Source organism: Aegilops tauschii, chromosome 5 (assembly GCF_002575655.3).
Source record: "Aegilops tauschii subsp. strangulata cultivar AL8/78 chromosome 5, Aet v6.0, whole genome shotgun sequence".
Classification (NCBI taxonomy): Eukaryota; Viridiplantae; Streptophyta; class Magnoliopsida; order Poales; family Poaceae; genus Aegilops; species Aegilops tauschii.
This window is the reverse complement of record NC_053039.3, coordinates 3,030,959-3,149,181: the sequence shown is the minus strand read 5'-3', so window position 1 is coordinate 3,149,181 and position 118,223 is coordinate 3,030,959. Positions and strand designations below refer to the sequence as shown.

At 45.4% G+C, this 118,223-nt stretch overlaps 6 protein-coding genes and 1 long non-coding RNA gene across 9 annotated transcripts; 4 read left to right on the top strand and 3 right to left on the bottom strand.

The window, feature by feature from the left end:
• Positions 1-32,627: 32,627 nt before the first annotated feature.
• LOC109755983 (puroindoline-B) lies at positions 32,628-33,245 on the bottom strand. Its single transcript, XM_020314855.4, has one exon. It carries the CDS (start codon positions 33,214-33,216, stop codon positions 32,722-32,724), a length of 495 nt encoding a protein of 164 aa, XP_020170444.1. The 5' UTR covers positions 33,217-33,245; the 3' UTR covers positions 32,628-32,721.
• A 1,986-nt stretch (positions 33,246-35,231) lies between these two features.
• On the top strand, positions 35,232-38,158 carry LOC109755978 (beta-glucuronosyltransferase GlcAT14B). Its single transcript, XM_020314851.4, has 4 exons — positions 35,232-35,887; positions 35,965-36,040; positions 36,164-36,279; positions 37,314-38,158. The coding sequence occupies exons 1-4, from the start codon at positions 35,323-35,325 to the stop codon at positions 37,832-37,834; spliced, it is 1,278 nt and encodes a 425-aa protein (XP_020170440.1). The 5' UTR covers positions 35,232-35,322; the 3' UTR covers positions 37,835-38,158.
• Positions 38,159-46,756: 8,598 nt separating this feature from the next.
• On the top strand, positions 46,757-48,551 carry LOC109755980 (vesicle-associated membrane protein 721). Its single transcript, XM_020314853.4, has 4 exons — positions 46,757-47,107; positions 47,471-47,612; positions 47,985-48,105; positions 48,245-48,551. The coding sequence occupies exons 1-4, from the start codon at positions 46,885-46,887 to the stop codon at positions 48,452-48,454; spliced, it is 696 nt and encodes a 231-aa protein (XP_020170442.1). The 5' UTR covers positions 46,757-46,884; the 3' UTR covers positions 48,455-48,551.
• A 6,254-nt stretch (positions 48,552-54,805) lies between these two features.
• On the top strand, positions 54,806-55,837 carry LOC109755979 (type III polyketide synthase B). The gene has a single exon (XM_020314852.3). The coding sequence runs from the start codon at positions 54,821-54,823 to the stop codon at positions 55,835-55,837; it is 1,017 nt and encodes a 338-aa protein (XP_020170441.2). The 5' UTR covers positions 54,806-54,820.
• A 6,397-nt stretch (positions 55,838-62,234) lies between these two features.
• On the bottom strand, positions 62,235-63,459 carry LOC109755989 (uncharacterized). Its single transcript, XM_020314863.4, has one exon. It carries the CDS (start codon positions 63,304-63,306, stop codon positions 62,608-62,610), a length of 699 nt encoding a protein of 232 aa, XP_020170452.1. The 5' UTR covers positions 63,307-63,459; the 3' UTR covers positions 62,235-62,607.
• A 2,371-nt stretch (positions 63,460-65,830) lies between these two features.
• Positions 65,831-74,326, bottom strand: LOC109755988 (uncharacterized). Of its 3 annotated transcripts, none has more exons than XM_040388639.2 (10): positions 74,074-74,326; positions 73,929-73,969; positions 73,656-73,785; positions 73,348-73,553; positions 72,977-73,135; positions 72,088-72,246; positions 71,693-71,737; positions 70,168-70,231; positions 69,950-70,054; positions 65,831-66,414 (listed from the first exon to the last, which is right to left on the bottom strand). In XM_040388639.2, exons 1-10 carry the CDS (start codon positions 74,129-74,131, stop codon positions 66,161-66,163), a joined length of 1,221 nt encoding a protein of 406 aa, XP_040244573.1. In that variant the 5' UTR covers positions 74,132-74,326; the 3' UTR covers positions 65,831-66,160. The 3 variants fall into 3 exon arrangements, with proteins under 3 accessions (XP_040244573.1, XP_020170451.1, XP_040244574.1); XM_020314862.4 differs by lacking the exon at positions 65,831-66,414 and adding an exon at positions 66,679-69,863; XM_040388640.2 differs by lacking the exon at positions 65,831-66,414 and adding an exon at positions 66,679-66,966.
• Positions 74,327-75,919: 1,593 nt separating this feature from the next.
• LOC120963774 (uncharacterized) lies at positions 75,920-77,470 on the top strand. The gene is made up of 3 exons (XR_005755491.2): positions 75,920-76,104; positions 76,478-76,797; positions 77,098-77,470. It is a non-coding gene; the product is annotated as an uncharacterized lncRNA (long non-coding RNA).
• The last annotated feature ends 40,753 nt before the right edge of the window (positions 77,471-118,223 follow it).

Genomic DNA, 118,223 nt, shown 5'->3' with positions numbered 1-118,223 from the left:
AAGGTTCCCTTAACCGGGTTTTTTTGTTTTTTTCTTTTTGTCGGTTTGCCCTTTTTGCCTGTTTTCTTTTTTCCTTTTTTTCTGCTTCTGTTCTTTTTCATTTGTTTATTCTTTGTTTTCAAAAAGTTTGAAATTCGTAATTTTGTTCATGATATAAAAAAATGTTAATGGTTTCCAAAAAATCACTTTTTAAAAAAATTGTCACAATTCAAAACTTTCTTCATCGTATATCACAGAAATGTTCAATGTATATTTAAATATTTGTTCAGTGTATATCACAAAAATGTTCAATGTTTAGCTAAAAAATTTCCAGCGTATTTTTTTACAAAAATGTTCAATGTTTTGCTGGTTTTTCCCTGTTTCATTTTTTATTTCTATTTTATTCTGTTTTTGTTTGTATTTCTTTTCATTTTCCTTTCCGTTCATTTTATCATTTTTCGTTTCTATTTTTATACTTTGTTTTCAAGAAAATGTTTCGAAATCCCAACGAAATTCGTTATTTCAAAACGCGTTCACAGTTTTCTATAATTTTATTAACTTTTTCAAATTTTGTTAAAATTTTAAAATTGTTCAGTGTATATCACAAAATGTTAATGGGTATTTAAATGTTTTTTCAGCGCATATCACAAAATTGTTCAATGCGTGGTTAAAAATTGTTCAGATTATATTATAAAAATGTTGAATGTTCAAAATTTGTTCATGGTATATCACAAAAATGTTCATTATGTTTTAAGTTTTGTTCAGTGTATATCACGAAAATGTTCACTATGTTCTTCAAAATTGTTCATCGTACATCTAAAAAATGTTCAGTGTATATTTGAAAATCATTCATCGTATATAAAAAAGTAATAAATTTGTGTTCATGTTTTCAATGATTTGTAAGTTTTAAAAAAATATGTTTTAACAGTTTGTTCGAGTTTCAAAATTTGTTCAAGAAAACATTATTCATTTTTTTTGAATGAAGATTAAAAAACCGATCTGCCGCTGTACATGGTACTTGAAGTTTACGATATAGTTAAAAATAATACCAGTTGCTAGCGGGAGTGGCATTCGACGTGGCTATCCAGTGCAAGGTCGCAAGTTGGAAACCAACTAGCGCTATGATTTTTCGTTCGTTACTTTTTTTCTTACATTGGCCTATCAATGGGACGGCTCGTTTGCGCGAGCCCTGTGCGGAAGCTCTTCTGTTTGACGCTAACAAGCGTCATACAGGAGCTCAGGAGCTCCTATTCGACGCGTTTTGCCTCGAACAGCCACGCGACCGACGCACAGGGACCCCCTGACTGGGCCGGCCCAATAGTGGGTGCTGTAGCGAGAGTGCCTGTTTACTGTTTTGAATTGTTGAACTTTTTTCAAAATTCCCGAACATTTTTTGAAAACACAAACATTACTGAATTTGTGAGACAATTTTTAATATTCTGAACAGTTTTTCACAATGGGAACATTTTTTGAATTGTTGAACAATTTTTGAGAAGCACGAACATTTTTTGAAATTCCCAAACATTTTTTTAAACGTGAACATCATTTATAAACAGGGACAATTTTTAATATTCTTAACATTTTTGTAAACATGAACTTTTTTCGCGTTATGAGAATTGTTTTCAAAACGGGGATTTTTTTTTAAATAACGAACATATTTTGAATTTTTAGAACAATTTTGAAAGGGAGAACAATTCTGAAAATCCCAACAAGATTGAAACATGAACATATTTTTAATACATGACCAACAATTTGAAAGAAGAACATTTCTTGAATTCGTGATCAAGTTTTCAATACAAGAACAAAAACATGCAAACATTTTCAGAAAAATGGGAACATTTCTAGAAATTCCGAAACAAATTCTAAAAATGGAAACAATTTTTGAATTTAGGAAAAAAAATTGAAAACACACCCATTTTTATAAAATTTGAAATTTTTTGTAAGCGCAAACATTTTTGAAGTTTCCGAACAATTTTCAAAACAAGAACTCCTTAAAGAAAGAAAAATAAACTTGAAACATACTCCTTAAAGAAACCAACTCCCCGGGGTCCACCACGTGGGAAAACGCTAAGGTGACGTGAGGCGATTGCGCTCGCGTGCTAGGGTTAGGGTTTTCGCTACGGGGGTGAGAGAGATTCCGATCAGGATCGGGAAGGCGACGGTGCTGACTCAGTCCCGGATCGGTGGTGTTTCCCTCTCTGCTGCGGGCGGAGCCATGGTGGAGAAAGCACCAGAGAAGACGACGGCGGCTTCAGGGGCAATGGCATCTACGGCGGCGGCGGCGATCTCACAGAAACGTGGAGGGCCTACACCTGCTAAGGGTGAGGCTACGATGAAGGAGAAGATGGCCTTTTCGATGCCAAAATCTGTGGCTACGGCGTCGGTCTCCACAAACCAGCGAGGAACCGCGCCTCCGGCGACGGCGCCGGGGGTGTCGGCACAGCGGAACAAAACACCGGCTGGTACAACTCGGGCTGCGATGGCTACGCCGGTGCGCAAGACGGGAGATTCATTGAGCAGGGGTTCTTCAAAATCCCCAGTTGAGAGAAAAACCCCGGATCCGATGTCGAGTCTTTCGGCAAGGATGGGTGGGATGGTACTGATGGATAAGGAGGCGGAAGGTTTGGTGTTTGATGATCAGGAGGAGGTGCTACCCAAAAGCTCAAGATGGTCAGCAGTTGGGAAGGTATGTTCAAACAGACCAATGATCAGGAGCGCTTTGGAACGAACGATGACGAGAGCGTGGGGACTGCACAGAGAAGCAAGATTTCGAGAACTGGGATCGAATGTGTTTGAGGTGCACTTTGGAAGTGAGGGGGATTATAAACATGCAATGAACAACGGACCCTGGCAGTACAATTTCAGCGTGCTTATTCTCAAGGAATATGAAGAAAATAAACGACCGTCTGAGATGGTTTTTGATTCTATAGAGGTATGGGTCCGGGTGGATGATCTACCCCCAGATAAGAGAACTGAAAAGTTTGGTAAGGCATTAGGCAACTGGTTGGGGGACATTGTTCGAGTTGACTGTGACAGTGAGGGGGTGGCCAGAGGCAACAATCTAAGGGTGAGAGCAAGAATTTCTATGTTCGAGCCTCTGGTGAGAGGTTTTTACCTCAAACCTCACGGGATGACAAGGATGGGCCATGGTTTGATTTTCATTACGAAAAAATCCCTCATTTTTGCTTTGAATGTGGCCGGTTAGTGCATGCGGGAGGCGTTTGTGTACCTCCAACGGACTCATCGGCTCAATGGGGCGGATGGCTTAGAGCATCACTCAGCAGGAAAGGAAATGAAAAGGAGGGGTCCTTTGGCCAGTCTATGAGCAGCAATAACAGTTGGGGTAGTGGCAGAATCGGCGACATCGACCGGGGACGCCAGAGTAAAGGAAAACAGGATATACCAATTAAACGCAACTTGAATGAGGAACTATCACGATCAACGGATCCCCGCACTGGCGGTGGTTCTAGATCAATGAGGGGGGAAATAAACAACCCCATAAAGGACTGGGAATGACGGGGGGAGGCCAGGGAGCTGGACCTGCGACACGACCTTGAAAAAAAGAGAGAGAAGGACCTGAGGAACAAGTTACAAGAGAAGCAACAGGTCTATCATGATGGCAGCCCGGGGCATGCGGAGAGGGAGAGAAGGTTTGCGGGACGGTTACAAAACTTGGGTGAATTCAGAGGTGATGACCAGAGCCGGTTCGGGCCAGGGGAGGAGCGCGGCAGGAACAGGACCAAGGGGCACTATGTTAGAAAGCCAAGGCAGGAGTATAGAGAGGTGCAATTTGCCAGGAACCTGCCAAGGTATGATTACGGTGGACGCAAGAGGGGGCCGAAGCAATTTTGGGTGGCAAAGGATGACCCTGACAGACAGACTTCAAATGAGGCTTTCATTCGTGATAAGCGACAGAAAACGAATACTGTGTTTGATCGCATCTCCGAAAACCAGGACATATCGGCAGATCCCGAGGTGGGGGGCCGCCGGACGCCATGAATCTCTTGGCCTGGAACTGTCGAGGATTGGGGTTGGACTCGACAGTTGACGAATTAAGAGACCTGATACGGTCCTACAACCCGGCGGTGGTTTTTCTTTGCGAGACAAAAGAAGAAGGCGAGAGCAATGGAGCGATTAAAGTGGAGGCTAGGGTTTAAGCAAGGAGTAGCAGTTGATTGTGTGGGGCTTCGCGGAGGATTGGCACTATGGTGGAGAGACTCGGTCACTATGACTATTAGGCCATGGAGCCAATATTTCATTGATGCGGAGATGGTGTGGGAGGGCAAAACCTGTAGATTCATTGGTTTCTACATGGAGCCAAAAACGGAACTTCGTAAAAAATCTTGGGACGCTATCAGGTAATTGAGGGCGCAAGACAACTTGCCGTGGATTTGTGCTGGGGACTATAATGAAGCCCTGTTTCAATCAGATCATAAGGGGGGCAACCCGAGGCCGTTTGCACAGATGGAGGATTTCCGAGATTGCTTGGCTGATTGTGGCCTTGCGGACTTAAGTTTTTCGGGGTAGCCCTATACATGGAATAATAAGAGGGATGGGGAGGATAACATCCAAGTCCGACTGGACAGGGCGACGTGCATGGCGAGCTTCCTAGACATGTTCCCAGAGACCTCTGTCGAACACTTGGTCACGGAGGAATCAGACCATCAGGCCATCCTCATTCAGGCGTTGGAGACGGCTCCGCGTACTGAGAGGAGGGGACCGAGAGCTTTCCAATTCGAGGAAGCATGGACGAGGCACGAAAATTATGATGCTATGGTTCAGGAGGTTTGGGAAGCGGCAGCAACGGGTGATCATTCGCTCATAGCGGTGTGGAGTAGGTTATGCACGACGACAGGTAATATGCAGCGATGGGCGCGGGAAGTTTTTGGCTCCATTCGTCGACAGATAGCGAAGCTCAAAGTGCAACTGCTCGATGCCCGAACCAGAGACCTTCAGACTGGATCCTCACTAGAGGTCCGGGATTTGGAGGAGCAACTAAGGGAGATTTATGCGCGGGAAGAGCTACTATACAAACAGCAATCACGTGTGGACTGGCTACAGGCTGGGGATCAAAACCCTAAGTACTTTCAAAACCGTGCTTCTCATCGCAAGAGGAAAAACACTGTGAAGGCTTTGAGGAAGGATGATGGCACAAGGTGCACGGTAGATGAGGATATGAGAGAGATGGCTGTGAGTTTTTATGAACACTTGTTCAAATCCGAGGGGTCAGTGGACACCGAAGGGCTGTTACAGAACATTGCACTCTTAGTCACTCCGGAGATGAATCATAAGCTCACCTCACCTATCACTGATGATGAAATAGAGGTGGCACTTTTTCAGATGGGCCCTACAAAGGCCCCGGGGCCGGACGGGCTTCCCGCACTGTTTTATCAGAGGCACTGGCCACTGGTAGAAAACGATGTGTGTCAGGCGGTTCGTGACTTCTTGAATGGAGCAGCAACACCGGAGGAGTTCAACGCCACTATCATTGTGATGATCCCCAAAGTAAACTCGCCGGAGCTGCTATCACAGTTTCGCCCCATTAGCCTGTGTAATGTTCTGTATAAAATGGCGACAAAGGTTCTTGCTAACAGATTGAAAGGGATACTCCCTATTCTTATCTCTGAGGAACAGAGTGCCTTTGTTCCGGGTCGCCTCATTACGGATAATGTCCTTGTAGCGTATGAGTGTGTTCATGCTATCCGGACTCGTAAGAGGAAAAAGACTCTTTGTGCGGTAAAACTGGACATGATGAAGGCCTACGATAGGGTGCGGTGGGTTTTTCTTGAACAGATGATGGTACAGTATGGTTTTCATCCTATGTGGGGTGGCTATGGTGATGAGGTGTGTTACGTCGGCGCAATTTGCTGTCAAGTTAAATGGTGGTCTATCGAGGAGATTCAAGCCCACGCGAGGACTCAGGCAGGGTGGCCCGCTTTCACCGTACTTATTCTTATTTTGTGTGGAGGGTTTCTCTGCTCTTCTCAATAAAGCAAAGGAGGACAAAAATCTGAAAGGTGTGTCGTTTGGGAGCACTGGCCCCCATATAACACATCTCCTATTTGCGGATGACAGCATTGTGTTCCTGGAAGGAACCAAGGAAAATATGGAGACTTTGTGTGAGATATTGATCAAGTATGAAAAAGCTTCTGGACAAAAAATTAACTTGAAAAAAGTCCTCTATTTTCTTTGGGAAGGGATGCATAGAGCAGACCAAGACACAAGTCAAAAATATTTGTGGCATTCAATCTGAAGCTCTTAGTGAGAGATATCTTGGTCTTCCAACACTGGTTAGAAGATCAAAAGATGGGGTTTTTAAGCATGTTACGGAAAGCTCGAAAGGAAAAGTGAGTGGATGGAAATGTCAAGGCCTCTCAAAGGCAGCAAGAGATGTTTTGATAAAATCTGGCCACCAGTCGACACCTACCTATACCATGAGTTGTTTTCGCCTCTCAAAGAAGATGTACCGGAACCTGACTTCTGTCTCTTCTAAATTCTGGTGGGGCGCAATGAATGGTGAATGGAAGGTTCATTGATATCGTGGAAGAAGATGTGTGCTAGTAAGAGGGATGGTGGCATGGGTTTTCGTGACCCGGAAGCTTTCAACCAAGCCCTTCTGGCCAAGCAAGCTTGGCGCATCCTATAGGAGCCTAACTCGTTATGTGCACGGGTGCTCAAAGCACTTTATTTCAAGGATGACTCTATCCTTACGACTTCATGTCCGTCTTCGGGGTCCTACACGTTCAGGAGTGTGCTGCATGGGAGAGATCTACTCCGGGAAGGACTCATATGGAGAATTGGGAATGGAACCAGAATTAACATCCATCATGATCCTTGGATACCACGAGAGGGGAGTACGAAGCCTTTGGGACAAACATATATGCCGGGAGTAACGAAAGTGGCAGATCTCCTCCTGCCCGATGGGGCTGGCTGAATGAAGCCCGTGTGGATGCCATGTTCACCCCGGGAGATGCAGCAGATATTCAGCAGATTGCAATCGAAGGCCACGGAGAGGATGATTTTTTAGCGTGGAACATGACGAAGAATGGTGTTTTCTCGGTTCAGAGTGCGTACCACCTGCGTATGTGAATAAACCAAACGAGGTCCGGACGGCCGGAGTCCTCTTCTTCAGTCCACAGACACAAGGGTTTCATGGCATTGTGGGAAACTAGTGCTCCGGGGAAGACCAAGATCCACATGTAGCGCCTTATTCGCAATGGTCTAGCAGTTGGGTCGGAGTTGTTTCATCGTCGGATCAAACCGGTTGTTTTTTGTGCGGCATGTGGACGAGAAGAGACGGTGGTTCACCGTTTTTGGACATGCCAGCATTCAATCCAGTTCTGGAAGGCATTGTGTTCGGAATTGGGAGCAGCGGTGGAGATCCCGCTGTGCCAGATTCACTCCCAGAATGCAGTTGCCTCTTGGCTATTGGGCTGGTTCGTCTGGGCGGCTGGGAAGGAGAAGGAGCTCATGATCCAGGCTGTCTATAGTCTGTGGCTTGCGAGGAACGAAGCGAGGGATGGGAAGAGAATGGCGCACCACATGAAATAGCGATGGAGGTTAAGCTACACCTTGCAGAATGGAAGCTGGCGCATGAGAAGAGCAGGCCGGTCCCGGAGCCGATGGTGATACAGCGATGGGAACCACCAGATGAGGGATGGATTAAGCTCAACGCCGACGGTGCGGTTTCTCGGCATAATGACAAAGGTGGACGGTGCGGTTTCTCGGCATAATGACAAAGGTGGAGGCGGAGCGGTGTTGAGAGATCATCAAGAAGCATATATAGTGGGGGCTTGTCAGTTCTACCCACACATCATCGATCCAGAAGCTGCGGAAGTCCTCGCTTGCAGGAAGGTGATCCAGATGGCGCTGGAGAGACAGGTACCGAGAGTGCATGTGGAACTCGACAGCAAGTCGGTTGTGCAGATGATAAATCAACCTACTCGGAATTTGTCTGCCGTTGGACCATGGGTTCAGGAGATCAACGAGATGCTTAACTCTTTCACGGAGTACAAAGTGTCTTGGGTTCGTCGTACTGGGAATACTGCCGTGCATAAGCTTGCTAGGGTAGGAGTAGGAGAAAGAAGTGTTGTTTGGGTGGATTCTCCACGAGACTTTATTCTTGATATAATTTCGGATGAGATCCCAAACTTTGTTTAGTTAAATATAAAGCGGCAAGATTTCCCCCCTAAAAAAAAACCAACTCCCATCGACCACATTGCACGTCCCCGCACACATCTCAGGGAACCCTAACCGATCCAACTCCTCCCTCCCATCCCCATCCCTAGGAGCAATGGCCCCGGCGGCGCAGGAGGAGCAGTGGTACATCATGTACGCTGTTCCGGATGTGTCGGAAGATTTCATGAAGCCCCCGAAATTCCCCAACGCGGTCTTCACCTTCAACAAGGTTCCGCTACCTTCCCGCCTATTCGTCGAGAGCAGCGTCGCCAGCCCCGCCGGACTCGTCGAGTACCCCTACATCGCGGCCGCCGACCGCAGCGGCCACCTTCTGCTATGCGGTTACGCCTCCTTCGGGCTCGCCGTCTACATCTGCGATCCGTTCTTCCGCAGGACGACGGGCATCTTCCCCCACGACGGCGGCTTCAACTGCCGCCACTGCGTCGGCCTCATCCGCGATCACAACCGCAGGCTTCTCATGGTGGCCGATCTCAACCCGTGCTTTTCCGAAGAGGTTGTCTTCTTCACGCTCTTCTGCACGGTCGACTTGTACTCGTGGGTCGAGAAGGAGCCCGACTGCTCGAAAATCTTGGATAAACAAGTGTGGCGCGGTGACGGCGTTCTCACCCATCAAGGTTTGCTCTGGTGGTTCGACTTCTCCTACTGTGTACTTGCCTGCGACCCCTTCGACGATAAACCGGTGCTTCACCAAATCAAGTTCCCGCATGTACAACACGAGCTGCCCTTTGCGCCGTCCACATTCAACGGCGACACACACCGCTGCTTGAAGGTGAGCCAAGGCAGCCTTGTGGTGCTCTGTAACAGAGAATGCACCATATATACTTGGTGGTGGCCTGTCTTGTATATGTTGTTATTAGGCTGTTCTGACACAGTTTGAAGACATTTCTTGTTTACATCAGTCCATTATGCTTGAAATTCACTCTATTATGTTCCTACAGCTTGGCTTGTGTAACAATCCAATTTACTTACTTAATGACACGTTTTAAAGTAACCGTCCACCACTTTTCTCTCACATCGATCCCTCATCCACACGCCTCTGTTCTCTTACCCGAAGCAGTCATTGTTCTTCATGTAAGCTTGGACTGAAATTCTTGGTGACCTGTCAGCTGTGGCGAGCCGCTGGAGTCAAAACTTTTTTTTCCTCCGTTACCTCTATTCCTGGGCTTCCGCTGCGACCCCTCATCTTTTTTGCCCCTCTGATCCCCTTCCCTCAATCCTCCAAACAGGAAGACTCAGACAACAAAACTTGCACTTTTATAGCGCAATCCAAAGGCATAGCTTCATTCGTCAGAGTTCCATGCAAGCATGTCCAGCAAGCTTCTCGTGCCAGCATTTTGCCAGGCGACAATGTTTTTTAAGCCACACATGCATGCGCTGCCCCAGATCCCACATGTATTTACTTTACATTCAGCCATCAAAATATATTAATAAATCTTCTATATATATCCTGCTACCACAAAGCTATTTTAATCCTTTACATTTATCCTCATTCATGAAACCAAAAGGAGCGTCTCTCTGTCTATTCAACCTATACATGCAGAGTGAATCAATAAGGTCAGCACAATGTGGAAAAGTCTGTTCAGTCTGGAACACAGTTTGGAACTTCATGTACAGACATCATCTTATTTCTAAGATTGTTGTCCAGCTTCATATGATATCTTATTTATGAGATCGTTGTCCAGCTTGATTAGATCTTTGTCTTTTTAAGTTGACATCTTATTTCTAAGATTGTACCCAACTTGCACGCTGAAAATATGATGCTTCAACTGCATTTCATTAGTTAATTGATCACTATATTGCCGGGATTTTAAATTTCACCAGCACTAAATATATCTTTGATTAATCTCAAGGAACTGACGTGTCGGATCCCACGGTGGTTTATTTCCTGAATCAATATGACTCGGTGGAGGATTTCCATGATGAAGTGATTGCTGCTACAGACAGGTGAACTTGTTCTTCACTCATGTGTATAGATTTGTTGTTGCAGTATATGTTGCTTTACTCTAGAAACATCCGCTTGTTGCATTATAGAAGTCTTTTTTTGTTTCAAAACCTAATGAATGCGACCTTGTTTCAATTTATTCAGGTGGTGTCCTGAATTGCATGAGATTGGTATGTAGGAGATCTACTAAACTGGTTTATTCCAATGCTTTCAGTGGGGAATGTTTTTTTCATTTATTGGGTCTGCTGGCTAAAGGAATTTCATAACACAAATGATTGCTATCCCAATCATGGATCATTGTTTCTTTGTGCAGGTCTGGAGGAACTTGAAGATGGAGATGATGATGCCTCCGAGATGAGCGAGGATCTTGAAGGGGATGGAGATGACTCTGAGACGAGTGGGGATCTTGAAGATGACTCCGAGATCAGTGAGGACGATGCCGAAGAGGACGGAGATGACTAAAGACTGAGATGACTTACGTAGACGATGGAGGTGATTTAGAAGTGTGCTAATCTGTTACACATGTCTGCTTTGAGTCACCCGCATCCACCCCGCGCGCGTTTCTTCACTTCAAGAAATGCTTTTACTGTGTTGCTCCTTGTCTAGTCTAGTGGTTTGGATCGGCTTGGCTATTTTACTTGTCATATATAGGTTGTACTCCCTCCGTCCCATAATATAAGAGCGTTTTTGACACTGCACTAGTGTCAAAAACGCTCTTATATTATGGGACGGAGGGAATAGTTTTCTGTACAATGCGACAGTATTATATCTGTTTCGGCGTCTCGGCTGGGTGGGGTTAGCTCCCCAGCTCTTTCCGTTTACGGAAATCCCTTTGGTCAATGAAAAAACTGCTCTTATAAAAGACAGCAAAATCGCACTGTAGCATATTTCTGGAACCTCCCTATAGAATTTGTAATGGTCGTTTTAAAACCTGCAGTTAGTTTTTAGAGGAAGGGATGAACATTTTCAGAAATAAGAAATTTTGGTCAGGTCCTTTTTGATTCAAAGGATAAAGAGATCAACAAAGCCTCCCAACAAGCTGGTGCTTAAGAGCTTAAACCCATGTGATCCTGAAATCAACTCGTCGGCTTTTGGTGATACTCTTACCCCCCTTTATGGCCTCCTCTCAAGTTTGGTCTATATTGACCTTTTTTGACATTATCAACCCGCTTTAATCGTTGTTGTCGGATAAGACTTCTCTTCAATTAGGGCTACACTAACTCTATTACGTCCAACACCTAACTCTACACATGTCGTCTTTTAGTTAACCATCACTCAATAATGAGGGTCGAATCTTCATCTTGTGTCGTCTTTTAGTTAACCATCACTCAATAATGAGGGTCGAATCTTCATCCTGTGTCGCCTTTTAGTTAACCATCATTCAATAATGAGGGTCGAATCTTCATCCTATAGAACACGACTTTTACCTTTTGGGGCACTCTCTTATTCAAGAAGCTTGGCACCACTTTGTTCATCCGGGTTTTGATTCGAACCCTCAAAAATAATGAATCAAGGCACATATGGGAGGGGGAAGGGGTGTAGAGAAATCACTGCTCCATAATAACATCGGCCTCACAAATTCAAATCCTACTCGGTGACCCTTTAATACCAAATGGAGAGAGTACTATGAGTTGAAAAATAGTAAAACTAAGCCACCCACGGCCTCCCGGAATAACTTGAGCTTGCTACCGGCCTTTTCTTCGGGTGGATGCTCTCTAGCAGTCCGATCACACTTGTCAACAGTCCAAGCCTCCCGACTGTCTCGGCAGGCGCCTTATGCACCAGCTAGGAGACTGGTGCCCACTAAGCTACAGCACTGGGCCGGCCCATTAACCATTAACAGTGTAGTCCCCTCGCCAGACGCAGTTGGTTTTTCGCTAAAATGGTTGACCGGTCAACTGTTGTCTTTTCGAGAAAATGAAAAAATATTAAAAAAATCACAAAAATTGAAAAACATCACGAATTTAAAACATTTCATGGATTTTGAAAAAGGGTAACAAACTAAAAAAAGTTCACGAATTTTAAAATAGTCTACGATTTTGAAAGAAGTTCATTGGATTTGATAAAAAGTTCATCAATTTTTTTAAAAAAAGTTGATCTATTTTGAAAGAAAGTTCATCAATTTTGAAAAAAGTGTACAAAATTGAAAAAGTTCATAATCTTGAAAAATGTTCATTGATTTTGAAAAAAGTTCAAGGATTTTGATAAAAAGTTCATCAATTTTGAAGAAAAGTTCGTGAATTGAAAATGTCATCAATTTTGAAACAAAATCGTGCATTTAAGAAAAACAAAAAATAAAATATGAAAAGGAAAAAAACCAGAAAAAATAAAAAACAAAGAAACAAGAAAAAATAAAAAGGAAGAAAAGCCAATTAAGAACCGTCTGAAACCTGTCCAGCAAAGTGGAAAAAACTAGGTTGGGAAGCTACCGGGGGCTTTCTGCGAACTAAAATTTTTAAAAAGTAAGAAGGAACAAGCGCTAAGTTGTCGTAGTGGTTAATGTGGTTTATACTCAATGAAGAGATCACGAGTTCGAGTCAGGGCGAGCACACCTTTTCTATAGTTTAAACAGAAAAAAGCAAATGGGTCGGCCCAATGCGGAGGGGGAGTGTGTGCCCGTTTGCAAAATGCAAAATAACGAGTGCTAAACGCGCCAAATAGGAAATGCCGATAGTCTCACTTCTGGCTTCCGCCTTTTTTTTTGCCAAGTCACACACGCACCCTGCTCGGCCCACCACGACCAGGCTGCTGCTCCGCAGGTGGATCTCGTTGAAAGATCAAAGGTGTCCAACGGCCCGACAAGATGAATTTGTCAGCCCGTTCCATTTGTTTACTGTATCTCCATCCCTGCTTTTTGTAAATACTTGACTCCTTTTATAAAGAATTTTCCACTTTTATGATACACCAAAGCGCTAAATTTAGGGCTTGAACTCTGGTGGACTGGGCGTACCAATGCCCTCCCGACTAACATAGCCATGTCTGAACTAAATATTACTTGGTTTAACTAAATACTTGTGTGAGGTCTGGAGTGATGGTGTACTAAGCAAGGGATAGCCCAACTCCGTGTTAGAACTAACTTTGCAAGATTGTATTCCCTCCATATCAAAATATAAGACATTTTAGTAGGCTAGTTTAGCCTACAAAAATGAGTACGACGTTTTGGATCTCGGCCTCCATGGAGGCCATATTTTGAAAATTTTGAATTTTGAAATTATCGATTTCAAAAAATCTGAAAAAATCTGCACAAGTAAACAAGGGTGTGAGTTGTATGTGTGTAAAATTTCAGGATCAAATACATTGAAATGCCACCTATACAAAAAAGACAAATTCATGGTCTGGGAGGATGAATAGTATCAAGTCTCAGATTTATTTTTGCACAGCCCTCATTTCAACGTATTTCGTCCTGAATATTTACACACTTGTGCATTATGCCTTCATGTATGTCTCTATTTTTTAGAATTTTTTAAATGTAAAAATATGAATTTTCATGAATTTTGAATTTTGCATTTGAAGGCCTGCATGGAGCTCGGCCTCCAAAAGCAATTTCCGTACAAAAACGTCTTATATTTCGGTACAGAGGTAGTAATAAACTCTAGCATATCTAATTAATATACACCATTTTTTTTAAATGCCACCCTGTTTGAGCTGTGTTGTTTTTTGTCTTGTATTTAGATGTCGTTCAGGCCTAGTGGTTTGTTCTAGATTTAATTTTTCTGTGAAACTAGATTTGTCATCTTGTGCAAGTTGTTAGATTGATGATTATGATGATGCTTGTGCACAAGATACATGAAGTGGTTGGTGCATATCATTCTTGTTAACATGTCAGGAAATACAATGGAATTATTTTAAGTCATTTGTTGAACTAACAATGGTATCCTCACGGCAAACTCATAGTAATTTAATTGGATGGCTCGTTTCATTCTCTTATCTTCCATGTTTAAGGCTTGAACAGCTCCATGTATTCATATTTTGTTAGAAGGAAGGCAAATCTGTACACAAACCACCACCAAGAACATACACAACTAATTACACAAACTATTATTCTGGGTGTATGTGAACATTGCTATCTTGATTAACATATATAGGCATACTGAAATGTTTGCTATAGACACCTCGCGCAGGCACATGCTGAAATTTTATTCATAAATTATTCCATGACCACTTTTATTTGTCACACGCAGTGGTATGTGACAGTTTATTAGCTAGTCATAAATGGAAGCTACATCACCAGTAATAGCCAATAGTGCCGGGGATGTTGCAGGGAGGGCCCTGGTTGCACCTGGGCGGCAGGTTCTTGGCTTCTTGTATCACTTTGCTTGCCCGATCACGCTGAAATCCGAAGATGCCACCGAGATCGCCTTGGATTGACCCCTGGATGATGTTGCAGCGGCATTGCGGTGGCATTTGGCCGAGCCGACTGCAACACTCCCCAAGGAGCTCTTGACAACCTCCCTTCCACCATTTCCACCAACGCCAGGTGACCGGGAAATCCTTCATCGTTGAGCATCGATCTAGCAGGTAATTCCTGCATGAATTTAGCTTTGTCTCTACAGGGCATTGTTGAGCACCACCCCCGCCAGCAACATCGTAACTGCCAACAACTTCGCTATATTGCGCAAAGGCGGTGCTCGCTACCAGAGCAAGCAGTCCTATGAGGAAGAGGGCCTTCATGTTGTCAGTGTGTTTTGGTGCAGGTGGAGATGAATAGATGAGATGAGGCCACACCTTTATTTATAATTGAGGTGGCACGATTTCTGTGTGCGGTTGTGTGTTGTATAGCTGGATACCAATCAAAGTTACTTTGAAAGCACACAAAACTGGTGGAAGTTGTTGAGATATGTGATGTTCCGTGTACTGAATCTGACCTTTTCTCAAAATAAACCATAAGTTGTTGTTGTACCAAAGCTTTAGACTTACGCTTTTGTGAAACTGAACTTGTAGTGTTGTGCAGGTTGTTCAAGAAGGATCAAGAGGAAATTAGATATTGTATTTTTCTAGGTAGTAGTATATGATAAGTAATGCATCTATATATCGTCATCTTTCTAGCCACTGCTTTTTCGTCCAGTATCTAGAACCATGTGGTATTGAGATACATGTCGCTTCCTGTACTGTACATGTATGTGCAACTTTGTGAAGATAGACCTTATCTAATGATGTGTGACCCTTCTCTCTCTCTCTCTCTCTCTCTCTGGTTTTGTACGTACCAAGAAAGTCACATGGTTCATATTGTTATTCTTTTGCGAAACTAAACTTGTAGGATTGTGCAGGTTGTTCAAGATGGATCTCAGATTGTACCAAATTTGTTAGAGACTGTATTTTACAGACTAGTAGTACACGACAACTCGACAAGTAATGATTTATCAAGACATCATCTTCTTATCCATCGTTTGTTTTTAAGTTTTTTATTGTCTCTGGAATCATGTCGTTCATGTCAAATGTTTCTAAATGATTTTCATTATTCTCCAAAATAGTATTTGTCTCCAAGGAAGTAATTTTTTTTAACAAGGTGTCCGAGGATCTAGATGCATCGGAGGGGGTAAATAGGTATTTCAAACAACACGGGTTAGGATTAACCTTAGAACAGAGCTCACCTCCCCATGTACAATGCCATAAAAGGGTTTTGATTCTGACCTAGAAAGTGCAATGAGTCATATTAGATAGCCATCTTTTCTAATTATTCTCCCTTGGTTTATCGAAGATTGAGATTCGGCACATGACAAGCTTCTTCTAATCCTTCATTTTTCCCCAGAAACAATTATCTTTGACCAATAAATAAACACACTTACAAACAAAAATCGAGGTGAGTAATAATCAATATGGAAATAAGCCTAGGGTGGAGGCTCATTTGCAGTTGCACACAGTCATGCAGATCATAGGATAAACAGGAAATGCAAGTATGACACAAATTTAATTGTTTTACTAACTACTACTTTACAGGCTAGGGTTTTAAAAAACTACCGGTTTTTAATTTTTCTCAGATAACTACCAAGTCAGGGGTCGGCTGTTTCAAAAAACTCAAAATCTTCGTTATTAAAAAATTAAACAGGTTTATGACAGGTCGGGCCCGCACCTAAACGATCCGTCTATTTGACCGTTTGTTTGACCGTTAATTGACATGTGGGTCCCACATGTTAGTGTCTGCAAAGTTTTAAAAAATGCCATCAGGTCCTTGCAAACTTTTCAAAAACACAGTCGGGTCCCCGCAAACTTTTGAAAAAAGCAATCAGGTCCCTCCCGTGGCCGTGCGCTAGGAGCCACCGTGAGGGTCGCCGGCCAGTAGCCATGGCACCGCCATGGAGCTCCCTTCCGTCGTGGCCGGCGTGTGAAGCTCCCTTCCGTCGCGACCAGCAGCCATGGTGCCGCCGTGGAGCTCCGTTCCGTCGGGGGCGGCGCGTGGAGCTCCCTTCCGTCACGACCAGCATCCACCAGCAGCCATGGCGCCACAGTGGAGCTCCCTTCCGTCGCGACCAGCAGCCATGGCGCAGCCGTGGAGCTCCCTTCCATCACGACCGTCCATGCTGGCAGGGCAGCGCCTCTAGCCGGTGGCGCCATGGCTCCATGGAGGGCGGCACGTCAGGCGCCAAGGCTGCAGGTCGAGGCCGATGGCGCGTTGGGGGACAAGAGGCCACGGTGAGAAGAAAAGGTTCTAGGGAGAGGGGGCAGTAGTGGAGGCGGAGGAGCGGCCGGCTAACGACGACGAGGTGGAAGGAGGGGCGACCGGCGCTGGTGGAAGGAGCGGCGGCCGGCGCTCCATCGGCCTCCTAGGGAAGAAGAGAGGCAGGAGGAGTGAAGAGAACAAGGAAGAGAGCTGGCATGTGGACCCCACATGTCAGTTAACGGTCAAATAGACGGCCAAACAATCGGTTTTCTTATATGCGGGTCCCAATTGTCATAATCACGATCAATTGTAAAACACTAGATGTTTTGGGTTTTTTTAAACAGCCGACCACCCATTTGGTAGTTATCTGAGAAAAAATAAAAATGGGTAGTTTTTTGAAACCCTGACCTGTAAAGTAGTAGTTTTATGCTATTTACTCTACTAAATAACCAGTGGGAAATGGGTTTAAGGAACATCGAGGCTGAGACTCGTGAAACCATAGGGTCTTTGTCCAACCTAGTGTCTATAAGAACACGAGGTGACTTAGGTTCTTAAGACACAAACCAAACCAATGTTTGAGTTCTTCGTGACAATGTGGCTACCCCTAAAGGAATTGCTCTGGTTACACTACTTACCTTACTATCAATGGCTTTGGAGTTAATTTCCATGTGCCTCCTTGTCAAAAAATGCATTCGTCACATGCGATCTTGGTAGGCTAAACTAAAAGTATAGCATAAATAATAGTTCATTTGAGGAGACACAACAACCACCAAGGAGGCACATTGAAGGATCGAGATGGTTGACTAGAGGAGGCTGAATAGGTGACTACACATTCCACATTTTTTCTTTAGTAACTTAGGGGATTTCAAACCAACTCTGGTTACTATGAGTACAAGGTACTTTCATTTGGAGTCGCGGGTGGCCCAGTCCAAGGCGCCATGAATCATACCATGAAGCCGGTTGCAAGACTCTATGCTCGGGTATTGTTCGACGGCATCTTGGTGTTCTCTAAGTCTTTCTCTCAGCATACACGTCGTCGAGGTTGCAACCCGGTGCCATCTGCATCACACCTCCATGAGGGTGACTCCGACTCCACCATCGACGACCACCGATGTAGCCCTCACCGCAACCAAACGCCGAGGCTTGCGCCGGCCGATGCCAAACAGTCAACCGCATGCGCCGGCCACTAGGCAGCTCCGACTCTGTCGACGAGCATTGCAGGAGAAAAGCGCTAAGCCTGCGCCGAGCCAGCACCTGAACCGACCACCCGCCTCGCGTCATCGTCACCGCAAGGGCCCCTCCTCAGCAGCTCCGACTCCAGAGAGACAAAGTGTGGCACGGCAACCCATCGAACACGCCAGACGAGACCGACTACCAAAACTCAGCTGCAAACCAACTCTGCTCGAAGCCGCCATTGTTGCCACGCAAGAAACCATGCCAACCATCCACATCGCCAGTAGGGCACCTGCCGACTGCGATGTCGTGCGTGTCCAGCTCCGGGAAAACGTGAAAGAGATCAATGACTTTCAAGCCGACGCCCCTAAAGGGGTAGCGACGTGGGAGAACGACGCCGCCGTCCGACTCATGGCGGAGTCTTAGGCATTCGCCCGAAGGCCATGGTTCGAAGGTGCTGGGCAAGGACAGGCTCCACAACGACCCCCAAGGAGGAAAAACGAAGTCCGCGAACGCCATGTCGTCTAGGCCTTAGCCCGGAGCGACCTCGCCGAGAACCCCCACGCAACCGGCGGCGCAACATCAACAATAGTATTCGTCAAAAGAAAGTAAGCCAACCATATATCTTTGAAAAGAACGAGTCACTGTTAGAATAAATTTGAGGCCACCGTCGATCATCCGAGGACCAAGCAATCACACGAGCACGACACCGAGATTTGTTAACGAGGTTCACCGATATGGCTACATCCCCGGGGCCTGACTATGGGCGCTCCTCCCCATGATACCGCTACAATACCGCACCCGGTCGCCCTGGACGCCGGCACATGCCACCGGCTTCCCCTGCGTTCCGGTGCTATTATGTTGGCATAGGTTACATCGTGTGTCTACCTCCGCTATATATGAGAGGCCTAGGATACAAGTGTCCTACTAGGACACGACTCTACATCCTATGTAAACACAATACAACTACAAGTCCAACTGTAACATACCTTGTACACAATATTCGACACAACTCTAACAAATTCCACCTTGGCGAATATTCTCCACCACCTTGAATTCGTCCATGTGTCAAACTTTCATGTACATTGGATTTGAGCTTATCCCATGAGCATCGCTGCTACTCCAAAGACTCCATGTGACTCCACCTGCAACTTGTAGTCCCTTCTTTTCTTGACCACAGTCAACACTCGAGCAAAAACAAGTTCCACATTACTCTAGTTTGCGCTCCCAACTTCCAGAGTATCAGTCCAACGCCATCACACACTGATCACTGACCTGCGTGAAAGTGAACAACTCACATATTGGGTGTCACACATAAGAGTTACCTGAACTCAACATCACCGCTCCTTTCTTGACCGTCTGTCTGAAACTTGAAGGAATTTCACCATTGCTTGTAATCATCCCGAGTCAAATTTGCAGTTGTCTTACCACATGTATGACCACCAGAGCCCTGACATGTCTCCATGTCCCGTGCATACCGCACGCCTCGCCGCTATTAACGCGTCGAGCCTCCGTTGTCCTGGTCGAGTCTCAAGGGTCGTGAACCCACACCACTCAACCCCCACTGCAGAGTACCATCGATCATCACTGACCGATGACGAGTTTCACGCTTCCATCAGACCACTGGGCTCCAGTCCGAACTGCGTGTCACTCGCTTTTCCCCCTTGCTGAATAGGTTCCGATTCCCTGGATCCTTACATCGTAGCCCCTCAATCCAGCTCCACCTTCAACATGACTCCATGGTAGATGATCAGTCCACCCCCACGCCCCGTCGACTTCAAGCTCTCATGTGCACCGTCTTGAATCAACCCGCGTCATAGTCTTGTCGAAGCCACACAAGCACTCAGGCCCGTGCCGCGTGTTTCCACGCCCAGAAGTCGGTCACCATCAGCACCACGCTCCTATGTCGTCGTCGCCGATCCCACCACCGTCTTCTGTATCAACCGACTCATGTCGATCCATCAGACTGTCCAGGCCAACTGCCCTATGTGTCTGACCCAAGCCGACTTTTCTGACTGAAACCATCTGCAACTCCTCACAGCCCTCATCATCCATCTTAACTGGTTGACATCCCGCAATGCCTTCAAGCATCCTTGTTGTGCCAACAAATCTTTCACCTTGTCTATCATAACCCAAGGTTTTCTGTTCTGTCGAACTTCTCCACCTCAAACCTGATACCCCTTAGTGCCAGATTCTTTGTATGATTGACCTGTAAAAATTAACCAAACGTCTTTCCACGATGCCAAAGTACACAAAGCAAACCTACGTGCTCGCTTTCCAGTACTAGTAGCAATTTCACGTGGTGTAGCTCCTGACTCAATCCGGATGCTACCTTGCTTTGTCCTCCTGATGGATTTTCCTTGCTTCCGTGGGTTGCCTTGATGATGCACGAATGTTGAGGATATTACCACTGGGCGTAAACCGGTCAGGAGAGGCCGGGTTAACTTCATAAGTAGTTCATCTGTACCTGAAGCCCATGAAGACAGACGGTGACGCTTCATGAAGGCCCAGGGCCCAAAGCCGGTTTAAGGCATGTAGACACAAACCGGCATTGAGATGTAAACTTGTGTTGTAAGATATGCGTAGCAGAGACCGAGCCGGACACGATTATGAGCCGGCCTCGGAGTCTGTAAACCGACGGGCGTCAACCCATGTATATAAGGGGACGACCCGACGGCGGTTCAAGGACAACAGGCAACAACTCGAGACTCAGGCAAAGCGTATTCGCTCCCTGGTCGTCGAAACCCCATCAATTCCATCACAACTAGACGTAGGCTTTTACCTTCATCGAAGGGGCCGAACTAGTATAAAACTCTCTTGCGTCCCTTGTCCGCTTTAACCCCTTCAAGCTAACCCGTAGCGATGGCTTCATGACTAAGTCATTTCTCTAGGACATCTGCCGTGACAAAACCACGACAGTTGGCGCCCACCGTGGGGCTTGCGCACGGTGGTGTTGAGTTCTTGAAGGGATCTTTATCAGGGATCGAGAAACTCGCAATTGAATGGGATGAAAAAGAATCGGCCCAGAACGACCGCCTGACCCGCCGGGCGACCACGGACAGAGCCAGCAAATTTATCATGGGAAGATCAGAATTATGGTTAAAAAAATTTGGGAGTCTGCAGATACGAGGTTGGCAGAGTTTTTAGGGTTTGTGTGCGGCGCCTCACGCGTTGCAGAGCGACCCGTAGACCGGACGAGAATCTGATTCGACGTCACCAGTATCCGGGTCAGATGGCTGCTCCTTTTTGCGTCCACGTCCACATCAGTACGGATGAAGGCTGGTGATTGTTTAATCTAGCTGCGGAAATCCAAGGAATCAACTAGTACTTGCACTAAGCGATCTGGCTAGCCGTGTTCATGCTCTCCAAGCTACCTGGTGCCCTATGACGCGCCCCTGCAGTTTTCTTCTCGCTATGGAATTGATGTAGCAAAAGAAGGCCCTTCTGGTTAGAAGCTGGAAAAGTCAAAGGAGCCAGCTGTTAAAAAAAAGGGGGGAAATAGCATGATGAACATACAGGATTCCGACGCTTGGTCGGATTGACAAGTCAAGGCCAAGCTTGGACGAGGCCACGGACTAGGCTCGGCTTCGTTTTCATCTCTGAGTCCGTGTACCGGCGCCTCTCCAACGTGCTGACGGTTCAGCTGCGCCTGGCCGCCTCTGTCTCGCGCTGCCGTCCCACTCTGTTACCCCAGCGCAGATGCCTTGTCATCATGGGTTTGTATTGAGGTCGCCCTTGTGGCCTTTTGCAAACCTCAGACCGGCCCTCCACCGCAATAAACCGCCCTTGCCGGCCGCGTTTGTGTCAAACCGCTGGCCACGGGCTGCCTCGCCCCCAACCCTCCTTCGCCTCGGCCATGTTTGCTTCAGCCGTCTTCCACCTCTGAACGGGCTCTTTGCAGTTCTGTGCTGCTGCGGGTGAGAAGAGGGCGAGGGAAAAAGGATACATCCTAACAAAGCGCCCGTATATTACCTTACGTCTTCGAGGCTGCGGTGAAAAAAGTGGTTACTAACCACGTGAAGGCCAGAGTCAACAAAAAGGAAAAGACAAAAGTATGGGAGATCACGCAGCAGATGAATTAATTGGTGTTAGTAGTCTGCATGCAAGTCATTTATCGTCAAAGCGCATCAGGTGATATCCATCCAGTTTACTTTTTATCAGTACTTGTTAATTTTTTGTGAAAACAACTACTCTGCCCTATAGTGTTGTTATACACAGGTAAATTATTCAAAAGTGTTGATATACCGTGGATATGGAGCATGCGCCAGCATCATTTTTATTGGCGTTCGACTGTGTCGCGCAACTTCACGGACACGCGTGTAAGCCGCCGTCTCCCGCGGTCCGGTCTACATCAACATACAGCCGACTAGCCCATGTGTGCCGGTTTACAACACCGGTGCCGACTTTCACCAGACTGCACCGGCTTACAACGCCGTGGCCGACTCATTTATCTATATCGCCTCTGAGGTTGCGGTCGTCTTTGCTGTCCATCTTGCGGCCTGGTCTACATCAACATACCGGGCCGCACCTGTCTGCATGAGCATTTTATTGAGTATGAGCAAGTCACAGCTTGGGTAGCCCCGTTCTCTTTCAACAAATTGGAGGCAAATTATCATATACTATCAACCGCCGTCTGCACTGGATAGCTCAATGGGCAGGCACGCAAGTCGCCGCCACTACAGTTTGGATAACTTCAAATAGCCAGTTGGAAGGAACCATTGGCCGAGTTGTTGACACGGCTCATACAGATCATTTATAAACCGCTGCAGTCACCTCAACCTTCCATGGATTCACATCGTGCTATCAACACCAATGATATACAAGTTATGCCGGTTTATATCACGGTCAAATATGAAGAGTCTCAAGCCAACTCCTCAAGTCACCTTTGAGACTCGGGGGCTACGATGACATGACTCAGCAAATCTTGCCAGTTTCAGCAAAATTAAGAACCCCAAGACGATGGAGGGAAAGATAACCCGGTCCCGGAGGCTACTGTTATATTGATGAAAATTTAAAGGCCATCAGAAAATTTCTGGCTTAAAAAGTATATGACAATTACAAAATCCCGTTTCAATGAAGAAGTTCCGGGTCATCAGAAAGGATTCCGGTTCAAGGGAAAGATGTCTCCCACAAAGCTTTGAAGCTCTGGTTTAACATCCAGTTCAAGAAGAATTTATCTCTTGCAAAAAGTTAAAGGTTGCCGAAGAGGACCTGTTGCCATGATGCACGGTTCAAACATGGGTATCCTGCCTTATTGGCTTACCATATTATTGATCACTTGGGGGCTTGGTCGTATCCGAACCATAGCTACACCTTTTGATCGGCGTCATGCCACAGTATCACTTGGGGGCTTGGTCGAACCCGAACCATAGCCACGCCTCTTGATTGGCGCAATGCCACAGCATCACTTGGGGGCTTGGTCGAACCCGAACCATAGCCATGCCTCTTGATCGGCGTCATGCCACAGCATCACTTGGGGGCTTGGTCGAACCCGAACCATAGCCACGCCTCTTGATCGGCGTCATGCCACAGCATCACTTGGGGGCTTGGTCGAACCCGAACCATAGCCACGCCTCTTGATCGGCGTCATGCCACAGCATCATTTGGGGGCTTGGTCGAACCCGAAACATAGCTACACCTCTTGATCAAATTTGGGGCCTGGCAGCCCGTGAAAAGCCTCGACTACAACGGTTTTATTTGCCTTTTGCTAAGTTTCTCTTTCTTTTGATAAGATTTGTGATGTTTTCAAACCGGTGTTTATCAACCCGGTTAGGCTGTCAACTACAAGTTGTCACTACATGGTCAAGCTATAATCCGGAGACTATCAGCCCGGTCTGGTTTTGACTCATAGTCACCAGTATGGAACAAACCGGTGTTTATCACAACCCGGAACGGTTTTATTGTAAGCCGGCATCATATAACAGGAGTTACTTTTACTCCGGATTAGGGTTATCACCCTTACTACAAAAAGTTGGTAAAACCAACAATGTGATTCAACGTCACAAGTATGATATATTTCATATTTGATTATTCTTAAGTGCAGCCTTGGTTATAAACCCGGGTTATAGGTTGGGCATTATGACCCGGCGGTAAACCGTCAGGACACTTTAAACTTGTTGTATGCAGAAACAGGTTGAATAAAGCATGATGATAAATTATCCGGTGTTTATTAAACCGGCCTGGCTTTAAGACGATAAGTCGCCAGTATATGATGAGAAATTATCCGGTGTTTATTAAACCGGCCTGGATTTAAGACGATAAGTCGCCAGTATATGATGAGAAATTATCAGGTGTTTATTAAACCGGCCTGGCTTTGGACTATAAGTCGCCAGTATATATTTGGATTGCGCCATTGGAATCATGCGCTTATAAATCATTAGGTTATATTATTCAAATAGCCAAACTTGGCTGAATTTTCATTATGATATTGAATGAATAAGGTTTTCATACCGGATTATATTATCTTGAATAGCCAACATGGCTGGATTTTTATGGTTATTAATAGCCGGTATTATTGAGGTTTTCAAAGTCGCTTTAGCGCAATAGCTATTATTTTATCAAAGGATATGATTTATTCTACAATGGAAGGAATAGTCTCGAGTCGCTGCAGGCTTACGACCCGGCACTTGGGGGCTACTTTATTCAAATTGAGATTACATGCAAGTCTCATGTCGCTGCAAGCATGCACCATGACACTTGGGGGCTAATGCAAAGTCATTTTTACTAGTTTTATTGAAGACCCGACTCATCACATTGTAAGGAGTCGGCCCTTGGGGGCTACCAATTGCTCCTGTCAACAATTCAAGGTACACAAGTTTCCGTCCATTATATTGAAGGATCCACTGCTCAGTTGGTAAAGCACAAAGCTCTTAACCTTGTGGACGTGGGTTCAAGCCCTACGATGGAAGCTACATTATAAGATGTTATTTTCATTGAAGTATATATCAAGTCCCGGTTCAGTATTATCTTACTAAGCCGGCCCTTGGGGGCTACACATCACTGCTCAAGTCTACATGATTATATTTACAAAGTCCTTGCTCATTATTGCATAATGACCCGGCCCTTGGGGGCTACACTGATTGAAGTTTTTATAAGAAATTACAAGTCCCAGGTTGCTGCAAGCATGACAACCCGGTACTTGGGGGCTACATATATGGAGTATTCAGTTTTTTACTAGAGATGAACAACATGGATTTTTTCAAAGTGGCAGTAATTATATGAAAACAAGTCTCAAATCATCACTTTGTTCTGTTCAAAACTTGGGGGCTACAGGTAATATGGATAAAAGAGAGAAATATCTTCCAATTTTCAGTTTTGAGCTAACCAGATTGACCCGGTGTCTGCAACAACTATGACCCGGTGTCTACAACAATTATGACCCGGTGCCATCAATATTTATAAACCGGCAATTTTGACAATGATAAACCGGCAAGTTCTACATTTTCAAACCGGTGGATATCAGTTGAATATTTGAAGACCAATATTTTTGTCAAGTCAGCGCATTGAAGGCGGATTCAAATGGATTCTTTATTTACGAAATATCTTCTGCAAGCAAATTGATTATGAAGTTGGTCTATTGACTCGGATTTTCTAGAAGGAGGAAATGACAAGGACTTAAGGATGATCAGATGCCGGTTTACAAGAATTCTTAACCCGGAGCATAATCTGTCAAATTTGTTCTTGTATTTGTTTTACAGGATCAGTTTAACATGGATAAATCCAAATTAAACTGGGGGCTAATGTCGGGGATATACCCCGCGGCGTAAACCGGCCAGAAGTATAACCCGGCCGGACTTGGCGGTTTACTTGAGACCCGGCTGAGAATTGACGATCCACTGGCGACCCGTTTGGACCTGGCGGTTTACGATTCATTGGTAATCCGGCAGGCGGGTCAGAGGAGCGACAAGACCCGGTGGCCCAACGGGCGGTTCATGAAGGCCGATTCATACTATGGTGGGCCGGTTTACAAGGAAAGGCGTGAGGAATATTTGTCTTACAAGGAGTTAAGACCTAGACTTGTATCCGGTTTGTATTAGAGATAGACTAGTCCTAATCCTAATAGGACTCCACATGTAACCCGCCCCTTCAACATATATAAGGAGGGGCAGGGCTCCCGAAAGAGGGACAGGCAACAAGCAATAATCTCTAGGGCTAGACACAATTAGAGGAGAGCCGGTTTACGGCGACTTCCTCATGAGCGTAATGAGATCTAGCCTCAAACAGCATGTAGGGCGGATGATGTTTCCCGGGGCCCGAAGCTGTCTAAATCCTCGTCTTGTGTTGCGTCTCTCGATTCCTCTCAACCCCTCTCAAGCTACTACATAGATGCGCTGGCCTCACGACTAAGTCCTCACCCTAGGACATCTGCCGTGACAATTCCACGACAACTACCGCTCGAACTCGGCCCTATTTTTTTGTCCAAAACAAATCTCCGGTTTGCTTCAATCGGCTCTGCACAGCGCACACATCTTGCCCTGCACATCGGCTCCCTTGTGCTACGCACACACACGCCTCCAACTCAACTGCGCCAGCTACTCGGCCTGCTTCCTGGGCCGCTCTCGGACGACCACGTCGCCTGGCTAGTACCTCCTGTAGCGTTGTTGCGCCTGTTGCGTGACCTAGCCGCCGCCTACTGGATCGGATCCGCTGCTGTACAAACTCGCCGAAAACTTTTCTGATTGCTCTTTTCCAATCTCGTCAAGAATCACGCCGCAACCGGCTGCATCTCGAACTCAATACTTCCTCTAGATTAACAATCCACAGCCTTCGAACAACCTAGCTCATGATACCACTTGTTAGAATAAATTCGAGGCCACCGTCGATCATCCGAGGACCAAGCAATCACACGAGCACGACACCGAGATTTGTTAACGAGATTCACCGATATGGCTACATCCCCGGGGCCTAACTATGGGCGCTCCTCCCCATGATACCGCTACAATACCGCACCCGGTCGCCCTGGACGCCGGCACATGCCGCCGGCTTCCCCTGCGTTCCGGTGCTATTATGTTGGCATAGGTTACATCGTGTGTCTACCTCCGCTATATATGAGAGGCCTAGGATACAAGTGTCCTACTAGGACACGACTCTACATCCTATGTAAACACAATACAACTACAAGTCCAACTGTAACATACCTTGTACACAATATTCGGCACAACTCTAAGAGTCACCAACAACTTGACATTCACTTGTTACCGACTTTTTTTTTGCAAGAACAAACAACAGCATGTTGCCTGTCATATTCATTAAGTACCATAGAAGAGAGAGTTTAGTTACAAGTTGTCAGGGTCACAAGAACACATGCTCTTGTTCCCAACCGAACCCACAGGAATTGGTCCAAACCACCAACTCATGTTGTTGCTACTTCTCCCTAGAGCTTGCCCTGTACTCACTCTGTTTCTGAATTTTTTTTTTAAAGGAGGATGACCCCCGGCCTCTGCATCTGGGCGATGCATACGGCCACTTTATTAATTATTCTCACAAGACCTTACAAAGTAATACCACAGTAATCTATTTCTGAATTTTACATTCACTTCTTTCTGTAGTTTGAAGCTCGAGTGGAACCAACAGCAACTCATATATGGTATTCTTGTTGAAGCCACAATAGCAAGTTATCTGATAAGAACTAGCTACATGGTCGCAGCAGTGGTTGGATTGTGCTAGTCTTGGGCTGTGGTCGAAGGAGCTCCGGGACGGCTTTGCCTGAAGAACTTGGGGAAGAGTCGACGGCGCATCAGCTGGACAGAATGAGTTGACTGTGGAGGCACATGCCCGGCTCGGATTCATAGCCATACATCGTAGTCTGGCGAGACCTTGGTGCGCCCGCCGGGGGCAACTCCACGACTAGAGGCGACCTCGGCGCGTCCGCTCCATGTCCGTCTCGGGTCCCCGCGCGTCCGCCGCCCAACTACCCTACACGATCGTAGTGGTAGCGTCTGGAAGCCTTCGGAGTTATGCAACACTCTCATCCATATCTGCCCACCCTCGCTCCCTTGCCGGCGACAACCATGGAGTTCTTCAGCAACAAGGGGAAGGGGAAGTGCACGTTCGACGCCGGCGATGGCTCATCCCGCGCGCCGCCGCCGGACGCCTTCACGATGGCGCCACGTGTGAGGAGGGGTCGCCGGCCACGGGACTGGCTCTACATCCTGGTGCACCGCGCGCAGTACCACTGGCAGTACCGCGTGCCGCAGCCGTGGCCCGACGTCAACCTCTCCCCCACCGCATCCCGGTGCCGACGGAGCCGTGGTCGCCGCTCGCGCACGCGGAGGAGGTGCGCAAACGCAGTGCCCTCCTGATGCAGGAGCAACGCCGTGACTCGGCGCGCGCGCCAGACTCCCCCAACTAGAAAGTATGGTTCGCCACATAGCACGATGTGGCCCGTCGAGGCGGCGTCCATCTTGACCCCGGCTAAGTGCCGCAGCCCCAGTGCTGGCGCCAGAGGAGGAGGCGGCGGAGGCAACATACCAGGCCGCACTAGAGGAGGCGCTCCAGCGCGCCCTAGAGGAGTCCCAGCGCAAGGAGGGCGCGCGCTGGCCAGGCGTGGAGGAGGCATTGCAGATGTCGGTGCCGGGGGACTGCGTCTATCCTCCGCACCGCCGCCGCTGCCTGAACCAGCGGCGGCCGCCCCAAGGAGGAACCCATGGAGGCCCAGCCGAAGAGGTACGCCTGGACTGGCGACCTGCACGAGCGGGTGAGTGCGCCGGCCATCTAGTTGGGTGCAACGCCGAAGTAGGAGGCGGCGTACCTTGAGCAGTGGAGCAGCGCACGCCGGTGGAGGGGCGGCCGACGGCGAGCGGTGAATGCCCGCCGAGCGCGAGGAGGAGCGGCGTGCCCGCTGGACACGCGAGGAAGAGGAGGAGCGGCAGGAGAAGGACGAGTAGGAGCGTGCGTCATGCAGCAGAGCTGCCGGCGCAACAGACGGCGGAGGACGTGAGCCATGTGGCAGCGGGTCTTCTAGTGGACTCAGCCGCCACCAGACTACGTCGACCTCACTGGTGGTGACGACGACGACGACGACGCATAGGGCAGCGTGCTGGGCGGCTGGGAGGCCCAAGTTTTTTTTTTAAGTTTTCAAATTTATGTTTAATTATGTTCAAGTGGACTTTGGCAGGCGGTTGACGGCCGTTTTAATGTATAATTATGTTTAATTTGGGGACACGTTTTGAACTTAATGTTTTTTACTCGACACCGAAAATTGTGTCGACCACTGTTGGGCACATCGGCCGATCCAAACGAAAAAGCGGACACATCCGTCTGCTTAACCAACCCAAACAAACAAAATCAGCGTTGGCACGTTGAAGTTGTCTTAACATTTTGATCCAACGACCACCGATGAGAGGATGCAAGGATTCACGAAGATGATGGATTCACAAGATAAGACACCCAAAAACATTAAGGAGAACATGATGCAAAATGCACTCGCCAAGGGTTCAATTATTAGAAGTGAAGAAACTGGCCGTATTGTCGGCTGGAATAGCACACCGGGGTGGTCCAACCATAATGGGAAAATATATGGTGCACCGGAGCCTGTGGATGCACCGAACTCACATTGTGTTTTTAAAATGTTTAAAAAAGTTGAAAAAAAATTAACACACTCACATAACATTAATGTAGGTTGTCACAAATTTTAAATCAAAACTCGAAACATAACTTGAAAAACAAAAATGACAAATTCAACACAGAATAGTACATAACATAACTTGGGCTTTAGATTTGGCCCATTATTACACTGATGTCAAATTTGTCATTTTTCTATCTTAAAAAATATTTCAAACTTTTATACGAAATTTTGTAACATTGATATTGTGTTAACATGCTAGAAATTTCTCAGATTTTTTAAAATATTCTATGGCACCCGGTGCACCAGTAGCACCACATGTGCGGATGCACCGGATACGTTCCCCAAGCATAATGCCCTGGACGGTCAGGGCAGCCTCCCAACCGGGAGCTCCTATATGACGACCTACGCGCCAGGAAACAGGGAAGCTCACACCTTCCCGCTCCCCCGCGTGCCCTCAGGGGACGGCCCATGTGCGGGGCAGGAAGACCTTTCCTTTTTCCATTTTTCTTTTCAAACATATTTTGGTATTTCAAAAGAGTTATGAATCATGAAAAGATGTACGAAAATGATATATGCTCATGCATTCAAAAAAATTGTTTGTGATTTGACAAAAATCTTCATTTAAACAAACAATGTTCACAATTTGAAAGAAATGTCATGAATTATTTCAAAAAATCATGAAATTTTAGGAAACGTTCAAAATATTCAGAAATTGCATGAAATTTGCCAAATTTTCGTAAAATACGAAAAAAGTTCATGATTTTAAAAAATGCTCACAAATTTATAAAAAAAGAAAATATTTAAAAATATGATTTCCAAAGAATGCTAATGAATTTGAAAAATTATCATAATTTAAAAAATGTTCATGTTTCAAAAAATGTTCATGATTTGAAAAAATGATCACGTATTTGTAAACAAATGTTTACGAATTTAATACATGTTCACAATATTAAAATAATTATGAAACTTTCTTGAATTCGATGAACAAATTTCGAATTCAAAAAAAGTTGACCTCCGGTTTGAAAAAAGGTTCAAATTTCAGAAAACGTTCATCAGATTTGAAAAATAATGTTCCCAGATTTCAGAAAATTTTCATCAAATTCAGAAAAATAAAACCCAAAAAAGGAAAAAGGAAATGAAAAAAGAAAATAAACAGAAAGTTAAATGATAAAGTAAAAAGAGAAAAGGAGAAAAACTGAAAGAAATAACAGAATGCCCTAGATGGTCAGGGCATCCTCCCAGCCAGGAGCTCCTATATGTCCACCTACGCTCCAGAAAACAGGGAAGCGTGCACCCTCCCTCTCCCCGCGCGCCCACATGAGCCGGCACATGTATGGGACGGGCATACCCTTTCTTTTTGTTCTTTTTTTCTTTTTAAGTTTTTCCTTTTAATAAATATTTTAGGATTTAGAAAATGTTACAAATTGTGAAAAATATTCATGATTTGAAAACATGCTTTGGAAATGATAAATTCTCACAGATTCCGAAAATGTTTGTGATTTAAAAAAGTTCATTTATCGAAAGAATATTCACAATTCTAAAACAAATCATGATTTTTAAGCTGATGTTCAAAGTATTCAGAAAACGTATGAAGTTTCAAAAAAAAGGTCCATGAAATTCGAAAAACAATGTTCATGATTTGAAAAAAAAGTTCACGTACTTATAAAAAAGCGGATTTTAGAAAATGTACATGAATTCGTAAAATGTTCATGATTTAAAAAAATGTGCACGTTTCAAAAATGTTCGTGATTTTAAAAAATGATCATGATTTCGATAAATGTTCATGATTTAGAAAATGTTCATCAACTGAAAAATGTTTGCAATTTTAAGAAAAATATGATGATTTTTTGAATTCGATGAACAAATTTTGTATTCTAAAAAATTTCACCTCCAATTTGAAAAAGATGTTCAAATTTCAAAAAAATGTTCATTCGATTTTAAAAAAATGTTCCCAAACTTCAGAACAAGTTCATGAAATTTGGAAAGGAAAACCCAAGAAAATGGAAAAAATAAAGAAACAAAAAAATAAAAGATAAAGTAGAAAAGAAATCCAAAGTGAATAATAGGAAGAAAAAAAGCTGGTTTGGGAAGGTTTTAGAACCTTATCAAAACCGAACATGAGCTAGTGGGCCGGCCCATATACGCGGCGGGGGAGCCGGGGAGGGGGGCGGGCGCTCAATCGCTCATGGGCAACTTAAGCATGGAATAGGATATACCCTCCCAGCCGTTGTTCCAACATGTTAATATATAAGGGCCTGTTCAGAAGTCGTCCGGCTCCGCTCTCCAAAAACGCACGGAGCTGGGCAGAACGTCTCAGCTGTGAGAAGCCGGCTTCGAGAAGTCGTGACGAGTCGTAGTGTATTTTCGGTGGAGTTAGAGAAGCTGACAAACAATGCTCCACAAAATCCTCTAAAACGCGGAGTTTAGTGAAATTACAAGGTATGCCACTGCCAAGTGATGGAAAACATTTCGTTTAGCATATCGCCTCCCTTCTTTCTTCGTCAACACACGATGCGTCGGGCAGTCTAGCCATAAAACCAGCCCTTGGCTCGGCTTGGTCATTGGCCCTAGGCCCGGATGGTCCAAATTGAGACCAAGCGACCCGAGACACACCCCGACGCTGGTTCAATGCCAAACCAAGCAACCTTGGACTTGGTTCGGAGTAGTGCCTGAATGGTCTAAAGGGAATTCAGATCAGCATGCATGCTCGCACGTCCGAACGCTTCGGACAGCTATTTCGAAGCACTTTGACAAGAAGAAACAATATGATTTATAGTCTTTTTCGCTTTGGTTTTTTGGTGGATGGGAAGGCTATATGAGCGAAGAAATCACTTGAGCATGCACTTCACCAACCACGTCCCCTCTAAATAGTGCCGGATCCCTAAACTCATGAAATGTGAATAAAGCCTATAAAATAACCTCTACCGATATTCTTGTGTTATTTTCCCTTTTGAGGGTTCTTCGATTCTGGACAACCTTCACGGTTGGGACTAAAATATGTTCACAAGTATGCCCTAATTATCCCATTTAATTTTCCGCCATCTATACCAAAATGCAGTGAGAGGCGTACATGCACTTCCACACATTCCTTTTGTATTGGCACAAATAACATTGTTTTCTTGATAGACACATGCATAATTAGATGTTTGTAAGAGAAACACATACATACATAAGGGAAACTAAAGTATATATTATTCCATGGTCACATTTATTGGTCACATACAGTGGTATGTGATAGTTTATTGGTCACCAATGGAAGCTACATCACAAGTAATATCCGCTAGTGATGGGGATGTTGCAGAATTTCGGATCAATGTTGCACTGGGTGGGAAGGCTCTTGGCCGTCTGCACCGTTCTGGCTTTAAGACCTTGTTGAAGGCCCTTGAAGCCACTTAGATCGCCTTGGATTGATGTCCATATAGCCTTGCAACGGCAACGCGGCGTCGTTTGCCTCAATTGCTTACAACACTGGTTTCGGACCTCCTCACAACTTCTCTTCCCCCAAGTCCGAGGAAAGAACCAAGAGAGCGGCATATCCTTCATCACACACCGATCCATAACATAATCGCTACAAGAGTCTACCTTTGGCTGCTCTTCCTCGCAATTCTCAGAACCACTCGCACTAGGCGCTATCGCAACCCATTCCCCAAAACCATCCGCGGTGGGAGCTTGCGCAGCTGGGCTGGGAACTTCTGCATATTGCGCAATAGCAGTGCTCACTACCAGAGCAAGGAAAGCTAGGAGGAAGAAGGTCTTCATGTTGTCAATGTTGTTTTGGTAGTGGTGAAGATGAAAGATGAGATGAGGCCACTATTTATAATGGATGATGTGACATGATATATGTCTACCATTGTGTGTTGCTTATGAATGCTTACAAATTTAGTTGGATGACCAAAGTTACTTTGCTATTGAGGTGATGTTCCGTGCACCGAATCTGCAATTTTCCTCGAAAAGAGACCACGTGTAATGTTATTCCAAGGCTTCTTACTTTGTTTTTTGTGGAACTTAATTTGTAATTGTGCATGTCTTTAAAGAAAGATCGAGACCATGTTGCTAGAGATTGTGTTATACAAGGTATTAGAACATGATAAGTGATGCATCTAGATGTCATCTTCCACTAACTTTCTTTGTTTTGTCATGTATTAGCCATTGTGTGGTAATTATATAGATGGCATTTTTCATAAAGTATCTACTCTTTTGTGGAAACATACAATGAGTAATGAGGTGTGACACTTCCATGTCCTGCTTTTGGTATTGTATTGCACTATATAAAAAACATATGGTTAAGTGTTTTATACTTTACTCTTTCATGAACGCTAACTTGTGGACTTCCGTCGGTTGTTTCACATGGATCCACCATTCTTAGCTTTTACCAAAAATTTGTTATAGCATGTGTCTTATGTGTTAGTAGTACACGATAAGCAATGACTCACCAAGATGTCGTCCTCTTCTACCCGTGGTTTTGCTCTGTGATGCATACGAAACCACGTGGCTCGCGCCTAACATTTGTTATGATTTTTCATTGTTTTGTGGAACTGCATTTGTAGCGAGTTATTAGGACAGAAGCAAATGATTTGTATATATTTAATAAAGAAATAAAAACATTGTGCACCAAGGACTAAATCCAACCCACAGATTATAGATAAATATGTTAGTTTTACTGAATTCATATTAAGTCATGTTTTAGACATTGACAAGGAAAATCTACCATCATAAAAAGAAAATTCAGTGGTACCCAAATTGTTAGAATCAAGGTTAAGTGTTGATGTGAACTAACCTATGATCGGATGACAAGGAGGACAGTGATATCCTCAGCCCGCTAGAGTTCAAGTCCTAAACTTTAGCTGGTGCTCACATTTTTTTGGATTTACTAGCAAGATGTCCGTGCATTGCATGGAACATCAAGATGCATTTTTTTTTACAAAACACCTGTTGTGATTGACCCATGCATGAGTAATCCCATGTTAAAAACTAATGATATCTCGAGAATTTTATCGGAAAAATGGCATCTCGAGAATTTCATCAAAAAAATGATATCTCGAGAAAGATGAGAGATAAGGTGAGGAGGAGTGGGGCGTGGTGGTGACTGGTGGTCGGACTGGGCGGAGGCATGGAGATGGACGGCGCCGGCAGCGGCCACCATGCCAGATTGTTTCAGAGACTTTCTTTTTTAATTGCTCAGCAATGAGGTTGTGGGAGATAAGGATGAACGAGGTAAGGCCTTATCTGTAAATGTGGAGAGAGGTGCGGGGGTTTTTGTAAAATTATCATAATTTGATTTCTATCCGTCAGATATAGATCGGACGGTCTATATTACAAGATGGCAGGCACACCATCATCACCAACTCGGTTTTTTTTATAAGAGTAGAGATTTCAAGCCTTTCGGCGATGTGCGTTCAGTGAGGAGGTGTTCCTGTTGACTACGAAGGCGTTTGTGACGACTTCGTCAATCTCAATATGATGTGCCAGCTCAGTCTCTCGGAGGTGCTCGTAAGGGGTTGAGTGTGTTTGTGCGCTCTCGTAGGGATGAGTGTATGTGTGTATCTATGACCGTCTGCGTTTGTACTGTGTTAAAAATATTTAAATGTTGATTAAGCCAAGGGAAAAGCAGAGCACTTATCCCCGTAAGCACCCAAAAGAACAATTGAAATCGAATTAACGAACTACATTTCTGAAAGGTAAGCTCACAAAAAAAACTCAAATTTGATCATTGAAGTGTTTGTATAAACCTGGTTTTATATTACAGTAGATTATTAAACCCGTTTTTAGTGGTTACCGCCGTTCACCTGTCTGTACCGGCCAAAAAATCCGGCCTTTTTTCCCCTGCCAAGCCGCCACCGCGGCTGCCTCCTCCCGCCGCCGCCGATGAAGCCCATCGTCGTCCACGCCGCCTCCGTGGACCGCCGGTGGCTGCTCCCTCTGGCCGTCGGCTCCGCGCTGTCGCTCTTCCTCCTCGTCCTCCTCACCACCGTCCCTCTCCCCTTCTTCCCCTCCTCCTCGCCCTCCCCGGCGCTCTTCGTCGAGCACAAGCTCGCCCCGACCCCGCCCGCCTCCCGCGCCGCCGGATCCCTCCCCCGCATCGCCTACGTCATCTCCGGATCCGCCAGGGACGCCTCCGCGCTCCGCCGCGTCCTCCTCGCGCTCTACCACCCCAGGAACCTCTACGTCCTGCACCTAGATGCCGAGGCGCCCGAGTCCGACCGCCGGGACCTCGCCGCCGGCCTCGCGGCGCACCCCGTCATAGCCGCCGCCGGCAACGTCCGCGTCGTCGAGCGGGCCAACCTCGTCACCTACCGCGGGCCCACCATGGTCGCCAGCACCCTGCACGCCGCCGCCGCGCTCCTCTGGGGCCACTCCGGCGCCGGCGGGTCCGACTGGGACTGGTTCATCAACCTCTCCGCCTCCGACTACCCGCTCGTCACGCAGGACGGTAAAGGCCCGGTCCACCGCTCCCGATCCGTCCATCACAGTGCCGTAGCACCATTTGACCTTGTGAGCTTGCTGCAGATCTGATCCATGTCTTCTCCAAGCTGCCGCGTGATCTCAACTTCATCGACCACACCAGCAACATTGGATGGAAGGAGTAGGTGTCTCCCTTCCTTAGAACTACTCGGATTGCTTGCACGCCGTGGCTGGATGGATGGACACTGAAGGGAAAGTAATGTGCATCTTGTTCTTGTTGGTTTGTGAATCTGTATGCGTGCAGGTTTCAGAGGGCGAAGCCGGTCATCATCGACCCGGGGCTCTACATGAAGAAGAAGGCGGACGTGTTCTGGATACCACAGCGCCGGAGCGTGCCAACAGCCTTCAAGCTCTTCACTGGTAATTAAGACAATGTATTGCTTCGAGTTGATCCATTGGACTGTTCTTGCTTGGTAACCCAATTATTTACATATATACTAGTGCTAGCATAGAAATGTTGTATCTAGGATTTTCCATGCATTTGATTGTTCACTGTGCATACTAGGCTCCTGCAAATTCTTGTTCTGCCAATTGAAGGAATTTCTCTACCAATTAAAGGAATTTGTTGTACTACAAGAGTTTATTCGTGAATCTGAGTGTTCAGGGTTTGAAACTGATATGTGCTGATTTATATGTGTTTGATCATGCAAGTTCTGGAGACCAGGCCACCAACTGAAATTGATTTATTACTATAATTAGATGTTCAAAGTGTTCCTAAGATGTCATGCAGAACCCTGCACAATAAATGTGATGCTTTTCTAGCTTAATTGCCTGTATTTGTTTTTTTGCTGAAAACAACCATGGCATAAATGAGGAAACTCCCTGTGTTCAGATTTGCCTTTCCTGTATGACAATAATTCCAATCCTATTGAATGTAACTAGTATAACCTTTATTTTCAGTTTCAGTTCAGTTACTACTTTTTTGTGCTAGTAAACTTCACCTGTTATAAATGCTCTTATTAGCAGCCCCAAATTTTTCACCGTTCTGCCTCTCTCTAGACCAAGAAGATCAACTGGTCCCAGTTTCTCAAGTATTTCGGCTTGATATGCACACTCCATGTTTTAACATCTGAACTAGATAAGTAGCTGTAAGATTCAGAGCCTGCCTTTCCACTTTCCAGTGAAGGTCAAGGCATAAGATTCCTAACTGGCAAGCAAAACATTAGCATGGTTAGGACATTGATAATATGTTAGCTTTCTTGTGGAACAACTTACAGAGAAGTTTGGCACTCTTCCTTGCACAAACCCCACAAATATTGCATTTCAAGAGCTTTTGTGGAGTGACCAATTAGCTCTGTTACTCTGGGCCTTTTTGAGGAACCAATATTTGCTCTTAAATCTCTCCTTTTTTTTTTTGTAGATTCACCTGATAATCCCTATCTATCCTGATGCAGGTTCCGCGTGGATGGCGCTGTCCAGGTCGCTGGTCGAGTACAGCATATGGGGTTGGGACAACCTTCCCCGCACCGTCCTCATGTACTACTCCAACTTCATCTCCTCCCCAGAGGGCTACTTCCACACCGTTGTCTGCAACGCTGAGGAGTTCAAGAACACGACGGTGAACCACGACCTGCACTACATCTCGTGGGACAACCCCCCGAAGCAGCACCCGCACTACCTCACGATGGACGACCTGGACCGGATGATCGCCAGCGACGCGCCCTTCGCCCGCAAGTTCCACGCGGACGAGCCCGTGCTCGACCGGATCGACGCGGAGCTCCTGTCCCGCCGCGCCGGCCCGGACGCGCCCACGCCCGGAGGCTGGTGCGCGGGGACGCGGGACAACGGGAGCGACCCCTGCTCGGTCGTCGGGAACACCAGCTTCCTTCAGCCTGGCCGTGGCGCCGTGCGGCTGCAGCGGCTCGTCACGTCGCTCCTGTCGGAGGAGAAGTTCCACCCGCGGCAGTGCAAGTGATGGCATGCTTCTTCTGATGCCAGAGCTGCCTGCGGTGTGATGATGCACGGATCTCCTGCCGGCGATGTACGCGCGGTTGATTTGACCGCCCGCGGCTCGCCATTTTGTCGGCTAGGCAGCAGACCGTGCCATGTATGATGATGTTGTACGATTAGACCACGTAGCGTAAGTAGAGTTTGTTGTTGTATCACCCACTTGTGTAAGACCAGTAAAGACCACGAGATGATGTATCATCGACTCGACGGTATGAACCTGAAGACGGGAACTTGGCGATGAAAGTTGTACCCACGCCTGCATCTTGTAAAGGCCGCTGATGTTTCTGAAGTTTGGGTATCTCTGCTGGTTGTTGGAAAACAGAAAAACGGTGACTTATTGCTGCCTGAGTAAGAGCCGTCCTGAAGGACCCATTTTTTGTTACTAGGAGAACGGGTCATTCAGAAATGAGGCTGATGAATGTGTTTTGTAGTAACAATTCCTGGTAGTTATTATTCAGTCAGACAAGATTGCTTGCAAACATGTCATTCTCCTGTGTTGGCGTAAAACATCCGAAAGGCAACGAAAATGGAATATTATATATATATATATATATATATATGTTGGTGCGACATGTAATTACCGTGACGGCGTCGAGCTCAGCCAAAGACGAAGGCCCACCTAGCGCGCCAGAGACTGAGGACGCGCTGCTATGAGCGGGAGCGACTGCGAGAGGAGGCCCGGTTGCGTGAGCAAGTGATGGTGCGGTGGTGTTGTTGTTCATGGAGTTGCTCCCAACGAAACTGGGCAACGGGAAATCATGTACCGTCTTGTCTGGATTTTCCTTCGTCCAGTTGATGATAGCTGGAACCAAGTTAGTAGCGAAATCATTTCTGCAGGCAGTTACAGCTGCATTGACTGCCTGCTGTAGCAACTCATTTTTCTCCTCGGTTGTTTTTTTCGCGTCCTCAGCTGCTTTTTTCTCGACCGCAAGCTTCACCTTCGCGTCGATGTCCGCCTGACTAAACTTCTTTTTCTGCTTCTTGGCCTCCGGGCCCTCGTTGTAAAACACTTTCCACGTGGCGCCGTCTCCAGCGCCGTGCACACGACCATATTGCGGCCGCTGGCCCAAAGGGAGTCCCCCCCCCCCCCCCCAATCGAGAGGATGACAGACGAGAGAGGAGGGAGTGGTGCGAGCGACGCCCGCTTGCCACCTCGACGTGATGAGAGGTGGCGTGGAGACGAGGACATGGACGTGGGACTCGATCCTTCGTGTGGCAGCGGCTAGCGTCGCGGTCGATGGCGCCCCTGCCGCCCACTTTCATGGATCGAGATTGAGAAGAGAAAGGGGAAGGAGATAGGTCACATAGAGGGGGAGGGGGATTGGGATGGGGAGATGAGGCGGCGGCGTGTTGGGGTCGAGGGCTCGGAACGGGAGATGAAGCACGAGCGCCGGTGAGGCTGGCGGCGGCGGGGGAGAGAAGAGAACGAAGGCTGTGAGCGAGAGGTGCGAGGGATGCGTTGTTTCTGTCCTCTTTGACACAATAAAACGCGACAGTAAAACCTGCGGACGTGGCACTCGTGAGCGGGCGCCCATGCCGCGACTGTTAAAGGGTTCAATGCTCGCCTTGGAGCTCCTCTACCCGGACAAGTACGACACCAGGTATGTATGTACGTACGTACGTAATTGTTTTATAGAGTGAGTTTCGGATTGAGAATGAGTTTTAGAAAGCATCTAGTCCTCGAGTGCAATTTTAGATTGCTGATGTGCATACTCCCTCTGTAAACTAGTGATCTAAACGCTTTTATATTAGTTTACGGAGCGAGTACTATAAATATAAAATGCTTCAGGTCACCAAAGTAGTGATCTAAAACGTCTTACATTTATCTATAGAGGTCGTATAAATTATGGGCATATAATCTTTTCGATAAAAAAAGTGCATTTTACTAACATGAACAAAGTCCAAAATGGTTCACTTAATCCCTTAATAAAACCAATCCCGTTCAATAGTCACCCAAAGTGGATTTGCTCGGGTGGTTTTGTTGACCGTGGGGTCTCCTCCTCATTCCCTCTGCAGTCTCGGGCCTCTCTGGCTGGCGACGCACGTGGCCTGGCCACCGCCGGCGACATGTGCGGGGAGCCGGGGGACGCCGCCGGTGACCTGTACGCTGGGCTGGGGCTGAACAAGGAGCACCGCAGCTCATTCTTTCCCTCCCTTTCTCAGATTCAAACACCGCAGAGCGCCGCCCACCGTCGACGTAGCCACCGGCCACCCCTCGCCAAACCACCGTGTCCAGAGCCTCCAAAATCTCAAGACAGTCCTCTGCACCGAAGGATTGGAGCCCAAAAGCCCGGAGCTGGCCCAATCGAGCTCTCTTCTCCGTCTGCGGCCGCCGGACGCCGACGAACGACTTGTCGCACATAGACGAGCTTCGGCCTAGCCTTCGGCTCCGTTAGACTCGCGGTTAGCCTCTCCCAGTTTCCCCTATCCTCTAGAGCTCGCACCCATGCTGTAGCAGTCGTCCATGTGAGCTTAGCGCTGTCGTCTGCCATGGCCGACGTGCCCTCATTGCAGAGCTCCCCTTGCGCCGTTATGCTACCTGGATGGCCCTCCTAGGTCCGAAGATTCCCCCAGCCGCCTAGTTCGCTTTGGTTCGTGCCGTAACGTCAGTGTCGTCGGAGCCGTGGCTCTGCCGCCGCTCAGCTCTGCCGCTAGTTTGCTTCCGACCATCCCACGGCCTCCCGCGACCAACCATGGACACGCGCGAGCGAGGGCAACACCCAGATAGCCTCTAACGCCGTTGTTGTGGCCGCCGGCGAAACACCGCCGTAATTTGAGGTCGCCGGCCGGTTAACCCCGACCGTGCCAATGTGGCGTCATTAGTTTAGGTTGATTAAGGTTAGTCTAAGACAGTGGCATGTGGGTCCCCCTTTGTTTATGATGCAATTAGGGCTAAATAAATTTCCTGTTAGTCTCTATGCAACCGAGATGTGGGCCCCATGTATCATATTTGACTGGCACAACGTTGACCGGGCCAAGCAATCAGTGAGAGTGGCTAGGAGAGAGGAACCCACCGCATGTCAAATACCACCTTTGACCATGTGCACATCGGCATCCATGTCCACGTCCACATTTTTTGACGGGTTTGGGATTGTTTAGGGGGGTAAGGGAACCAAAAATAAGATCAGAGGGTTACGTGAACCATCAAGTATCTTCAGGATAGTAAAATAGACTTTTTTCTTTAGAGAATTACATGCCTGCATGTTCCCGCGCATCAACCAACCACAAAAGGAGAACTAAGTAAATTAAACAAAGGGTTAATATCTTAATTACTCCCTCCGTCCCATAATATAAGAACGTTTTTCAAGCTAACATAGTTTGAAAAACGTTCTTATATTATGGGAGGAAGGGAGTATATAGCAACAAAAAGTCGTACAGAATGGACACTATATTTGATCTATTACATATTATTAAGTTTTTTAATAGTTTGGATTGCTTACCACATGTGTCACATGGTTATTATGTATTATTAAGTTGTATAGAAAGATATATGTTTAGTATACACCAAAAATAAGTCACAATAAATGGTTCAAAATTCAGTCGAGCAAATAAATCACAAAGCATGTTGAAAATTCAACATAGAAAATACTCCCTCGGTCTATTGGTACACAGCCACCTCCCAGTATAGGTCTAGATTCGACCAAATCTTTTCTTTTCATTTTTTGTGGGGAAATTCGACCAATATCAAACACAAAAAATGAAGAAGAAAAACCATTGGAATTATACGTACTTCCTCCGTCCAGTTTATTAGGCCCCCCTCGTAGTTTGGATGAAACTTTGACGATCTATGTGACTAAAAATATATGAGGCATATGCTATAAAAAAAATATACTATTGGATTTGTATGAAAACTGTTTTTCATGGAATAAATTTTGTGACATACTTCATATTTTATTAGTTGAATTTATGGTGAAAATTTCACCCAAAATATGGGAGAATATAAAAAATTCGGACAAAAGAGGTATTCGAAAGAAGATTCACATGGTACATTTTCTTATGTCATACTATAACATACAACTTATTGGTCAGACTAGTGTTCAAAGTTAGGCCCAAATTAAGAAGTGGCCTTGAAAGAAGTATTGTACAACTCAAAGACTAAAAGAAAGGGGAAAAAACCATTGTTGTGTGGAACGTACAATAGGATTCTCAACTATTGTACAATTACCCCTCAAAAAAACCATTGTAAACTTAAAAAAAAATACAAGTGGTTCAAAAAGGGTTAGAAAATACTATCCCTCGGATCCAAAAAAATTTGTCGTGGCTTTAGTTTGAATTTAAACAAAAGCTGAACCAAACCCATGACACTTTCATTGGATCAGTAGTTTTTAAGATTTATAGTCCAAGTATTGTACAATTCAAAAAGGAGAAGAAAATACGTGCATATGCTGTTTGTCTTGAACACATACATATAACATATATGCTGTTTGTGACACGGGCCTATATAACGAAAAAAATTGCGTGTGCAACACAATGCAAAAAACAATACAAGAGCAACGTGGCTGGCTACTTGGGGATGCTCTCGGCGCTGATGAGCAGGGAGGAGGACCTGCGGCGGAAGGGCATCATCCAAACCACGCTGGACGACATGGAAGTGATAAGGCTCCTCAGGAAACTGGAACCCCATACCAACGGGAACAAAGTGGGGGATATGGATCGAGTTTTACCGCTTCGTCTACAAGAACCTCAAGTTCCTCATCGCCATCGGCTCCTTCCTCAGCGTCTCCCTCTCCGTCCTCAAGGCCATCCTCGCGCTCCCGGCGGGCTCTTCCGAATAATCAAGTGAAGCATATAAGTACGTACGTATGTTAATTAATTTGTACTACATACTACTTATGTACGTACGTGTTGTATAGGTCAAACATATGTCCTCTGTGTTGTTTATTAATTTGTACTTGCATACGTATATTAATTTGTACTTTATTAATTATATGTCATGCATGACAGTAAATAAGATCATCTATGAATATAATCTATGATACTTTTCATTATGGAGGCATAGTATCATACGCTGGTATTATATGCATGATACTAATTTATGATACTACCCACTAGGGGCAGTCTAATTCATTAATGTGATGTGCATGCCACTCGCAGATACACCGCATGCACATGCATTGAGTGAGCGGTTTATGATTGACTTGTTTTGTTTCCTTTCTGCAAATGTTTGTTTTGGGTTACAATGTATGTGTTGTTTGTATACATCAAAGGTTTATTTCTGTTGCTTGAGGTTTGGTCAAACAAGATACCCATGCTTATTGGTGAGGATCGCACGGGCGGCGGCGGGGTGTTCCTCCTTCCCCCGCACGAGTTGACAGTCGCGGGATCCAAGATCGTGCGGTGGCGCGGTGCTTTCCTCGGGGCGCGGCGGCACGGCAGCAGCAGCAGGCGGCGGAGACGCGGGCTGCGGGTGGCGGCGCGAAGGGGCTGAGGCGTGGTGGGGCGCGGTGGGCTCCGGCGGTGCTGACCCTGTCGGCGTGCGGCCAGATCTGGGCCCAGGCGGCGCGGGCCGGGAGCGGCGTGAGCTGCGAGCGTCCACCTCTACCGTGGCCATGGCTGGTAGGGGCGGAGGCGCAGCGGCGGTGGCAAGTGGGCGGGCTGCTCGGTTTCCAGGCGTCCCGCCGGCTGGACGGCGACGGCGGCGCGGTCGGACTCCCCGGTGAGCTTCCTCGGGGGTGGGCGGCGGTCCTGGTGGGCACTCCTTGCCGGTGGCTAGGGCTGTGTTGGTGGCCTTGCGCGGATCTGCGCTGGTCGCCGAGGCGGGGCGGCATAGGGGTGTGTCCGGGGGGAGGGATTGGGCTGGAGGGATGGGCGGCGCCGATGTGCTCGAGCCCCCGTCACCGACACAGGGGTGTGTCTTGGGTGTGTGTGTGTTGTGTGCGGTGGTGGTGTGCGTTGTATCGGTCTGTCCCGATGTTGTGATGATGTTGGCTTTATAATATAAAGCGGGGAACCCTTTTTCGGTATTGGTGAGGATCGATGATTTTGCTATACTAGTTGGTATATACATTGTTGTTGTTATTCAGTCAATGTGAATGCATGTGGCCCTTCAAAAATTTCATCTCCTGATGCCTCAGTCAAATGGAGCATATGTCGCATTTCCCTTGTGCACGTGTCGTGATGTATTGGTGTCTGAAGTGCCATCTGATAGCTCGTCGAGCATGATAGGAGTGTCGTCGAGGGAGGGGGCTCGTCAGATCTATGCATCCTCGTCCAGATCTGGCTCTCCGGTCGTTCTCGGGGGGAGGGGAAGGTGGCGCCTGCCATGTGTTGGCGTTGTTGTTTTGTTGGAGGTCAACGGGTTTACAGGGACGTGTTGACACGAAGGCGGCCATGCTCGTGGTCGTTTACGACTGGGGTCTGATGCCTCCTGCCTTTGTTCGGTCACGTGGGGAAGATTGGTGGTACTGCTGCTCCGAGCAAAAATGTTTTCTTGACTCTCACCAGCCAATGGCAACGACGTCCATGGCAGCGGCATCGTGGACGTTGCTTTCCTCCTTGGGGCATTGTCTTGAAGTGATTCTGGCGATGATGATGGTGGCAAGAGGAGTTGGGTCACAACATGTTGTTCGTCATTGATTGCCTAACATGTCCCTAGGTTTACCCAACTGCTGGCTATAAGTCAGTGCCATGTCATCTACAGCCATCTTATAGCTAACATGTTGACACGATGGCGGCCATGCTCGTGGTTAGCAAAAGGACCACGAGCATGGCCGCCTTCGTGTCAACACGTCCTCTTGCAATGTAGCGGTGAAGTTAGAGCATGGTTAATAGTATAGCCAACTGCTGGCTATAAGTCAGTGCCATGTCATCTACAGCCATCTTATAGCTAACATGTACAATAGTAGATCAAAAGAGTGTACTAATTTTTTATTATGTGGCCCACTTTCTATTCTCACAAAGTGCCTAGGAGCACGTGCTAGAGCTGGCTCTTCACGAAGAGCCCGCTTACCTTCTCTCTCTTCTTCTCTTTCCTCCAACTAAGCAGAAATATACTAGTTTATTCCTTATAGCCGGCTAACTCATTTCTATTATACTTGCTCTTAGAGTTGTGTGTCAAGAGGTGACTCCGTGTGCTTCTTTCTCCCGGAAGACACGCTATCAAAGTTAGAGCCGCCTAGTCCTGGACATAGGCCTGCAGGGATCTCGTGCATTGATCAGAGTGATGACTCTGTATTGGTCGTCCGTGATGAAGTCGGAGTCGCTTGCTCAGGGAGAAGTAACAACAATTGACAGTTTGCAAGCAACCTCGATAGGATTGTTTATGTGTGGGTATTTGTTAGGGTATATATATCATGTCCTTTGGGCATGATGTAGTGGTTTTAGCCTGGTTTTCCGCTAATGATCAAGACAATTCTTTCTTTTGAAGTAAGCATAGAACCGCGGCGGCAGCAGGAGGCGACGCCGGAGTGGGGTCACGCGGACGGGCGCAGGAGGGGAGAGGCGACGGCGCGGCGGGAAGGTCAGGGAGGCGGAGGAACGCCGCAGCCGTAGGCGGGCGCGCCGGCACGCGGTGAGCACGCGGGCGACGCGGGTAGCGGCGAGTAGGACGGGCGGGCGAGCGCGAGCGCGGGGGCTCGACCACAGGGGCGCGCGGGAGCGCGGACGGGCGCGGGCACGACGCGGTGAGGGAGAGTGAGGAGGAGAGGGAGGGGCTCACTGGGTAGAGTAGGGTTCGGGGCAGCGGGTGTCGAGGAGAGGGAGGCGGGGACGTCGTGCGTAGGGGGGGGCAGGCCGACGAGGAGGTCCGGCGACGATGGACGGTGACGGGCGATCCGGGCGGCGGCGTCGGCGGTCTCCTCCCTCGATCCCGATCCAATCAGGGGGAGAGGGGGAGATATTTTGGGGGGAGTGGGGGATGTCGGTGGTTGACTGGGAGGGGAGTGGGGGTTAAGGAGTGCGGGTGGGCCTTGGCCCAGTTGGGTAGGCCAGCTGGGCCGGAGCGGGGTGTGTGTGTGTGTGTGTGTGTGTGTGTGTGTGTGTGTGTGTGTGTTTCCTTTTATTTATTTATTTTTGTTTGTTTGTTTCATTTGTTTCTATTTTGTAATTTCTTTTCTTTTTATTTATTTTTTTTTCTGTTTTAAATCATTTTAAATTATCTAGGCGTTTTATAAAAATGTGTTTATTACACCATATTTACTTATGCAAAATATGGTACCTCCCGAACATTTTTGTTTTAAAATTTGAAAAACTTTTATTGTTGACATTAATTTGAATTTGAATTTTGAAACGGTTTTGATCCAACGCGATATTATCAACAGTAACCGGAGTGACGTGGCACTGTTAGCGTGGGATTACTATAGCTTAATTATCCGGGCGTCACACGTGGTCTCCTTCTCGGCGAGCGGACGCACGGCGGAGGCGAAGGCGGCGGCGGAGTTTTGGGGATCTTTTAATTACTGGCAGTTTTGCAAAAAAAAAACTTGCATGCACGCGTATTCGAGCGAGCTGGTCACATGTGGCAGTTAATGCACACTTCACATAGGTTGACTAGAGCCAGCTCAGCACATATTTACACAAAACCGTATAATGGACCGTAGATGACCCCCTAGAACAAGTTTGATGACTGTATTTCGGGTATTTGTAACCAAAGGGACTAAAGCTAGCGCCAGCGCAAGTAATAGGACCTGTAGTGAATTTTTCTCTTCTTAGAAAGACCTTGCCAAGAAATTAACATGTTTGGTCGGGAGTCAGATTATAAACGAATAATGATGGCAACTTTTGGTGCTGTTACCAGCTAATGATGACTAATAAAACAAGGTTGGTCGTCCAGGGAAGCTAGTGATAATCAACGCGGCGAATCCCTAGTCAAACGGACGGCCGGGAATTGAATTGATGTGGTCTGGCTGTGCGCATCATCAATTACGTACCGTTGACAGCTTCCAGAACGGCGACATAGGATAGACCACCAAACCTTTGTTCCTTCCGACATAGCAGTATATCATTTGTTTCTTCTTCCTGCTCTCTTCCTTCTTCGTAGTCGTCGTCGTCGTCTTGACAAGCTTGATCGATCGATTGATGGCGCGGAAAGGGGAGGGCGCGGGTCCTAATCCTCCGGCGACGACCATGATCTACGCGATGGTGGCGCGGGGGACGCTGGTGGTGGCGGAGCACACGGCGTACACGGGCAACTTCCGGGACATCGCGGCGCAGTGCCTGCACAAGCTCCCCGCCGGCGACAGCCGCTTCACCTACACCTGCGACGGCCACACCTTCACCTTCCTCCTCCACCAGGGATACGGTGCGTCATCCATCTTTCTTACCTCTTTCCTCTCCGGTCTCCCATGTTTTTTTTTTCCATCCAATTCTCGTGCGCCCAGAACACAGCCAGATCGTCGCTCTCTCTTCTCCCAAAACACAGCCAGAGCTATCAATCTCAAAGTAATTAGTTAGTTCTGAGGTCAGGTTCTAGTTGATGGAAATATATCATATTCATATCCATGAATGATCGCATACAAGTTCTCACTTAGTTTTTCACAAATCTCTTTTGGTGTTGCCCTGCTTTCCAAGCATACACGTCCTATTCAGTAGAACCATAGTTATTCAGTAAAAACCAAAGCCTGAACTGAAAATGACATGTGCGTTATATGCATATGATATGCAGCCTACTGCGTGGTGGCGACCGAGTCGGCGGGGCGCGAGGTGCCCCTCGCCTTCCTGGAGAGGATCAAGGAGGAGTTCAACAAGCGGTACGCCGGAGGCAAGGCCGCCACCGCCACCGCCAACAGCCTCAGCAAAGATTTCGGGTAACAAATTATGACTAATGTACGCGCGGTTAATTACTCCGAATGACATAGAGACAGAGGTTAATTAGCTGCGGTCAACAAATTCAGCAACGTACTCATCGATTAGCCAAAGATCATTCCATAGCAAATACTACAACGTTACCAAAAATAAAAATATCCATAACAAATACTAGTAGTAGTACAACGTTACCAAAGATAAAAGATCATTCCATAACAAATATTACTTCAACGGCAAGGATTTCGGGTAATTAGACAGCCAGCTATATATCCATATGGCTACCTATCGAGGTAATTGATTACTTTTATGATGGTCCATTAGTGATCTAGCACTATGATTAAGTAAGGTATTAACAAAACAAAGGGATTGGACAGGCCGAGGCTGAAGGAGCAGATGCAGTACTGCATGGATCACCCGGAGGAGGTGAGCAGGCTGTCCAAGGTGCAGGCCCAGGTCTCCGAGGTCAAGGGCATCATGATGGAAAACATCGACAAGGTATATATATATACATACACCTCATCATCCTTCTTCTAACTGCAATCTAATAATGCTGGATGTGTTTGCTTGTTAATTTCATCTTTCAAATGACGACATCGACAATGGTTTGTATGTATGGTGCTCGTGGGATCATCAGGTGATCGATCGCGGGGAGCAGATCGACGGCCTGGTGACGAGGACTGAGCAGCTCCACGACCATGCCATGGATTTCAGGACCGAGGGCACGCGGCTCCGCCGAAGGATGTGGTACCAGAACATGAAGATCAAGCTCATCGTCGCCGGCATCGTCGTCGCCATCATCCTCATCATCGTCCTCTCCATCTGCCATAGAGACCACTGCAAGTAGCCATAGCATATCATCCTAGCTTCGTCCACAGCTTGAACAGAAAATTTAAGTCTCAATCGTTGATTCTATAATATATTACTACTATATTACTGGTTCTCGTGATCGATCCGATAATGTCACGTCACATGCCATGCCATGGATTCAACGCCCCTGGTAGTTGGTCTGCTCATCAGATGTAGCTCTTCGAAAATTTCTCTTTTGAGAACTTCACTCTTTCTTAGCACTTTCCTAAAAGTTTTTGGTCAGATTTTAGGCATGGCAAATCCAGTGTTTTTCATGGCAATTCATATTGGTGCGATGATGGCAAATTTAATTTGCAAACACGGCAATTTTCTAGCAAAAAAATGAATAGAGGTGGATTAACCATGCTCGCCAACTGAACTTTTCTTCCCCGACAAACATAATTATTATGAAAAACATTTGATTTATCGTGCCTACAAATTGACATTCGTTAGCGGGTCCAAAGTTTAACTCTTAAAAGTTTGAGTTGAGCCTCAAACATCCCCTGTCCACAACAAATTTGAGCAGCCGAGCAATATCTCCCTAAATACTCCCCCCCTTCCCCCCTCCTCGTTCTTCCCACGCACAATCGACACACCCCCTGTCTTCCGAGCAAGCTGCCGCCATTCCCCGCCCCCGACCACCTCGCTAGCGTCCATTCCCTACTTCTCTAGGCACCGCACAGCACACCTTCGACGCTCCCTCTGCATGGTGGCATAGCGCCCTCCCTGGGCCCTGACCTAAGGATGGCAACCATAGACGCGTTATGGGTACCATCATCGGGCGCGTGTACATCCTTGCACCTCAACGAGCCCCTTGCGTCTCCCTACACATGAACCCCTGGCCACGATGAGCTCGATGATGCACCCCAAGGTGTTGTTGGTCATCATCTTGGACGAAGGAGGCCAGGAAGCGGCAGTGGATGTCAATGCGGTGGCACATCCGGCCCCACGGTCCCGAGCGAAATGTGTGTTGAGGACACCACAATGGTGCGTAGGGAGGCCCCTGTGTGCTGGTGGTTGTGTGTGCCACAGATGACACGACTGGCACAGGTGGGATGTTGGAGTTGACGACGTTGCGGATCCGACGGAGGTGGTCGAGGTAGTAGGCGGGATGCAGGGGATTTTTTGCTACACATGGGGAGGAAGGGGAACTCGAGAGGCTTCCATATGGTGCACAAAGTTATTGGGAGAGAAGGGCTAGCTCACACTTTTTTTAACTTCTCATTATTTGACGAGTTAATATTTTGAGAGAAATTTAGAGAGTTATAGAATAATTACTCAAGAGATGCCCGTAGTATGAGTTAATTAAGTTTAAGCCCTATTTTCACGCTATGAAGATCAAGCTCATCGTCGTCGCCCTTACCTAGCTAGGCTACGTCGTATCCACCTAGCCTGGCCTAGCTTCACCACTCTGTTTGAACAAAGAGTTAGACAGAAAAGAAAAAAAAACCGAAAAGAGTGGAGCTGTTGCTCTGGTCACCGACACGTGAGCCCCACATGTCATGTTTTTTATCAAGTGAATAATCGTAGAAATTTCATGTTTTTCTCATATTGGATGTAATAACATCCCTATTATGGGACAAAGGGAGTATTACTCAGAGCATCTTGATTAGCCTCGCTTCATCCGTTTGTCGATAGGTTTTGAGATAGCCAACTGTATATACCACATGGTTTAAACAAAAAAGCTTCGAACATCAATTCTACTACCGATTCGGATCATAACGGAAAATTCTACTACAAATTCTCATGATCATCACAAGTTATGAAGAAGAATCACAAGCAAACGGATTCTACTCCTTGAGTAGCCTCGCTACATCCGTTTGCCAACCGTATGCACCACACAGTTTAAACGTGAAACTTTTGATCATCAATTCAATTCTACTATATATCCGGATCATAAAAAAAGCAAATTCTATTACAAATTTGAAGGATCATCACGAGCTATGAATCAAACCAAGGTACATACTATATGGTAGATCTACCCAACTGAAGAAGAAACACAAACAAACAATGTACTATACTACAGTAGTAACGATTTATAACTCGTATAGTGGGTCATAATTGACTAGGCCTTAACGACGTCCACCGCGGCCGCCACCGCCGGCGTAGTAGTCCTCCTCCTCCTCCTCCTCGTCTGCCACCACGCCGTGCACCTTCTGCTCCGGCGCCACCGGCTCGTCCACGAAGGCAGCAGCAGCAGCCGGGTAATCGGCCGCGACCTGCTGCTCGCCCACCACGACCACCCGCACGGGCGCGGCGGCCGGCTTGGCCTTGGGACGCGGCACCGGGAGCAGCGGCGGCAGGCGGTGGCGAGCTGGCGCGGCCGCGCGGGCCGCCCCCGGCACCGCGCCCTCGTTCTTCCTGATGTCCGTGAGCGCCGCGAACGCCTGCTTGACGAGCTTGAGCGCGCCGGCGACGGCCGCGCTCGACTTGTCGGCCTCGAACGCGTCGCAGAGCGCCTTGTGCTGGGTCTTCACGGCGTCGTGGGACTCCTTGGTGGGCCTGCCGCCGGGCGGCGCCGCGACGCCGAGGACGCCGTAGTGGTCGCCCTTGTTGCTGTTGGCGGCGGCGAGGACCCTGTAGGCGGCGCGCGCACGCTGGGCCTCAGGGCAGGCCCCGGAGCGGTCCATGGCCACAGCCATGTCGACGTGCATCTTGGCCTTCCTCAGGTCGCCGGCCGCGAACAGCTTCTCCGCCGCCTCCAGCTGCTTCTTCTTCACCGCCTCCATGGTCTGCTGCCTCGCCGTGAGTTGCGACGAATCGATCGCCGGCTCGCCCTGAGTTAGACCAGAAGCTCGAGTTCTTGCAATCGATCTATCTGCGCCGAGTGCTTGTGCTTGGTTTGGTTTGCTGCGTGAGAATTTAAACACTCGACCCTGTGCGATACATGGCCGGTGTCGGATTCGTGTCCGGCACATGTTCAGTCACGTTCGGTTATAGGCAAAATCACGGGAGGTAGGCAAACTGAATACTAGTCGGACAAGATTTATAACTAATTACATGCTACCTCTTTTTTAAACATCAGTACAGACGCAAGCGCTCTTCAAGAGACTGAGCCGGCATGTCATCTTGAAATTTACAAAGTCCTGAAACAAATCCAAGAATAATGCGAGCACCAGGACTTAAACCCTGGTGGGCTGGGGATACCGTGGTCTCTCTAACCATCCAACCACAGGTTGGTTCACGTCTGTGTTTTCTTCTTTGAGCATGAAACTAGTGGACATATACTCTTTGAATGTGTGGTAGCAAAACAAATTTGGGACCATTTTGTCTAATTTCTCCTGTTTCAACCCAGGAACCGAGTCCTGCTAATTAGAATCACATTGTCCTTAATCCGGTCCATGCTTGTGTTTTATGGTGCATTTGAAAAACTATGAATGCCCGTGATTTTAACAATGCACCTTGGACTGACACTAAGCAAATGTGGTGACCGTTTATGGTGACAATAAAGAAGTGACAGATCATTTTCAAGGGAAAACATTTGGGGAGGATTGGATCCTCTCTAATCATAATGCCACACTATGTGGGAGTGGGGTAGATGTCTCTGGAGAGCCGAAGAGCGTTGGCCAAAAGCTAGTGATCTAGTTTAGCTTCCATTATGGACTAAGTCGCCTGACAATAACCGTATGTGGATTGTTGGCCCTCGTTATGCTGTAAAACCTTAAAGTTTGACCATCTACTAATAGACATGGTTCTGATTAACGCGTAGTTATGTTGAAAAGAGAGTCGACTCTCTTACCAATTCTCACGCACAAGTCATGAAGCAAATAAAACTTGTGTGCTAAACCCAAGAACAAAACACAACCAAAGCAAACAATGCCAGCTTTTTTTTTTCCTATTTGTTTTTCCCTTTTTATTTTTTTTAGTTTTCATTTTATTTTTTCACATTTTTATTCATGAATATTTTATTAAAATTCATGCATAATTCTAAAAAAAAATATGATTTAGTTTTTTAGAATTCACGAATATTTTTTCAATTTTATGAATTCCAAATTCATGAATATTTTTAAAGTTCATTAACATTTTTAAAGTTTGTAAATATTTTAAAATTTGCAAAACTTTTTCAAATTCACGAACATTGTTTAGAATCTGATGAATATTCTTCTGAATTCATGTTTTAAATTCACAACATTTTATATGTGTCGCGAGGCTGGCTGATTATTCCAGCTTTGAGAAAGTAGTGCATGATTATTTGTTTTTCTATCTTTTCTGTATTTTTCATTGTTTTTTAATACTCTTTCCTGCTTTTGTTCTATTTGTTTTGTTGTATCTTTATCATTTCATTTTTAGAATTTTAAATCATGAAAATTTATTAATAGTCATAAACAATTGGAAAAACTATGAAGAATTTTCTGAATTCACGAGCATTTTTCTGAATTCATCAAAAAAATAAAAGTCATGAACATTTTTAAAGTCCATGGAATTTTTAAAATTTGTGAACATTGTTTGGCATCCACAATTTTTTTTTCTAAATTCGTGTTTTTAATTCGTAACATTTCTAAAATGTGTGATTTTATTAATTTAATGGACTTCTCCAATTAAAATATATGGTAGCTGTTTTTTCTTCATCCCCCGTCCAGCACTCGCCGGTTGGGAGCCCCCCTCGCAGGCAATGGCCGCGCCGCTCCAGCCGGAAGGGGAAGAGGGCAACAAGGGCTTCCAGGTCTGCCTGTTCAACGAGTCGCCGGGGGATTGCGTCCAGAGCGGTACAAAATCTGATCTCGTATTCTTGCCCTCTTTCACCTTTCTCCGTTAAATTTGGTTCAAAAAGGAGTTTTCTCCTGTAAATTGCGAGTTTATGATCAGCTGGCTGATGATTATGAACTACGGAGCAGTAACTCTTTTGTTGTCAGTCGTGACATCAAAATAGTTTATTCCTCATCTTATTATCCACTGTCTGTGTGCATTGTAAGACTATCTGGAGAAATGTTTGGTTCACAGCCAAATTTAGCAATTAGAAAAATGCCATCATCGCTTGTCTTTTAATATGCGATGTATATGTTCTTGTATATACAACTCTTTTGATGCAATAAGTTAATGTGCAATGTATATAATTTCATGAAAATATAATAGATATTTTAATCAAAAAAAGAAAAGAGAAAATGTAAGAATGTTTTGTTTTCCTTTTGTAATGTAAGAATTTACTGAATTTACTTATGGGGTACTTGGAGCTGATCACGATCTTCTATCTGCTGCGGTATCCTGCTGCTCACCCTCCTGGTTCTTCTTACCGTAAACATAGTGTGACACTGATTAGAAGAGGTATCATTCAAGTTTGGTGCCACGTAGCACCCTTTGGATAGGCACATGGTCATCAGTCAATGATTGCGTACGGCAAGATCAATCGTGAAGGAAGACCTAGAAAAAAATCCAGACAAGAATGGTTCCATTGAGAGTTCGCCACTTCTTCGAAAACATCGGGAGACCATGGAAGATAAAACTGACAACTACCGATGATCATGCAGAACTGAGTCTGAAAAAACCATGGGGCAGACCAAGAGAATATCCGCTGTCGGTTGGCAAAGTTGCAGATTGATTGAGAAATAGCGGATGTCAAGGCCCAGGAAATACCCATCCCCAAGCAGCAGCAAGCAAGCATGTACCTGGCGCTGATACTGAATTCGGAAGAGACACCATGTGCTTAGTGCTTACCTGTTTCAGTTATTTGCAGTTGAGGCCACACTGGATACATATATACACGAAGAGTCTAATTCTAATTTAGGTGTTGTTGTTACAGCCGACGCAGCGCTACCAGTAAACAACCTGTAGGTTATCTGCTTGCTGGCCACCAACCTTGCTTGTTGCCATGCATGCACTTGGTGCCTCTCAACTAACTACACAGGTTGCATGATACATATAAGTAATTAAAGCTAGCAAAATCAGGATGAAACAAGAAGAGAGTATGTATATATAGTCTTCAAATCTCCGGACCACCAGCAGCTAATTAACCCTCCCACTGCCCCTCCGGCACTGAGGTTCCATCCTCTTGCATCAATCCGATCCTCCTCACACGACGACCATGGTGAGCGCTAGGGATGTCGACGTCGACACGACGACGGCGGCGAACAAGCAGCAGCAGGCCACGTGCCTGGCCCCCAACCCCGGCAAGGCCACGATCCTCGCCCTGGGCCACGCTTTCCCGCAGCAGCTCGTCATGCAAGACTACGTCGTCGAGGGCTTCATGAGGAACACCAACTGCAACGACCCCGAGCTCAAGGAGAAGCTCGCCAGGCTATGTACGTAAGATCCATTAATTTTCAGGAAGAAAGCCCATGCATAATGAGTATATATATGAATGCATAATGAGTATATATATGAATGCAATGCAGGCAAGACGACGACGGTGAAGACGAGGTACGTGGTGATGTCGGACGAGATCCTCAAGAGCTACCCGGAGCTGGCCCAGGAGGGCTTGCCGACGATGAAGCAGCGGCTGGACATCTCCAACAAGGCGGTGACGCAGATGGCCACCGAGGCGTCGCTGGCCTGCGTCAAGGCGTGGGGCGGCGACCTCTCGGCGATCACCCACCTCGTCTACGTCTCGTCCAGCGAGGCGCGGTTCCCCGGCGGGGACCTGCACCTGGCGCGCGCCCTGGGGCTCAGCCCGGACGTCCGCCGCGTCATGCTGGCCTTCACGGGGTGCTCCGGCGGAGTGGCGGGCCTCCGCGTCGCCAAGGGCCTGGCCGAGAGCTGCCCGGGCGCGCGCGTCCTGCTGGCCACCTCCGAGACCACCGTGGCCGGGTTCCGCCCGCCCAGCCCCGACCGGCCCTACGACCTCGTCGGGGTGGCGCTCTTCGGCGACGGCGCGGGCGCGGCCGTCGTCGGCACCGACCCGACCCCCCTGGAGCGCCCGCTCTTCGAGCTCCACTCGGCGCTGCAGCGCTTCCTCCCCGACACCGAGAAGACCATCGACGGCCGGCTGACGGAGGAGGGCATCAAGTTCCAGCTGGGGCGCGAGCTCCCCCACATCATCGAGGCGCACGTGGAGTCCTTCTGCCAGAAGCTCATCAAGGAGCACCCTGCTGCTGCTGCTGCGGAGGGTGACAACATGTTGACCTATGACAAGATGTTCTGGGCGGTGCACCCCGGGGGCCCGGCGATCCTGACCAAGATGGAAGGGCGGCTGGGGCTGGACGGCGGGAAGCTGCGCGCGAGCCGGAGCGCGCTCCGGGACTTTGGGAACGCGAGCAGCAACACCATCGTGTACGTGCTGGAGAACATGGTGGAGGAGAGCAGGCAGAGGGCGGAGGCGCCGGAGCCGGAGCCGGAGCCGGAGGGGGGTCAGGAGTGTGAGTGGGGGCTCATACTGGCGTTCGGGCCGGGGATCACCTTCGAGGGGATCCTGGCAAGGAACCTCCAGGCGCGCCTAGGCGCCAACTAGCACGAGGACATGAATAAATCTATTGTTCCTCTTGAAACTGGTGAGGTTTTATTGATGGAGTTAACTACAACTGTGGTGCCATAAATCACTTTTCTGTGCCAGTGCCTCCTTTTATCTCTGATGAAATGTAGATCATTGAAAAAGGGCACTCAACTATAATGAACTAAATGATTCAAGGTACGCAGTGCACTTGTTGGTTTGTGAATCTGCTTGTTTAGGTTTCAGAGGGAGGGCGAAGCCGGTCATCATCCACCCAGGGCTCTACATGAAGAAGGCATACTAACTGTATGTGCCCAGCTGAAGGGATTTGTTACAGAAGTTTATTAGCGAATGTGGGTTTGAAACTAATGTAAATATGCTCACTGATATCTTCCATATTTTTCACTGATTCAAATATGCTGATCATACAAGTTCTAGTGACCAGGCCACCAACTGAAATCGTCTGTGCCTAGTAAAATGAATTGGTAAAATCTATACGTGTGGAAAGTTCTACGGAGCTCCGGAAAGGGCCTTTACTGCATATATATATATATATATATATATATATATGCAATTTATAGGTATATTATTTTTTTGCGGGATAAACTTCCGATCTATTCATCTTCAATCATGGTAGTACAACGAACATTAGAAATAATAAAAATTACATCCGGATCCATAGACCACCTAGCGACGACTACAAGCACTGAAGCGAGCCGAAGGCGCGCCGCTGTCATCGCCCCTCCCTCGCCGGAGCCAGGCAAACATTGTTGTAGTAGACAGTCGGGAAGTCGTCGTGCTAAGGCCCCGTAGAATCAACTAACGCACCAGAACAGCAACCACCGCCGATGAAGAGTGTAGATAAGAAGGATCCAACCTGAAGACACGCATGAACAAAGTCGAACGACGAACATATCCGAGCAAATCCATTCAACTTCTGCTTCCCAATCCATATATCTTCCCAAAATCTAGTTCTTTTTCCATTCCCCACCTTAAATCTGCAACAGTTCAAGAACAAGGGTTTGCATTTTAGCAGTCCCTGCCAAAAATGCGAGTCGCCTTGTTTTTTATTAACCTGTCCGAAGGTGGAATTCTTAACATATTTATCCCACAACAATCTTTGCCATAATCTTTCTTCATTAAAAAGCTTCCACAGCCACTTAGACAACAGTGCAATATTCATGAAATCCAAATCTAAAATCCCCAAACCGCCTAAATCTTTTGGTCTGCACACTTTTTCCCAGGCAACTAGATGATATTTATGTTTGTTCTCCTCACCACTCCAAAGAAAATTGGCTCTGGGTCTATCCAATCTTTTTTTGACTCCCTTTGGTAACTCATAAAAGGAGAGCATAAAAAGGACTAGGCTAGTCAGGGAAGAGTTAATCAGGGTCGTGCACCCAACCATGTTAAGAAACCTCCCCAGCCAACCTCCCATTCTCTTCTCAGTTTTGTTAACAGAAGGATTCGAATCACTATTTTTCAGCCTATGATCATCAACTGGGATTCCAAGATATTTGAACGGGAGTGCCCCTCTCTTGCAAGTGAGGATCTCCTCAAAAAGTTTAGCTCTATCATCCTCTAAACCCACACATATCACTTCACTTTTATGAAAATTGATTTTCAGCCCCGACATGATTTCAAAAATGCTTAGGATTCTTTTGATGTTTATAGCCTGTTCCAAGTCATCCTGGAAAAGGAGAATAGTGTCGTCTGCATATTGCAGAATGCAAATATCATTTTCTTTATGATTTTTGGCCAGGCCACAGACTAGGGCCCCTTCAAATGCTCTATCCATCATAATAGCTAAGTTGTCCACCGCGAGATCCAGAGCAAGGGCGACATCGAGTCGCCCTGTCTCAATCCCTGATGTGTTTTGAAATAAGGCCCAATTTCTCCATTCACCTTGACAGCTACCTTCCCCCCCACCACAGTCTTCATCACCCAATTAATCCATTTATCCGGGAATTTTTTCATTTTAAGAGTTTGAAAAGGGAAAGGCCATTTAACTTTGTCAAATGCCTTCTCAAAATCAATCTTAAAAAGAACCCCTGTTTTCTTCGTTTCGTGCATAGAATTCAAAGTTTCATGTAGCACCAGAACCCCTTCTAATATATACCTTCCTTTTATAAAAGCAGTTTGAGAGGCTCTGATTACTCCAGAAATTATTATAATCAATCTATTCACCAAAATTTTGGTGATTATCTTGAAGATAACATTCAAGAGGCAAATTGGTCTATACTTTTGTATCCTATCCGCATCACTCCCCTTAGGTAAAAGAGAAATTACTCCATAATTCAGCCTGTCTAGGTCTAAATTATGTTCATAAAATTCCTCAAGCAATGCAAACAGATCACCCTTAACCAATTCCCAAAAATGTTGATAGAATTCAATATTAAACCCATCCGGACCAGCCGCCTTGTTCTTCTCCATTTCAAAAACAGCTTTTCTCAGTTCATCCATTGTGAATTTCTTGACAAGAAATTCCTGTTCATCTGCAGTGAGTGTCTCCACACCACTGGGGTCCATGTTTAAAGTCTTGATCTCAGGTTCATTAAAAAGTTCTTTGTAAAAATGGGCGATATATTTCTTCAAATTATCTTGCCCTTCAATCACCCCATCATCTTGCACAAGCTTAATAATTCTATTTTTCCTAAGCCTGCCATTCGCTTTTGCATGGTAATATTTAGTATTTGCATCTCCCTTCAACAGCTCTGTGTCATGAGATCTCTTAAGCCATTTGATTTCTTCTTCTTTAAGAATTTCCTTCAGAGACTCTTGGCAACCCATTTTTACTTCCTTGTCGTTATCACATAATTTCCCTTCTTCCATCTTGTCTAATCTATTCAACTCCTCCAATATTTCCTTTTTATTTCTTCTAAAAATTGCTTCAATATTCAAATTCCATCCTTTTAATACTTTCCTTAGCTCCTTCATTTTGTTATGAACCCTGTCCAGAATGGAGCCCACAGGGAATTTTGTTTCCCACACTTTCCTGACTATCTCATCCAAATCTGGCCTTTGAAACCAACTGTTTTTGAACATGAAAACAGAAGTTTTCACAGGTGCATTTCCAGTTTTTATGAGCAGTGGAGTGTGATCTGAGAGCTCTCTGGGTAAGTCTTCAATGTAGACCAAAGGATATTTTTCCTCCCATGAGGTGGAAATTAGCACTCTGTCTAATAAAGCATAAGTGGGGTCCTCATGATTATTAGACCAGGTGTATTTCCTCCCCACTAAGTGAAGTTCCATCATTTCCCCATAGGAAATTACTGAATTAAAAAGCATGCTCCATTTATTATAACCACCTGGCTTGTTTTTATCACTATCTTTCCTAGTCATATTAAAATCTCCCCCTACCAGCATGGGACGTTTCGAATTCTTGAAGATGTGGACCAGCTCCACTAGGAATTTTGGCTTGCCTTTTGGTTGAGCATCTCCATATACTACAACCAGGTCCCAGCAAAACCCATCCCTAATGTTTCTAACTTTAATTTTGACAAAATACTCCCCCTGCTCTGCTTTCTCCTTAATGAGAGTGGCACTATTAATGCCAACTAGGATCCCCCCAGATCTTCCTTTAGATGGCAAAGAAACCCGCTCAAAATTTTCTGAAGCACTAAGATCAGAAAAATCCAACCTGTTGAAATCTGTCTTCATAGTTTCTTGTATACCAATAAAATTTAAATTGTTCTTTAATAAAGTCTCTCTTCTTCTTCTCTCCAATCCCTCTACAATTCCAAAATAAACCACTTAACATCTTAGCCGAGCGTACTATAAGACCACCCTTTTTTTCCTCAATCTATAAATGACTATATCCCAAAGAAAAGAAAGCAAATAAAAGAGTACCAAACACTTTTTCCAACTTTGGATTAGTGAATACTCCTTTTTTTTCTTTCTTCTCAGGACAGTTTTTACTGGGGTTTTAACAGCTACAGCCTCAAATTGAGCACTGTTGGCTTTAAGCCCCTTCCTAATCCCTCCAAAAATACTATCCATCCTCTCATCCATATTATCATCATCACCATCTTTACTCAAACTTAAAAGGTCCTGAAGTATGTCATTAACATCCTCAGGTTCTAAGATGAGATCTTCCTCTTGATTGTTAGGGCTTTCTCTAGAACTGGCCAAAAAGAGATCTCTCCTAGCCTGTTCTAAAGAAGACAACAAGTCCAAATTGTGTTCCACCATGTCTAGAGTAACCCCCAAATGTATGCCTAAAACATCAGCCACATCAATAAGTTTTAAATTTTCGGCATAAATATTTTTAGAGTTCTCAGGATTGGAAGACATACCTTCAGATAGAACCATGTTTTTGGCTCTGGCTAAAGTCATGGCTCTGTCCAAGATAGGTATGTCATCCCTGTTTTTTGATGCAATTCTCCCACTGTACCTCTGTCCTCCCTGATCTGTATTGTTAACTTTTTCATTTTCTTTATCCCCCCTCTCTGGATTTGCTATCCCAAGTTTAGTGCCAAGACTAATGGACTGAGATGCTTCATATTCCTCTTCCATAGCCTCACCAGATCCATCATTTAGCAACTTTTCCCCCTAAGTTTTTTCCCCTTCCCCATTAACAGACGCTGATCCCACTTCCTCTTCCATATTACCCGACTTGTCTTTGTTAACATTTTTGCTATACATCAATATATCAGCAGCCTCCTGTTCTTTCAGAGCAGTATCTATCTCTTCCGCAGCTATCCCGGTCCTCGTGCTTGCACACAACTGGTTCTTGGTCACTCCTTCTTCATTGGTCTTTGCTTTTTTAGCCTCTCTGCTTTCCTCCTCTTCTTGCTGAAAATCCATCCACTCCTCATATCCTTGTGATAGTTCATCTTCATCTTTAGCCCAGCCATTTTCCACCACTTCTTCAACCTCAAAGAAAATTCCGAATACCATGAGGTCTGGAGTTGCCAGTTTGGTCGATCTGGGGATTTTGGTGTGATCTACCACAGCAACTTTGAGTCGGACCAGACCAGTTTTGCTCATCAGCTCCATGTCGATAGCTTGGAGGTAACCAATAGTTGATCCAACCTCACATAAACCCGTCCAATTGGGTGCAGAACAAACATTTTGCACGTGTGTAGGTAGGAATGTGGATTATGCCTGAAACTGACAGAACTGTGTATCTTAGGAAGTTGAGGCAGGCAATTTCTTGCGGCTCAGCGAATCAAAAGAGCTATACTTGTTAGATGTGAGAATATTATCAGTTCAGCAATGCAATAAGGGGCTTCGGTCTGGATTAAGCGCCCCAAAATTTCTGAACCTGGTGACTGATTTTTAATTTGCTCTTTCCTGTAAGGCAAGAGGCTGTAACATCTATGTGTACATGTATGTTGTGCCAATTGTAATATTGACAGTAGTGTAAAAAACGCTCTTATATTATAGGACGGAAGGAGTACGTAATAATAGATGAATTCAGGAGGAGATCATGAGCCAGCCATTGATCTTCGGCTTTGCGGTTTGCCCCCTCCACCTGGTAACCTCGTGTAATAGTCCAAGTCATTTGAAAAATTCTTATTTCTAAATCTATCGATGATATCTTGAATTTATTTAATCCAAATCTTTGTATTATAACTTTAGCCTCGGTGATATGCAAATCAGTCAAAGAAGAAATAGCAGGATCTAACAAATGCAGGACACTAAATAAGATGGAGAAATGTTCAAAGAAGCAAAAAAATAATTTATTTCATTATGGATGATCATGGATTATGTATCGAACAGAAGTAACCGGTGCACATTTTCTACTGCTGGCTGTTCAAATGATGCCCACCTTGAGCACTGCAGAAATATCCAAATGATGGCTGGAAGGCCTAAAACATGAATACACTGGATTCTCTTTTCTTTTTCTGAGGGCAGATTGCACTGGTGGAAGGTCATTATTTGCCGAGCATCTATAGTACTTGGCAAAGGCCCATTTGCACTTGGTAAATCGTGTTGCACTCGGCAAATCGTGTTGTATCCACTAAAAAAAAAAAAGGCAAATCGTGTTGTCCTTGGCAAAGAGGGCTTGACGTAACCCTGTTCATGCCAAAACGAATTTTGCCGAGTTCCTTTCTTTAGACACTCGGCAAAGACTTTGCCAAGCCTTCGACTAGGGTGCTCGACAACATAAAGTGGCTTGACGGACGGCGGAAGTTGACGGCTTTGCCACGTGGCACAATCGTCCACCGGGTGCCAGCGTGTCGACACTCGGGGAATGTTGGTCGATAGCAGAGAGCCTAGCTAGTGTCCTATGCGTTTGTCATGTCGCCTGCCGGACACTCGGCATACACACTTTTGCCGAGTGCCTAGATCCCGACCTAGTGCCTAGATCCTGACCAACTTTGAGCTCCGTGCCTGGGTTGGACTCGAGTATTGCGCATATAGTCAACCTAATACCCGTATTAACTTCTAAAGTTGCATGAGAAATAGCAAATCCAATATCAAAACGACAAGTTTAAATTATTTTTCATTACACACAGAGGGACACCGAGGAGCTAGCATACACGAAGAGGGAGAAATACTAAGAGCTAGCAACATGATCGAGCTTACCAGGCTAGGGTACGTACGTACTTAATTGATTACCAGCTAATATACATAACCTAGCTGCATGCATGCATCCTTATTATTGCAACATCACATCATCAAACACGTAGTACGTCGATACACTTCCTACTGACTGACAATCACGCATGCATGCATGCATGCATGCACCGTTGACCCTACCATGACCTTGACCGTTGACCGTTCGGCACGCATGCACCATCCATGCATGCAGGCAACGTACGTAATGGATGAACATCGACCGGTCACGGATGGATGCAGCCACCGCAGCCGTGGCCGATGCCCCCGCCGAGCCCACCGGCACCACCTCCCAGGCCGCCGCCACCAGCTCCACCCCCCAGGCCGCCAACTCCACCGCCGAGGCCACCAAGCCCGCCCGAGCCACCACCAAGCCCGCCGAGTCCGCCTGAGCCACCCCCAAGGCCGCCGAGTCCACCGGAGCCACCGCCCAGACCGCCTCCTCCGAGCCCACCGAGGCCACCACCGCCGAGCCCGCCTGCGCCGCCAAGTCCACCGACGCCACCGCCTGCTCCGCCAAGCCCACCGACGCCTCCCACGCCAGCGAGGCCACCGACGCCCCCGATCCCTCCCACGCCGCCCCCGACGCCTCCGAGGACGCCGCCGATGCCACCCACCGCTCCACCCAGGCCTCCAACCCCGCCGGCACCAGCGAAGCCCCCGATGCCGCCACCGTAGCCTCCGCCCAGGCCGCTGCCCAGGAAGGTCTTCTGGTCGCCGAGGCCGGCCGGTGCGGCCGCAGCCACGCCGACGTTCTTAGCACTCGTGGTCGTCGCAGTTGTCTTTGTGGTCTTGGCGGTGGCGGTGGCCGTGGCAGGCACGTCTCTCGCGTCAGCCGGGACTAGCGGCGCCACCGCAAGGAGGAGGACGACGACTGCCAGGAAGCGGCACGCCATTGCGGCAGTAACGGTGCTCCACCTCGCCATCGATCGAGCTAGCTCTAGCTTCCAAGCTAAGTGGAGTGCCAAGCCGTCTAGATAGCCTATATATAGACACGGACTACGGACTACGCATGCAGCTAGCCACAGAGATCTCGAAGTGGTGTGAAGCAATTAATGGAGGAGGCACCGCACAGGTAAGCGGCGGGCGGCCGGCCGGCCGGAGTAAATGGGAGGCGCCAAGGCTTGCTGCTACCGCAGAGCCAATGCCTATCTATCAGAATTCAGTAGAGCGGCGACAGAGATCACGAGTGACATCCTACTCGTTCACAAGTACGTACTTGCAGAGCTTCCATTAACTCACTGACACCATCGATCGGTCGATGGAGCTCACTTTCATGAAGGGAGGAGAGGACGCGTGTGACCGTGCACGGACAGCTGACACACCTACCACCGCCGGCGATAAATAGGCCGGCCGGACTTCCTTCTTCTGCGGATCTAGAAGCCATGATTTGTCACCCATGCAACATCCTAGCGGCAGAGCAGAGCGGCATGGGATCACGGGAGAGAGCAGAGCCGGCACTGTGCGTTGGTTCAGACTTCAGAGACTGCGCATATGCATGTAAACTAGTCTGGGGGATTTAATGCTTTGTCGATGGGATTTGCTTTGCAACTGAGGGTAATTTTAGGGTCTGTTGATTTACTGGGAGATGGCAATCAGTAGAAAGTAGAAACCTGAACTATCTGAACATTGAGATCTTGCGTCAGTGAGAGCGCTTCACTGCAGGTCATTGCTTCTACAATTTCCTTGTCGGTCAGGACATGAACAGCTACAGCCGATGCTCTCTTCCGATGCACCGGCGCTTAGAAGTAGTACGTACGTGGGGATTAATTCAGACCTCACCATTTCTCGGATCAACACAAGCTTCGAGGCAAAGGATCCCAGGATGATTGCATACCGGGAAGAAGTCTGACGGCTTGCAAATCGGTTTGACGGACGGAGTTCCATCATGTCAAGCCCGTCAATAATTCGAGCCTATCCTGGCATACTTGTTGCGCAGGAGCTCCCACAGGACAAGGAGGAAACACGTCGCATCATAAGCCAATCTCAGGCGTGCAACCAAAGCATCACCTGCATTTTTCAGCATAGGAAGGCCGGAAAATTCTTGAGGAAATCCACTCCGGCACATGTGGGCATCATGTTGCACATCAGACCCTGGTTACTGATTAGATCATCTATAGCCGGGCGCTTGAAACCCACCTCAAATGCATGGAGGACGGCCCGGTCACTAACCGGTCATAAAAAAGCGAACCAGACGGGCGTCTGAAACGGGCCTTAAACACCTGGACTGACCAGTACCCCACATATCCAGCCCAAATCTGGGGCGGATATGGGGCGCCCAGGCGCATCCGCCACATTGTCGGACCCGACAGCGCTACCCCCACCACAATTTGCACCAAATCCACCAAACCCTTCCTCCTCCTCCTCCCGTCTCCCTCCTACCTTTCCCATGTTCGAGCCGTCGCCGCCGCCACCCTTGTTCCCCATCCTCAATGCCGGTCGCGATCCGCCGCCCTAGATGTCGTCCAACCCGTCCCCGACCGCCGCGACAGAGGCTGCATCTGCCTCGTCCGTCGGTGTCCGGTCCTCGTCTTCGTCGTGCAAGCCGGAGAACATCGCCCGGAGGAACCATCGACGCTGGCAGGGAGAGAGGGAAGCAGCGGCATCGCAGGGAGCGGATGCGGACATGGACGAGCAGCTGTCCCCCACACCGCGCCCAGAACCCCTCACCCACCACATCCGTCCACTGGCGCAGATTGCGCCGTCGGACCAAATTGGGACAAAGGAGGATTTAACGGCCGGTTGGGGTATTTCGAAGAGACGACAATCCAATGGGATCTCAAAAAGACCAAGACATTTGGAGAGATTGAGCTTGAGAAGGAGAGGTTGCAGCTCGCACGAGACGCGGAGGATGCGGAGACCATGTTGGCGGACGAAACCCTCTTGGATGAGCATGCAAAGAAGTGGCTTGCGGCGAAGAAGAAGGCGATCAACGACCGTAGGGAGTACGGGGCGGCGAGGGCGGCTGTGGCAGCAGCGGAGCAATCGACAAGGATACAGGCGGAGCATTGCGGCCTGGATGCAGGCGGAGCAGGACACAAGGATGGCCTTAAAGCAGGCGGCATGGATGGCGTCTGGCGAGTGATCCGCCTAGCTAGCGAGGCATTCGTCAAGTTCGGATATTGATTTCATTTTAGCATGTCCGGATTGTTGAACTATGATTTGTTTTGTTTTGTTTCAAACTAATGAATTCGGACAATTTGTACCGTACGATCGACATGTATGGTGCATGGATTTGAGGCTCCGTATTTGAGGTGTGTGGATGTGCGGCAGCCCACACAAGGGGCCATCCGGTGCTGTCCACGGACGCGCCCGCGGGCGTATAGGAGGTCGGATTTACCAAGTCCAACTATAAATGCTCTTAGCAAAGCTTTTCGACATGGTTTCTTCTGGCTGACCACGAAGCAGGACGCAGACGATCTGGGCAAGAAATGCAATGAGTGCCAGTGCTTCACCAAGCAAAGTCACATGCGAGACACATCCCTCAAAACAATCCCTGTCACTTGGTTGTTCGTGATCTGGGGGCTGACTTCACCAAGTGGATCAAGCCAAGCCGGCCGGTTACAAGGCAAGCCCTGGGGCCGGCAATCAAATGCATATCGGAAATCTTACATTGTTTACGGGTCCTCTCTGAAGCCTACTCACAACGCCAAACTATTCTACTAGTTATACTCCCTTCTTCTTCATGGTTTACGGGTCTGAGGCCGTCCTCCCCAGCGATCTCGAGCATGATGCACCTTGAGTAGCTAACTATGTCGAGGCAGATGCCGAGCTGCAGCATCAAGATGCAGCATCAAAGTCCTCCTCGCTGACCACTCCATGCCTTTCGGCCATTCGTAGGCAGGTGAAAAGCAGGTCTCCAAGTTTTAAATCCTTTCCTTCTTTAGACTCATAATGAGCTGCTACCATTTGTTTAAGATGCTTAGCCGAGAGGCGGACATTGAAAGTCCTACACTTCCCATCAGGTCGACGAGCAAATAGCACTTTGAGATGACACTCCATGAGTGTCACCGTGGCATTGTATGCACAGTCGCCTATAAATAAACCGAAATAATTTACTTAAAAATATGGTCTAGGAAAACATCAAGAGTTTACTTTGCCCTTATTAACAGACTAATTGAATTTGACATCACTATATCTACACCCCCATTCTGGAACTGTGGCCCAATTACATACAGAACCCAAACAAGATGTTACAAATAATATTAGTAACAATATTAGTTGTAATAGAATTGAACATTGAATATAATACAGCAAAGAATAAAATATAGTATACAACAGAAAAAGAAGGATCACAATAAATTAAAGAATTTAATATGGACACAGTCTGCCAATACTAAAATTATACATTACAAAGTGTCAAATATATTGGAATAATACGTTACAAAATGTGTATCAAACAACATCATTTATTACAAAAGAGGTACAGTGTCAAATTGGTAATAAAAAGGGAACATAGCCTAATAAGACTCTAGACCTAATACTAATACTCCTTAACATGACATACTTGTTAGCAGGCAAAATACTCAACACCAGCAGCAAACACAGAACGGGCAGAATCTTTGGTGGGTTTTGTTGCTGTCCTCCTAAAATGTTAGCCAAACCATGTAAACCTACCTTTCAACATGGGGCTGAAGGTGGACATTGTCGTATAAATTATCGATTTAATTAATCTAAAGTTCTGAACCACAAAAGGGCCCAATGCTAAGTTTGGTGACGCTGTCATGGGCATGCCGGATGGGATGCCAAACAGGAGGAAGCATTGTATGGTGGTCATCGGTAAGAAATGTGGCCATTGCAGAGGATGGCGAAAAGCTGAAAACATTGGAAGACAAGGTGGGCACAGGAGAGGTGCAGGGAAAAGCCAAGTGTCTCAACAGTCTCCAGCTTGTGCCCCTCTGGGTCATTTCCATCCATTGCATGCCAAGGCAGCAAGTGGAAGCCGATGCCAATGTAGTAAGCGCACTTGTACACGCAGGATGCACCAATTGCAAATGTGTGGACGGTGCTCGACCTAATGACCCATGAGCTACGCCGCCAAGACCTGGCTCAATACGTTACGAAATGGAGGCATAAAAGCACAGGCGCAGATCACGGTGAGCCCCATGCAATGAGTCTATTCAAAAATATTAGGGCCCACAAAAGAATCAGCTTAGGCAGTAACCATGTTAGCCGTCCCTACTCTACTAGCCTCACTAATCATGCTATCCAGTTAGTGCGCATGGTTACATGCAGTAAACCAACCTAAGCGGCAAACCAAGTAGGCCCCTTAGGCCCTAAAATGATCTCAAGTTCATTTTCTTGTCAAATTTTATCAGTTATGCTTAAACAAACTGCTGGGAGTGAAGCAAAGCGAGCTGTGAGTGAAGGCTATATCTGGATACCTAGTGGTGGAATGATGATGTTCAGAAGGCTATTAGGGAGAAGAAAGATTGTTTCAGACGCCTATATCTGGATAGGAGTGCAGACAACATAGAGAAGTACAAAATGGCAAAGAAGGCCGCAAAGTGAGCTATGAGTGAAGCAAGGGGTCGGGCGTATGAGGACCTCTACCAGCGGTTAGACACGAAAAAAGGCGAAAGAAACATCTATAAGATAGCCAAGATTCAAGAGAGGAAAGAGAGAAACATCTATAACCTCATTTTTCGGGCAAACAAGCTGCCAGAAGAATGGAGACGAAGTATATTAGTACCAATCTTCAAGAACAAAGGGATGTTCAGAGTTGTACTAATTACCGTGGAATTAAGCTGATGAATCATACAATGAAGCTATGTGAGAGAGTCATTGAGCACCGCTTAAGAAGAATGACAAGCGTGACCAAAAATCGGTTTGGTTTCATGCCTGGGAGATCGACCATGGAAGCCATTTTCTTGGTATGACAACTTATGGAAAGATACAAGGAGCAAAAGGACCTGCATATGCTGTTCATTGACTTGAAGAAGGTCTACGATAAGATACCACAGAATGGCATGTGATAGGCCTTGGAAAAACACAAAGTCCCAGCAAAGTACATTACCCTCATAGGGCATGTACGACAATGTTGTGACAAGTGTTCGAACAAGTGATTGCGACACTGATGACTTCCCGATTAAAATAGGACTGCACCAGGGGTCAGCTTCGAGCCCTTATCTTTTTGCTTTCGTGATGGATGAGGTTACAAGGGATATATAAGGAGATATCCCATGGTGTATGCTCTTTATGGATGATGTGGTGCTAGTCGATGACAGTCGGACGAGGGTCAATAGGAAGCTAGAGCTATGGAGACAAACCTTGCAATCGAAAGGTTTTAGACTTAGTAGAACTAAAACCGAGTACATGAGGTGTCGTTTTAGTTACTAGGCACGAGGAGGAGGTTATCCTTGATGGGTAGGTGGTGCCCCAGAAGGACACCTTTCGATATTTGGGGTCAATGATGCAGAAGGATGGAAGTATCAATGAAGATGTGAACCATCGAATCAAAGCCGAATGGATGAAGTGGCGCCAAGCTTTCTAGCATTCTCTGTGACAAGAGTGCCGCAAAAGCTAAAAGGCGAGTTCTATAGGACGGCGATTCAACCCATAGTGTTGAATGGCGCTAAGTGTTGGCCGACTAAAAGGCGACATGTTGAACAGTTAGGCGTGGTGGAGATGCGCATGTTGAGATGGATGCATGGCCACACAAGGACCGAATCTGAAATGATGATATACGAGATAGAGATGAGGTAGCGCCGATTGAAGAGAAGCTTGTCCAGTATCGCTTGAGATGGTTTGGGCATATTCAGCACAGGCCTCCGGAAGCTCCAGTGCATAGCGAACGGCTAAAGCGTGCTGATAATATCAAGAGGTCGGGGTAGACCAAACTTGACATGGAAGGAGTCCGTAAAAAGAGATCTGGAGGACTGAAGTATCACCAAAGAACTAGCCATGGACAGGGGTGCGTGGAAGCTTACTATCCATATGCCAGAACCATGAGTTGACCGTGGGATCTTATGGTTTTCACCTCTAGCCTACCCCAACTAATTTGGGAGTAAAGGCTTTCTTGTAATTGTTGTTGCTGCTGCTTAAACAAACTGCTGAACAAACTTACGCATAAATTATTACCCCCGTCCACAAATGTAAGACGTTTACGTCTTACATTTACATTTTACTTTTAGGTCACTACCTAAAACATCTTACATTTGTTGACAGAGTACTATCATATTAGCATATTTTCTTGCCAAATCTGGACAATTTTATTTTCATTTCCAGTAACATGATTTATCCTATTTAGATCAAATTTAGTAAGAAGAGTAAGCTTTTGTCCAAGGGAGGGGCTAGTTCATAGAAAGGTTGCAAAACTAATTTAATCTACTCTTGTGTCTTCTTTATCCTCCACCATCTCCTCTGCCCTAATTGTGCACCTTTATTTGAGGTCACAACAAATGAGCCTATGAGTGTTTCTCACAACATGCACAGAGCCTTAGCGGGATATCATAGATAATGTAGTTTAAAGTCCACGTGTGTGCTGGGGGAATCAAATCAAGAAACTCAGCTTATTGAGTAGAAGCCATAGTATTTTATAAATGAATAATCAAAACACTGAGCACTTACCTGATATTTGCATCCGAGGCAGTGGTAATATGTGCATTTTCTTAAAAAGTCTTTTTCTCCAGCTCAAGATAAATCTGAACTGTGTTCGTTGGAAGTTCTTGTATACTACAAAAGAGAAAAAGATTTGCAGTGTATTTAGTTGGGAACATATTAAAATAAATTCAGGACCTCAGTTAGAGTACCATTAAGGATGCAACATGTTAAAACAGAAATCATACTGTATTCTTCCATATGTCCTGGTTGGGTTACATATATTGAATCTGGACCAGCTCCAAAGATTTCCTGAAAATGTTGCAATTGTTAAAAAACAGTACAAGAATAGGGAAACCACAGATTGTGTGAGCGGTGTGCACAGATGCATGTATGTGTCAGTAAGAGAGGGGAAGAGACAGACATCCCAAAAATCTAAACAAACTGGACATATGACAAAATATATTCATAGATCAATAGAAAGCTAAATAATAACTGAAGCACAAACTAGAAGATTGTTGAACACAAGTAGCTATCAGTTTTTATTGATACAAAGAAAAATGATTACTAAATGTTTTCACAGTGATCCTATGAAATAAAATACTTGATGTTATGATATCCCACCCCTTCAACCCCTGTTCTTGCTGAGTGCTGTACTCCGTAAAGTTAAGTAGATATGCCACAATCCTGGTGACTCAGGCCCAAAATAAATGAGGCCCAAGCAAGTATAACCAAGTATAGATATAACCAACTAACTTTCCAGAGTTTTTGGTCTAATAGGTTAAGGTCAAGGTTCGCTTTTGGTTACAAAGTTCAGTCTCCAAAAATTGGAGCAGCCAAAATTATGTTTAATTCCAAAAATTTAAGCAAACAAACCAAGCTGAGCAATTGCATTCCCCTGGTTTGTCTTATCAAAACAACGAAAGCGTTGCGAGTAATAGAAACGAATTGCATGCTTTTCTTTACCTCTTATGTTATTATTAGAAAAGTATCACAGTTGTCACCCGTTATGTGGACATACGGCTGGTCCAATTGATATATTTTTTGAGATAAAACTTTATTCTGCAGACAGTTAGAGACTTGTGGCGCAAACATTTAAACAAACGATGCATATATCAAAAAATAACTTGTGTTGCAAGGCACAATCAGTTGCTAGTATTCTATATCTAAATAGCTAGCCCCCAATAACATATTTCATAATATCAAATATCATAAAAGTATATTGCAACCCATTACCGGCGCAACGAGTGGGATATTATCTACTTACCAATGTATGCTTTAACAACAGCCGCAGCCACATTTATTTGTTTATTAAGCAATTCATTCAAGCTACTTTATGGCTCAACACTCATGATCAATGTTGTCTGGCTATTACAACTACTCGGTTTGTCATCACTGTCCAGGTATCGTGTTTCTTCTCATACCCTGTTAACTGAACGAATGACATATTTTATTTGGAATGTGCTTGTTACTACCAGAATCCCTCTATGGTAGAAAGATTGGTAACACTCCATTTACAAACACATGATGATGCTAAAGAAAAAGCTTTTTACACAAATAATAATTACTTGAAACTTTTTAGCACCAAAATCTATAGAAATATGAAGCAGCCTCAATAGCAAAAAATACATGGTAATAAGGGAGTATTCTCATTTTCAACATATAGCACAAATTATGTCACCCTTGAGAATACCTAATCGCCCATAAAAATATCGAAGGATTCAAAAGCAGAGATTCTGAAGGTTGAATCAGATAAAGCTTATTATATCTTACCTGATCTATATCTATCATCCAGTTGTTCAATATGCTTACTTTTACCTGAGAGAAACAATACGCAGAAGAAAGTAATGATCATTATTCAGTAAACTATAATCTATCAAAAAACAATATTTGAATGACAGAGGTTCATTGCATTAAAACCAAAAGAACTCATTCAGTTCAGGAAGAGCATTCTTGCATCATGAGGAACAGAGCAGTTAAAAACTCAAAGAATACTGCAATAGTTGGCCAATTCAGTCATTTATATATACACACAAAGACCACCCTGGTCTACTCACATTCTGCAGGCATCGCAATATGATCACCCATCTTTTGGGAAAATAGTGCTATCTCATGGCAGAGCAAATCAGCCACTATAAAAGGCAATAATACACTAAACACATTAGTACCTCTTGAATTAGGGTGCTTTCTTCATCTGGCATCTGCTCATCAGCCCTATTCTCGTGATTCTGACCCTTTATCTTGTCAGTTTTCTCCAAGGCTTCAGCCATATCAATGTCAGGCTTGAAGGAAGCAAATTCAGCAGCCATCTGGCCAGTGCTCAATACCTAACCACAATGACAAACGGGAGTATGTCAGTGCATGGTTGGCTGCTTCAAACTGTACAAATACCAGACAAAATGACACGGCATATTACAGTTTTGATCTTGCCAATTTCCTTGAGTGTCTGAGAGCTCAGAATAGCAGCCTAGACTAGAAAACCTTGTTCAACCAAAATTCGCAGCCAGATGTAGGGAAATAGAAGATACTGGTATTTACAACACTACATAAATATAGTAATTGGAAAAATCGTATACCTCACTACCACCGCAAGTGAGAGTATTTAAGGTATAACTGATCAGGGTTGTTTGTTCTGAAAACAAGTCGGGTGCCCCGAGTGATCTGGGTTATCCTACGTTTTATCCCTGTTTCGATCTTTTTTCGACTATAGGGGTCTTGTAGCACATGACACCTTAGGCGCACACTTTACTCGGGGAGTGGGCATGATGCTCTGGCTAGAACTTATTTAGGGCTAAGATAAATGAAAAGCTTGCATTTACATGTGGTGCAGATTTGACTAGATGAAACAGCCAACAAGTTTGGCAGCATGAACATCATGGCAAAACTAAACCATACAAAGGGATCTACCAAGGTAAATATCAAGAGCATACCAAACATGCCAGTGGAAGACAAGAGCAAAACAAATTTCTAAATGCAACAGTTAAGTAAAAGGGACTCAGCGAACCTTGTAATAATCACATGAACAGTATCCAAAATATAAAGAGGGGACTGAAGTACCTTTGTAGATGGTACTGGAGAGACTGCTTTAGGGCATGACTTCTCTGTTATATATTGAGCACCCACTGGCTTCATTGGAGTATAAGCTTTGGCAAATGTCTTCTTTACCTCTTCCTGTGCCTCCTTTGAGTGGAACTTATGTGCTGCTGTGGTCCTCTCCTACAGAAGTCCCGTACATAATTACAGAACCCAAACACACACACTAAGTAATGTGAAAAACATGTCGACTAGAAGCATTCCATGGCAATGGTTCATCTAATTCACGGAAATTCAGTGAATAGAGTTGCACGCAATAGAACTGAAAATCATATAAATAACCCATAGATGCATTGCTACAATGTTGTATGCTGAAGGACTTGATGGTTGCAAACCTGTGGTTTCACTTTCTCGAAGTCCAGTGACATCAAATGTTTCAACCCGTGGATCACATAAAACCTGTAATCTGGCTTCTCAGTGACAGGATTCTCTAATAAGTAGAGAGATTTCAGCTTTGGGAGAGCAGCAAGAGGGTCAATCTCCGCAAGACTTGTGATATCATTGTTCATGAGCACTAATGTATGCAGATTTGGTAGAAGTTCTACATGAGAGTAAAACAAAGGAAAGTGAAAAAAATGCCATGGAGCAAATTATGCAAATGGTAGAATCACATGCCAACAAGACAAAATAGTGTTCCTCTTACCACCAATATTTGAACAGATGTGGTTGATTCTGTTGTGACTAGCAACTAGAGTTCCTAAGCGATTCAGACAAGGAAAGTTCCCAAGCTTGATAATCATGTTTTCTGACAGGTCAATCGTATCGAATTCGTCCTGAAAACAGGGACAAGTGCACTGTTATGAACTAAACCAAGCCAGAGCAATTGCAGCGCTGTGGGGGCGCCAGGCTAATAGATCCAGGTTTTCATGTACCAGTTCGGAGAGCAAAAGGATAGGAAGGAAAAGGCGGAGCTCACCTCGGTGCCGCCGAATTCCTCAACCGAGCTCATCTCTCTCCCTGCAGCAGCGAAGCAAAGAACCTTAGACGCCGATGTGGGGGCGGGCGGGGGAGGAGGGGCCTATGGGTGAGGGGAAGGGAGCATGGGGTGTGGCGCGGCGAACCTCGGAGGTCGAGCAGCCGCTCCTTGACGGCGGCATTGATGACCTTGAGCACCACCATGGCGCCGCGGCGGAGAGGGGTAGGCGCCGCGGCGGAGAGGGGGCGGCGCCGCGGCGGAGAGGGGGCGGCGCGGGCGAACCCTAACGGGGACAGGAGACTGGCTCGCCTTACACCCGCGGCCGGCAGCGGAGGGCGAAATGAAATCCGGCCGCGGCGGGGAGGGGAGGAGGCGGGGCCGCTTGCCTGCCGACTCGCTGGAGCCGGGCTGAGCGGGACTCCTTTTTCGCGAAACGGGTCACCCTTAAGGAAACAGTATATTACGGACAGGTCCTTGGGAACATAGACGCCAAGGGGGAACGAAATCACAAGGCCAACGCGCCGATCCAAACTGTTAGCTTGTGTTCGTTTCAGTCTAAACGGACACAAATCACAATTCAACGCATCGATCCAAATAGATGAGTGTCTGCTTTTTGTTCGCGCGTGGCACATTTGTCATTTCCCCCTCTCCCATAGGCAGCCAATAGCCCAACACACCCAGCCACCCTGCCCTCGCCGTCGTCCCTAGTTCCCGCCGGTTAAACGGACGCAGCCCAGGCGGCCGCCTGCACACCCCCCCCCCCCAACCTCCCCCGGCAGCTCGCCACACCCGATGGCCGCTCTTGCCGGCGTTGGTGGAATGTTTTCGCCGCCTTCGTAACACACCCATGGCTACAACACCCCCTCGCCACCGCCGCTGTTAGCAACGCTCTAAGCTCGACGCCCTCGCTCGCCGGTTGCCGCCACGGTCACCTCCATGCCCGTTGCCTGGTATGGGAGAGACGCGGGGCTCTTCACCGGTCAGCTTCTAGCTCCACGGCTGTGAGGTGTTAGACGTTCCGCCTGTAAGGTACAGATGGATAGTGACGATGAGTACTTTTTCAACAGCTTCATTTGCGATTCGGATGATTCGTCGTTCGACGATGAGGAGATTGTGGTTGTGGCTTTGGTCATCCATGACCACATTAGTAGGCAGTAGCCGATTTTTAGGGGTTGGATCCCGGGGCATACTCCGGCATTGAATCGCAATAGAGAGAGCGACCATTGCCTACTCTGGAAAGGACTACTTCGAATCCGCCGACCCACTCTCCAAACACAGCATATTCCGGCTCCACTTCTGGATGGCTAGACATGTGTTCAATCCTATCTGGGAGGGGATGGCTTATGATAATTATCTCAAATGCAAGGAGGATGCACTGGGAAAGGTTCGCTTCTCCTCTTATCAGAAATGCAGTGCAACTATTTGGATAGTTGCATACGGAATACCCGGTGATCTTATTGACGAGTATGTCCGGATGAGCGATTCCACGTTCCTAGAATCCATGTATAGGTTTTGCAAGGCTGTGGTAGCAGTATTTGGACCGGAGTACCTGAGAGAACCAACTGCTACAGATACATACCGGTTGTTGGTGATCAATGTCGATAGGGGCTTTCCGGAGATGCTCGGTAGCATAGATTGTATACACTGAGATACTCACCTTGGCAATGAATAGATTATGGGCTATTTTTTCTTTTAGATGTATTTGTGACATTTAATTTTTATTTGATTTGTAAACTACGAGATTTTATTAGGGTTAAGAAACTATGATATTTGTATTTGGTTGAATTATGTGAACTTTGCGCAATGTTTTTGATATGTACACAGAAAGGAAAAAAATTATGGCCACACGGACGAAAATGCGTCGGTGTGTTGGGCGCCCTGCCAATCTTATGGGAATCATTTTGACATCCATCTGTTATATCTCATAATTAAAATATTTAATAATTGCTAGTTTAATCCGAACTTACTTTAAGAATTATTACACCAGTTCTGGACAACTTGGAGCATCCAGATCAGGTTCCTCTGGTGGTACTCCCGCGGCGTGATCACACCAGTTCTGAGCCTGGTGACTCCAATGCTGGCTATGGATGCGGACAGCATGTTGGCGGCGCTAGCACGGGCAGGCCGCAGGGCGACGGTAGACGGCGGCGGCAGGCTTCGACGACACCCATGACAGGTAAGATCTGAGGGGGAACCGAAGGTGCTGTGGCGTGCTGCTTCGAAGTTGGCCGGGCCAGTACTTTGACTGGCTAACTGGATCGGAGACCAAGTAGCAGGCACTGCTGCTCTTCCTCATCCTCCTCCTTCCACCTGTTGGACGCATACCCTCTGTCCCGGACCCGTGTGCAAGAACAGAGCAGGAGCTGCTCCGTCCATGGAAGGCCTCGAGTTCTTCTTCGAAAAGGCTGATTCAAGACAATAATGCTTGTACTATCCGGTTAAATATGTGGTTGGCGAGGCATTGAACACCCTCCCCGTGGAGTCATTAGGTTTTTATTTACCTTTTGCTAGATCCAGGGTAGCTGATGGTTTGAATCCTGCATTTGTAGGTTGCCGAGGAGGGATGATGTTGGTAGCATGTTAGCCATTGGAGTTTTAGCTGAGTGGCATCCTTGAGAAAGATCTTGCTCGCCTGCTACCGATTCCAAATATTCAGAGGATGCTGGTGAGTAAGTGGTTCAGCTGGTCACAGGGAATGGAAGCTACCCGGGAGGCACAACAGAGACAGAAAGACTGGATGATCTGTACTCTAGGGACACTGAGATTGTGGCTGATTCAGATGTGCTGCAGCATTCAGAAACTGTGCTGGAAGAGGGGGCGAGGAAGGAGTTCGCCCTAGAAAGTACAACGGTGGCTGCTGGAAGGAAAGGTATTGTTGCGACTTGGCAAATCTGTTTAACGGTGTCGCAATCTTTACATGTGAAAAATGAACTCGCGCTCTTGTGCAGAAATAAATTCCATGAACTTGATATATGATTGATATCATTACTTTTGGCCTATGTAGTTGTTGTTCTCATAAATCGTGCACGGCTGTGCGGTACGGCAGCTGTTAGTTTTCTGAATTTTGTTTCGGCAAAGATCCTTTGTTCTTTTTCGGTCCTCGTGTTTTTCATAAATAATTCAGAATTTAGAATGCTGACGCTCATGCAGGTGGTTGTATGATGTTCAGGGCAATCCGTTAAAAGATAACAGGCGATCATCATGTTGCGGCTGCACGGCGATGATAAGGCTGCTCCAGTCAGATGACAATGGGTGTTATGTGGCCGAGCACACGACAGATCACAATCACCGATTGACAATTATTTGAATGGGCTTGGAAGCAAACTTGCGTGGAGCCTGGCTCTACTTAACTTGTTGTACACGAGACGGCATATGTGGTCGACCATAAAATTGCTCCCGGTGTACCTTGGGCTCCTAGTTTTTGTGTGCCAAAAAAAGTAAGCAAGCAGGTGACTCCTTAGGGTGAAGCGATTGAGAGCTTTGGTGTGTGACCCTGGCATCACTGTCAAGCTTGCGCGGTTCGGATGTAAGTCTATTCTTCTGAAATTTTTTTGTTATTCTTTATAGAGTTGTTGTTAGAAATAACGCGGCCGTGCGACCGAGCCGGATCAGGTTGGCCCAGGATAATGACTGACCCGTGGCAACATCAGCTGTTCCGCTTGCTGTGGCCGTATAGTTAATGCGCCCAGGCGCTAGTTTTATTTCTGATCGATACACCAGCTATACGGCGAGATATACAACAACCAGCGTGAATCCACATGCCAGCGGATGGATATGATTTCGAGATCAGCTGAGCCTGGGCTCAGAAACGAATATCCCCAACAGTAGTAACTTAGCAGAAATAATATGTGGAAAATTCGTAGGCACTCGATTGGTGAATTCGTTGGATGATATTCATCATATAACAGTCATAACCTAGGGCGAAACAACACTAGCTCCAGTTCATAAAATAATGTAAGCATGTATTCCGTAAATAGTCATACGTGCTTATGGAAAGAACTTGCATGGCATCTTTTGTCCTACCCTCCCGTGGCAGCAGGGTCCATAAGGAAACTAAGGGATATTAATGCCTCCTTTTAATAGAGAACTGGACCAAAGCATTAGCACACAGTGAATACATGAACTCCTCAAACTACGGTCATCACCGGAAAGTATCCCGAATACTGTCACTCCGGAGTTTACGGATCATAACGCGTAATAGGTGACTATAACTTGCAAGATCGGATCTAGAACATAGATATAATGGTGAAAACATAAACGGTTCAGATCTGAAATCATGGCACCCGGGCCTGATGCGGCTTGAACTACGTCAGTATTTCCCCAAAGAGGAAGGGATGATGCAGCACAGCTACGGTAGGTATTTCCCTTAGTGATGAGACCAAGGTTCTCGAACCAGTAGGAGAACCACGCAACACTACGTAAACGGTACCTGCACACAAATAACAAATACTTGCAACCCGACGTAAAAGAGGGGTTGTCAATCCCTCCCGGGTAAAAAGATATATAAAATGTAGTAGATTGGATAAATAGATCTCGCGGGAACGCGAGATAAAATAAATAATAATAAATTGCAGCAAGGTATTTTTGGGTTTTTGGATTAATAGATCTGAAGATAAAAGCAAATAAAAATAGATCTCGAAGGCAAATATGATAAAGAAGATACCCGGGGGCCGTAGATTTCACCAGTGGCTTCTCTCGAGAAAAATAGCATACGGTGGGTAAACAAATTACTGTTGAGCAATTGATAGAAGTTCAAATAATCATGACCATATCCAGGCAATGATCATCATATAGGCATCACGTCCAAGATTAGTAGACCGACTCATGCCTGCATCTACTACTATTACTTCACACATCGACCGCTATCCAGCATGCATCTAGTGTATTAAGTTCATGAAAAAACGGAGCAATGTAATAAGAACGATGACATGATGTAGACAAGATCTATTCATGTAGGAATAGAACCCATCTTGTTATCCTTAATAGCAACGATACATACGTGTCATTTCCCCTTCTGTCACTGGGATTGAGCACCGTAAGATCAAACCCATCACAAAGCACCTCTTCCCATGGCAAGAAAAATCAATCTAGTAGGCCTAACTAAACCAAAGATTCAAAAAAGAAATACGAGGCTATAAGTAATCATGCATATAAGAGATCAAAAGACTCAAATAACTTTCATGGATAAAAACATAGATCTGATCATAAACTCAAAGTTCATCGGATCCCAACAAACACACCGCAAAAAGAGTTACATCAAATAGGTCTCCAAGAGACCATTGTATTGAGAATCAAGAAAGAGAGAGGAAGCCATCTAGCTACTAACTACGGACCCGTAGGTCTACAATGAACTAGTCACGCATCATCGGAGAGGCACCAATGAGGATGATGAACCCCTCCGTGATGGTGTCTAGATTGGATCTGTGGTTTCTGGAACTTGCGGCGGCTGGGATTGTGTTTCGTCGACTCCCCTAGGGTTTTTGGAATATTGTGGTATTTATAGAGCAAAGAGGCGGTGCGGGAGGTGGCCGAGGTGGGCACGCGCCTGGGCCTCCTGGCGCGCCCTGGTGGGTTGTGCTCCCCTTGGAGCACCCCCCAGGCGCTGCCTTGGCCCATCGGGTGTCTTCTGGTCCATAAAAAATCTCCGTGAAGTTTCATTGCATTTGGAGTCCGTTTGGTATTGATTTCCTGCGATGTAAAAAACATGCAGAAAACAGCAACTGGCACTTGGCACCATGTCAATAGGTTAGTACCAAAAAATGATATAAAATGACTATAAAATGATTATAAGACATTCAAGATTGATAATATAATAGCATGGAACAATAAAAAATTATAGATACGTTGGAGACGTATCAACCCACACCATCCATCCACCGTTGACCCCACCTCAGTTCGTTGGACCTCCGACGAGTCCCTTCCCTCGGCATGCCAGACATGGCAAAGCAACACGCGACTACACATATTGCACACCGAGATACGATGTCATTCACTAGTGCCAGCAAACCTGTGCACCCGAGCATCTCTAACCATGATGGACACTAGCGCATGGTTAGGATCGAGAAGCCTAGCGGCACATGTTGTAGGCCCGGTTGGCTGGGGTGCATGACATGGGTCCAGATGAAACGCATGGGATCGCGTGGATCCATATTCCCCTGCTCGGTACCGGACAGCGGGCATATGCCAGACGAATCCAAGCGGTCGCTGACGAAGCTTGGATGCCATGTGTTATGTGCATGCTGAAATTCAATATTTATATGAATTATTAACATATGAAAACAATAATTCAAGCATCTATGTAAAGGTGTAAAACATAATCTTTAATAAAAAAAATGAAATATGACACATGCACACGCAATTTGCCAACAAGTCACTACTAGGGAAAAGCTTATAGGCAAACGCTTACTAGTAGCGAGGGTTTATAACCCTCGCTACTGCTACTTACTAGTAGCGCGGGTTTTTACCCCTCGCTACTACTAAGTTGATACAAGTAGCGCGGGTTTTTAACCCGCGCTACTACTAAGCGGTCTCTACCGTGCCCTCCCGGGACATGCCATAGTAGTAGCGAGGGGTACAAACCCGCGCTACTACTAAGTTGATAGTAGTATCGCGGTTTTATACCCCTCGCTACTACTAAGTATGAGGTAGGTGAAATCCCCATATCCTCGGCCGAATCCCTCCTCTCTCCCTCACTTTCCCCCTCTCTCACTTTCCTCCTCTCTCCCTCGTACTCCAGCGGTGGCCGCCGCTGGTACACTCTGCTTTCTTCCCCCTCCCTCTCCGAGATCCCTTCGGTGGGCGGTCGCCTGAGCTCCTCGCCGCCGCCAAGATGCGGAAGCGCGACCTCGACATCCTCCTCCTCGCCGCCTTCACCATCTTCTTCTCGCTCCAGGTCAGCCCTCCTCCTCCTCCCCCCTCTCCGATTCGATCCGGAACCCTAGCTGACCCATCCCCCCTCCTCCGGCAGCACGAGGGCGACTTCTCGTTCCGGGAGGCGTGGTACCACCTGTCGGACGACGGGTTCCCGATCAAGCACGACGTGGACCGCCTCCCGCCACCAATCTCAACGGCGACGGCCGCCGCGAGGTGCTGCTCCCCACGCACGATGCCAAGATCCAGGTCCTCCAGCTCCCGGCCCACGCCGGGCTGGCCTCCGCGGCCGCCCTCGACGGCTTCCACAAGGCGCGCGTCATGGCCGAGATCTCCTTGCACGATTGATAGCACGCACGGGGTCGAGATTTTTTTTGGTTTTTCAAATTAATAGTAGTAGCGCGGGTCACAGACACGCGCTACAGATAGTTAGTACTAGCGCGTGTCGAACCCGCGCTACTACTAACACATGTACTAGTAGCGCGGGATGCACCGCGCGACTACTAGTTGGCTGTAGCGCCGTAGTAGTAGCGCAGGCACCCGCACTACTACTAGCTTTTAACCCGCGCTACTACTAGGCTTTTTCCTAGTAGTGAGTGCACCTGTAGTACAAAAAGACAGCATGTGCACGTATCCCACCATGCCTTCTACAATTTTGTTCCATGTTTTTTCGCCACATATCTTTGGAAGGAAAAGCAAAAGAATGTGATTTTCCCATAATAAACCGTTTTGGAGAGATGGTTGCAACCAACCAAGATAGATAGTGCGTGGAAGTTGTCCTCCGTGGGGAGATTACATCGACCACTCCTAGATTATAGGGCGAGGCCACCGTGAACGTGATCGTGATAGGGTGAAGAAGGATTCTTTTTTTCGAGGGAATGAAGGAATTTTGTGGGTTTACAAAAAGGAATGCACCCCTTTTTGAGGGACAAAAAATGCACCTTATAATGTGTTATTAATGAAATTATAATTTAACAGAAACCTTGCAATTTTCAAGCAATTTAAAAATAACTTACTTGTTTTGGAAAAAAATGTTGATAATGCGATAGTCCATTTTGTGGACACTTACGCGTAGTGGTGCATGTTGTGGAAATCGGGGTGAAAGTCTTGTGCTAAGCTGTTTTGCGGGGTGCGACATATGAGTCTACACGGGGAATGCTTGGCTTGGGGGCTGGCGTAAGTGGTGTGGGTCTGGTGCCTAAGTTGTGCGCCACGTGGGTCTAGACGGCGGGGGGTGCATGGTTTGGATCTAGCTACCTTGAGGTAACGCGTCCGGTTTGCGCACTGAGTGCGGACCCGTTCCTCCATTTTCATCGATGATTTGTCTCGGGTCAACGGAGAACAATCCAAAAGCGCATGCAAGGTTCCGGCCTTTCTCGGAGCCCACGCGTGCCATATTTGGGACATTTGCCGCATTTCTAGGGTAGTATCCTAAAAAATTCAGGATCTATACCATGGCCACATGAAATCATAGCAGGGATTGGGGTGACAGTCCCATGCTAAGATCTGGTCCATATATGGGCCATGTGCTACCAATGGGAAGGGCCACCTCAGAGTCGTTATTAAGGGCAAAAATGATGGGTGTCGTCTGCCGCCGCTATAATCCGTGCAAACTCACGAGGGATCGGAATTTCTTGGGACCTTTCACGGTGTGGGGTGTGGTCGAACATCAAGAGCGGCACGCATAAGCCTTCACATAGGTTGTGTGTAAACGAGACCAAAACGCATCCTCGAGCTAGCCATCGAGAGGGAACGAGTCCGGCTTGTGGACGGAGAGCGGGGCCCACCCCTTCATCTGCTTCGACACTCTGTGCCGCAAGATGTGGGCCCTAGCCACCAAGGCATGTCCCGTGCGCCGCACGCCAACTAGACCCACACCATGCACGAGGTGGTGTGAACGTGGCCAAAGTAGTACTAATTAAGTTATCCCAAAGTCTAGAGCTGGCCGCTCCGCTTCTTGCTTATCAATCTCATCGTCGGCCGCGTCGTCCTCTTCCCCATCCACAAATCCACAGATAGGCACAAACGAGGGTTTTCTCCTCCCACGCCTCACCGCTCGTCGTGCACCCTTCCCATCGCCGCACCTCATCCATCAAGATGTCGCGCACCTCCGCCGTCGAGATGCCGCGCACCATGGGAGGGATGGACCACGCCGGGGGCGACGCCTGGGCCGTCGGCGAGGGGTCGAGCGGGCAGCAGGGCCGTCTTGACGTCCTCGCCGCCGTCCTGGATCTTCATCCGGAGTAGGTGGTTCCTCCGCCGGTGCAGGTGACTCTTCTGCCGCGGCTGCTGACTCCTGCACCCGAGCCCGTGGTCGACGGCGACAACAACGGAGAACATGTCAGTCATTTATCTTCCTTTTTGGGCCAAATCCAAAGTTTTATCTGTTCAATGCTTTCCTCCTTTTTGGGGGAAGACCAGGGTTTCTGTTTTCCTTTAGTCGAAGAAATCCATGCCTAGATTTTGTAGATCTAGGTTCAGGGGTAGGTCCATATGGGTGCATGGGTGTACATCTGTACACCCCAATTTCTTGGTAGAAAAATAAGGAAGATGTATGCAAGGTAAAAGGACTAAAAGCGGTGTACTTTGTTCACTAAACTTCATGCCAATTCGTATAAAACTGCTTGATTGGAGCCCAATTACCGTTGATTTCATTGTATGGTCATGCAGTAAATAATCCTCATTTTTTGCCATTCATGTCAATACTATCATTATGATGGAATAGAAATTATTTTCACATGAACATTTCAGATATTACTCCCTCTGTATCAAAATTATTTGTGGGTTTTTTGTTTACGATATAAATTTTTGAACACCCTAGTGTGAAATCCTGGATTGGCTGCTGTCTAGCTAGGTTACATTTGTTGAGCCATGTGTATGTCATTTTCTGATCTATATAAGTTATTGTGCTAATAATCCGGCACGGGCGGGCTTGACGTCCTTGCTGCCGTCCAGGTTCTTCGGTCGCAGCAGGTGGCTCATCAGCCGGAGCAGGTGGCTCCTCTGCCGCAGCCGGTTCCTCTGCCGTTGGTTCCTCTTGTGCCCGAGCCTGTGGTCGCTGTCGACGTCGACGAAGAAGACGTTAGTCATCTATCTCCTTTATTATTATTGTAAAATCCTAGGTTTTCTCTGGTCTGTCGTTTTCTCTATTTTTGGGGAAGGCCATGGTTTCTTTTTTTCTTTAATCGATGAAGTGCCTATCTAGATTCTATAGATGTGTTACGTAACTTGCTAGGTTACATGTGTTGAGACCTTTAGAGGTTATTTTTTGACCTATATAAATTGTTCTGCTAATAATCCAGCTAGGGTTGGTTATTGTGCTTATACTACTTCGTAGCTGCACCTTGGAATTGAATTTTGTATGCAGATGATTGTGATAATAACATAAAGATTGATTTGTGCTGAGCACGAATTATGCACTAGGCAAATAAGGTCTTAAAATGTAGAGTATATGTTTTGCTGCTTTTGTTCTTTGAGCACTGATCTTTGGTTTTAATTTAATGATCTACCTAAGTGATTGTGACAATGATTTTAAACATTGATTATCTCTAAGCAGCGGCTAATGCATAAAGAAACTGGATTTCATCACTGTTTTACTTGAGCATTGTTAATTAGTTTCTTTGTAAATACAAAATTTTGGATCGCTTCTTGTCAGAATTCATAATAACTACTTAGCTAGAATGTTGAATAGTTAAGGACCATTGACGGCCGGGGTATCAACATGGGAATCTGCCACGACGATAACATGGGGACTTTCAATATCCATGATTCTAACCACACAAAATCTATATGTTACTAGATACAGTGTGGCTCTTTTATGACAATGGACTGGATGCAAGAAAGCAACATGTCTTATTTATATAACAATTTGTGGTTAGCTAACGAGATCCATAAGATAGACAACTGGCGGTATCTTTAAGATAGAGAACCAGGAAATAGTAGCTGGATATGGTAGTCAAATCTTACTACTTGACTAGCAAATATATCAGTAGCAAGGGCGGTGTGTTGGAAGCTTGGAGAATACATATGTAGTTGATTTTTTACTGTTCTAGAGACGACTCTTTTTTTTATATTGCTAAATACATACAACTCACTACCTATTTTATCGAGTCATGCAAATCATCCATGTAAGTTTTAAGTCTTGTTTTTGCATTGGTACATCTTTACGCAGCTCTGCCATGGTACATCATCAGTTCATGCATTTTACGTCGTGAGTGAATTTTTTCATTAAGTCGTGTGCTCTCATCGTCATGGTAACTGTGTTGGGTGCTTGGCACATACATGTATGGTTGATACTTCATTATTTTCTATTATATGTTATCCCATTGGTTGTTTATGTAGCACCTAATAAATAACACACTTCTTTCATCAAGATAATTTAGGGTTTTGGGTTTACGCTATCATCTATAATATTATGTTTCATAGACTCTGTGCCAGCTGAATTCCCATTATTTACGCAACATTTTTTACTACATGTACATACTATATGAAGACATCGATAGTGACGAAGAAGGCCAGATGATCTACAGGAAACGCAAGGGGAGGGAGCTTGTCGGTGGTGTGCATGCCAGACTTGTCAGGCCTAGTGCTGGGGGCTACGGATGCCCTTTCTGCAACCGCAAGGTTAATAACACACGTATGAGTGTTATCCAGCATGCACTCGGACGAACCGCTAGCCACGCCCATGGCTATGCTTCCAGGATGGCACACGCCGCGCTTGCTGAGTTCTTGGAGAGGGTTTAGGGCAGTGCACACACCCTGGTAGCTAGAATGGAAGCTCTTTTGGTCTGAACTAGGTTAAGTACTACCTTAGTTTGTGGTATGTTGGTGAGACTTTATGGATGAACTATGTTAAGAAGTACCGTATGCTTACTGTTGAACTATGGTACAACTATGCATGTTAAGTTGTGTGCCGACTACATCTAACATACCAGTGCAATGCAATTGCAGCCTTGAGCTGCAATCAGCTTGGTAGATGGAAATCCAAGCTTCTCTTATATCAACCTGGGATTGGAATATTGATGCTTTAGTACTCCCTCCGTCCCAAAATTCTTGTCTTAGATTTGTGTAAATACGGACGTATCAAGTCATGTTTTAGTCAAAATTTTAGGATGGAGTATTTCTTGTTGTTTTTTCAAATTATTGTCACACGCTTGTTAGTTTATGACATCACGTGATGACATTGCTAGCATCGCAAATGCATGCGAGACATGACAACTATCGATGCATGGCTTGAGGGTCTAGGCGGCCAACGGTGCATTGTGTGATGTCTAGATGGCCACGGGGACCATCGTGTTGGTTGTGGCGTGGCTACATGATGATCACAAAGTCTCGATCCAAGTAATACTAGAACCATCGTGTTGGTTGTGGCGTGGCTACATGATGATCACAAAGTCTCGATCCAAGTAATATTAGAACCATCGTGTTGGTTGTGGCGTGGCAACATGATGATCACAAAGTCTTGATCCAAGTAATACTAGAATGGCCTCTGCGTACACTTCTTTCTCAGTTTGAAATTTTTAGATCACTTGATGACAATTTGATCTAATGTTTACCCCGCAAAAAAAATCGATCTCATGTTTCACAAGTCTTGAGCACTATGGTTTATGTACAAAATTTTCAATCCCCAACCCATCCACCCCGGACACGATCTTTGGATTGCATCACGTAGATGTACAAAATCCAGTTCCTAGCGCCTGCCCCAAGCACCTACGCTTGTGATTTTTTTCCAGGATCCTAATTAAGCGCATAAATAAGCGCCGCTGCATTGAAGGTGCCCAACGCCGACCAATCAATTTGTTCACAAGTATTTCCGCTATAGTAGGTAACTAACAATTACTCCCCGCATCTCTCCCCCCAGGGTACACTCTAAAACCATCACCACCGCTAACACGCCCGCCTCCCTGCCGCCGAATATGAAATCCACTCGTGGAGGTCGATTGGTGTCGTGACAGATCGTGGCCATGGACGTGGGGTGCCTGTCAGGGACGCCGTCGTGACTGACCGTGGACTTGTGGGGCCAACTACCGACGTCGTCGTCCATCGCATGGATCATGATCCCCACGAGAAAGCTTTGGACTACTTGGTGTCCGACCCAGAGAAGCATCGTGTCAACGAGGAGGTGCACTACTCCGTCGTCGATCACAAGCAGCAGCACATGCACGGCATGGACTGGAATTCCGTTACGGTAATTTTATTTTTTTAAACCTAGATCTGTCTTCAAGTTTAAGGTTAGAGGTTAATCATTAAACCATCAATATGTTGTTGAATAGGCATAATGGAATCTAGCTCTAAATATACTGTTGACCATCAGTACGTAATGATCATTATTTATTCAATCAATCTTTGAGAAATTAATGATTCATCCAGTCCACAATTTAGTGCGTTTTTGTTTTATGCTAAAAGTTAGACATCATAAAGGTTGTCCATGTTTATTGACATTTTTTTAAAAGTACATCATATGATTTATGCTTTCATATGGATTTGATATTGCTTTTTTCTCCTTAAATTTTGAAAGTTAATAAATATTTATTTTAAAAATAATTTATAGGCACTACGGTATGGAACTTAGGGAATATTAGGTACTGTAAACAATGGTGCAGCTTATATCATACATAATTTAAACTTGCAGCATTGTTCTGATGATTATGCAGACATTTCCGAAGGAGAGACGGATGCACACACTCAGAAAACCGTTGAAGAATGGCAGAATGGACAGTGCAACGTGCTTAAGCTTATGGCGTATCGTTGCGCGTTCTGTGGCAAATATCTGGACCCGGCTTTCGTTAGTATTCTTGAGCACGCCGAAGGCGTTGCCAAAGGCTACCAAATGAAGCATGGTGTGAGGGAGAAACACAAGGCGGTAGCCCAATATCTTAGGAATTTGTCAGACAAAGAGAAAGTCTGAAGAAGGCGTTATGGCATGCCAGAGAATAGACGAATAATCGAAAACCTGAAGAAGTTCTGGTTGGCATAAGTAGTCATTTGCGGTTGTTGTATTTTTTTTGAAAATACCAATGAATATTTTAATTATCATAGTTTTTGCAAAAATGTTACATTTAATAAATTTAATCATAAAATGCATACAATTCAATTATTGATTTTTTCAAATATTTTTAACCTTGCATCTAATAGTCTACCATTTTATTGGTTAACCATTATTTTCATATATATACTATGGAGTGCTTAAAATTATTCAAGATCAATTGGTGTTCTGAAAGACTCCTGCACATGCAATATGACAACACTGTATTTTTAGGGTTTCTTCAAAGCTCGCCTGTGGTGGTCCTACTGGCTTGGTCATGCTGGTCTTTTCTGTTTGGCCAGAATTGGTAAGCTGCCAAATCTGCATCTGATCCGGCCCAACACTTTGTTCCTTTTGTGGGCCTGTACAAGTGGGAGGAAGAGAGAAAGGCGAGCGATGGCCCCAACCCCAACCCCACCCCCATTCCCAATCCCACCACACTTTGTTCTTTGCAGAGGCGACGCGGAGGGCGACGGCTAGGGTTTGCCAAGCCGTCACCTTGGCTGCCCCCGTCGTCGTCAAATTGGCTGGATCCGCGAGGCCACTAACTCCCCCTACTCCGGCCACGATTCTCCACCGCTTCGTCCACAACAAGGTCCGACAACGGCACCTCTTCTCCCCAATCCCTGGCCGCGTGATAACCCACAAGTATAGGGGATCACAACAGTTTTCGAGGGTAGAGTATTCAACCCAAATTTATAGATTTGACACAAGGGGAGCCAAAGAATATTTGAAAGTATTAGCAGCCGAGTTGTCAATTCAACCACACCTGGAGATTAATTATCTACAGCAAGTAATCAGTAGCACAATAATATGATAGTTTTGATAGTAGTGACAGCAGCAATGGTAACAGTAACAGTGATAGCAGTAATTTTGTAGCAAGTGTAACAGTGATGATAGCAGCAGTAACTTAGTAGAAACAATATAAGATAAATTCGTAGGCATTGGATCGGTGACTTGTTGGATGATATTCATCATGTGACAGTTATAACCTAGGACGATACGACACTAGCTCCAGTTCATCGATATAATGTAGGCATGTATTCCGTAAATAGTCATACGTGTTTTATTAAAAGAACTTGCATGATATCTTTTGTCCCAACCTCCCGTGGCAGCGGGGTCCATATTGGAAAGTAAGGGATATTAAGGCCTCCTTTTAATAGAGATCGCAGAGATCTCCCGGGGACGGCAAGCACTAGAGCGCCAGCCGAAGGGGATGTTTTTGATGATGAGGCGCTCGCCGCCGCCGGGCTCCAGGTCATTGATGAATCGAGCGCCAGCAGCGGTGGTTCCCAAGAGGAGCTGCTCCTCCGGGCCATGAGCACCAATTTCTAGAAGCTCCAGGCGCTCCATCGTGCCTGCCAGGACAAGGTGAACTCCAGGAGCACGTCGCTCAAATGCAAGTCTGGTTCGGCGAGGCCCGGCAGGAACTGAAGGACGCCCAGGATCAGCTGGACGAGCGCAAGCGAGAGCTCCTCCCTAGCAAGCTGACATCAAGAAGGCCCAGGAGGCGGCGAAGAAACAGGCCGACAAGGACGAAGCTGATCGGCGGCAGCAGCAGGCCTTGCTGGACACCGAGGAGGAAGACCTTGTCACTCGTGAGCAGGCGCTTGCCGCCACGCTTCGCGGCAAGGATGAGGAGGATGAGAGGCTCATCGCGCAGCAGACCCGGGAGCTGGAGCAGAAGCACAAGGATGCACTGGCCCTGGACCACACCGGCAACATGGAGAAGCTGGAGCTGGAGCGGGAGCAGCTGAAGGAGGAGGTCTCAAAGCTGACGGAGAACAAGGACACGGCTAACCGCACTTCAGCGGATTTGCAGGTCGCCATCTCCGACAAGACCAAGCTGATCTCCGAGGCCAACAATTCCATCGGTGATCTGAAGCTGAAGATGGACACCTTGGAAGGGGCGCTTTTAGAGGGAAAGGCCCGTGAGGAGACCCTGAACAAGGCTCTTAAGGACGAGAGGCAGCTGAAGAAGGATGATGCTGCTGCCCACAAGGACTATATGGACAACGTAAATCCCTGGATCAGCCGCCTCAACGACGTTGCAGAGAAGCTCACCACGCAGCTAGCCGTCATGGGCATGCCGAACTTCAGGTACTCCTAGGAGGCCAACATAAGCCCCAACGCCAAGCTGACCTTGTTCTTCGAGGGCGTCCTCGAAGCCCTGGAGCAGCTCCGCTCCAACCAAGCGACCTATCTGGCCAACGAGGCCCGGAAGCTTTGTCGGGGCGCCCTGACCAAGGTGCTCACCAAGGCGGCGTTCTGGAACCCCAGCGTCGACTTCGCCAACACTCTTGAGAGCCTGCCGGAGGATGCGGACCTCACGATGCTCGAGGAGCGTATCGAGCCCATCATCAGCTGCGTCGACGGAGTCAAGAGGTTGGAGGGCCAGCGCTGGGATTAGCCGCCCCGTTTCTCATTGCTGCTGCGAGTTCATGCCCAAGACAATTTTATCTTAAGTTAGAACTGGGGCAACCACTGATGTAATATAACTTTGCAGTATTCTGAAATAGTGCATGCTATCTTCCTGTTTGATCTTTCTTTGTATGTATGCACCCTACGCTTAGTTGGATAGGTTTGCTGGCGCGTAAACCCATGCTATGGCGCTTTGAGGAATGGATCCTTAGCAGCCTGCCGGGGGGCGCTTGCCGCCGGGCAAGCTGATGTCTACTACACAACCTTCTTCTTGTAGACATTGTTGGGCCTCCAAGTGCAGAGGTTTGTAGGACAGTAGCAAATTTCCCTCAAGTGGATGACCTAAGGTTTATCAATCCGTGGGAGGCGTAGGATGAAGATGGTCTCTCTCAAGCAACCCTGTAACCAAATAACAAAGAGTCTCTTGTGTCCCCAACACACCCAATACAATGGTAAATTGTGTAGGTGCACTAGTTCGGCGAAGAGATGGTGATACAAGTGCAATATGGATGGTAGATATAGTTTTTTGTAATCTGAAAATACAAAAACAGCAAGGTAACAAGTAATAAAAGTGAGCAGAAACGGTATTGCAATGCTTCGAAACAAGGCCTAGGGTTCATACTTTCACTAGTGCAAGTTCTCTCAACAATGATAACATAATTAGATCATATAACAATCCGTCAACATGCAACAAAGAGTCACTCCAAAGCCACTAATAGTGGAGAACAAACGAAGAGATTATTGTAGGGTACGAAACCACCTCAAAGTTATCCTTTCTGATCGATCTATTCAAGAGTCCGTAGTAAAATAACACGAAGCTATTCTTTCTGTTAGATCTATCCTAGAGTTCGTACTAGAATAACACCATAAGGTACAAATCAACCAAAACCCTAATGTCACCTAGATACTCCAATGTCACCTCAAGTATCCGTGGGTATGATTATACGATATGCATCACACAATCTCAGATTCATCTATTCAACCAACACAAAGAACTTCAAAGAGTGCCCCAAAGTTTCTACCGGAGAGTCAAGACGAAAACGTGTGCCAACCCCTATGCATAATTTCACAAGGTCACTGAACCCGCAAGTTGATCACCAAAACATACATCAAGTAGATCACGTGAATATCCCAGTGTCACCACAGATAAGCACATGCAAGACATACATCAAGTGTTCTCAAACCTTAAAGACTCATTCTGATAAGATAACTTCAAAGGGAAAACTCAATCCATTACAAGAGAGTAGAGGGGGAGAAACATCATAAGATCCAACTATAATAGCAAAGCTCGCGATACATCAAGATCGTGCCGAATCAAGAACACGAGAGAGAGAGATAAAACACATAGCTACTGGTACATACCCTCAGCCCCGAGGGTGAACTACTCCCTCCTCGTCATGGAGAGCACCGGGATGATGAAGATGGCCACCGGTGATGGATCCCCCCTCCGGCAGGGTGCTGGAACAGGGTCCCGATTGGTTTTTGGTGGCTACAGAGGCTTGCAGCGGCGGAAGTCCCGATCTAGGTTTCTTTCTGGGGGTTTCTGTATTTATAGGAATTTTTGGCGTCGGTCTCACGTCAGGGGGGTCGCCGAGTCATCCACGAGATAGGGGGCGATCCCAGGGGGGTAGGGCGCGCCCTCCACCCTCGTGGACGGCTCGGGACTCTTCTGGCCCAAGTCTTTTACTCCGGAGACTTCTTTTGGTCCATAAAAATCATAAAAAATTGGCACGTCAATTGGACTCCGTTTGGTATTCCTTTTTGTAAAACTCAAAAACAAGGAAAAAAACAGAAACTGGCATTGCGTTCTAGGTTAATAGGTTAGTCGCAAAATCATATAAAATAGCATGTTAAAGCCCATTAAACATCCAAAACAGATAATATAATAGCATGGAACAATAAAAAATTATAGATACGTTGGAGACGTATCAAGGATCCCCAAGCTTAATTCCTACTCGTCCTCGAGTAGGTAAATGATAGAAACAAATTTTTTGATGTGGAATGCTACCTAACATAGTTATCAATGTAATTTTCTTTATTGTGGCATGAATGTTCAGATCCGAAAGATTCAAGACAAAAGTTTAATATTGACATAAAAATAATAATACTTCAAGCATACTAACAAAGTAATCATGTCTTCTCAAAATAACATGGCCAAAGAAAGCTCATCCCTACAAAATCATATAGTTTGGCTATGCCCCATCTTTGTCACACAAAATGTTTAAATCATGCACCACCCCGATGACAAGCCAAGCAATTGTTTCATACTTTAGTATTCTCAAACTTTTTCAACTTTCCCGCAATACATGAGCGTGAGCCATGGACATAGCACTATAGGTGGAATAGAATGGTGGTTGTGGAGAAGACAAAAAAGAGGAAGATGGTCTCACATCAACTAGGCGTATTAATGGGCTATGGAGATGCCCATCAATAGATATCAATGTGAGTGAGTAGGGATTGCCATGCAACGGATGCACTAGAGCTATAAATGTATGAAGGCTCAACAAAAGAAACTAAGTGGGTGTGCATCCAACTTGCTTGCTCACGAAGACCTAGGGCATTTTGAGGAAGCCCATTGTTGGAATATACAAGCCAAGTTCTATAACGAAAATTCCCACTAGCATATGAAAGTGACAAAAATAAGAGACTCTCTATCATGAAGATCATGGTGCTACTTTGAAGCACAAGTGTGGAAAAAGGATAGTAGCATTGTCCCATCTCTCTTTTTCTCTCATTTTTTTGTTTGGCTTCTTTGGCCTCTTTTTTTCATTGGCTTCTTTGGCCTTTTTTTATTCCTCACACGGGAAAATGCTCTAATAATGATGATCATCACACTTCTATTTATTTACAACTCAAGGATTACAACTCGATACTTAGAACAAAGTATGACTCTGTATGAGTGCCTCCGGCGGTGTACCGGGATGTGCAATGAATCAAGAGTGACATATATGAAAATTTATGAATGGTGGCTTTGCCACTAATACGATGTCAACTACATGATCATGCAAGGCAATATGACAACGATGAAGCGTGTCATAATAAACGGAATGGTGGAAAGTTGCATGGCAATGTATCTCGGAATGGCTATGGATATGCCATAATAGGTAGGTATGGTGGCTGTTTTGAGGAAGGTAAATGGTGGGTTTATTGTACCGGTGAAAGTTGCGCGGTACTAGAGAGGCTAGCAATGGTGGAAGGGTGAGAGTGCGTATAATCCATGGACTCAACATTAGTCATAAAGAACTCACATACTTATTGCAAAAATCTACAAGTCATCAAAACCAAGCACTACGCGCATGCTCCTAGGGGGATAGATTGGTAGGAAAAGACCATCGCTCGTCCCCGACCGCCACTCGTCAGGAAGACAATCAAAGAAACACCTCATGCTTCAAATTTGTTACACAACGCTTACCATACGTGCATGCTACGGGACTTGCAAACCTCAACACAAGTATTTCTAAAATTCACAACTACTCCACTAGCATGACTCTAATATCACCATCTTCATATCTCAAAACAATCATAAAGAATCAAACTTCTCATAGTATTCAATGCACTTTATATGAAACTTTTTATTATATCCCTCTTGGATGCCCATCATATTAGGACTAAATTCATAAGCTAAGAAAATTACCATGCTGTTCTAAAAGACTCTCAAAATAATATAAGTGAAGCATGAGAGTTCATCTATTTCTTCAAAATAAAACTACCGCTGTCCTCTAAAAGATATAAGTGAAGCACTAGAGCAAATCACAAACTACTCCAAAAGATATAAGTGAAGATCAATGAGTAGTCGAATAATTATGTAACTATGTGAAGACTCTCTAACATTTAATAATTTCAGATCTTGGTATTTTATTCAAACAGCAAGCAAAACAAAAGAAAATAAAATGACGCTCCAAGCAAAACACATATCATGTGGTGAATAAAAATATAGCTCCAAGTAAAGTTACCAATGAACGAAGACGAAAGAGGGGATGCCATCCGGGGCATCCCCAAGCTTAGGCTCTTTGTTGTACCTTGGGGTGCCTTGGTCATCCCCAAGCTTAGGCTCTTGCCACTCCTTATTCCATAGTCCATCGAATCTTTACCCAAAACTTGAAAACTTCACAACACAAAGCTCAACAGAAAACTCGTAAGCTCCGTTAGTATAAGAAAATAAATCACCACTTAGGTACTGTTGTGAACTCATTCTAAATTCATATTGGTCTAATATATACTGTATTCCAACTTCTCTATGGTTCATACCCTTACTACTCATAGATTCATCAAAGCAAACAACACATAGAAAACAGAATCTGTCAAAAACAGAACAGTCTGTAGTAATCTGGTAACTTTCCATACTTCTGTAACTCCAAAAATTCTGAAATAAATTGGTGGACGTGAGGAATTTTTCTATTAATCATCTGCAAAAAGAATCAACCTAAAGCACTCTCCAGTAAAAAATGGCAGCTAATCTCGTGAGCGCAAAAGTTTCTGTTTTTTACAGCAAGATCGCAAAGACTTCACCCAAGTCTTCCCAAAGGTTCTACTTGGCACAAACAGTAATTAAAACATAAAACCACATCTAAACATAGTCTAGATGAATTATTTATTACTAAACATGAGCAAAAAGCAAAGAACAAAAATAAAATTGGGTTGCTTCCCAACAAGCGCTTATTTAACGCCCCTAGCTAGGCATGATGATTTAAATGATGCTCACATAAAAGATAAGAATTGAAACATAACGGGAGCATCATGAAGAATATGACTAGCACATTTAAGTCTAACCCACTTCCTATGCATAGGGATTTTGTGAGCGAACAACTTATGGGAACATGAAACAACTAGCATAGGAAGGTAAAACAAGCAAATCTTCAAGATTTTCAACACGTAGAGGAAACTTGATATTATTGCAATATGTAGAAGCATATGATCCTCTCTCATAATAATTTTCAGTAGCATCATGAATGAATTCAACCATATAACCAGAACATAAAGCATTCTTTTCATGATATACTTGCATAGAAATTTTACTACTCTCCACATAAGCAAATTTATTCTCATCAATAGTAGTGGGAGCAAACTCAACAAAATAACTATCATGTGAAGCATAATCCAATTGAAAATTAAAATCATGGTGACAAGTTTCATGGTTATCTTTATTATTTATAGCATACGTGTCATCACAATAATCATCATAAATAGGAGGCATGCTTTCATCATAATAAATTTGCTCATCAAAACTTGGGGGACTAAACATATCATATTCATCAAACATAGCATCCCCAAGCTTGTGGCTTTGCATATCATTAGCATCATGGGTATTCAAAGAATTCATACTAACAACATTGCAATCATGCTCATCATTCACATATTTTATGCCAAGCATTCTATGTAATTCTTCTTCTAGTACTTGAGCACAATTTTCCTTCCCATAATTTTCACGAAAGACATTAAAAAGATGAAGCATATGAGGCACCCTTAATTCCATTTTTTTGTAGTTTTCTTTTATAGACTAAACTAGTGATAAAACAAGAAACAAAAAGATTCTATTGCAAGATCTAAAGATATACCCCGGCAACGGCGCCAGAAAAGAGAGCTTAGTTGACGGGGTGTTAGTGCCGCTTTCCTCGCCTCCCCGGCAACGGCGCCAGAAAAGAGCTTGATGTCTACTACACAACCTTCTTCTTGTAGACGTTGTTGGGCCTCCAAGTGCAAAGGTTTGTAGAATAGTAGCAAATTTTCCTCAAGTGGATGACCTAAGGTTTATCAATCCGTGGGAGGCATAGGATGAAAATGGTCTCACTCAAGCAACCCTGCAACCAAATAACAAAGAGTCTCTTGTGTCCCCAACACACCCAATACAATGGTAAATTGTATAGGTGCACTAGTTCGGCGAAGAGATGGTGATACAAGTGCAATATGGATGGTAGATATAGGTTTTTGTAATCTGAAAATATAAAAACAGCAAGGTAACAAGTAATAAAAGTGAGCAGAAACGGTATTGCAATGCTTCAAACAAGGCCTAGGGTTCATACTTTCACTAGTGCAAGTTCTCTCAACAATGATAACATAATTAGATCATATAACAATCCCTCAACATGCAACAAAGAGTCACTCCAAAGTCACTAATAGTGGAGAACAAACGAAGAGATTATTGTAGGGTACGAAACCACCTCAAAGTTATCCTTTCTGATCGATCTATTCAAGAGTCCGTAGTAAAATAACACGAAGCTATTCTTTCCGTTCGATCTATCCTAGAGTTCGTACTAGATAACACCATAAGATACAAATCAACCAAAACCCTAATGTCACCTAGATACTCCAATGTCACCTCAAGTATCCGTGGGTATGATTATACGATATGCATCACACAATCTCAGATTCATCTATTCAACCAACACAAAGAACTTCAAAGAGTGCCCCAAAGTTTCTACCGGAGAGTCAAGACGAAAACGTGTGCCAACCCCTATGCATAAGTTCACAAGGTCACTGAACCCGCAAGTTGATCACCAAAACACACATCAAGTAGATCACGTGAATATCCCAGTGTCACCACAGATAAGCACATGGAAGACATACATCAAGTGTTCTCAAATCCTTAAAGACTCAATCCGATAAGATAACTTCAAAGGGAAAACTCAATCCATTACAAGCGTAGAGGGGGAGAAACATCATAAGATCCAACTATAATAGCAAAGCTCGCGATACATCAAGATGGTGCTGAATCAAGAACACGAGAGAGAGATAAAGCACATAGCTACTGGTACATACCCTCAGCCCCGAGGGTGAACTACTCCCTCCTCGTCATGGAGAGCGCCGGGATGATGAAGATGGCCACCGGTGATGGACCCCCCCTCCGGCAGGGTGCCAGAACAGGGTCCCGGTTGGTTTTTGGTGGCTATAGAGGCTTGCGTTGGCGGAACTCCCGATCTAGGTTTCTTTCTGGGGGTTTCTGTATTTATAGGAATTTTTGGCGTCGGTCTCACGTCAGGGGGGTCTTCGAGTCATCCACGAGATAGGGGGGCGAGCCCAGGGGGTAGGGCGCGCCCTCCACCCTCGTGGACGGCTCGGGACTCTTCTGGCCCAACTCTTTTACTCCGGAGACTTCTTTTGGTCCATAAAAATCATCAAAAATTGGCACGTCAATTGGACTCCGTTTGGTATTCCTTTTCTGTATAACTCAGAAACAAGGAAAAAACAGAAACTGGCACTGGGCTCTAGGTTAATAGGTTAGTCCCAAAAATCATATAAAATAGCATATTAAATCCCATTAAACATCCAAAACAGATAATATAATAGCATGGAACAATCAAAAGTTATAGATACGTTGGAGACGTATCATAAGTCACCTTGCCGTTCTCGGCGCAGCCGCTTGGACTGTTGAGCGGACTCGAAACAGAACAAGGGCGTTGCCTATAGCGGAAGGGCTCCCTTGCGTGCAGGTTTTCCATACAAGGAGCAAAATCCTTCGAGGAAGATAACCCCATATAAAGGAAGTTGCTCAAGGTTCTGCGTGACTTAGCTTTTCGTCGCCACGCGGATGGTTGTTGCGGCTGCAGACGACACCGCTCGCCTGGCTGATGGCACCACAGTGATGGAGATGACTTTGACCTCCTCCACCACCAGCATCTACCCTGTCGCTCACCCGCACTGGCGCGGTCAGACCGGCTCTAGACGAGCCGGCCGCTGGGGCCGCCTTCATCTTCAGAGCCATCACGACGAAGGCGTCGATGTGCTAACTTCTAGACCAGATTTTCACAACCTCACGCCCCCTACCTGGCGTGCCAAAGATGTCGGGGAAACGACACCTATGGGATCCCGAGGATCCCTACTATGGTTGGCGGGGGTGAAGAGCTGTGCAAAGAGCAGGTCCAGATGATCAACGCGAGGCGATCTTTACCCAGGTTCGGGTCGCAAACGGTGTGTAATACCCTAGTCCTGCTTGTCTGTGTTTATTTGGTGTTCTTGTGTTCTTGGACTAGCTACTATGCGTGCCTAGTTCCAAGAGTCCGAATCCTTCCACAGTATGCCTCGGGCCTCCTTTTATATGTCAAAGGGGTCGCCACAGTGGCACATAGGAGGTGGAAAGTATCTACAGTGTACAAGTTTATCTCCTGACATCATAGGACAAACGCATTTAAGGCGCCGCCTACGTGTCCTCTTGCTTTATCGGGGCCGGCAACAAAGCTCGTCCCGTCCGTCGCCGCCTCGGCTTGCTTCGACGCGCGTCCAAGCTGATGAGGGATGCAGTGCCATGCTGGCTGTGCTGGTGCGGTGACAGAGTCTTCACGAAGATCTGCATGCCACCACGCAGGTGCTTGGCTAGCTGGCCTAGAAGCCGCACGCTGATACGTCTCCGTCGTATCTATAATTTTTGATTGTTCCATGCCAATATTATTCAACTTTCATATACTTTTTGGCAACTTTTTATACTATTTCTGGGACTAACATATTGATCCAGTGCCCAGTGCCAGTTCCTGTTTGTTGCATGTTTTATGTTTCGCAGAATATCCATATTAAACGGAATCCAAACGGGATAAAAACGGACGGAGCTTATTTTTGGAATATTTGGAAAATTTCGGAAGAAAATTCCACGCGAGATGGTGCCCGAGGTGGCCACGAGGCAGGGGGCGCCCCTGCCCCCCTGGGCGCGCCCCTGACCCTTGTGGGCCACCCGTAAGGCGGTTGATGCCCTTCTTCGGCCGCAAGAAAGCTAATTTTTGGTAAAAAATCACGGCGAAGGTTTTAGTCCAATCGGAGTTACGGATCTCCATATATATACGAAACGGTGAAAGGGCAGTAGAGGAGAACGCAGAAACAGAGAGAAACAGAGAGACAGATCCAATCTCTGAGGGGCTCTCGCCCCTCCCACGCCATGGAGGCCAAGGACCAGAGGGGAAACCCTTCTCCCATCTAGGGAGGAGGTCAAGGAAGAAGAAGACGAAGGGCCCCCCTCTCCCCTTCTCTTCCGGTGACGCCGGAACGCCACCGTGGCCATCATCATCACCGCAATCTTCACCAACAACTTCACCGCCATCATCACCAACTCTTCCCCCCTCTATGCAGCGGTGTAACCTCTCTCTTACCCACAGTAATCTCTACTTAAACATGGTGCTCAACGCTATATATTATTTCCCAATGATGTATGGCTATCTTATGATGTTTGAGTAGATCTGTTTTGTCCTTTGGGCTATTTGATGATCAAGATTGGTTTGAGTTGCATGTTTTATTATTGGTGCTGTCCTATGGTGCTCTCCGTGTCGCACAAGCGTGAGGGATTCCCGCTGTAGGGTTTGCAATATGTTCATGATTTTCTTATGGTGGGTGGCGTGAGTGACAGAAGCACAAACCCGAGTAAGTAGGTTGTTTGCGTATGGGATAAAGAGGACTTGATACTTTAATGCTATGGTTGGGTTTTACCTTAATGAATCTTTAGTAGTTGCGGATGCTTGCTAGAGTTCCAATCATAAGTGCATATGATCCAAGTAGAGAAAGTATGTTAGCTTATGCCTCTCCCTCAAATAAAATTGCAATAGTGATTACCGGTCTAGTTATCGATTGCCTAGGGACAAATAACTTTCTCGTAACAAAAAGCTCTCTACTAAAACTAATTTAGTTGTGTCTTCATCTAAACAGCCCCTAGTTTATATTTACATGCTCTTTATATTCTTGCAAACTTATCCAACAACACCTACAAAGTACTTCTAGTTTCATACTTGTTTCCGGTAAAGCGAACGTCAAGTGTGCGTAGAGTTGTATCGGTGGTCGATAGAACTTGAGGGAATATTTGTTCTACCTTTAGCTCCTTGTTGGGTTCGACACTCTTACTTATCGAAAGAGGCTACAATTGATCCCCTATACTTGTGGGTTATCAAAACCTTTTTCTGGCGCCGTTGCTGGGGAGCAATAGCGTGGGGTGAATATTCTCGTGTGTGCTTGTTTGATTTATCACTAAGTAATTTTTTTATTTGCTGTTCTTAGTTGTTCTTTATCTTTAGTTATGGATATGGAACACGAAATACCAAAAACATTAGGTGTACTTTCTGCTCATGGAGATGGGGAACCTCCTAAAACCCTCGATGCTGGTTATGTGAAAGATATTACATACTACTTTAATAATCCAAAGAAAACCCCATTCAATTATGTAATGGGAGTAACGTTGGATCAACGTGAATACTTTAGGGATTACCGCTTGACACAAAAAGGGAAACTATTATGGGATCAAATTCATATATTGAAGTGGTATGCTAGGCAACTATGCTTGAGTTATGATTATACTTGTTGCTCTAGGATGAAGGCTCCACACCTTCCCTTTTCATGCAAATTTAATGATAATAAAACCTTAGCTTCTTATGCTAATGGTATATATGATTACTATGATGTGGAGAAAATAGAAGAATTTGTTGCTTTTATGGGTGCTTATGAAATTGAATCTATGTTTAAAGAGTTTGAAGATTTTGATGATGCCGCTTATAGACCTGCAAATTTAGCTATCCTCAAATATTGCTATGAGAATTATGAATACAATTCCGATATTAATGCACTCATTGAGAAAGTCTCCGCTGTCCAAGAAGAGACTAATATTTTGCAGGAATCTATGGAAGAAGAAATTGATGAAACTGTGAGCTCATTGGATGAAAAAGATGAGGAGGAGAGCGAAGAACAAAAGGAGGAAGAGCGGATTAGCTACCCGTGCCCACCTTATAATGATAGTAACTCTTCAACTCATACATTGTTTAATTTCCCTTCGTGCTTACCGAAGGATGATTGCTATGATCCCATTGACTCTTTTGAAATATCCCTTTTTGATGATGCTTGCTATGCTTGTGGCCAAGATGCCAATATGAATTATGCTTATGGAGCTGAACTTGCTATAGTTCCTTATGTTAAACATGAAATTGTTGCTATTGCACCCACGCATGATAGTCCTATTATCTTTTTGAATTCTCCCAACTACACTATATCGGAGAAGTTTACCCTTATTAAGGATTATATTGATGGGTTGCCTTATACCGTTGCACATGATGATTTTGATAGATATAATATGCATGTGCTTGCTGCTCCTACTTGCAATTATTATGAGAGAGGAACTATATCTCCACCTCTCAATGTTTCCAACACGATAAAATTGCAAGAAACTGCTTATACTATGCATTGGCCTTTACTATGTGTGCATGAATTGTTCTTTTATGACATGCCGATGCATAGGAAGAGAGTTAGACTTCGTCATTACATGATATATGTTACTTTGTGCTCACTACTAAATTACAAATCATTGCTAATTAAAATTGGCTTTGATATACCCTGGGATCCGGGTGGATTCACTACTTGAGCACTATATGCCTAGCTTAATGGCTTTAAAGAAAGCGCTGCCAGGGAGACAACCCGGAAGTTTTAGAGAGTCATTTATTTCTGTTGAGTGCTTTCATATAGTTTAAAAACAACAAAAATAAAGAGGGGAACCCAAAACTTTTCAAAAAGGAAAGTGAAAGTGAGAAAGACAAGCATTGTTGAAGTGGGAGAGCTCCTTGAACTTCGTTCATGCTCACGGCAACTTTGTGAATCTTGATTACAGAAACGTTTCAACAAAAATAATTATCCCCTTGTACAATTCCATTGTATTATAAAAATAATGTGCCAAGGTTTGCCTTTAGGATGTTTACAATACTTGTTGGTTTGTACGGTGCAGGACAGAAACTTTGGCTGCAGTGCGCGATTTTTAATTTTTTACTGGAATGTCAAATGGTTCTGATTCTTTTTGCACTGTTTTTATATACAAATTCTTTATTTTTCATAATTGTGGCAGAATGTTTCAAGTATCATAAGTATGGTGAATGTTCAGATTATTACAGACTGTTCTGTTTTAGACAGATTCTGTTTTTGATGCATAGTTTGCTTGTTTTGATGAAACTATCAATTTATATCAGTGGATTAAGCCATGAAAAAGCTATATTACAGTAGACACAATGCAAAAACAAAATATGAATTGGTTTGCAACAGTACCTAGAGTAGTGATTTGCTTTATTATACTAACGGATCTTACCGAGTTTTCTGTTGAAGTTTTGTGTGGATGAAGTGTTCAATGATCGAGGAGGTCTTGATGTGAGAAGAAGGAAGAGAGGCAAGAGCTCAAGCTTGGGGATGCCCGAGGCACCCCAAGTAAATATTCAAGGAGACTCAGTCTAAGCTTGGGGATGCCCCGGAAGGCATCCCCTCTTTCTTCAACAAATATCGGTATGTTTTCGGATTCGTTTCATTCATGTGATATGTGCAAATCTTGGAGCGTCTTTTGCATTTAGTTTTCACTTTTCCTTTTATGCACCATGCTGGTATTAGATAGTCCTTGGTTGATTTATAGAATGCTCATTGCACTTCACTTATATCTTTTGAGTATGTCTTTATAGAATGCTTCATGTGCTTCACTTATATCATTTGAAGCTTGGATTGCCTGTTTCTCTTTACATAGACAACCGTCATTTGTAGAATGCTCTTTTGCTTCACTTATATTTTTTAGAGAATGGGCATATCTTTTGTATAAAGAATTAAACTCTCGTGCTTCACTTATATGTATTTAGATAGATGACAGGAACTGGTCATTCACATGGTTAGTCATAAAACCCTACATAAAACTTGTAGATCACTGAATATGATATGTTTGATTCCTTGCAATAGTATTGCGATATAAAGGTGGTGATATTAGAGTCGTGCTAGTTGAGTAATTGTGAAATTGAGAAATACTTGTGTTGAGGTTTGCAAGTCCCGTAGCATGCACGTATGGTGAACCGTTATGTAACGAAGTTGGAGCATGATGTGTTTATTGATTGTCTTCCTTATGAGTGGCGGTCGGGGACGAGCGATGGTCTTTTCCTACCAATCTATCCCCCTAGGAGCAGGCGCGTAGTACTTTGTTTCGATAGCTAATAGACTTTTGCAATAAGTATGTGAGTTCTTTATGACTAATGTTGAGTCCATGGATTATACGCACTCTCACCCTTCCATCATTGCTAGCCTCTTCGGTACCGTGCATTGCCCTTTCTCACCTTGAGAGTTGGTACAAACTTCACCGGTGCATCCAAACCCCGTGATACGATACGCTCTATCACACATAAACCTCCTTATATCTTCCTCAAAACAGCCACCATACCTACCTATTATGGCATTTCCATAGCCATTCCGAGATATATTGCCATGCAACTTCCATCATCATCATATACATGACTTGAGCATTTATTGTCATATTGCTTTGCACGATCGTAAGATAGCTCGCATGATTTTTTCATGGCTTGTCCGTTTTTTGATGTCATTGCTACGCTAGATCATTGCACATCCCGGTACACCGCCAGAGGCATTCATATAGGGCCATATCTTTGTTCTTGATATCGAGTTGTAATATTGAGTTGTAAGTAAATAAAAGTGTGATGATCATCATTATTAGACCATTGTCCCATGTGAGGTTATCAAAATAAAAGTGGCCAAAGAAGCCCCCCCCCCCCCAAAAAAAAGAGAGAGGCCAAAGAAGCCTACAAAAAAAGAGAGAAAAAGAGAGAAGGGGCAATGTTACTATCCTTTTACCACACTTGTGCTTCAAAGTAGCACCATGTTCTTCATATAGAGTATCTTGAGTTATCACTTTCATATACTAGTGGAAATTTTCATTATAGAACTTGGCTTGTATATTCCAACGATGGGATTCCTCAAATGCCCTAGGTCTTCATGAGCAAGCAAGTTGGATGCACACCCACTTAGTTTCAGTTTGAGCTTTCATATACTTATAGCTCTAGTGCATCCGTTGCATGGCAATCCCTACTCCTCGCATTGACATCAATTGATGGGCATCTCCATAGCCCGTTGATTAGCCGCGTCGATGTGAGACTTTCTCCTTTTTGTCTTCTCCACATAACCCCCATCATCATATTCTATTCCACCCATAGTGCTATGTCCATGGCTCACGCTCATGTATTGCATGAAAGTTGAAAAGGTTTGAGATCGTCAAAAGTATGAAACAATTGCTTGGCTTGTCATCGGGGTTGTGCATGATGTGAATATTTTGTGTGGTGAAGATGGAGCATAGCCAGACTATATGATTTTGTAGGGATAACTTTCTTTGGCCTTGTTATTTTGAAAAGACATGATTGCTTTATTAGTAAGCTTGAAGTATTATTGTTTTTATCTCAAAGGATAGACTATTGCTTTGAATCACTCGTGTCTTAATATTCATGCCATGATTAGACATATGATCAAGATTATGCTAGGTAGCATTCCACATCAAAAATTATCTTTTTTATCATTTACCTACTCGAGGACGAGCAGGAATTAAGCTTGGGGATGCTGATACGTCTCCGTCGTATCTATAATTTTTGATTATTCCATGCCAATATTATTCAACTTTCATATACTTTTTGGAAACTTTGTATACTATTTCTTGGACTAACATATTGATCCAGTGCCCAGTGCCAGTTCCTGTTTGTTGCATGTTTTATGTTTCGCAGAATATCCATATTAAACGGAATCCAAACGGGATAAAAACGGACGGAGCTTATTTTTGGAACATTTGGAAAATTCCGGAAGACAAATCCACGCGAGACGGTGCCCGAGGTGGCCACGAGGCAGGGGGGCGCCCCTGCCCTCCCTGGGTGCGCACCTGACCCTCGTGGGCCACCCGTAAGGCGGTTGATGCCCTTCTTCGGCCGCAAGAAAGCTAATATTTGGTAAAAAAATCACGGCGAAGGTTTCAGTCCAATCGGAGTTACGGATCTCCATATATATACGAAACGGTGAAAGGGCAGCAGAGGAGAACGCGGAAACAGAGAGAAACAGAGAGACAGATCCAATCTCAGAGGGGCTCTCGCCCCTCCCACGCCATGGAGGCCAAGGACCAGAGGGGAAACCCTTCTCCCATCTAGGGAGGAGGTCAAGGAAGAAGAAGACGAAGGGCCCCCCTCTCCCCTTCTCTTCCGGTGGTGCCGGAACGCCACCGTGGCCATCATCATCACCGCAATCTTCACCAACAACTTCACCGCCATCATCACCAACTCTTCCCCCCTCTATGCAGCAATGTAACCTCTCTCTTACCCGCTGTAATCTGTACTTAAACATGGTGCTCAATGCTATATATTATTTCCCAATGATGTATGGCTATCTTATGATGTTTGAGTAGATCTGTTTTGTCCTTTGGGCTATTTGATGATCAAGATTGGTTTGAGTTGCATGTTTTATTATTGGTGCTGTCCTATGGTGCTCTCCGTGTCGCGGAAGTGTGAGGGATTCCCGCTGTAGGGTTTGCAATATGTTCATGATTTGCTTATGGTGGGTGGCGTAAGTGACAGAAGCACAGACCCGAGTAAGTAGGTTGTTTGCGTATGGGATAAAGAGGACTTGATACTTTAATGCTGTGGTTGGGTTTTACCTTAATGAATCTTTAGTAGTTGTGGATGCTTGCTAGAGTTCCAATCATAAGTGCATATGATCCAAGTAGAGAAAGTATGTTAGCTTATGCCTCTCCCTCAAATAAAATTGCAATAGTGATTACCGGTCTAGTTATCGATTGCCTAGGGACAAATAACTTTCTCGTAACAAAAAGCTCTCTACTAAAAATAATTTAGTTGTGTCTTCATCTAAACAGCCCCTAGTTTATATTTACGTGCTCTTTATGTTCTTGCAAACTTATCCAACAACACCTACAAAGTACTTCTAGTTTCATACTTGTTTCCGGTAAAGCGGACGTCAAGTGTGCGTAGAGTTGTATCGATGGTCGATAGAACTTGAGGGAATATTTGTTCTACCTTTAGCTCCTCATTGGGTTCGACACTCTTACTTATCGAAAGAGGTTACAATTGATCCCCTATACTTGTGGGTTATCACACGCTGCCATGCAGGCGTTCGCCTAGTTGGCAGGCTGGTTGCCGCGTTGGAACGGCCGTGGGGCAGCGGAGCCTTGGTAGGTGTGGGCCTGGCTGTGGCCCCGCAGATGCCCCCGGCAAGGGTCTTGCCGGGGTCTCGTGGGGTGTCCCCGGCAAGGGTCTTGCGGGGGGTCTTCGGCCGTCCCCGGCAAGGGGTCTTGGCGGGGGTCTTTGTCTTCTGGTTCTAATCCAGTCTTGCAGGCCTTTGGTCTTAACAAAGATCTGCATGCCATCATGCAGGCACCTCCCGAGCCTTGGTTCCGACATTGTCGATGGTGTCAGAACTCTCAGGCTCAAGGGTGGCGGCTCTGCTGGTGTTGGGCAAGTTGCCCCAGCAAGGCTCTTGCCGGGGCTATGTAGGCCGCCCCGGCAAGGGTGTTGCCGGGGGAAACCCGTCTTTCCGCTTTGCTCTTCATGCCTCTGGCTTGAGTGTTGCCTTGGCAGCTTCGTTCCTTTCCTTACTCTGCCCTGGCAAGCATGGCCTCAGGCGTGGCTACGACTTCCCGCGCACAAGTAAAGGGGTACAGGAAAGACCCGTACTTTTGTACACCGACAAAGTACTTTGTAGGTGTGATGCTATAACTACTTTGCACGAATAAAAATAGAAGTACTTTGCAAGATAATAAAAGTTAGGTGTTTAGTAAAGGGGTTTGCGTCAACAAGAAAGTTATTTGTCCCTAGGTAATCGATAACAAGTACCGGTAATCATTCTTGTAATTTTATATGAGGGAGAGGCATGAGCTAACATACTTTCTCTACTTGGATCATATGCACTTATGATTGGACCCCTAGCAAGCATCCACAACTACTAAAGATCATTAAGGCCGTGAAACCCAACCATAGCATTAAGTATCAAGTCCTCTTTACTCCCATACGTCATATCCCACTTACTCAGGTATAAGCCTCTGTCACTCTCGCAACCCACCATAAGCGAACCATGAACATATTGCAACACCCTACAGCGGGGGCCCCTCACGTCTGCGCGAGAACGGAGGGCACCGTAGGACATCACCATAAATAAAATATACAATCATACCAACCAAGATCACGATCAACCCACAGGACAAAACAGATCTACTCAAACATCATAGGATAACCATAAATCATTGGAAAATAATATATGGAGTTGAGCACCATGTTTAAGTAGAGATTACAGCAGGGAGAAGAGGTGTTACACCGCTGCATAGAGGGGGAGAAAGTTGGTGTTGACGGTAGCAAGATTGTTGATGTAGATCGCCGTCCCGATCGTTGCCCCGGCGGCACTCCGGCGCCACCAGGAGAGAGGGGGAGAGAGCCCCCCTCCTTATTCTTCTTCCTTGGCCTCCCCCTAGATGGGAGGAGAGTTCCCCCTCTGGTCCTTGGTCTCCATGGCGGCGGAGGTGCGGGAGCCCCTCTGAGATTGGATATCCCTCTCTGTTCTCTTCTATTTCGCGTTGCCCAGATCTGGCCAAAAACCGTTTCTTATATTCCCGAAGATCCGTGACTCTGATTGCGCTGAGATTTTAACACAATTTATTTTCGGATATAAGCTTCCTTGCGCCTGAAGTAGAGCTCCAACCGACGTTCGAGGAGGGCACAACCCACCTCCACATGCCTGGCTCAGGGGTCGGATCCCGGTGGGTTGTGCCCACCACGGGCCTCCGTTTGCGGTGATTCCAACTCCCAAAATCACATATATTCCAAAATAATTCTCCGTGAAATTTTATTGCATTTGGAATTCGTTTGATATGGATTTTCTGCAAGACAAAAAACATGCAAAAAACAGGAACTGGCATTGGGCACTGGATCAATAGGTTAGTCCAATAAATCATATAAAAAGTTGCCAAAAGTATGTAAAAGTTGTATAATATTGGCATGAAACAATCAAAAATTATAGATACGACGGAGACATATCGGCATCCCCAAGCATAATTGCTACTCGTCCTCGAGCAGGTAAATGATAAAAAAGATAATTTTTTATGTGGAATGCTACCTAGCATAAACTTGATCATATATATAGTCATGGCATGAATATTAAGACATAAGTGATTCAAAGCAATAGTCTATAATTTGACATAAAGACATCAATACTCAGGCATCCCAATAAACAATCATGTCTTTCAAAATATCAATGCTAAAGAAAGCTATCCCTTGAAAATCATATAGTCTTGTCATGCTCTGTCTTCTTAACACAAAGTATTTTTCATGCACAACCCCGATGACAAGCCGAGCAATTGGTTCATACTTTTTAACATGCTTCAACTTTTTCAACCCTCACGCAATACATGAGCGCAAGCCATGGATATAGCACTACGGGTGGAATAGAGTATGATGATAGGGGTAAATATAAAGAAGACAAAAAGGTAAGAAAGTCTCACACCAACGCGGCTAATGAACGGGCTATGGAGATGCCCATCAATTGATATCAATGTGAGGAGTAGGGATTTCCATGCAACGAATGCACTAAGAGCTATAAGTGTATGAAATCTCAATATGAAACTAAGTGGGTGTGCATCTAATCCTATAATGAAAATTTCCCACTAGTATATGAAAGTGACAACATAGGAGACTCTTCATATGAAAAACATGGTGCTACTTTGAAGCACAAGTGTGGTAAATGATACTAACAATGCCCCTTCTCTCTTTGTTTCTTTTTTTCTTTTTTCTTTTCTTTCTTTTCTTTCTTTTTTTTTCTTTCTTTTTTTCTTGTTTTTTCTTTTTCTTTTTATCTCATTGTAAGGAGTCTCATCCCGACTTGTGGGGGAATCATAGTCTCCATCATCCTTTCCTCACTGGGGCACTACCTAAAAATGAATAATGATGATCATCACACTTCTCTTTACTTATAACTCAAAAGAAATAAAAATTACAACTCGATACCTATGACAAAATATGACTCTATATGAATGCCTCTGGCAATGTACCAGGATGTGCAATGATCTAGCGTAACATGTATGAAAAATGATGAACGGTGGCTGAGCCACAACTACTATGTCAGCTATATGATCATGCAAAGCAATATGACAATGAATGCTCAAGTCATCAAACGGATGCGGTGGAAGTTGCATGGCAATATATCTTGGAATGGCCATGGAAAAGCCATAATAGGTAGGTATGGTGGCTGTTTTGAGGAAGATATAATAAGGCTTATGTGTGATAGAGCGTATCATATCATGGGGTTTGGATGCACCGGGGAAGTTTGCACCGACTCTCGAGGTGAGAAAGGGCAATGCACGGTACCGTAGATGCTAGCAAATTGCGGAAAGGTAAGAGTGCGTATAATCCATGGACTCACATTAGTCATAAAGAACTCATATATTTATTGCAAAAGTTTATTAGCCCTCGAAGCAAAGTACTACTACGCATGCCCCTAGGGGGATAGATTGGTAGGAAAAGACCATCGCTCGTCCCCGACCGCCACTCATAAGGAAGACATTCAATAATAAATCATGCTCCAACTTCATAGCATAACGAGAGACTATATGTGCATGCTTCGGGAATCACAAACCTTAACACCAATATTCTTACTAACCACAACCGTTTACTAGTACCTCCCAAATATTCCATCTCTATATCGCAAAACTATTGCAAGGAATCAAACATATCATATTCAGTGATCCATAAGTTTTATGTGGGATTTTATGACTAACCATGCAAATGACCAATTCCGTTGACTCTCTAAATAGATATAAGTGAAGCAAGAGAGTTTAATTCTTTCTACAAAATACCATGCTCAAACAAATATAAGTGAAGCAAAAGAGCATTCTTCAAACAACGGTTTCCTATGTGAAAAGAAACATGCAATCCAAACTTCAAATGATATAAGTGAAGCACATGAAGCATTCTATAAAGCCACACTCAAAAGATATAAGTGAAGTGCAATGAGCATTCTATAAATCAACCATGGACTATCTCATACCAGCATGGTGCATAAAAGAAAAGTGAAAAATAAACGCAAAAGACGCTCCAAGATTTGCACATATCATGTGAACGAAACGAATCCGAAAACATACCGATACTTGTTGAAGAAAGATGGGATGCCTTCCGGGGCATCCCCAAGCTTAGACGCTTGAGTCTCCTTAAATATTTACTTGGGGTGCCTTGGTAATCCACAAGCTTGAGCTCTTGCCTCTCCTCCTTCTCCTCACATCGAGACCTCCTCGGTCTTCGAACACTTCATCCACACAAAACTTAACCAAACTTTTAGTGGCGGGGTTAGTGAATATGGCAATGAAATCCCATCATGTACTGCTGTAACATTATTGTATAATTATAAACAAATATTACCCATTGTATGCTATCACAATTCTATGGCCCCAAGTCAAGGAGGCTTCAACAAGAATTCAAACATAGGCAAATAATGAAGCTATAACAGCAATATGTGAAAACAGGACAGTCTGTAAAGATTCGAACATCCACCATACTTCTGTAACTCTAACAATTCTGAAACAATTAGGAAAAATAATTTTTTTAATAGAAATACATTGCAAAAAGTTTCAGAACCGTTTGACTTTCCAGTAAAAAATGTAAAATCACGCACTACTGCCAAAGTTTCTGTTTTGCACCGCACAAACCAACAAGCAATTTAAACATCCTAAAGGAAAACCTTGGCACATTATTTTTATAATACAATGGAATTGTATAAGGGGATAATTATTTTTGTTGAAAAATTTCTGTAATTAAGATTCACAAAGTTTCCATGGGCATGAACAAAGTGTTGGAAATATGCCCTAGAGGCAATAATAAATTGGTTATTATTATATTTCCTTGTTCATGATAATCGTTTATTATCCATGCTAGAATTGTATTGATAGGAAACTCAGATACATGTGTGGATACATAGACAGCACCATGTCCCTAGTAAGCCTCTAGTTGACTAGCTCGTTGATCAATAGATGGTTACGGTTTCCTAACCATGGACATTGGATGTCATTGATAACAGGATCACATCATTAGGAGAATGATGTGATGGACAAGACCCAATCCTAAGCCTAGCACAAGATCGTGTAGTTCGTTTTCTAAGAGCTTTTCTAATGTCAAGTATCATTTCCTTAGACCATGAGATTGTGCAACTCCCGGATACCGTAGGAGTGCTTTGGGTGTACCAAACGTCACAACGTAACTGGGTGGCTATAAAGGTGCACTACAGGTATCTCCGAAAGTGTCTGTTGGGTTGGCACGAATCGAGACTGGGATTTGTCACTCCGTGTAAACGGACAGGTATCTCTGGGCCCACTCGGTAGGACATCATCATAATGTGCACAATGTGACCAAGGAATTGATCACGGGATGATGTGTTACGGAACGAGTAAAGATACTTGCCGCTAACGAGATTGAACAAGGTATCGGGATACCGACGATCGAATCTCGGGCAAGTAGCATACCGATTGACAAAGGGAATTGTATACGGGATTGATTGAATCCCCGACATCGTGGTTCATCCGATGAGATCATCGTGGAACATGTGGGAGCCAACATGGGTATCCAGATCCCGCTGTTGGTTATTGGCCGGAGAACGTCTCGGTCATGTCTGCATGGTTCCCGAACCCGTAGGGTCTGCACACTTAAGGTTCAATGACGCTAGGGTTATAGGGAATAGATATACGTGGTTACCGAATGTTGTTCGGAGTCCCGGATGAGATCCCGGATGTCGGAGTTCCGGAATGGTCCGGAGGTAAAGATTTATATATGGGAAGTCCTGTTTTGGTCACCGGAAAAGTTTCGGGTGCTATCGGTAACGTACCGGGACCACCGGGAGGGTCCGGGGGTCCACCGGGTGGGGCCACCTGCCCCAGAAGGCTGCGTGGGCCAAGTGTGGGAGGGGACCAGCTCCAGGTGGGCTGGTGCGCCCCCCCACCAAGGCCCAAGGCGCAGGGAGAGTGGGAGGGGGCAAACCCTAGGTCCAGATGGGCCTTAAGGCCCACCCTAGGTGCGCCCCCCTCTCTTTTCCCCTTGGCCGCACCCTAGATGGGTTTTGGGGGCTGCCGCCACCCCTGGGGAGGGAACCCTAGATGGGGGCGCAGCCCCTCCCCTTCCCCTATATATACTTGAGGTTTTGGGGCTGCCATAGACATGAGAACATCTCTCTCTTGGCGCAGCCCTACCCCTCTCCCTCCTCGTCTCTCGCAGTGCTTGGCGAAGCCCTGCTGGAGTGCCACGCTCCTCCATCACCACCATGCCGTTATGCTGCTGCTTGACGGAGTCTTCCCCAACCTCTCCCTCTCTCCTTGCTGGATCAAGGCGTGGGAGACGTCACCGGACTGCACGTGTGTTGAACGCGGAGGCGCCGTGGTTCGGCGCTTAGATCGAAATCAACCGCGATCTGAATCGCTACGAGTACGACTCCTTCATCCGCGTTCTTGCAACGCTTCCGCATCGCGATCTACAAGGGTATGTAGATGCACTCCCCTTCCCCTCGTTGCTAGATTACTCCATAGATTGATCTTGGTGATGCGTAGAAAATTTTGAATTTCTGCTACGTTCCCCAACACAAAGTTCAAGGATGTCCCCCACTTTCACAATGCTTGTCCCTCTCACTTTCACTTTTCTTTTTGTGAAGTTTTAAGTTCCCCCCTATATATTTTTTTTGTTTTTAAACTTTATAAAAGCACTCAGCAGAAATAAATGACTCTCTAAAACTTCCGGGTTGTCTCCCTGGCAGCGCTTTCTTTAAAGCCATTAAGCTAGGCATAAAGTGCTCAAGTAATGGATCCACCCGGATCCCAAGGTATATCAAAGCCAATTTGAATCAACAATGATTTAGCATTTAGTAGTGAGCACAAAGCAACATATATCAAGCAATGACGAAGTCTAACTCTCTTCCTATGCATCGGCATGTCATACAAGAACAATTCATGCACATCAAGTAAAGGCCAATACATAGCATAAGCGGTTTCTCGCAATTTTATCGTGTTGGGAACATAAAGAGGCGGAGATGTAGTTCCTCTCTCATAATAATTGCAAGTAGGAGCAGCAAGCACATGCATATTATATTCATCAAAATCATCATGTGCAACGGTAAAAGGCAACCCATCAATATAATCCTTAACAAGAGCAAACTTCTCCGATATAGTGTAGTTTGGAGAATTCAAAAAGATAATGGGACCATCATGTGTGGGTGAAATAGAAACAATTTCATGTTTAACAAAAGGAACAATAACAAGTTCATCTCCATAAGCATAATTCAGATTGGCATCTTGGCCACAAGCATAGCAATCATGAAGTTCATCAAAAAGGGATATTTCTAAAGAATCAACGGGATCATAGCAATTATCGTAGCATTCATCCTTCCGTAAGCATGAAGGGACATTAAACAATGTATGAGTTGAAGAGTTACTCTCATTAGAAGGTGGGCATGGGTAGTTAATCCGCTCTTCCTCCTTTTGTTCTTCGCTCTCCTCATCATCTTTTTCATCCAATGAGCTCACAGTTTCATCAATTCCTTCTTCCATAGACTCTTGCAAAATATTAGTCTCTTCTTGGACAGGGGAGACTCTCTCAATAAATTCATCAATATCGGAATTGAATTTATAATTATCATAGCAATATTTAAGGATGGCAAAATTTCCAGGTCTATAAACATCATCATCAAAAGCTTCATATTTTCAAACAAAGATTCAATTTCATAAGCACCCTTAAAAGCAACAAATTCTTCTATTCATTCCACATCATACTAATCATATATACCATTAGCATAAGAAGCTAAGGTTTCATTATCATTAAATTCACATGAAAAGGGAAGGTGTGGAGCCCTCATCCTAGAGCAACAAGTATAATCATATCTCAAGCATAAATCCCGAGCATACCAATGAAACATATAAATTTGATCCCATAAAAGTTTCCCTTTTCGTGTCAACCGATAATCCCTACAGTATTCACGTTGATCCAACATTACTCCCATTATCATGTTGAATGGGGTTTTCTTAGGATTATCAAAGTAGTGCAAAATATCTTTCACATACTAAGCATCGAGGGTTTTAGGAGGGTCCCCATCTCCATGAGTAGCAAGTACAACTAATTTTTTTGGTGGTTCGTGTTCCATATCCATAACTAAAGATATAGAACAACTTAGAATAGGAAATAAAAACTACTTAGTGATAAAGCAAACAAGCACACACGAGAATATTCACCCCATGCTATTGCTCCCCGGCAACGGCGCCAGAAAAAGGTCTTGATAACCCACAAGTATAGGGGATCGTTTGTAGCCTTCTTCGATAAATAAGAGTGTCGAACCCAATGAGGAGCTAAAGGTAGAACAAATATTCCCTCAAGTTCTATCGACCACCGATACAACTCTACGCACACTCGACATTCGCTTTACCTAGAACAAGTATGAAACTAGAAGTACTTTGTAGGTGTGATGCTAGAACTACTTTGCAAGAATAAAACTAGAAGTAGTTTGCAAGATAACAAAAGTTAGGTGTTTAGTAAAGGGGTTTGTGTCAACCAGAAAGTTATTTGTCCCTAGGAAATCGATAACAAGTACAGGTAATCATTCTTGTAATTTTATATGAGGGAGAGGCATGAGCTAACATACTTTCACTACTTGGATCATATGCACTTATGATTGGACCCCTAGCAAGCATCCGCAACTACTAAAGATCATTAAGGTCGTGAAACCCAACCATAGCATTAAGTATCAAGTCCTCTATACTCCCATACGTCATACCCCACTTACTCGGGTGTAAGCTTCTGTCACTCTCGCAACACACCATAAGCGAACCATGAACATATTGCAACACCCTACAACGGGGGCCCCTTACGTTTGCGTGAGAATGGAGGGCACCGTAGGACGCACCATAAATAAAATATAAATCATACCAACCAAGATCACGATTAACCCACAGGACAAAACGGATCTACTCGAACATCATAGGATAACCATAGATCATTGGGAAATAATATATGGAGTTGAGCACCATGTTTAAGTAGAGATTACAGCGGGGAGAAGAGGTGTTACACCGCTGCATAGAGGGGGAGAAAGTTGGTGTTGACGGTAGCAAGATTGTGGATGTAGATCGCCGTCCCGATCGTTGCCCCGGTGGCACTCCGGCGCCACCGGGAGAGAGGGGGAGAGAGCCCCCCTCCTTCTTATTCTTCTTCCTTAGCCCCCCTAGATGGGAGAGAGTTCCCCCTTTGGTCCTTGGTCTCCATGGCGGCGGAGGGGCGGGATCCCCTCTGAGATTGGATCTCCCTCTCTGTTCTCTTCTATTCCCGGAGATCCGTAACTCCGATTGCACTGAGATTTTTACATGATTTATTTTCAGATATAAGCTTCCTTGCGCCCGAAGTAGAGCTCCAACCGACGTTTGAGGAGGGCACAACCCACCTCCACGCGCCTAGCTCAGGGGTCGGATCCCAGTGGGTTGTGCCCACCACGGGCCTCCATTTGCAGTGATTCCAACTCCCAAAAATCACATATATTCCGAAATAATTCTCCGTGAAATTTTATTGCATTTGGACTTCGTTTGATATGGATTTTCTCTGAGACAAAAAACATGCGAAAAACAAGAACTGGCACTGGGCACTGGATCAATAGGTTAGTCCAATAAATCATATAAAAAGTTGCCAAAAGTATGTAAAAGTTGTATAATATTGGCATGAAACAATCAAAAATTATAAATACGACGGAGACGTATCAGTGACTTGTTGGATGATATTCATCATGTGACAGTTATAACCTAGCGCGATACGGCACTAGCTGCTGTTCATCGATATAATGTAGGCATATATTCCATAAATAGTCACACGTACTTTATTAAAAGAACTTGGATGACATCTTTTGTCCTACCCTCCCGTGGCAGCGGGGTCCATATTGGAAACTAAGGGATATTAAGGCCTCCTTTTAATAGAGAAGCGGAACAAAGCATTAACACATAGTGAATACATGAACTCCTCAAACTACGGTCATCGCCGGGAGGGGGCCCGGCTATTGTCACTCCAAGGTTGCCGGATCATAACATGTAGTAGGTAACTATAACTTGCAAGATCGGATCTAAAACATGGATATAGTGATGAATTCATAAACGGTTCAGATCTGAGTTCATAGCACCCGAGCCCAAAGTGACAAGCATTAAGCATAGCAAAGTCATAGCAACATCAATCTAAGAACATAGTGGATACTAGGGATCAGGACCTAACAAAACTAACTCAATTACATGATGAATCTCATCCAACTCCTCACTGACCAGCGAGCCTACGAAGGAATTACTCACTCCCGGTGGGGAGCATCATGGAATTGGCGATGGAGAAGGGTTGGTGATGACGAAGAACGAAGACCCCCCTCTCCGGAGCCCCAAACGGACTCCAGATCTGGCCTCCGATGAAGAACAGGAGGTGACGGCGGCTCCGTCTCGTGGAACGCAATAATTCTTTCTCCCTATATTTTTCTGGAAATATGTGATTTTATAGCGTTGGAGTCAGGGTCTGCGGGGCCACCAAGTGGGGACAACCCACCTGGGCGTGCCAGGAGAGGGGGGCGCGCCTTGGTGGGTTGTGCCCACCTAGGGCCCCTTCTCCGGTAGGTCTTGGCTCTAGAAATCCTCTTTTATTCTATAAAAATTCCTCGCAAAGTTTCGTTTCATTTCATTTCGAGAACTTTTATTTCTGCACAAAAACAACACCATGGTAGTTCTGCTGAAAACATCGTCAGTCCGGGGTTAGTTGCATTCAAATCATGCAAATTAGAGTCCAAAACAAGAGGAAAAGCGTGAGGAGAATTAGATACGTTGGAGACGTATCACCGCGCCGCCCGATGCTTCGGTGGTGCCAGCTTCAACAAGTCTACTCCAGCCCCATCTGGTACCACTTCGCAGGTAAGATTGATCTTCCCTGCCCTTCGCATGTCGATCTGACCTTAATATTATGATCTAGCAGCACCGCCCAAGTTAAAATCTGACACTTGCTTGTGTGCATGTTTCGAGTATACGCAAATTTACTGTCAACTAGTAGGTCATATTGCAACAAGCAATTTTACAGCAAGATAATCTGGCAATGTACTGCATAATCATGGTTTTACTTGCTCGTATGGGTAGTAATGGGTAAACACTTCCGTAGCAAGTAAGAGAAAAGGGTGGGTGTTGGCGAGCATACCTTGCTCGTCGACATAGCCTTCACTATGCTATCATATTTCTTGACGGATGCTATCAAGTACTTTTTCTCCCGGGAAAATGACCCCCCACTGCTAGATATAGAAAAAGTATATTTACAAGAGCATACACATGTTCTGGTTTGTTGGGATAATTTGAAGACTGTGTATATGTATTTGCTGATGCTTAATTATTAAAAACTAAAAGGCGAGCACAGAAGTAGTCCATGAGGAAATTTGTAATGATGGAATGAGGATCAGTTATAGTTTCATGTATTACTCGATGGTAGTATGATGATTAGTGCATATTTTGAAGGATTTGTCAAGTATAGACAGCTCTTGATTGGTGCATGTTTTTGATGATATGTGCACACATGTAACATTTATGGTTGGTGCATATTTTTGATGATTGTTGTTACTGCTTACTTGAATTATGTCAGCCTATCTCCATGATATGGTATGGGCTTGTTGGGGTCAATGAAGATTTGCTGTGAGCTAGTAGTTCATATTGCAACAAATTCCTCACTGTTGGATTTTCTGCCATTATACTTCATAATCATGATTTTACTTGTTGGTATGGGTAGTAATGAGTAAATACATAGCAAGGTATACAAAAGGGTGACTGTTGGTCAGCATACCTTGCTCGTTCTCATAGCCTTCACTATATGCTGTCATCTTGCTTGAGAGATGTTATCATGTCCTTATTCTCACTGGAAAATTAACCTCCACAGCTACCTCTAAAAATATTATGTACAGGAGAAAATGCATTATTTGTTTTGTTGCGACAATTTAAAGACTTTATATTTATTACCTGATGGTACCAGACAACAGCCCATCAGGAAGAAAAAACAACTATATGGCTCCCACCTCTCTCCTCTCCACCTCTGGCGACTACGATGGCGATTCTAGGGTTTAACCCTACGATCTTCTCCTGGCGAACCCAATGGATGGCCTCCTCCATTGGGACTTTTCCCCCGGCCTTAAGGTCGAGGCACAGGTGCGTGCACGGTTTGGATCTACGGTCCACTTCG

Bases quoted from the DNA above. Each gene is read 5' to 3' on its own strand.
- LOC109755979 (XM_020314852.3), top strand. From the start codon at position 54,821: ATGTCGGACGAGATCCTCAAGAGCTACCCGGAGCTGGCCCAGGAGGGC.
- LOC109755989 (XM_020314863.4), bottom strand. From the start codon at position 63,306: ATGGCGAGGTGGAGCACCGTTACTGCCGCAATGGCGTGCCGCTTCCTG.
- LOC109755983 (XM_020314855.4), bottom strand. From the start codon at position 33,216: ATGAAGACCTTCTTCCTCCTAGCTTTCCTTGCTCTGGTAGTGAGCACT.
- LOC109755978 (XM_020314851.4), top strand. From the start codon at position 35,323: ATGAAGCCCATCGTCGTCCACGCCGCCTCCGTGGACCGCCGGTGGCTG. The intron at 35,888-35,964 runs GTAAAGGCCCGG...AGCTTGCTGCAG, and splicing joins CCCGCTCGTCACGCAGGACG to ATCTGATCCATGTCTTCTCC. The intron at 36,280-37,313 runs GTAATTAAGACA...ATCCTGATGCAG, and splicing joins AGCCTTCAAGCTCTTCACTG to GTTCCGCGTGGATGGCGCTG.
- LOC109755988 (XM_040388639.2), bottom strand. From the start codon at position 74,131: ATGGTGGTGCTCAAGGTCATCAATGCCGCCGTCAAGGAGCGGCTGCTC. The intron at 73,786-73,928 runs GTGAGCTCCGCC...CCCTGTTTTCAG, and splicing joins AGGAATTCGGCGGCACCGAG to GACGAATTCGATACGATTGA. The intron at 70,055-70,167 runs GTATGATTTCTG...TCTCTTTTGTAG, and splicing joins AGGACATATGGAAGAATACA to TATACAAGAACTTCCAACGA.
- LOC109755980 (XM_020314853.4), top strand. From the start codon at position 46,885: ATGGCGCGGAAAGGGGAGGGCGCGGGTCCTAATCCTCCGGCGACGACC. The intron at 47,613-47,984 runs GTAACAAATTAT...GGGATTGGACAG, and splicing joins AGCCTCAGCAAAGATTTCGG to GCCGAGGCTGAAGGAGCAGA. The intron at 48,106-48,244 runs GTATATATATAT...TGGGATCATCAG, and splicing joins TGATGGAAAACATCGACAAG to GTGATCGATCGCGGGGAGCA.